The 144,179-nt window shown below is 33.9% G+C and overlaps 1 protein-coding gene, 1 long non-coding RNA gene and 1 other non-coding gene across 6 annotated transcripts in view; 2 read left to right on the top strand and 1 right to left on the bottom strand.

Moving 5' to 3' along the window:
• The first annotated feature begins 53,326 nt into the window (after positions 1-53,326).
• Positions 53,327-70,153, top strand: LOC107892125 (nuclear pore complex protein GP210). 2 transcript variants are annotated; one of them, XR_005901584.1, is made up of 37 exons: positions 53,327-53,928; positions 54,014-54,279; positions 54,696-54,862; positions 54,949-55,165; positions 55,324-55,670; positions 55,924-56,103; positions 56,244-56,382; positions 56,466-56,614; positions 56,849-56,960; positions 57,043-57,635; positions 57,775-57,898; positions 58,005-58,285; positions 59,141-59,254; positions 59,481-59,543; positions 60,668-60,859; positions 61,695-61,754; positions 61,850-61,918; positions 62,303-62,449; positions 62,566-62,685; positions 62,838-62,957; positions 63,583-63,738; positions 63,814-63,876; positions 63,990-64,090; positions 64,877-65,288; positions 65,520-65,622; positions 65,701-65,810; positions 66,293-66,364; positions 66,656-66,731; positions 66,816-66,923; positions 67,050-67,191; positions 67,784-67,864; positions 67,952-68,168; positions 68,384-68,450; positions 68,547-68,708; positions 69,070-69,161; positions 69,458-69,518; positions 69,596-69,632. XR_005901584.1 is itself a non-coding variant. In XM_016817122.2 (36 exons), the coding sequence occupies exons 1-36, from the start codon at positions 53,747-53,749 to the stop codon at positions 69,952-69,954; spliced, it is 5,862 nt and encodes a 1,953-aa protein (XP_016672611.2). In that variant the 5' UTR covers positions 53,327-53,746; the 3' UTR covers positions 69,955-70,153. The 2 variants fall into 2 exon arrangements, 1 of the variants encoding a protein (XP_016672611.2); XM_016817122.2 differs by lacking the exon at positions 68,547-68,708 and having other exon boundaries at positions 69,596-70,153.
• Positions 70,154-79,734: 9,581 nt separating this feature from the next.
• LOC121207364 (small nucleolar RNA R71) lies at positions 79,735-79,841 on the bottom strand. Its single transcript, XR_005902454.1, has one exon. It is a non-coding gene; the product is annotated as a small nucleolar RNA R71 (small nucleolar RNA).
• A 52,851-nt stretch (positions 79,842-132,692) lies between these two features.
• LOC107892126 (uncharacterized) overlaps positions 132,693-144,179 on the top strand; it is a 13,524-nt gene continuing 2,037 nt past the window's right edge. Inside the window, exons 1-3 of one of the 3 annotated variants that reach the window (XR_001682480.2) lie at positions 132,693-133,019; positions 133,210-133,342; positions 140,459-144,179. The exon at positions 140,459-144,179 is cut by the window's right edge and continues 2,037 nt beyond it. This is a non-coding gene — a long non-coding RNA (uncharacterized lncRNA). Of the gene's footprint in view, positions 133,020-133,209; positions 133,824-140,458 lie in introns of those variants that run through there. The other 2 variants (XR_001682483.2, XR_001682479.2) reach the window with 2 other exon arrangements.

The raw sequence follows: 144,179 nt of genomic DNA on the forward strand, positions 1-144,179 counted from the left end.
TGCATGATATACAATTTGACATAAATTAAACATTACCACTTTGGGCATATATCATCATAAATAATCTAAAGGTTCATATATTATTGCTACATACAAAACATAATGAAGTGCATAATGAATACAACAAATATGAAATCGCAGTATACATATATGATAATACAAATCACAATAAATAATTAATTTCATGCAAATATACGAAAACAAATGATATGTAGAAGTTTAACCTACTATATCAGAATAAGAGAAAACTAAAGATAAATAAATAAATTAAAATGTATAAAATATAAATCAAATAAAAGTAAGCTATTTAAAATAATATAAGAATAATAAAAGAGAACCCTTTTCTTTTTTAAAATGATATATACATATATAGATTATAATATAAGATATAATACTTAATATGTAAGAAAAAATCATGTACTAGATATCACAATTAAAATAAAGAATGTATATAATTAATAAATAATAATATATACTTTGTGATAAAATAAAGGTAATATAAGGAAATATGGTAAAATATAATGTATAATATTATTTACAAATAAAATATGTAATGATATAAATCATATAGTACTAAAAATATTTGTAATAAAATATCTATAATATAGCACGCAAGGAATATATATAAAAATCTATTAAGTATTTTCATATAAAAATATAGTAAAATAATTAATACATATTGGAAAATACATAGTAATATAGTAAAATAATTAATACATATTGGAAAATACATAGTATATACTAAATTTATAAATAAAATTTATAATAGTATGAATAATATAATTAATAATATATAAAAATATATATACAAAAAAACATATAATATAAATATTATATATGAAATATATGATGAAAAATTTAAAATGTATAATAATAATATAATAGATAAATATAGTGAAATAAATAATATATATATCAAAATAATAATATATTGGATAATAAAAATAATATGTATTTCTTTATAACTAATATTAAAATATATATAATATTTAAAATAAAATAATATAAAAAAAGATTAAAATTAAATTTAATTAAGGAATTTAGGGTTAATTACGAATAAATAAAGAGAGCTGGGCCAAATTGGAACACGGGCCAAAGCTGAGGGACTCACTGGGTAATTTACCCTAATCCCAAAACGACACCGTTTCTCCAAAAAATATTAAAGCCATTATGAGGATTAAATTGAAACGAAATTAGAACATTGGGGCTAAATTAAGAAATAAATAAGATGAAATTATAAAAGATAAATATGTGAGAGGACCGATTGGGAAATTAACCCACTTTACGAAAACACGCGGATCCTCCCCGGGTAATCGGGTCAACACGCGGATCTTGAGGTCCTAAAACGATGCCGTTTTGTCAAGGCTATATAAGCCAAATTCTAAACTTTAAAATCATTTTTGCACCTGGTTTTTAAAAAAAAGCAAAAAATCCTCTGAAAAAGGACTTGAGGGCTGGTCCCGGAGTATCGTTATGACTCCGTCCGGGGGTTCGTACACGCCCCTGTCTACGCCACCACATGCGATGGTCAGAAACTGGAAAATCTCCCTTTTCTGACATGAATCGAAATGGTACGCTTCCCTTTTCCTTTTCATTATTCGCAATATATACATGCACATATATTTAAAACATTCACCTTTATGTATTTCAGTCGACTGCTGGTTTCTTTAGTATAAGAACGTATTTTGTTTTTTATTGAATCTCTCTGTTCTTCAAAAAAAAACCTCCTCTTTACAAATTAAAAAGAAAGGGTTTTTATAACCCTCGATTACATTTTAAGGAAAGAATTTTGGTTTCTTTCCATGTTTATTTCCTTTGCTGTTGTGGTTTTTTTTCTTTTGCAGGTACCATCGAGGATTTCATGGCGAGGAAACGTTGATCTGTGCACCGGTCACGGCGTGTCATGGGGCCTGGAATCACGGCACCGATGGTGGTGACGATTAGCGTGCCTGTGATACCAGCTCTGGAACCTTCCATTTGCGGCGCCTAGGGTTCCAAAAACCCTAGGTCTTCCCTCTCCTATTTACCAAATTGGGCCATTTGGGCCATACCTGGTTGGGTGTAAATGGGCTAGTGGGGTAGTCTAGGCTATTGGGTTGTAACCGGTCTGTTTGGGTTTGTGTGTAACGGGTCTGAGGTTTTAAGTATTTGGGCCACTAACACTTGGGCTTTTGTAAACTGGACTGAAATAAATAAACTTTTATTTATTTATTTTTATTGGTTTTAAGGCCCGGTCAAATTTGGGCTATTACAATAACGAATCTAATTATTACCTTTCGGCCTCTAACTAAATTAATTAATTGGTAGAAATTATTTATCTTTCGACCTTTCAGTTTAAACCGGGCTAAATCAAGAGATGCTCTGTAAACTATTCTTTTGACCTCATATACCTAAATAACTTCCTAGGATTATCAATCCTAAGGTTTAATCATACGTGATTTAAGCCAACTAGTTTTAAAGCAAATCCTATTTCTTTCGTAATTAATTCCACATCTGTTCATTAATCTTTCTAAGGTTTTAGTTCCTCATTAATCTATATGCAAATGTCCCTAAATTAAATTTTGACATTCAAACGAATATCAAAATAAATGAAAAAGGAAAAGAGGATTTTGATCCTTTGGATGTTGATTGAGCGTGGAAACTGAAAACCCATTTAACAGTCGTCGGATGAAAATCAATTGAAAATTGAAACACTAGAAATACTAAAGATTGCTGAAGAAAATAAAACATTAAAATTGAATCCAATATAAAAGTTGACAACAAATTCCCAATAAAACAAACCTTAAAACTAAAAACAAAAAATTAACTAAAGGAATAAGCTCTCTAATCAAGCATTATTATTTATAGTTCTAGTGTTTTATGAACAAATTAGGTCAAATACAAGTGATTAAACAAATTAAGGCGAGTTGTGTACACCCTCAACTATAAATTGGGCCTCATCGAATTAGTGTCACGGCACCATAGGACTGGTGTCGCGACATTGAAAATCAAATGGGATTCCCTTAGCCTCAAAGTTAGGTGGCGCGACATTGACTCCTTAATGCTCCAGTTTTGCTTCGAAGTTGATGCTCGCAACACCACCAATGGATGTCATGACACTGGAGTTGTTCCTTTGATTCATTGGCCTAAACTGGTGTCTTGCACACTCAATTAACCTATTAATTTTTTCTTAGGCCCGAATGGGCCTAAAGGGTCATCAAAACACTCAAAAGAACTTTTTATTGAAATCGAATATAAATTACTAAAATATAAAACTACTAGAAAGATAATGAAATTACCCGAAAGTAAGCTCATTAAATGCTAGAAATAACCTAATTTGTCATAACGAAATGTAGCAGATCAACGATTCCTTATAAAGAAATATGAAGATGAATAAGAGTGATTCCCTTCAAAAAAAAATAGAGATGAACATGAGTGTTTCCCTGTAAAGAAATTGATCTTGTTTATAAGAATAATTCCAAGAAACAATCCACGAAATACACAATTTTGAAAAGAAATTGATTATTTTGTATGTGTTTTTGGTCTAGTTATGGCTGGAATTGGTCAAAGAACTTGGGCCATAAATTTGGGATTTTTTCTAGTAGGTTATCAAAAGAAGATGGTTCATATTAGTTCCACCATTTTTTAGACCAATTTGGGAATTTGAATTAGGCATCATACTTGAAATATATGAGCCAAGAATGTCTCATATGTCGATTGTTGATAAGGAAGGCATTGTACCAGGATGTTTGATAGTCCAGTATCTAAAATATAGGTAGTGGTTAATTTTGGTGGTAAATTTTGTTTGGAATTTCTTTGGATAATTTGTGTTTTCACCCTAATCTCTTGGTCTAAGAATTTTAATTATTTGGGCTATCGAATGAATAATAAAGTTAGGGTCTTTCGGATCTGTGTAATGTTTGAACAATTGATGGTTGTGAAACTAACTAAAAATTCGACTTAAGGCAAGCGCACCTATCAAACAGTAGTATAGTTATGGTGAGACCGAAAATATCGTATCCATGAGGACTAAAAGTACTAGTAATTACTATCTTTTTATTATCTAGCCTAACAATTAAGAGAGTGCTTTATCTAAGACTAATTAACTAATTAACTAAGATTACGATAGAGATTAAAGTTGGAAAATACTTTTGGAAAACCGATGGAGGAGCCAATACCCAAGGAAGAATCCTCCTAGACTTCACTTATTACTTCTGAATTAGACGATTTATTCACTTGACTTAATCCGTAGAAATCCCTAGTTTATGTTATTATCTCTCTCGAGACTAAAAACAACTGACTCTAGGTTGATTAATCAAAATCTCTTTCTAATTAAAACGCCTATTGTCGTATTAACTCGATCTATGGATTCCCTCATTAGATTTGACTCTAATCCGACAGATTTATGTCGTCCTATCTTTAGGATTGCATGCAACTCCGCTTAATTATGAATGATCTAATCTTAAACGGGGACTTTTGCTCCATTGAATAAGCACATCAAAAACCTAAATTAATATCCTGGAATATTAAAACAAGAATTAAAACTCACAATTAAGAATAAGAACAAGTATTTATCATATAATTCAAATAGTAATAAGATCTGTCTTAGGTTTCATCTCCCTTAGGTATTTAGAGAGTTTAGTTCATAATAATAGAAAACATCTCAAAATTGGGAAAGCAACAAAACATAAAGAAACCAAAGAACTTCTAAGGAAATTGAATGGAGATCTTCAGTCTTGAAGTAGATCCTGCTTCTGAGCTGATTCCAATATCCTTGAATATTTTCTGTCTTCTACTCTGCGTGTCCCCTTTGATCCTCTTCTAGGGTGTTTATATAGACTTTGGAATGATTCAAAACCCTCAAAATTAACCTTTTCTGAATAAAATTAGACTTGGGCTCGACAGGGACACGGCCGTGTGCCACGCCCGTGTGAAGGTCCTCAGGCTGTGTGTAATTCTGAGTTGGTTTATAGTCGACACGGCCATGATACACGGGCATGTGGTCTGCCCGTATGCCTCACACGAGCGTGTGGTTTACCCGTGTGCCTCACACGAGCGTGTGGTTTACCCGTGTGGAAGTGCCTGAGCCGTGTAAAACACTGAATTAGGCTCATTTTGTCTGTTTTTGGCCCGTTTCTTGCTCTTTTTGCCTTCCTATGCTCACCTAAGCATAAAACATAAATTTAAAGGATTAGGAGCATCGAATTCAATGAAACTAAGGAAATATCATCCATAAATATGTTAAACATTGGGTAAAAAATATGTATATATTATGGTTTATCAACAATACCAATCCAATTTGAACCAATAGGTTTCCATAATATTGTTGGGTTTTTTAGTCTAATGACTTTTAAATGTCATCTTTTGAAAAGTTCTTTGATAATAAAATGTGGAGGTTTTTCAAAAAATTCTTTCTTTATAATGAATTTTTTTAAAACATTTGCTTGTAAAATATTGTAACGATTTTTGTGCAGTAGTCTGTAAAGATGCTACTTTTTTTGGAAAAACCTTTTGAAGGGCTGTTTCTTTTGAAATATTTTTGAGAGATTTTGGTTTGTAAAATAATCTTGAGGAATACAAAAGTAGAAAAAAAAAGAATACAAAAATATATAAGTATTATGGTTGAAATACTCAAAAATCCCAATGAAGAATAGGTAAATTTAAGTTTTGGAAATCTTCAAATTTGTTTTCAATATTTTCAAATTCTTGTTTAACTATCTTTAATAATATATTATTAGTATTGTTGTGTACTGATACACAATCCATGTAGCCATAGGTTAGGCATGTTAATGACAGAGTATCCCTGTAGGCAATTTTAGTAATCCATAAATTTTGATGGTAGAACCCCCTATAAGAAATATGTAAACAATAAGATGGTTTCTTTTCTTAGGAGAACCAATTCTTCTGTAATTTTTACCTTCAATCAATCCCAAGAATCTAACCAAACCACCAATAACATTGTCAATGAACAAGAAGAAAATTATGAAAATGTTTTTCAAAGATGTGATAATTGGACTCTTTCGAGAGTTCCAACAAATCAAATTTATAAATTAAAAAAAAACACATTTGAAACTTTCAATGCCTTTTGTAGTTGTTATAAAAACAAAAGAAAAAATATATATGTTTCTAAAAGGAATATGAAAACTATTCAATTATTAGATAGTTATCATCAAGAAGCTTAAAGAACATAATTATAAATACATCCATTTTAGATTGGTCCAAGTTGTTGCCAAACCATTTAAAGTTGAAGCCCCAAAAAATACTTCAATTTTAATTGTCTTAAGGGACCAAAAACAAAATATTTAATGATTCCTTATTAGGAACAATTGAAACAAGCCTGTGTACTAGCTCAATACATTTTAATTGCTATCCAAATTTTATGGTTTCATTAACTGATAAAAACATTTTTAAATTGTTGGCTTTTCAGATTCACACTCATAATTACAAGATGCACTCTAGATCCAAAGTACTAACGTCAGTCTATTGACTCCATTTCAAAGTCATGTATTTCGTAGTCAACACTAAGGTTTTACTTCAAAGCCCAAAAGGAGAAATCCTTTTAATAGAAATAAACACCTCAAGGTCTCATACCACTATTCCAAAAACAATAAAATGACATAAAATCAATCTCCCTGGCAAATGGAAGCTAAAAGGTGTTACAAATCTTGTTACACCAACTCCTATTAGAAACACTTCATTAAGTGAAATTTCTTAACAGAAAGATGGTACAGTTGAATTAATATTCAATAGGCTACATATAATGCCCTTAAGACATTCTTTTGAAATAGAAAGTACTAGTACAACCTTTAGAAGGTTAAACATAGAAAAATGAATCAAATTTCAAAACACAAAGAACATATTTTAGGACTTTTAGAGTCTCTGTCTCTTACATCCCAACAACATTTAGAACCAATTTACAAGGAATAGATAATTCCTCAAATAAAGTCCAACCTATCTATACTAGACAAAAGGGAGCCCCGGAATTCACCTAATATGTCACCAACATACTCATCAATGACTACTAATGCAAGACTAGAAGAAAATTTAGAAATTTTTATACTGGTAAAATATTTTGAGATCAATAAAAAATGGTGTAGAAAACACTTCTATTCCAACAAGAGTAAATAAAAAAGAGAATATCACTTTAAAAATTTTAATAAGAAGAAAGAGAGTTCAATAATATTACAATTTTATGAATGCTCATAAAATTCACATAAAAGTCTTTGGATGGTTTGAAGAACATTACTTGAAATCTATTAATACAATATAAAATAATACTAGATGATAAACAAATAGAGGAGAAGTTGAATCTCAACATCCCCCTTTATTCAAAGTTTAATATTTTATAAAATATTGAAATAAAATCAAGCCTTTTAAGAATGAGAGCTCTTAATGTAAGAGAACAAATCTCATCAAAAGACATTAAAATGATAGTGAAACAAAACAACTATACAAATCTTAGTCTTCATACAATAGGAAAGCAATTACATTATATTGGAAAATTGGTAGAAAACCAACCAATTAGAAAATAATCAATAGAAGAAATAACTGAAAAAAGTTCTAAAGAGCCAATATTTACACCATATGAAATCCCAAAATCTTTCCAACAACCCCCCAAAATTAGTTCTTAATAGAAATTCAAAATAGATTTGATGCTTTGAAAGGTTAATTACAAGTTTGAATTAGTAGCATCAGATACCCCAATGTAAGCTCAAAATTCAATAAACACATTACACAAATCTTCCCAATTTGATTCTAACCAATCAGATGAATAACAAATTAATAAAATGGCTTAGAAAGAACAAAAAAGATTTTATTACCCAAATATCACTACACGTTGCCTTAATATTGAAGAAAAATTTATGTTTCAAAATAAATACAATGCTAACACTATTTATGAATGGACTATAGATGGAATGTCTAAACATACTATTCTCAATCTATTTCAATAAATGACAACGGTTTTAAATGTTTATAAAATTCAAAATCAAAATGGATTGATTAGCGACCATGCTAAAACCTATCTTTTAGTTACTAAGCTTTTTGGCCAATTTATTACAAAAAATGACAATAGTTTCAAATGTTTATAAAATTCAAAATCAAGATGAGTTGATTAGAGATCATGCTATAACCAATCTTTTAGTTATTGGACTTATTGGCCAATTAAAATGATGGTGAGACCATGCACTAACTAAAATCCAACAAGAAGGAATTCTAAAAGAAATAAAAATAATAATGATCAAGGAAAAATTATTTTAGATGAACAAGGAAAAGAAATCCAAGATACGTTGCAACTTTGATTTTCTTAATCTCTAAACAATTTATTAGAGATCCTTTTCATCTTAAAGATAGAAATTCAGAATTATTTTCAAATTTAAAATGTAAAAAATTAAGAAATTTTAAATAGTATAAAGATACCTTTATGACCAGAGTTATGCAAATATCTGATAACCAGCAACCATTTTGGAAAGATAAATTTCTAGCAGGACTTCCTACTTTATTAGGAAAAAAAGTTAGAAATAAAATTAGGGAGAATTATAAAGGTATTATTCCCTATGAAAAAGTTACATATGGTGAACTAATTAATTTCACCCAAAAGGAAGGATTAAAAATTTGTCAAGATTTAAAATTATAAAAACAACTTGAAAAAGAAAGATCTAAGTGTAAAAAGGAATTTGAATCATTTTGCTACTAATTTGACATTAGAAGTGCACTTTCTTCCTAAAAAATATGTCCGGTAAAATCAAAAAATAAAACAAATTTAGAATATTACAAAAAAAACCAAAATATAGGAAATATAGAAAAGAAAAGAAACAAAAAATAATATAAAACAAAATAGATAAAATAATAAAATGTTATAGACGTGGAAATCTCTACTATGTATTTGTCGCACCATTGTGTTCTAAAATTTTGAACTATCAATGGGATTTCCATGAATTGATCTTGTTCATAAGTATAATTATAGAAAACAATATAAGAATTACACAATTTTGAAAAGAAATTGATTGTTTTGTATATGTTTTTTGTCCCGTTCTGGCTTGTAACGCCCAGAATTTTGGGCCTAGAAGTTTTAGGATTTGAGCATAGGAACATTGAGGATGCGGCACATATGTGATTAGTTGTGCACTTTAGTAACAAGAATGGGTCTGCTGGTCTGGTGGTTAGGTAGAGTGTTGGAGTGTTGGAGGTTCTAAGTTCAAGTCTCTGTGTGGGCTTTTTGGAAAATTTTTTATTTATTTATGTTTTGATTTAAAATAATTATTTTGTTAATTTGTCTATTATTATTATTTATTTTTATTTTTATTCAGTTCTTCTCCTTTTTTATCACGTTTTATTCTCCTATTCTTCTCCCTTTCTTTGTTCTATTTATTTTTGCTATTTTCTGTCTTTGAAAATGGTTGATTTGTGGATTATGTAACTTTGTTCCTTAGTCATCTTCTTCGCCATCAAAACAGGTGTAGGATTCGAACTATAACTACGTTACTGTAACTATGTTGGTTATGGGGTTTTAGTTGTTGAAAGTGAAGGGAAAACTCCCTTTTCTGATGTACTTTGATAGGGTGAAGAATTGGGACTATTACGGTGGCAAAATGGTGTTTTGGGGACGAATTAGGGTGGTTTTGTAGCCTCTCTGACGGCCACACAGGCGTGTGGATTTGTGAATTAGGGTTTTCGGTTAATTTTGGGTGCCACACAGCCTGGCCACACGGGCGTGTGGCCGATTTGGGGATTTTTGTCAGAAACCACATGGCTGTGTCTATTGGACACACGGCCGTGTGATTGATTTGGGAAATTAAGGTTCGCACACAGGCGTATGCTTCGAGACACACAGCCGTGTAACTGATTTGGGCCTAGGGATTTCACAAGGGCATGTGTTATGGGACATACGGCCATGACTAATGGCCACACGGGCATGTGACACCTTCGTACAGCCGTGTCTATCTTCCATCTAATATAAGAGAAATTGAACAGTAAGTTACACAGCCTGTTTACACGGCTGTGCCCCTGCACCATACAGGCGTGTGTCTCTGTCACACAGCCGTGTGCTACCCCCCTCACACGGTCATTTGGATCCCCACACGGCCTGATTGCTCCACACGGCCGAAGCACACGGGCGTGTGGCCCTAACTCGCCAAATTCTAAATATAAGTTAATTTGTTTGAAATCACAAATCAGTGTGTTCTTACTTTCAACTAAACTTGACTGAGGGTAATTATGACTCTAAATTAGGTTGGATTTGTGAGATACTCGTTATTGATTGCGTGAATAATCTATTACTGATATGGAATACATGAGTATACATCTTACTGACTGGCTGAATATGAGTGACCGTTTCCAAATGACTGCTTCTGAATGACTGTTTAAGATTGTATTCTTAGTTGGTGCATTTGCATTCATACATTTGCATACATCCATTTGCAAAAACCATTTTGGGTTGGTATGTTGAAGAGAAGGAAGACTGATTTGATCTGGCAGTCCAACTACATTGATGATCATCATTGCCAGGCAACCCAGGATGACATCTTATAATAGTATAGTGGTTTACCGTATTGCACCGTACCACGCGTGCGTTAGCTACGCTACGTACTATTATCTGATCTGGAAGTTCATACTGCATGTCTGTACTGCAGTATTCCGCATTGCACCGTACAGCTTACACGCTATCATTACTGCGTAATATACGAGACTGGCAGTTTATCTGCACACTAATGGTCCTAATTCCCTGAGGGTCGAGGACAATGCTGATGATTATCATTGTCGGGCAACCCGAGATGACATCCTATGGAGTATGAGGTTGGATGGGCTTTTCAAGGTCCTACTCAGAGTGCAAGGATGGGTGGGTTGATTAAATCCCCACAAGAAGTGTAGGGTTGGATAGAAATGGTGTGTTGGCTGGATGGGTGGGTTATTTTATAACTCATTTGCACTCATATGCATCTGATTGTATGTATGTGACTGAATGTGACTGTACTGATCAATAGAGATGTCTGAATGATATGTTTGACTGAATGTGATACTGCATTTGGATGTGATTTCTTAATCGGTTGAAAGGCACTCGTGCCTAAGAGAACCTCATAGACTTAACTGGGACTGTCTGACTAGATAGTTAATGTGATAGGCTAAGGCCCTACTAATATTGATTCTGGAAAGGGCTTAGGCCCAACCTGTAACTATTGGAGATTTCTACTACTGTGACTAATTGAGCCATATGACTGTAAAGTTACGTATGGGGTAAGTTGATTACAAGCATACATACTTTACCATCATGTGACGGTAAGGTTTGCTTTGCATATATCGACAGGTTCCGTGTAGGTCGGTAGGTTGGTTCTGCTTCGCCACTGAACCTGAACTGTTCTAAAGCCTTTATGCCTCTATTCTGTTTTTTTTCCATAGCTTTACTGGTTTTGATCTCATACTGAGCTCGAGTAGCTCACCCCCTATTCTGCTCCCCTTTTCAGGTACAGTTTTGGATTCTGAAAGTTGGACTCAGTACGCGAAGGTCTCGGACAGGCTTAGAGGAAGTGAACTATAAGTTTCACTTTAGTTTTTATTTGTTATTCGATTTAACTTGAACTCTAAGGATTTATAATGATGTGGTACCATTTCCAATTTGTGCCTTTACTCGTATATTTTTAACAGGTTTTACTTCGAGTATTATTTTAAATTTGAACTGGATAGTTTGTAAACAATTTTAAATGCTTTTGGTTTACTGGGATAAATTAATTTGTAAAATTTCCTCACGATCACTTCGGTGATCTATGTAGTAGTTCGAATTTAGTCTAGACTTCTAAGCCGGGTTTGGAGTGTTGCATGGCTGGAATTTGTTAGAGAATTTGAGTCATAAATTTTGGATTTCTATTGGTAGGATATCAAAATAAGATAGTCTATACCAGTTCCACCATTCTTGAAACCAATTTGAGAATTTGAATTGGGTGTCATACTTAAAATATATAAGCCAAGAATGTCTCATATGTTGGTTGTTGATAAGGAAGGCATTGTATCAGTCTGTTTAATAGTCTAGTATGTAAAATATGGGTGGTGGTCAGTTTTGGTGGGGAATTTCTTTGGAGAGTTTGGGTTTTCACCCCAGTTTATTAGTCTGAGAATTTTAATTTGTTGGCCTGATGAATGGGTAATAAAGCTAGGGTCATTTGGATCCGTGTAGTTTGAATAATACTAATCTAGTTTGAACTAGTATGTTTTCATAATATTGCTCGGGTTTTTATGAATCTAATGGCTTAAAATGTTATCCTTTGAAAAGTTCTTTAATAACAATATGTGGAGGTTCAAATATTATATCTTGTATGTTTTCTTATTTATCAAATATTAGATCTTGTATATTGTAAATTTGCGATTTTTTAGGAATAATCTCTTTTCTGATTTGTCTTTTCATGAGAATTTTAATTTTAAAGGATATTCTCTTTTAAGTTCTAAGTTTTAGATTTTATTAATAACTTCAATCATGAATTCTTGATTTTTGGTTAACATATTTATTGAAGGTTCATTTTCATCAGAGTATTGAGATGTTGTATGTAATTTATCTATTGGTAATTCATCTGATACGATAAATGTATCATTTTCAGAGGTAGCAGATTCTAGAAGAATTTCATTGATCTTTTGTTGGTTTTTAGTGAGTGCATGGTCTCACCATCCTTTCAATTGGCTAGTAAATCCAATAACCTTTCAAAACATCAAGCCTATTTTGGATTTATGTTAAGAAATAATTTTGGGGGGTTTTTTGAAAAGATTTTGGCATTTTATATGGTGTAAATATTGGTTCTTTAGAATTTTTTTTCAGTTATTTCTTTTACTGATTTTTTTTAATTGCCTGGCTTTCTACAAATTTTTAATATAATCCAATTGTTTTCCTATTGTATAAAGACTGAAATTTGTATAGTTGTTTTCTTTCACTATCATTTTGTTATCTTTTGATGAGATTTGTTCTCCTACATTAGGAGCTCTCATTCTTAAAGGACCTGCTTTATTATAGTATTTTTATGAAGCTATTAAACTTTCATTAAAGGGGGTTAAACCCCTTAATATATATTGCCAAGGGGTTAAACCCCTTAAAATATATTACAGAATGGTTATCCCCTTCAAGTTATACATATAATTTTTAAATTTTTTTATTTTTTTATTTTTTTATATTGTCAATTATACATACTTATACTTTTTCACATATAAAATACACATATGTGATGGGACATACACAATTTTAGTAAATGGGCAAGGGGTTATGTAATGAGTTTGGCGACATAGTTAACTATCAAATTATAAACATATGTATTATTTCCATTCTATGGACAAGAGGTTGGTGTAAATCCTTTTTTTTCAGTATAGAAAACATATGTATATAAATGTTGAGGGGGTCGCACCCAAAAACCTTGAGGGGTTTATACAGTCCTCTATTTTCTCTTGTCTTATACATACAACCATATAATTGGAAGCCACAACCAAAGGATTGAGGAATCTTTTCCATATATAGCTTACCAATGAAGATTTAATAATTAGGTTTCATAAAAATGTAGACAATCATGCTTTAACTTAATTAGATACCTATATCAAATAAAAGGGAAGCAAAACTAACCTATCCTGGATCTAAAATTATCGTTAATTGGTACAAGTGATGCCGACATCCTTTGGGGAATGCTTTTGTTGGAGGACCTATCTCAATAGATTTTGGAGATTGAAAGTTGGTCTGTGCTTATCGCACCAATTATTGATGCTAAGTTTAATTGGTAGCGAAGTTGGTTGGTTCACCTTGTTTAGGATAGGATGAAAAGCTGACAATTTTGGTTGTCGAATCATGGAGAAAATAAGTTCTCTCATAAAGAGAATGAGAGAAAGATGAAGAGGAGAAGAAGATGCCCCTCTTTCTTGTTTCCTTGTCTTTTTTATATAGGCAACTGGTAATGATAGCCTAACATATTTAGGTAGCCATAGGGTATCTAGTGGTCCTCCTGATAAGACTTAGTGATATTTTATATGTATAACATATTTAAACTGATTTATTTATAATGACATGGTAGTATTGAATGTTAAAGTTGTGTGACTCAAATTGTAAGAGATTGCTTGCGAGTCAAGTTAAACAAAATATATTTTCTTTCTAGAAGATTTAGTATTTATTAGTATAATATATTTAACATTTATTAGCATAGTTTATTTGACCTACTAATTTAGCCTATAAACAGGTTCTTTTACAACCTTAGAAAATACACCCATTAGAGATTAGAACTCATAACACATTTAGAGAATTTTGTGTTCACGTTTTGAGGGTTCTTTGTTTTCGGGGTTTAGTTTTTATCTCCATCTTTTGTACTCTCCGTTCATTTGCCATTATAGTAAAATTATCTTTTCCCATGGTTATTTATCCTCTTTGGAGCGGTTTTTCCACGTTAAATTTATGTGTTCAATTTCTCAATTTATTCCGCTATTTTTTTTACTTGTTGCTTAATCGGGTCGATCCTAACAAGTGGTATCAGAGTTAGCTCAATTTTCTTAGATCAGCCCATTCAGAAATGGCTGCAACAAGGTTTGAAATTGATAAGTTCGATAGTGAGACAAATTTCAATCTATGGCAAGTTTGGATTATGGTAATTCCAGTTCAAACTTGATTGAAAAAGGTTATTACCGAGAAAAAGCCTGAGAATCTAAATCAAACAAAATGGGAAGAGCTTGATGAAAAGGCCTTGTCTACAATCCAGTTGTGCCTCGCAAATACGGTATTGCAGGAGGTATTGATGGAGAAGACCTCATCTACCTTATGGAGAAGGCTAGAAACTCTTTATGCGTCTAAGTCATTGGCTAATCGTTTAGTGTTGAAACAATGTCTATTTACGTTTTACATGAATAAAGGTGAGCTTATTAGAGATCACATCATTTAATTCATTAGTCTTTTCAATGATTTAAAGAACGTTGAGGTTCATATTGACAATGAAGATTAGGCTATGCTATTATTGTGCTTTTTACCCCCTTCATACAAGTCTTTCAAGGAGACCTTGATTTATGGCAGAGACAAACTCTTGTTCGAATATGTGAAGGGTCATTTGTTGAGTAGAGACAAACTTCGACAATTAGTTTGGTTTGGATAGCAAGGCAGATAGGAAATCTTCCGTTTTGGTAGCATCAAAGAAACAAGACAAAAGGTGTCGCTATTGTAAAAAGTTAGGTTACATCAAAGCAGATTGTTATAAACTGCGAAATAAAAGAGCTGTTGAGACTAATGAGGAAGATGTAGCTAGTGCTAAATTGGCCGATGAAAGCGGTGATGATTTCTTGTTAGTGTCAACGAGCGATAACTCCAAGCTCACATCCATGTGGATCCTAGATTCGACATGTTCTTTCCATATGTGTCTTAATAGAGAATGGTTCTCCGCATACAGTTTGATTAAAGATGGATTTGTGCGCATAGGAAACGATTCATCTAGTAAGGTAATTGGTATTGGTATTGTTAAAATTAGGATAAACGATTGGACGATTAGGACACTCTCAGATATTAGGTATGTACCTGATTTACGAAAGAATCTCATCTCCTTGAGTATTTTAGACTTGAAAGGATGCAGAATCAACATCGAGTCGAGCGACACTAAAGTATCTCGTGGAGCTCTTGTTTTGTTAAAAGGTAAAAGAATCGGCAGTTTTTATAATCTAGAAGGTTTTATAGTGACCGGTGAAATCAGACGTCCCTCGTCTGTTACGGAGTCGAAGTCAACTTGTTTGGAGCGAAGGCAACTTGGTCATAGGAGGGAAAAAGGTATGACTGTTTCGTTGAAGAGAGGTTCTCTTTTGGATATAGGTTTTGAAAAGTTAGGACACTATGTTCGTGAAAATCAGACTTGGGTTAGTTTTGATTTGGCAGTGCACATGTTGAAGACTAGAAGTCTTCTAGCTTCTAAGACAAATTCGACTCAATTAATTCCCTGCATAGTTCAAGATAGGCCCGTGGCGGGCTTTGACAAAGATGGAGTTTTAAAAATTCGTGTCAAGGTGGAGATTGTTAAAGTTGTGTGACCCAAATTCTAAGAGATTACTTGCAAGTCAAGTTAAACAAAATATATTTTCTTTCTAGAAGATTTAGTATTTATTAGTATAATATATTTAGCATTTATTAGCATAGTTTATTTCACCTACTAATCTAGCCTATAAATAGGTTCTTTTACAACCTTAGAAAATACACCCATTAGAGATTAGAACTCATAACACATTTAGAGAATTTTGTGTTTACGTTTTAAGGGTTCTTTGTTTTCGAGTTTTCGAGGTTTAGTTTTTATCTCCATTTTTTGTACTCTTCGTTCTTTTTCCATTATAATAAAATTATCTTTGCCCGTAGTTTTTTATCCTCATTGGAGGGGTTTTTCCACGTTAAATTTGTGTGTTTATATTCCGCTATTTTTTCTTGTTGCTTAACCGGGTCGATCCTAACATTGAATATGATGGTTGATGAGTTCATTAATACAATCACTATGATAAATATGGCTAACATGTTTTAAATTAATGAATTCACATTGAAAAAGAGAAGAAAGAAATAATCAATACAACGAAGAGGAATTATTATGTTTTCACTAACCTTAACTTGAATTTGTCTAGTGGACTGATCTGTCGTAATTTGATATGTCAAATTAGGATCTCCAAAGCTCTCAAGCTATTTAAATGTTTTTCTATGCTTTTTCGATTTTTATATTTTATCATTAATAAATTATTTTGGTTAGTTTTATCCCTTTTAAGACCCAAATTTGTAAAATGGTGTCATAAGAGACCTAAAAAGGTGTTTCAGTTGGTATAGGGAGACAACACTAGCAGACCTTGAGGAAAACATCATTCAATATAGGTGTTGCGACACTGATGCTATGGAAGTCACAACACCGAGTCCCTTCCCCTTGAGGATATTGGAAGATCAAATTTGGAAAGTGCATCGGAAAATAGGTTTAAGGGAAAACCAAAGTTTTAAATTTTTTTCTAAAAATAAGAACTTGGTTGTATTATCTAAAGTAATAAACACTTAATCAAAATTGTACCTTTATGATTCGTCTAGGATGAATGCTTCGATCGAGTAGTCTTCTTGCTATCCTCAAGCTCACATCTATTAAGTGTGGGCTTGCTTCAAATAAGAAAATTTTTCATAAAATTACTAGTGGAGCAATTTCATAATTTCTCTAAACTTTTGGGGTCAAGTTGTAAATAAAAAAATATCTCTAAAAATTTTCTGAAATAATTTCTTTAGAGAATTTTCTTTCTACAACTTTTCTTGAATTCAAGTGTAAGTAAATAGTGACTCATGCTCTCTTTATATAGACAGAGTTCAACTAAGATTAGAATTAATCACATTAATATTAAACTAATAAAATATTGTCTAGATAATATTAAATTTAATTGAATATATCATATTAATATTAAATTAATAAAATACTATCTAGATAGATATTTAATTTAATTTAATATCTCACATTAATATTTAGATTAAATTTAATATTAAATTCATTAAAACAATATTTTCTTTGAAAAAGTTAATTCGAAATCAAGTTGCCCGGTAGAGTCCCACTAGGAGTCTGATTTTTCCATTGCTCTACCATTGAAGAACCATCATCGCTGACCATCTGTCGGTCGTTGTATCGTCTTCATCGCAATCAATAGTGCTCGGTGGTGCCACCACCGATGTAACTCTCTTGGCTTCCCGAACCGTCATTTTTCCCAAATGGGCTTGGCAGACTTGGTGCCTCCTTGTGAGGCCACCAATGTCGTGGCTGGGGTGGGGCTGGCTATTCGAACGGTTGAGCGTAGTACCCCTTTTCCCAGATCGACAGGTGCTTGCCCCGGCTAATTGTTTACACGACCATCCATACAAAGTACACCATCCCTCAGCTAAGCGTTCGCAAACCAGCCTTGGTGCTACTGATGGGGTTGGCTAAAACTCACAGCAAGCTGTTCAAATAGCTTGCTACCATGGTTAAGGCACCATCGGCCAGGCATGTAAAGCTACCAAGTTGGCTGGTGCAATAGGTTAGATCCATAACCCAAAGACTAATCAACAACATTGAAGTCAACCAATCGTTTGTATGTCTTAAATTGTTAATGTGTAATTTTATTTGTTTTACAATTTGGTCCTTCATGTTAGATAGTTAATTAGTGTAATTACCCTTGATTATCAAATGTCGTAATATAGTACTTAGTGAGTAGTTAGCTAGACTTTCTATTTGCATGCTTATTACACATTAATCACTTTGTCCCCAAACTCTCTTGGGCTCGATCCTTGGAATACTCGGGTGTTCCATTGTAACACTACAAATATTACAACTCAATCTGTCACACATGCATCATACAGCTAGATATTTAAACTTAAATCGCTCTAGACAATCTCGCAACCTATGTAGACCACAACATAAAACACGTGATCGAACTAAACTTCAATGGTGTTTTTTTGGCTTATCATCCCCTATGATGGCAAAAAGCATAGATCATTTCAGATAATCCCTCACAATATACAAACCTTCACAAATGAAGCATTTCACTAGCCCCTTTGGTTTGTTGTTGAACTTCCATTTCCCATTATGTGTTTCTCTTTACCATTATTTCTATTGACATTTTTATCTTGTCCTTCTTCATCTCCCCTACCATTACGCTTCTTGTTGGGCTCGAAAAACTTGAACTTGTTTTTCCTCGGAACAAGATCAATTAAGACTTTTCTACAGTCATTACTTTGGAAAGTTCCTTGGATCCTTAGTGTTGCAAATTTTGCTTAGCCTAATGCTTCAACCCATCCATGAAGGAGAAAAATGCCTCATCACCCAAATAAAAAATTTGGAGCATGAGCTCGCTGAACTGTCACACATACTATAGTTACGTAAGTCGGCGCAACATAACTTGAGCGTTATCCTCAGCATACTTTAGGTAAATTGCCCCTTGAATTCACTCTGGAACTCTTCCCATGTCCCAATAGAGGTAGCACCTTATCTCTCATCTATGGACCTACAACTCTACCATAACCAAAGTGACATCGGTAAAATATATAATAGTAGTATTTACCATAGTAACATCATCCATGATGCATTTATGATGGAAGTATTTCTCTATTCCCCATAATAAGTTGTCCAAATCCTTTGCGGACCTCGTCCAATTGAACTCTTTCGGCTTCAGAACATCCATCTTAAGCTTGGGTGTCACAGCCAACACCCTATTACCTCAAGCAGTTTTGTAAATAACAAGCTCCCCTTTTAGCTCCTCCACCTATTCCGTCAAGGCCGACATTATAGATTTAAGAGCATCATTCTTCTTAGTCAGCTTACCCACAATGATATTGAAGACCCCGTGCATCAAATCTGTAGTAGCATTAAGGGCCTCTACCACTTGTTCCTTGAGCTAATCTTGCCTCAATTCCAACTCTATGGTATGCCCATCAACTTCCTCTAGGGTCTCTTTCACATCACCCATGGTGCCTTCAAGTTTGGTAATCTTGCTATCTAAGGTTGACAACATATCCCTTGAGCTGCTAGCTTGCTTGCCCTTTTCATAAATCTCTATAGGCTCAATCTACTATTTTACTCCTTTCGACATCTTAATTGACACCTTCGAAGCTTCACTCAGATATCAACTATCACGAGGCTAGAACTTTAGTTTGGCAAACTGCGTAACCTTAGGTGATTTCTTTGCTTCAATTCCGCCTAAGTTAGCCTAACTCTCAAAAAGTGAGAATTCTCTAGGAAATTCTCTAAAATTCTCTAAGGCACCAAAAATAAAGCAGAAGCAACTCAAAAGCGAAGGAGCAACGAAACAACTAAAAGGCCATAAGAAAACAATGCACACAAGGTGTTTGAGTAAATGCTCTTAATATATTATTTAACTCAAGAATGAGTGAAGTATAATGAGGTCATTACAAATAAGGGGGAAGACCTCTGTTTATGGTTGAGTTACTCTAGATCCAACGGTACAGATCGAATTACATCAATGATTGAGATTAGTGTCTATCTACAATATTAAAGTCCTAAGGGATTTAAACTCTATGCAATCTTATCCATTAGGATTTACAATATTTACCCTGGTAACTCTAGTTTTACTAGAGTGATCCACTAGGCCACCAAGGCTTCAAGTAGAAGGGTTTCTCCATGTATTTCACGAATCGGGCCAATTCAAGTGGGTCGAATGAGCCCTATTTAATCCCTTCATCTCCATGGAACGGTCTGTGCGCATTCATCACGAGCTTTAATCCATGACCCGTGACATATAAATATAGCAAGTTGATACTTAATTTAGATTCTTCAATGCACCCATCTTTTCTTCTATCTTTGTGATTAAGGAAAAATAATTTTTTAATACAAAAAGTTGCACACTACCCTATCTTAATTTGATATTTGTTATTCTATAAACATATCTAACTTTTATATTTAATTAAGTCAAATTATAACTCTCAATTTAAATGGTCTTTAAACTTTAAAACACTCTATGACATCCTCAAACTATCGCTTTTATTTTAGTAATGTCTTTTTGTTACTAAAATTATTAATTTAAGTGTTAAATGAGGCATCAAATCTTATGTGACATAATTTAAGATAAAAATTAAAGAAAAATGAAGATTGTAAAAATGGATGTTGTAAAAATATTGAGTTTGAGGTTTTCGAAGTTTTAATAGAAACGATCATTCACTCTCTTTTTTTAGTTTTACTTTATTTTTAGTTTTAAATGTTAAAAGTTATGTGCAATATTTCACTATTCTCTAAAATGTTTGTTCTAAATTATGTTATATAGGATTTTACATGCCACTTAATGGTTAAATTAACGATTTCGGTAATAAAAGGACTTAATTGATATAGCATCGATAAATTAAGAAATAATTACAACATTTTAAAGTTTGGAGTACAATTTAAAATAAAAGTCATAATTTAGGAATATCTAATGAAATTAACTCTTTAATTGATGCGAATGATTTGTAAGATTTCAAGAACGTTAATAAGGCTATTTTTTCATTTTTTTAAGTCATGTGCAAACTTTTTTATAAAAAGAATGAATTCTATAAAATTTGAAGAATATTTATAGATAAAAAAGTTATAATAAAAGTTTATATTAAATAAAAAAAGTCAAAAATTATAAATGCAACAAATCATTTAGTAATTTTAATATAAGTGATTGTGAGAATCAAATACTTAGTATTTATATTGGTTTATAAAGAAATTGAAAATTTTAAACATAATTGCATTTAGTTAAATGTTAAATATATTTATCGATAAAATTTAGGCAAAATAATAAATTTAGTCATTAATATTTATTTTTTTTTTGCCATTTTATCTGTATTTTTTATATCATTTTAGCCTTTAATCTTTAAATTTTAGTTAAAACACATTTTCTAGATAGAAAAATTTACTAAACTACTAAAATTTTAACAAGATTAACATGTTGTCCTCATTTAGTATTCTGTGTGTACTTCATAAAAATAAAAAATATAAAAATTATTAGAAAAATCAAACAATTATTAAAAAAGTTTATCAAAGTTTTAAAAATTATCTATATTAACAATGAAATACATATAAATTGTCAGTGGATTATTTTGTTAATGCCATTAAAATTTTAACAATTCGATTAAATTTTTGACAATAATTTAATTAAAATTTAAAAGTTAATAATTAGAATGATCCAAATAAAAAAAACAGAATTGAAGTTATAAAAGAAGTAAATATTGAGAGTACATTATTTTGATAGAAAAAACGGGTTAAAATTAAAAGATTTGAAAGAACATTTGACCCTTATCAATTTCAAATTACTTCGAATGAGTTGGTAAATGCACTTATTGATATTAAAAAAAACTTGAAAGACCATTTTATACTTATTAATTTCTTTTAATTTTTTTAAGCCCACCTATTTATTTCTAATTACTCGAGAAGAATTGGCTGTATATATCTGCAGATTACTAATTTATTATGTCACGTGCTTTGCACATGTATTTGTCATTGGTTATGGATTAAAACCTGTGACTAATACACACAAAACATTTCATAGAGGTCAACTCATTAAATAAGGTTTATTGGACCTACTTGAACTAGTCTAATTCATAGAACATTTAGAGAAACTTATCTATTTGAAGCTTTAGTAGCCCAATGAAACACTTAAGTAAAACTAGAATTACTAGGGCAAATATGCAAAGTAATCTTAGAAGATTTTGTAATATTAGAGGATCTTGGAAAATCTTTTAAGAATGTCAATTCGTAGATTGACTTTGATTTCAATTGTCGATGTAATTTAAATTGCACCATTGGATCTAGAGGAGCTCAACTATAAATAGAGGTCTTCTCACTCATTTGTAATTATTCCATTATTGAGTAATCAAGTACTTTTCAGAGTACTTACTCAAATATCTTGTGTGCATAGCTTTCTTACGGCTTTTCTATTCGTTTTTTGCTTATTCATTTTAGAGTTTGCTTCCACTTTATTTTTGTGCCTTAGAGAATTTCCGTTGAGAATTTTCATCTTTCAAGAGGTAGATTAACTTAGGCATATTTGAAGCAAAGGAATTGCCTAAAGTAATGGTTCGCCAAACTTAAGTTCTAGCCCTGTGACATATTCACATATTTATTTATTTTAAATCAATTAATTGTTTTGTTTTATTTTATTTATTTAATATAAATTATTATTGTTTAAAATATTTGATAATAAGATATTTCTTATCAAGTCTTAATTTAATTAATAAGTGATAATTAATGTAATCAAAATTCTTTATAGTTATTACATTAGTTAATATGATTTTTAGTTTTTATTAATACAAAATTAATATTACAATAATGCTTTGAATCCAATACTCTGATATATAATAAATAAAAACTTTGTTATATTTTTTCATATTAGTTTATATGGCTTTTGTTGATTTTATTTCAAAAAGAAAAGGTTAACGAATTAATGTTCTTGGATCTCTCTTGTAACATGTGTTTTATTTTATTTTTTCTCTTTGGTTATCAAAGTTTTTTCTCATGGCCGGAATGGAAGTAATGTAACGCCCTCAACCTGATCCAATTTACCGAATTCAGATCTTGGGTGTTACCACATGAATACAAATATAAATTTAAACTATTATTACAAACTATGATTAATTACATATTTAATTGATCACATAAACAACAATGGCATATTGAAATAAATCTAAAGTAATTTAATTACAAAAGTTATCATATAATATCATAACTTATTACAATTATCCTAAGTATAGACTCCTATACAATATTATTTATTCTTATACGCCACAAAATGTGCTCTATATGCATAATGACCGGATGCGCCACCTCATTGACGTGGTCCTGGCGTCGTCCCCCCTAGCACAATCTCTTAGCATACTAACTTGAAACATACATACACATAGATAAGTTCATAAAAACTTAATGAGAAAACACCATTTACCTTATTTGATACATGCACAATGTAGCTGATGATTCATAATGACGATCTTGTTGTTCTCAACAATTAACTTTTCTTCTGGTGAATACTTCCTCGAATTCTGATCTTTTAAACACACTAGTTACCATACCTTACTCTGAATTCATTTGTTTCCCATCAATCACTTTGATTCTTTACTTGTATCCTTCAATCCAAACATTCATATATCCTAACCAATTTCCTCTTTAGAGATCCATACAACTTAAAATATCATTACATCTGCATACTCAACCCAGAACCAATGCACAATCACTCATCATGAATGAACACATACATAGTCGGCAGATACAATCTTCAAACATATAAATACAAACCTTTAATTAGAATAATATTTTCAATATTATTTCTTTTCTTCTCTATATCCTTTCAATTCACTAACTTCAGTCAATTCTTAGCCTTATATAATACTTACCATGTAACTGATAGATCTCTTATAACATAATGCTTTTACCTAGTAATTTAAAGAATCATATAGAACACGACATAAAGCTTCCAAATCAGGGTATGCCATGAAGGCAGACCATTCAGAGTTCACCACAAAAACTATTTTTTCAGAGTTTTCCAAAAAGGCTATCCTTTCAGAGTTCGCCACAAGGCTATCCTTTCAAAGTTCGCCACAAAGGCTATCCTTTCAGAGTTCACCATAAAGGCTATTCTCTTAAAGTTGGCCACAAAGTCTATTGTTTCAGAGTTCGCCACAAAGGCCATCAAAATGCCACTTAGACATTTCAAGACTATTGTGTTTGCACTATGAATTTGTCTAAACTCACATCACGTGAGGTTTGCCCATCACTACTTTGGGACACGCAGAGAACCCCTGGCGACATATGCTATCCTTAGTTCATTTTTCAAATATTGTCATGTCTATGGACTTATCCTTTGGAGTTTCATATCAGAGTTTGTGTTTTCTATCTCGACGGATTTCGTCATATACCACCGCGATGACTAGACACAAACTCACTTTACAGATTCTTCAAGCATTAGCACAATCTAAACCCAATATTTAATTCTCTAACATACACCCTAAAGAACACACATCTCCCAACCTACATTCCAGACGACATATACAACCATACTTCAACATCATAGTACTCATACACCACTTATCACATACTTAAACTTATTAGATTCCATACAGTCATATATTTTCTTTAGTAGTCATTCATATAGTCGCATACATATCATACTCATATTATACTTTTCATGGTACCGAAATTCATAATTCGGTCAATCTCCTATAGGCATACTTCGATGTGAACAGTATACATGCAAAAGTAAGTCTAGAACTCACCTGGCACTCACCAACAACAGCTTCAGCCTCAAGCTCAAACATTCATTATAAAACTGCAGCAACCACTGCTTATGGATCATAGGAACATCGTTAAAGTCTCATTCAACAATAATTCCTTATGTTTCAAACACTAATAACCACCATGCAAAGCCTTATACTTTCATTCTACTACTCATATATTCTTTATAAACTACTTTTTTTGAGTTTAACATGCAAAGTCATATTACTTACCTAGACATGTAATAAATACTAAGAAGATCCATAATTACAGCCTCCAACTTAAAGGAGAAATAAATGCTTTTGGTTCCAAAAAGAATTGATGGCAACATTTTAGAAGAAGGAAGAAGAACAACCCCATCATTTTCTCAATCCCAAATACAAATATATATAAGACTTAAGTCCCTCAAAGTGGCACTTGACATGTCTCACATTCTTTCAAGATTATCTTTAATAGTGGCCTACAACATCTGAGAAAAACATAAATGAAAGTTCAATATTTTAAATATCCGATTATTCAGTCTAATAAAATCCTAACTAGATTACCTTATATCATAACTTGAACAGTGCTTAAGACATACAGGTGTACTATACCTCTAGGGTGAACTTATACTATAACTACCTTTTAACTTTGCTATTATCATAATCCAATTAGCATAGTAATTTAGGAAAGAACCATCATTAACTTAAAATTTTATTGGAATACACTCATCTTGCACCCAACTAAAATACTTGGGCAGATTCTAACTCGTTTCACAGATTATTTTGAAACTACGCGGCATCACCTTGAATCTGCTAGAATTGGGATGTTACAAGAAAACTTGGTGAGGCTGGCTATAGATAACGGACAGGATGAAGTTTTACAGTTGAAAGCGACTGGTGTCGATCCCAACGTCTCCTTTGCCAATTGTTTTGTTAGTTCTTTTTCTTACTTCTAGCGTGGTTAATTTCCAAGCTATTAGAGCAACGCTAGCAAATGTATGGCACCCAATTAAAGGAATCTCGATAACATATCTAAGATAGGTCCAGATTATGTTTAGATTGTATCACACAGTAGATGTTGATAGAATCAATAAAAGGAGTCCATGGAATTTTAACTCTCATCTCTTGATTCTCTACCGATTGTAGGAGGGGGATAACCCCATATCTGTCCCTTTATTTCATTCAAATTTTTGGGTGTTAGTACACGATTTTTCACATATACTCATGTCAATGTCAGTGGCTAAACAATTGGGAACCTTTATTGGTAGCTTTATTGACTATGATGTTAATGTTGTCCCACTAGCTTATAAAAGGATAATGTGGATCAGGGTTCACTTAGATATTCAATTATCGTTAAAGCAAAAGAAAAAACTTCTATTGGCTAATGGTAAACATCATTATGTTCATTTTGAATATGAGAATCTAACACTCTTCTACTTTTTGTGTAGAAAATTGAGGCATAGGGAAATTTTTTATCTGCTTCGACTTACAAAAGAAATGCAAGAATTATCTTTGGAATGGGATATTTCCTCAGGGTTTCATCCCAGCGTGCGGCACCATCGATGAGCATTTGATTGAGGAAGGAGGTTTCAATCGGTATTCCAAATCTTAGGAACTCTTTTGGCAAAATTAGGGGGATAAAGAATAATTCTCTTAATTTTTATCCTCAAAATATGGCTAATACTAATCTCGATGATAGGAGAACATGATATTTATAAGTTAACAAGTTAATGGGTTGACTACTGATTTAAATTTGAGTCAGGCTCAATCTAGGCTAAATGATGGTTCTGATGTCATAATGGGTTTTGAGGGGGAGAATATTCCAATAGAACAGGTATAAGGTAATAAACGACTATGAGTCCATTCTTTTATATTAGGAGTTTCGCCCAGTACAGACTCTACAGGTATTACTATGGAGTCAATACAGGTTCACACTTCTTCATTATCAACAGGCTTGATCGCAATGAAACTCTAAAGTTGGAACATTCGAGACCTAGAGAAGCCTTAGATAGTTTGTCATCTCCAGCATGTGCTATGGGAAATTAACCCCTATATAGTTTTTTTATTGAAACGAAGCTACATAACTCGAGGATGGCTACTATTCAAAAAGTGTGGGGGTTACCAAACGGTTTAGGCATTGTTGTAGTTGGGCATAATGGTGGACTTTCGGTTGGTTAAAAGAATACTTGCACTATTTCTCTTCCATCATTTTCGAAAAGGCAACTTGATGTTTTGGTAAATGATTATTTAAATGGTAAGAAATAGAGGTATACAGGTTTCTACGGGGCTTTTGAGAAACATAATAGAGAGGCTTCTTGGAACTTTCTAAAATAGCTTAATGGTTGTCCGAATATCCCTTGGCTGGTCATTGGGGATTTTAATAAGATTATGTTTTCATCCGAGAAACAATGAGGGCTATTGCGAAGTGATCGGCAGATGGAAAATTTTGAAATGCATTATTGGATTATATTTTAGAGGATCTAAGTTATAGTAGCACATGGTTTACCTAAGAGAAGGATCGTACTGAGGTGACTAAGATTCGGGAGTGGCTTGATCATGAAGTTGCAAACAACCTTTGGTGGGACTTGTTTTCGTGTTTTAAAAATAAACATCTAGTGCACTTGTTATCTGACTGCTACCCTATTTTGGTTGATACAGGCACAAATTCCTTGCATTCTAACCGGGTGTGGCATTTTAAGTTTGAGGCAACATGATTAATCGAGGACACTTGTGAGTTTAAGGTAAAGTATTTATGAGACAATTCAAGGGGTTCAATACTAGAAAAACTAAAATTAGTTTGCCAAGGTCTTGAGGTTTGGTTCAAGAAAATTAAACAAGAGAAAAAAAATTACGGAACATGATCTAAAATTGTACCTAAACTTATTAAATTCATTGGCTCTGAAAGATATGGTACTGAGAATGATTGTGGATGCTAAGTTAGCTTTAAATATGGAGGTTAATAAAGAAGAGTTATTCTAGGAATAAAGAGTGAGGGTGAACTAGCTTAAGAATGGAGACAGAAATACTATTTTTTTCATAACTTTTCCTTGCAATGATGTCGAACAAACCGTCTTGATGGATTGATGGATGATAAAGGTAATTTCTTTGATGAAGATGGGGTGTTCAATCGGATTGTACATGATTATCTTGTTTCTCTTTTCTCGTCACATGGAGTGGCCAACCTAGTTGAAATTTTGGAAGGTATTAACAGTTATATAACATGGGACATGAATTCTAAATTGATTAGAGACTTTTCTTATGAAGAAATTATGCCACTTTGAAGTCTATGAGCCCTTTAAAAGTGTCTAAGTAAAATGGGCATGACGTAGTCTTCTATCAGTGGTTTTGGCATATTTTCAGCTCAAATGTCTCAAATCTTTGTATTGTTTCACTAAAAAGAGAGGTTTCATTGTCCAAAATCAATTATAATCGTATTATTTTAATTCCAAAGGTCACTAATCTTATAAGTATATCTCCATTTCGGCCCTTTAGCCTATGCAATATGTTGTATAAATTTGCATAAAAATGGTAGTAAATATATTGCAATCTATTATTCACTTATGTATTGATAAGGCGAAAAGCACATTTGTCCTTAGAAGATTCATTACTGATAACATACTGGTTGTGTATGAAGCGTTTCATTCATTTAAAAATAGGTGAGTTGGTCACCATGATTCCTTTTCTCTTAAACTTGATATGAGTAAAGCTTACAACAAGATAGAATGACAATTTATTTAGACTTTATTGCAAAAAATAGGTTTTTCTGATAGATGGATTTAGTGCATTATGGGGTGTGTTACGTTGATGTCCTACTCGGTAGTTTTAGATGGAGTGGTAGGTAATAGTATCCTGTCTTCTTATGGATTATGATAGGGTGACCCATTAAGCTCATATTTTTTTATTTGTAGTGATGGGCTTTCATCTCTTTTCAAATTAGCACCTTTAGTGGAAGGTTAATGGGTACTAGAATCGCTAAAGGCGCAGCGCTAATCACGTATCTACTCTTTGTCGACAACAATTTTATCTTTGGTGAGGGTAATGTTTTGGGTGGGACCAAGTTATAGAGTTTGTTAGGCAAATACATAGAGCTCTGGGCCGTTAATTAATTTCGACAAGTCTGGACTATTCTTCAGTTCGAATGTGATTAAAGAAAATAAGATGAATGTGTGTCAGATTCTAAGGATGGTTAGTAACAATAATCTAAAGAAATGTTTGGGTTTGCAAGCTATAGTAGGGCGCGATAAAAAATGAGATTTCTCAGATATTTGGGACAGATATAATAAATGAATCCATAATTGGAGCTCGAAATTATTGTCCTTGGGTGGTGAGGAGGTCTTTATTATATCGATTTTACAAGCACTGTTGATGTACGCGATGCCATATTTTCTCCTACCTAGTACCTTTCATAAAGAACTTGATGCTTTAACTGCATGGTATTGGTGGCAAAAATCTGCCAGGAAGAAGGGCATTCGCTAGTGCTCTTAGTTAGATCTTTTTTGTTTAACAGAAGATAGAGGATTGAGTTTTTGAGACTTAGCAAAATTTAACATTATGTTATTAGCTAAACAAGAATGGTGTCTACTTGTTAATCCTAAATCATTAATTGCTCAAGTGCTATGAGCCAAATATTAGCCAAAATCTAATTTTCTAAAGGCATCAATTAGCTTTAATTCGTCTCTGACATGGCATATCATTTGGTGCTCTAAAGGGTTATTGGAATTTGATTTAGAATGGAGAATCGAGTCGAGTTCGTCGATTTCTATATGGAATGATGTTGGTTGCCTAAGGTTCCTTCACGCAAGGTAGAATCACCAAGAAGTGGTGGACTTGATTTGTTTTAGATTATTCCATGTACGAATCAATGGAACTTGGAGCTTATATTTTCAATGTTTACTGAAGATGAAGCTAATTGCATCATGAATATTCCTTTTTCATAGCACCCATAAGATGATTGACTGGTTTGGAGTGGTGAACATTCTGGCTTAAACATCATTCGAAGTGGATATAGCCTGCTAACCCGATAATTAGATCCAAATATGATGTGTTACAACTTTAATTTCAAGCTAATTTCTAGCAGAACATTCGGTGGAAGCTTTATAAATTTTTACAAAGTTATAAGTATAAAATATATAATAGTTGTCACATTGCAAAGGTTTAAATGTCATCATTGGTAATTCAAAATATTGTTCAAACCATCAAGCGTATAAGTTTTAATAAGTAAATTTCATTAAACAAAATATAATAGTTCGAATCCAAACATTTAGATTTAAATAAGATTATTATAAAAATAGTGTCTTTTCAAATAATAATTCTTTATATAGGTCATTTTCAAAAGTACATTTATAGGCCACCCCCACAAGTCATGCATGATACAGAACAAAAATAGACAACTCACAATTGTAGCAGTTCTCTGGCATAGTTCTTTTAACAAACAATCTTCCTTCAGTTAGCAAGCCTAAGAAGGAAAAGATAACAGAGTAAGTTCATACAAACATAGTGAGTTCCAACATAAGGAGAATTCATACACAAGATTTCTTACGATACAATCGAACCTTTCAGAAGGACTTACACACAATGATCATAGTAAGTCTAATTGCATGTATAATGTTGGGAAATGTACCCATATTATAGTAAACGTGTAACTATTTTCTATTTACTTGAATGATTAATATATAAATAAAGTTGATTTCATATTTCACTATTATGTCTTTTGTATTTATGTCTTTTATATTTTGCATGCATAGGGAAATTGTGACAAACAAATATTAGCTCATTGATTGTCTAAGTTCAAACTAAAGATAAGTGGCATTGTAAGAATGTTTACATTGCCAGAAAAATAACTTACTTCAGTAGATAATCTAAATGAGTTTGTAATCCGGTAAAAGAATCAAAGTGAGCATTTGATTCAAATACTGAGAAGGATTATTATGTCGTCGACAATTCCAATAGGGAGATGGCTAGTCTTGGTTATCGGAACAATTGACTCCACGAACAGAGACATAGATGTATTCATAGGTAGAATAATACATTGGACTAGACCCAAGATGAATTAATTTTGAATCTGTTTGTGAATTAATTCACTTGTGATGTTCATGGTGTGATTTACCTAAATCCTGAGCTAGTCATTGGCCATGCGTATACAACTCATGTGCTTTGATATAAGTGGAGGCTTATGGTTTAAAGATGATCGAGCTCATAGCCGATATGTTGGGTACATGACTTGTGTATGGCATGAATTTACTATAAATAGTGGAATTCATAGCTCAATTAAAGAGTTAATGATATCTTCTCATTGACATTGTGTAGATTGATAAATATGGAACGTGGTCACGGGTTGCTATTATCAAACAAGCAATTCATCACAGTCATTTGTTGACAATAATCATATTAATCATTAAGAACCCACACTGGTGACAATGAGATAAAATAGGATTGTATTGAGTGAACATATTTAACTCAAAGAAATCAAGGATATCATATAAAGGTAACACACATGACGAGGTCATTAGACAAAGCATTTGGATGAATATCTTTCGTAAAGAGTATACAATAACGAGTTTTCACTCATGGTACTTCTTGTGGATTGAATCCATGATTAAGTAATTGCGAATTATCAGAATGATGCTTCTGGACATAATTACAATCACTAGAGCCTAATTATATATGAGTGATTGGTCCCTCTACTAGCTCAACAAAAGATTCTACGACTTTGGGAATAATTTAATTAAGTCAATTTATTCGATGTGGAATTAAATTAGATGGTCATGAGAATTGTTCAACTAGAGAATTTGATTAAAGAATTTTCTTGAAAACTTAATTTGGAAAATCTAAGTGATTTTTGGAAAATTTAATTTTGATCAAGTAAAATTAAATTAATCAAATTAATTAAAATTAATATGATATTTTTGGAAGTTAATTTTTAAGTCACACAATTGGCCCAATGGGTAATTGAACTTGAAAATTGGACCTGATATCGTAAATTAGGCTCGGGAGCCCAAAATAGAGACCAAACCCCAAAAACTAGTCGAATCGGGCCCAGTATGTGAAACCAAACCGACAGTCCAACTGGTGGCTAGACCGGATCAGTTGGGTCATCACTGACCCCAGCCGAACCGGCTCGGGGTGCCGTAAAGGTGTCGCACCTACATCACCAGACATGGCAATGCCTGTGGCTGCGACGATGGGGTCTCGGTGGCTGGTAATAGTTGGTCATCACTAGTTGAGTAGTGGAAGGGTTACACTCCTACTAGGACTCTACTAGAAAACTTGATTTCAGATTAACTATTCCAAAAATAGAAAATTTAATATTAAATTTAATATAATATTTATCAATTTAATATTAAAGTGATAAGTTTAATCATAGTTGAACTCTCTAAACTCTTCCTATATAAAGAGAGCCTTGGGTCATTATTTACACACACTTGAATTCAAATGAAAGTTGTAGAGAGAAAATTCTCTGAAGAGATTATTCCAGAAAATTTCTAGAGATATTTTTCTGATTTACAACTTGACCCAAAAATTTAGAGAAATTACAAAATTACCCCACTGGTAATTTTTGTGGAAATTTTTTTGATTCGAAGCGAACCCACACTCAATAGACGTGAGCTTGAAGATAACGGAGAAGACAACTCGGTCGAAGCCCTTATCCTAGATGAATCGAAAAGGTACAATTTTGATTAAGTGTTTATTACTTTAGATATCACAACCAATATATTGTTTTGGAAAATTTCTTAAAACTCTAGTTTTTCCCTTAAATTATTTTCTGCTGCATTTTCCAAATCCGTTTTCCAAACATATAGAACATAGACTAACTTAATACGCCAATTACTTAATACATAGGTGAATATTATATGCCAACTTAACACAACTTAGAAAATTTATCCTCATGTCAGCCGTATACCTAGAATTCAAAGTCAGAAGCATATCATAAAGTCTCATTCACATACATACTCCCCCTTAACACCTTGTGTCGTTTTCATTCAAAATAGCATGTTTTATCATGATATGCCAATCTGGTTTGCAATATAACTACCCTACTGGAGGCTACACAAACATATCTCTCATTCTCCATTATCATAAATCCTATCTCACATATCACAAATAGTGGTACCAATTTGGCATGAAGGATGGCCTTACTTCATATCACAGACAGAGTGAACTCAGATTAATGACACTGGACGATCGTCACCCACACATACACCATTCATACTTTATTAAAGAAGATTACTTACCTTACACAATCTATATAACAAAGGAATTTACAACACATGGAAGTAAGAAAGAACTCACCAAAAACTCTAATACAAAACTACACAATAGGTCATTTGCCTTTATCGCTTGGACCGTAGTTAGCTTCTTGAGCTTAAAGAAATATAATTATACATATCAGATCATCAATCTATCAAATCTTAACATGCATGCAAGAATCGGTAACACTTAATTTAGAATCAAGAAGTTTCCTTCCTTACACAACATTCTAACATCTATGCATACAATACGAAAAAACACATAGATTACTTCGACAATAACCCAAGGGTTTATCGGTAATTACCAGTAAGCTGGTACTAGCATAGGTGATAGCTAAACATTACAAACCTTCTCCTCGAATAAATTATTCCAAACTTAGGTTTTTAGAGATTTACAGAGAAAATAAGAAAGAAGAAGAAAACGTAAAGGTGTTTCAGAAAGACCATTGCTATCCTTATATACCTAAGCAACAGAGATAATGATTAGTGGAAATATCAGATAATTCTACTAACACTCTTGATTCTCATGATTAAGTGTACTTAAAAAGTTTTGGGGTCTTATCATCTACAGTAGTCTAGTTCAGTTTTAACTCAATCTCAACTAAATCTTAACATGACTAACCAAATCATCATGCATTAAAATAATAATAAAAATCTAAAAAACTGTGAAGTTAACGAGTTCGCCTAAAGCATCTGAGGTGGTTGGATACTTAACAGAAGAGTCCGCCAAACCCTAGAGCTCGCCAAAACTTGGAGTTCGCCAATTGGTGAATCATGCAGAATACTTTATTTAGCTAGGAAAATTACTTTACTTACTCAAATCTATCGTTAATTTACCATCTATTCGCTAGATAGTAAATGAATATTGAGACTCCATCGAACGGGTTGTTACACTTAGACTTGACTGCATGCAATGTTTACAAATAGCTTTGGCAATTACAATGCATGTCTAACCATTGCCAAATGCTCGCACATTTGACTAGAAATACTACAACAAAAGATATGGAAATAAAATAGCGATATCCGCAAGTATACGAGTCAAATTGTAATATAGTATTATACAATAGGGTACAGAAAGTACTTTGAAGATTTTACTTAATGGAGGGTAGATTAAATCTAAAATTACTTTTATAGTAATAGGACTAAATAGTACTCACCCAAAACCATATTACAACAAATAATAATAAGAATAAAAAGTAATATAATGCAATAAACTAAAATTACTAAAAATAAATAAATCAATGAAGAAAATCTCAGTTAACATGCAGAAGATTAACTCGCTTCAGTGGTTATAATTAACTTCAGAACTCGAGTTTTTAGTGAATCAGTTGTTAACTAACCAGTATTACCTTTTGACCTCTACTGATTAACTAATCGACCAGTACTCACTTATCTTTCGACCTCACTTTCTTGATCGGGATAAATTATGATTTACTTGACAAACTTATCTTTCGGCCTCATTTAACCTAGATTACTTCCTAGGGTTGTCAATCCTAGGGTTTAAGCATGCATGATTTATACCAACTAGTTCTATGTGAAACCCTCGTTCTTCTGCTAACTACTCCCATATGCACTCGTTAATCTCCCTAAACAACTTAACGACTTATGAATACAATTTTCATATTCCCTAGAATTAATTTAATCATGCCCAAACACAAAAAAAATTAAAACAAGAGAGGGATAGAATTTGCTCCATTTGATAAGTTGAATACGTTTAGATCCACAAACTCCTTTAACATCTAACAAAATATCGTCGTTGACTAACAAGAATTGAAAAAAATTGCAAAAATATTCAATAGAAAAGTTTTAGACTCAAGTCGAATCCAAGTCAATGAACAAAATAATAAACTATTTGGAAATTGAAATAAAAACTAAATTAAAGCCTAATTAATACTAAATCTACTCCTAAAACCTGGTTTGGCCTCTGAGGCTTACCTCCCCTTAAGCATAGTATTAGCCTATTTATAGGCAAATTTAGCTGCTCAATTAGGTCAAATACAGGCCTTAATCATGCTAAATATTGATTGTGCGGATGAAAACACCCTTGATTAATATTTTCCCTCTGTCACCCTATGTCGCAACACACAACTTCAAATGTGAGATCTGGAGTTTGTCTTACTGTGTTGCGAGCCTGGAAGCTTGTGTTGTGACTGGACTATCATTCCTAATGCTTTTGGACCTAAAAATAGGTGTCTTGGACACTCAATTAAATCATTCAAACTATCTTAAGGCTCGTATTGACCCAAATGGTCAACTTACTTTTAATTATGTGTAAAAATGCTTGTTTTTCAATAAAATGAATCTAAGCTATAAAAATAAAAAAATGCACTAATTAAACATAATATTGCTTAAAAACAAGCTCGTTAAATGCTAAAAAGTACCTAAACAGCCACTACAATTTGTGGCAGGTCACCATCCAAGGTAAAAATCTTAGTTTGGAAGTTTATACGTAATATGTCCTTACAAAGAATAATTTTTTCATAAAAAGAGATGCTTCAAATGCCTTTTGTCTTCGTTATTTTTCTGATATCAAAACTGTTAATCATGTAAGTAGAGATTGTGTGTTCGCATGTGCAGTTTGGGATAAAATGGGTATTAAATGGCCATTGGGTATATCGCAGCTAGGCTTTACTGACTGGCTAGCATGGCTTTATGTAAAATTTATAGGTGCAAAGAGAATTGAGATCGCAATAACAGTATGGACAATTTGGAAGGTAAGAAATAAATTTTACATGGAAGGTTCCAATCAAAGGGTTGAGGAACTTATTACCTTTGTCCAAGGGTATTATGCTGAGTTGTGTGTTATAATGTCGCAAATGAAGCATCCAAATCCACAGGCTAAGGTCCTCTAGTCTCCACCGATATCATCGTATGTCAAAGTTAATGTAGATGCAAGCTTTGCCCTTGGTAACAAACATTCATGCTCAAAAGTGATTTATCTGAAATAATAAGGGCCAAATTTTAGGCTTTTGCTAGAGAAACAACTATTATATTTGTTCCACCTTTGCGGCAGAAGCGTTAGCGGTGGTGCATGGGATATAATTTGCTATTGTTTTAGGCTTCCGACATGTGATAATAGAAAGTGACTCATTATTAGATATTTCAAAGCTAAACTCACAAGAAACTAACTTATCAAAGATAAAATCGTTTACCTAATATCCGAAAAGACTTTTGGAAAGCTTCATTTCTTGTCGATTTGCATTCATTGCCAGAAATGGTAACCAAACTGCACATGCAATAGCATCCAAGGGGATGCTCAGGCAAGAGGAGGCTTTTTGGGTAGAAAATACACTGTCATCAGCCTAGAATCGTGCTGTGACTGGTCGTCGATGTATGGACCCACATTGATAATCATCTGTTCATGTGAAGGTTGTAGGGAGTCATCTTTAATCTATTTTCCCTATTTCTTCTCTGGATTTCTTCAACATTTTATAATGCTGGCCAAGGAGATTGGTTCCGATCGAACTCATGTTTTGTTGAAGAGAGGGGATGGTCGATTTATTTCTCAATAATTTTTCTTCTGTTCTTGAATTCTATTTTACTTTTTCAGTCTTTTAAGGTTTTGTTTCTAAGGACTTTAATAAATTCAATCAACTACTATTATTCAAAAAATATTTTTATATTTATCACATCAATTAATAAGATTTTAGTTAATAATAATTAATATTAAAATAGTTCATTAAATGCAATATTATATTATGTAAAAAAAGTAAAATGAAAAATATTTTTAATGTCAACTTAGTTTTATAATATATAAAAAGGTGTTTTCATAAGTTCAATAGTTTTTCTAAACTTGTGCTTTTATCTATAATTTATAATATATATATAAGCACGAGTTTGAAAAAACTTTTGAATTGATGAGAATACCCTCTATTGTTAATTATATTATTAAAATGACATTAAAATAATAATTTATTAGTATTATGTGATAGTAATGAAAGTAATAATACCTAAATATTAATTAATAAGATAGTAGATTAATTTGAAATTAATTAATTTAGTCATCTTAAAAATAATATAATATATTATTAATTAATAAAATTATACATCTACAAAATCATTAAATATAATAGGATAAATTCAAAATAATAAAAATCTATTTTTAATTAAATAAGTATAAATTTTATATATATGTGTACTTTTATATATAAATATTCTTTTATTTTAAATATGATAATAATTAATAACGTTAAAATTGTTATTAATATCTTATTAAGTGGATATCTATCAGTTTTGATGTACTTTAAATTCTAATGATGATTAGAAGTAGATCTTTACTTCATTTATATTTCTTATGCCTATAAATAAAGCCTCATCCATAATACCAAAATTCAGCCTCCAACCACTAAAATTAATCTTTTTTTTTGTTGGCTCTTTTGCTTCTTCAAATGGCTATTTATTACTTCTGACTACTATTCAAATTGAGTGCTTTCTTCCCTGATTCTCCATTACTTGTTGCCTTTCACCTGCTGTTTTTTGCAACTCTTTGCAGGAAGTTTTTATCTATTTAGTGTTTTATATTTAGATTAATTTTCAATTAAGTCAAACTAATTTGAGATTATTTTAATTAACTTGTTTTACTTCTTATTAAAGTTGGTAAAAGAGTATGACTCTGAATGGAAAATTTGAGTATACACTAAGAGGCTCAACATCAAGATGGACACTACAGTTCGTTGCTTTGTATGGTGAAAAAAAATTTTGATCTCAGCATGGATTTTGGATTTATAGAGCACAATTTAAATTGGTAAGGAGCTTCAAAATTTTTTTGAGGTATGATTATTATTTGTTCATTTTAAGTCTGATCAAATTATTAAGTTATATTATTGAATACCGATGGGTTCATAAGGTTTACTAATAAAACTTTATAATATGTTGTTTTTAAATGATTGTTTAAATATATATTAATTGTCGACGTAAAATATAAGTTTTTATGATATTGGTCCCCTTTAAAGAGGATTTTTTTTTTTGTTATTGATAAATTATTAGATTATACCTTTTTAGATTGAATTATAAAGTACAAATAATTTATTAGAGCATTATAAAATTCTATAAGTTATATGTAGTATGTGCTTATGAAAGCATAGTTATTTTAGTCCTTGTAATAGTGCTCGTGATAATAGCCAAGGTGATGAAAATGGTGTTAAAGATCTTCAGGTATATTTTCTTATGATTTATTTATTATATCATGTTTCTTATAATTGGAGACTAATTACAATAAACATGAATATATAGATTCTGATTTGAAATCCACCGTATGTTTGCGATAGTAATTATGAAATAAAGAATCAATAGAGGTATTTAGAAGTCTGTCCTACTAGATTTGTTACATTGCCTGAAGTGATTACAAACATAAAGAAAATAAAATATATAATCATGAACCACTAAAAGTGGGAACATAGTAATAAATAAGAGAACAATGAAAAAATCTTAAGATAACTCTTCAAAGGATAAAGATAACTTATGTTATCAATGTGATATAAAGATTATTGGCCACATATGTGGCGTGTGCCCAAATATTTTGTTTCTATTAATATTCTTTGAGGAAGGATATGAGAATGTAGTAATGAATTCTATCATTATAGATAGAAAATATTTATCTTATTTGGTACTGAAATAAACAAATATTATTTTAATATTTGATAGTACAAAATTAGTTCAAAGCTCTAGAAGAGCTAATATATTAATATCTTGTGATGGTTAATCTATTGGTTTTAAAAGATATTTATAATGGATCTCATATTGAGATTATGAATGAAGAAAAGATTATATTTCATATGAATTAAAAAATATTGAGTTATTGATTTATATTTATTACTCTTGTTATAAATTGAATGGATCATGACTATATTTGTGATTTATATTTCAACATGAGATTATGTTGATTTACATGTTGTATGCATAAAGTCAATGAGTTATAAATACTTCCAATTACAATTGATTTTTGGTCAAGAGTTAAATATTTTTCATCTTTGAATTTTTGTATGTGTGTATATGTTCCAATTGCTCCACCACAACAAAGATGAGTTAATACTCAAAGAAAGTTGGGAATATATATTAATTACGAGTCTCATTGTATTATTATATGTTTTAAATGTATTGAAGATTCAATTATGACATGATTTGTGATTACTATTTTGATTTGAGAATTTTCCTAACATTAGGGGGAGAGAAATAAGAACTTGTAATGAGTTAGGGGGGAGAGTAATTTGAACTAGAAGTTCAACAAGGATAACTCATTACTAGTTCCAAATCTGAAAATTCTTATAAAAGAAAATAATAAATGTAGATGGTCATATAACGAAGACGGGTACTTCAAAAGAGACCCAAGACATAACTAATAAGTAAAACTCAGAAAGAGATTCAGGTACTTGAAATTGAAGATTAAAATATTGAAATTAAGAGATCTCGATAACTTATGCCAATTTGAGAAAATGTCGAACCGATAATAAAAAATGGTCGGCAATGGTTTTGCATGCAATATTATTGTTGAAATAATGAAATAAAAGGAGGATATTGAATAAATCTATTGAGAAATATAGATATGAAATAAATTGGTCAAAATAGAAAGACGCAATCAAGTACAATTAAATTTGTGGACTTTTTGGACCAATAGTCCAAATATCTAAAGGTATAAAGCCAGTGAGGGTACAAATAAGGTAGTTTTGCAAAACAGAATAAAATATGAAGTTTTTGCTAAGTCTTGGTATTGATTATGAAAAGATATAATATTCTTTTGTGGTAGATGCAATAATCTTTAGATATATTATTAAATTAACAGTTTATAAAAGATTTAATTTACGTCTAATGGTTGTTGTTACAACCTTTTATGAATCACTATATAGTAAAGTTTATATTAAAATCCTTGAAGGATTTAGAATGCCAAAAGCATATTGAAATTATCGGGAAATTGTTAATTTATATGAATTGAAATAATTAAATATATGTGGTAAATTTGACTTAGTCAATAGTAGTTGAAAAAGGATTATGAAATGATCCAACATACCTATTTGTATTTTTATAGAGGGATCATGATTAAAATTTATTATGATTATTGTTGAAATTCTTAAAGAGATCAAAATATATTTCCCCCAAAACTTTCCCTCACTCATGACTTTCAAAAGAATGTTGATATAAATGCTTAGCAAATACGTACAAATGGTAATTTGAAAAGTTAGTATTCAAGATTGGATACAAAGAATATGAGATATTATGTGATGTTTTCAAGAGGGGAGTAAATACGCGCTGTACACTTTTCTCTTTAACCGAGGTTTTATTCTATTGTGGTAAGATTTTTAATAAGTAGCATATTATGTGTATTATAGATATGTGTACTATTTTTCCTTCACTAGGATTTTTTTCCACAAGGTTTTTATTTTAGTAGAAAGTGCTATGAATATCTTATTAAGTGGATTTCCATCAAGATCAAGATAAGTTTTGATGTACTTCAAATTCTAATAGTGATAAGAAGTAGATCTCTACTTCATTTATACTTCTTATGCCTATAAATAGAGACATTGAAAAGTTTTGTAAATATCCCGATTGATAAATAAAAATACTGTAACACCCTGACTAATTTAATTTTGTTTTTGTGAATTCTAGCATAAATGGGTATCTGTTTCAGTGGTTAAATGATCTGAGGGTGTGTTTGAAGTCTTGGGTTCAAGTCCCACATTTGGAAATTTTTGCTATTTTGATTCTAGCCTATCCCTTGGCAGTTCGGCTTATATTATATTGTTAGTCAGATCATATCAAAATGAGCCTACTGGTTTAGTGGTAAGGTGTTAGCTTACTGTAGAACCCTGTGTTTGAATCCCTGATTGAGCAGTTAGCAATATTTTTGTTTCAATGTGTGTCAGTTGTGAAGTAGAGGTTTGATGGAATTGAAATTCTGTGGGAGTTGGAAGAGGACTTTAAGGGATTAGGTGGTTAGTAAGGTTAGTGGATGTTGTGAGCATTATCCAGAAGAATAAATTATTTTTTCTAAAATTTTCCCAAAAAAATTACCTGCTATTCTTCACGTTTCACGTTTTTCTCTTTCTCCTTCTTTCTGGTTTTTTTAGCCTTTTGTTCTACTTCAAACAAAATTCAAGCTGTATTTGGGAATCTCGATCATCGAATTCGGTTGCTTTCTTTTGATAAGTGTATGGTTTGGCTTAAGTTTCGTTATGGAATTGATGACTGATTGGGGGTTTTTGATGGTGTTGAAGGGTTACTCTTTTTAACTATTGCCTTTGGTTTGTGTTTACTGAATATCTAAGAGAGAATTGTGTGTCAATTGGTGCTCTTCTGGTAGAGTGATTGCGTGGATCGTTGTTTCGAGGGTAAGTGGTTCTATTGATTTAGCGTAGTTATGGTTATTGGGTTTTCGACATGTTAAGAATATTAAAGTCGTTTGTTTCCTGAATTGGAGAGTTCGTGGAGAATTAATTTGTTGAATTCTGTTGTTATAGGTGCTATGAATTTCATTGTTTACGTTGCTTCGAAAAATGAACCAAGTGTGTAATGAAAACACGAGAAAATAAAGTTCAGCAAAAGCCAAAAAGTGACCTGTCGATGCCACACGGGCGTGTGTTCGACCGTGTGATGGGAGTATGTATGGCCCACATGAGCATGTGAGCCCAAAATTCTAGAATTTTTCTAGGGTCACACACGTCGTTTCGATCGACTGTGGGCCTTCCGTATGGTCGTTAAGGGCAAAACAAACCCTAATGTATGATATATGCTATTCTGATAGACTGATTTGAGCATTTAGAAATTGATATGTATGATTTGACTGGTTCGTAATAACATGTATGTTATCTATATATGAGCATGCGGGACATGTTAAATATGTTATCTGTTATTTGCGTCTGTGTATGGGGTGAGATTTGTATATGTAGAGGAAGTGTTCTGTGAGGCGACATTTCGCCAATATACTGGCAGCTTGACTGCAAACTATTCTGATAAGTGTCGTAAAGACATTATGTGGTGTGTAGGGATGGGTGAATGTTTTATACCCCACATGGTGTGTTGAGATGGTCGGAGATGGTATGTAGAGGATGGGGTAGGACTTTACATATCTGTATGTTGTGATAATTCGATTATGATATTATCTGATTCCGTTAAGGACCCATGTCCGTATTTGATCTACTACATGATAAATCTGAGTTTATATGCATGCATGTATCTGTTAAGTTACACATTGAGTTTTTGAAAACTCACTTCTTTTTTCTGTTTTGTTCAAGTAATCCTTAGGTATAAGCAGGTCGGTGCGACGGAGGCTCAGCAGTGACCACTAGTCTGGAAACTATTTTTAACTGGTAAATTATTTAATTTTTGGGATTTTTTAAAGAGTTTTGTAATTTTAGGACTCTCTGGACTGTTTGTTTATAATTTTGGTTTTGGATGTGTTTTGACTTTTAAACTGCAATGTTTGGCAAACAACAGTTTTAAACAAACAAATGTTTTTAAACATAAGCTCAATTTTCAACTATAACGACATACAAACTCCTGCTACAAATTTACATTTTACTTAAAAGGGCAATAATGACGATTTCAGTAAAGAGTATAACAATAAGTTTTCTGAAAATGTGGACTCTTTTAGTAACAATTAATACGATAAATTTTAACATAATAAGATTGATTTCAAAACCCTTATTCGTAAAATTCTCAGATTCGGCCATAATGTCTAGGCTATGTTTAGGGTGTTACAAATACACTCTCTCTTTGCTCTCCCATCCTATTTGTTCTTTATCCTTTGTCTTTTATTTTATAACAAAAATCAATTTCTTATAATTAATAAAAATTAAATGTGTAAGATTAACATTATATATATAATAACATTAATATATTAGTAATCTAATAAATAATAGATAATATCAATATATTGGTAATCTAATCATTAATGTATAAATTATTAATAACAAATTATAATTATAATTTTATTATATAATTATTTTAAAATTATTATTTTATTAATAATATATTTTTTTGGGTGAAAAAAGAGAAATACATCAACTACATAAACCACCCATTGTCTTTTTCTTCTTGTAGCAAAACACTTAATTCCTCTCGAGCCTCATTGAGGATTTGAGGGCTTGTTTTCCAGCTCAAACTGAGTTTGGCTAGTCGATCTGCAACCAAGTTTTGTGTTTTTGAAATGTGTTTAATCTTCCAAGTTCCTTCCGCTTTCATGATGCATTGAGTTCTTCGGAGAACCGCAATCCCAGAATCTTCTAAACTCAAATCCCCCAATGTTTGGGCAACTTCAAGATTGTCGGTTTGGATAAGAGCTCGTCTGTAACCTTTATTAAGTAGAATAAGGATACCATCAAGAATACTCCAAAATTCAGCCTCAAATGGAGAACAGACACCTAAGAAACGGGTATATCCCACTATCCAATTTCCTTTTTGATCTTTGACCACTCATTCGGTAGCAACGTACCCCGAATTTCTGTCCACGGCTCTATCAGTGGATAAAAGGATCCATGTATCATCCGAGTTGTTAACTGAAGTCGAAATAGGATCAATCCTTTTACTGCCATGAACATTTGATTCATATTGGCGAGCCCAGCAGCTAGAGACCTTGATCACTTCAGTAGCTGTCCAGGAGATATTCTGAAAAATAAAAAGATTTTTATTCTTCCATATGCGCCAAGCAATTAGTCCAAATAAAGAAAACCAAATGAGACCACTATCCTGTAATCTTTCATGAAAACAAAGGTTAAATGAAAGCCAATTTCAGAAAGAGGTAGAGAAGAACCTTTGTTTAAGATGTTGTGGGAGTGCAAGTAACCAAACATCCTTTGCAGAAGGACAATCACGGAGAACATGAGTCAAGTCTTCAAATTCGTGTCCACACAAGGAACAAGAACTATTATGTCCCATTCCCCTTCTTACTCGCTTAGCATTGGTAAGGAGTTTATTCTTGAAAGCCAACCAGAGAAAAACCCTTACTCTCTGTGGTCTTGAATGCTTCCAAATAAGCTTCCAATGTTCATCTCTAGGATTTCAAGTGTCTTCTTTTAAGGTCCAATAAGCACTACGAACAGAAAAAGTTCCTGAGGAAAACCGAGTCCATATTACCCTATCCTGACCAAAATCAGGGTGTGGGGGAGGTATACTAGTAATCCTACTAATCACGTCTTCAGTTAGCCATACACGGAATAAATCCAAATTCCAGCTTTCATTTAAATTGACAAACTTCCTAACACAACAATCCAAGTTAAGATTATAACAGGATGGAATTTTAGAGATTAGAGAACCCATACCTGGAATCCATGGATCTTTCCAACAGCGAGCAGAAGCACCATCTCCAATAGACCAAATAAGATTCTCCCAGAGTGTAGGCCATATTTTAGAGAGAGACCTCCATAAGTGAGAGCATTGAGTCCTGCATATAGAATCTGGGAGATGGTCTTGCCATCCATACTTAGAGCGAAGAACACGAACCCAGAGCGCATTACTTTTAGAGACAAGATTAAACCCAATCTTCATAAGAAAAGAAGTGTTCTAGTCACTCAAATGACGAAAGCCTAGGCCACCCCGGCCCCGTGGCTGACAAATAGAATTCCATACAACTAAGGACATTTTAGTGTGGCTCTCTGTGCTCCCCCAAATAAAATGTCTCACCAACTTCTCAATATCAGAGCAGACACTTTTCGGGATCATCAAGGACTGCATAAAATAATTAGGGATGGATAAGAGAACTGACTGAGCCAGGGTAATCCTCCCTGTGATAGAAAGTTTCCTTGCATCCCAATTCTACAATTTACGTCTTACTTTCTCCACAATAAAGCTCATCGTACTCATAGTAATTCTTTCATGAAGGAGAGGGACACCTAAATAAGTGCCAAGATTTTGAACTTCCTGAAAACCAAATATTTGAGAAATTTGATTACGGACACCACCTTCAGTAGCCTTGGAAAAATAGATATTGCTCTTCCCAACACTTATTCTATGCCCAATTTTGCACAAAATTGCTTAAGGATAGAATCCAACAGACAAGCTTGCTCCAATTGCGCTTTGCAGAAGATCACCAAGTCGTCAGCAAAAAAATAAATGTTAATCTCAAGGCCCGACCAAGATAGACAAATTGAATTCCATTTTCCAACATCTTTATTAGCCCGAATGCTGTGGCCCAAACCCTCCATGCAAAGGAAAAAGAGATAAGAAGATAAGGGACATCCTTGATGAATTCCTCTAGCCGGTTTAAACATCCAAATAGACACTCCATTCTAAAGAATTTGCATAGAAGTTGAAGTTATAGCGGACACAATAACTCTTCTTAAAAAGATAGGTATACCCACTGCAGTCAAAGCATCATGAATATAATCCCAACTTACCCTGTCATAAGCTTTCTCCAAATCCAGCTTAATAGCCATCCACTTTCTCCCCATTCGTTTGCAACGCATAGAATGAATGACTTCTTGCGCAAGAATAATATTGTTTGAAATGTTGCGACCTGCTATAAAGCCAGCTTGTTCTTGAGAAATTAGATTTGGAAAAATGACCTTAAAGCGGTTAGCGATAACTTTCATCACTAACTTATAAAGAACAGAGCACAGACTGATGGGCCGAAACTGGCTGATATCTTCTGGGCTTCCTTTTTTGGGAATTAGAACAATCAAAGTGTTATTTAACTCCTGTTCGATCGGACGCCCAGCAAAGACACCCTTGACCCACTAACATACATCCTCCTCAAGGATATTCCATTGTCTTTGAAAGAAATGTGCGTGAAAACCATCACTACCAGGCGCTTTCAGAGGTGCCATATCGAATAAAGCTTTTTTGATTTCCTCATTTATGACTGCCTCCTCCAAAAAATTCAGCTCCATAGAAGTAAGGCTAGGAAAATCAAAATTAGAATTGTTTCTCAATACAGGAGGGGCCTCACCATAAAGCCATTCAAAAAATTCTACCGTCTTCGATTGTAAAGTATCTTGATCACAACACCACTCCCCATTGTCGAGACGTAAGGCAATAATACGATTGAATTTCCTTCTTCTGATTGTACGACTATGATAAAACTTTGTGTTATGATCTCCCAATTGAAGCCAATTGCAGCGAGCTTTTTGCCTCCAAAGCAAATCCTCATGTTCCAGTACATTTTCTAACTCATCTCGAACATCCATCTCTTTTTTTGCCATATAACTAGAGGGGAAATGATCAAAGGCCTTCTAAATGTTGTACAAATCCATCTTGAGATGCCACTTACGGGTCCCCAAAAATCTGTACACATTCCTATTCCAAACTTTAATAGAAGAGGTAAAATTACACAAAGAATCAGCCATATTACCTGAGAAATTCCACTTCTCTTTAACAAAGGTGGGAAAGTGCTATGCAGCGTCCACCCTAGAAGGAATCTGAAGGGTCTTCCAATAGCCGAATCCGTATCAGGTTTAGTAGACAATAAGAGGGGTCAATGGTCAGACTTAATGCGGGTGAGATGATAGACTAAGCATTGAGGAAACGATGCCATCCATTCATCATTAGCTAAGGCCCAATCTAATCTAACAAAAGTATCCCCTCGTTGCCAGGTGAAAGAGGGACCACAAAACCATAAATCCTGCAATTCACAAGAGTCAATAAAATTTCCAAAATAATCACATCTCTTACCTCTAGTATATGGACTTCTTTTATCTTCAGATGACGAGATAGCGTTGAAATCACCCATAATTAGCCAAGGAAAAGATTGATCAGGGGAATTAGCTTTAAGCCCTTCCCAAAGAGATTTTCGTTTCAATCTGTTCGGACTACCATACACAAAGGATATGAAGAAAGATTTATTAGGAATAAAATTATCAACACTTATAGAAATAAATTCCAGATGATTTCTAACAACTTGAATCTTAATCGAATCCTTCCAGACAATCCAGATACCACCTGAAAAATCAATAGATTCCACCCGATGAGAAAAATTAAAACCCAACTGTTCAATAATAAGATTAGCTTTTTTACCACTCACTCTAGGTTCAACCAAACATACTATATCTGGGTTATGCTCGGCTTGATATTCCCGAAAAGCTCGAATGAAATTCCTGCTCACACACTCTTGACAATTCCATGAGAAAATTTTAAGATTTAAATCCATAAAAATTAAAAATATATGAAAATTTAAAAACAAAAGATAAATCCAAAAAAAAAACACACAAAAAACAACTTAAATAAAACCCAAGAAACCCTTTACTGTTCGAGATTGCTTAAACCCCCCAAATTATTATCAGTTCTGGTTAAACCTCCAGAGTCTAAATTTTTATGCGAAAGTGCAGCAATGTTAACCGCGAGCTGCTCCATGGACTTTTTCAACGACACCCTTTGAGAACCGGAGTTCTTGAAACGAATGTTGCTACCGTGAGAAAACTTATTATGTTTGGTGAAGATTTTAGTTCCCTTCGTTTTGCCTTTTTTACCCAAGCCGATAAACCCCTCTTGAGCCAAGACTAAGGAATTATTTGTGGGAGGAGCACTGCTCCGGTTGATTTCACTTTCATTCCCTAAAAAAGTCACTGCCGAATATCTTCCTCAATCAAGGTGAGCCACTGGTACTGCCACTGCTTTAGGTTCACCTCCATTCAAAATGGCAGTAGGAAGATGAAGAGAGGAGGATTCACCTGCATCTTTAGAAGGATTCTCGACGGAGAAGGCGCTGGTTGTTGCTCCCGCTGTAAAAATTTGCCTGCAGTTTCCAGTAGCAGCGAGGCTTGACTTGACCACTCCTGCCGGGCCGTTCTGTTCCAGGTGATCACGGGCCGCTACATCAACAATGTCCAAGCCCGTATCTATTCCTTTAGAAAGCAGCAAGTGATCCTTAGATTTGTCTTGGACCAGACTAGGTCTTATTTCAGGCCCATTATTATTTTTATTGAGCAACCCAGATCCAATAATAGAACCCACCTCTACGTATTTGTCTGTATTAACCTTAGTTCCCGTTAGTTTGGGCTGACCATTAAAATTTGCCCCAATTTTATGATTATGTTGATTTCGAACAGCAATAGAAATCCCATTAATGATTTCTTTCCCTTTTGAACTCCGAATAACAGTAGAATCTCCATCTATGATTTCTTTGTCGAATTTCCTATTACTTAACCCATTAGAACGGGAAACTTCCTTACCCTTCCCATGGAATCCAGCATCCTTCTGACCGTTATTCCTAACTTTCCTCCTTGATTTCCTTTCCACAATCATCCATGGCTCGTAATTCTCGTCTTTCTTCTCCGGTTCTTCCCTAACCAAATTTGAATTCTCCAATATCATTTCTGGTGACATATTGTCCTCTTCAGCCACTGATTCAGCAATTTTAAAGGAACAATTGTTTTCCACATGACCATATCTCCCACAATGAAACCAAATAGTAGATAAGGACTCATACTCCACCTTCTGCAATCGTCCATTGATTAGAATATGAGAAATCAATGGATTGTCAAGGTTGACATAAACCGCCAATCTGGCAAAACGACCCGTGCCCTATTGTCAGTATTCATATCAAGTTTAACCACCTTCCCGACCAACTTCTCAATTTCTGTAATGACCATGCGATTGTATAAATAGCTAGGAAGAGCAGGGAATCTGATCCACTCCATGACAACGCTTGGGTAGGCCTGGGCAGGGTCGAAAGCCAACGTCCAAGGCTAAACGGTCAAGTACTGACCAAAAATAATCCACGGCCCTTCAGAAAGAACTTTTTCATAGTCTAGTTTATTCTGAAATTTAACTAGGAAATATCCGTTTTCTATGTCCATTGTCGAAACTATTTTTTAAATGGATGTTTGAAAAATAGGAATCGACTTTTGAAAAATAAAAACGGGAGTCGCCGCCAACCTTTTTAGGTGTGATTGGATCACTTTATAAAACATTTTGGTCTATTAAATTATGAGAAAATAGGTTCGGGAGTCGGTTATGCACGAGGAATGATTAGCACCCTCGTAACGCCCAAAATTGGTACCAAATTAAATAATTTTGTCTTAATGCCAGAAATTTGAAAGAATTTAGAAATAAGATTTCCTTAAAACTGTAAAAAAATCGAGATTCATTCTTTTTAAAAGAGTACAAACATCACTTTCAGCATGATTAGACACGATATTTTTAAGCTTTCGTAACTAAAATTATCTCATAATTTGTAAAACTCGTTTAAAAGGATGTTTGAGATATTTAGACAAACAGGAAATCGCAACCTAGCATGTTAGGGCACTATTTCTTGAATTCTTAAATATAAAAGACATTGTCTTGTTTTTTAAGATTCCTTTAAGTTAAATGGAATTTAAAAAAAAAAACAATGATGCATTTAACCTATTACAAAAGGTCAATATTGGATTAATTAAGCTACATATTTTAATATTTCATACAAATGTAATGTAATAAATGATAATTACGACATACGTCACATAATACTTTGATATTTCATGCATATATAATCACAAATAATATTAATAAATACATTATTATTTCATGCAAGCCAAAAATGGCAAAGATAATAATATCTTATGTAAGAATACGACATGATGAACAATGAGGATAAAATATATAATCATACTTCATGACAATATACCTTACATAAATAAATAATTTTCATGTAAACTTATAAAATCAATGATAACAAGTGACTCGTGCAATGAATTTATATCAAAACAGTTAACACAAATATATTAGTATCATACGAACATATATAAAGAAAATAAAACTTAAAAAGAATCACATATTTAGTACAATAAACAAATACGGGGAATTTTTAAAGTGTTTAATAAATACTAAAACGTAGTATAATAATAATAAAACTTTATGATAATATACATACTACATGCTTAGTACATATAAATATAATACTTAATAATAATTTATAAACTTCATAATAGTATAATATATATTAATAAAATAACATATAAAACATAAAAATAATAAAATAATGTAATGATAAATGAATTTAAAATATTTAATAATATATATAAAAAATAATGTTTAATAGTAGTTTATAAAATTTTAAAACCATACATGATGATATGTATTAAGATATAAATAAAATATAAAATAAAATAATATATATATAATGTATATAAAATTATAGGAAGCATATAATAATATAATAACATAAATAAAAATAATTTATCATTTTTATATAATTATTATTTTTTTTAAAAATATAATACATATATTAAAAAATACTTAATTAATAAAATATAAATAATCCATATATCATATAAAATAATATAATAATATATAATATAATAAAATAAATGGATTTCCAGTATTTTTTAATAATAATATAAAATATAAAATAATAATATACATCAAATAAATAATAAAATTTAAAATAAATACATTTATAAGTGTAATGGGGCTCAAATTAAAAGCAATTAAAAATTTCGGGCTAATTTTTAAAAAAATAAAAATCATTCAAACTTATTTGGAAAACGCATTAAAACCGAGGGACTCATTAGGCAATTTTCCCTAATCCCAAAATGACACCGTTTCTCGAATACGGTATTAAAGCCACTGTGTGGACCAAATTGAATCACAATTAAAATACTAGGGCTAAATTAAAAATAAGTAAAATGAAATTATAAAGATTAAAGAATGTGGGAGGACCAATTGAGTAATTAACCCAATCTTAAAAAACGCGGATCCTCCTCGGGTAATCGGGTCAACATGCGGATCCTGGTCTAAAAATGATGCTGTTTTGAAGGTTATCGTTCAGGCCAAAACGACACCGTTTACATATGGCTATATAAGCCAATTTTTAAGCCTTTGAATCATTTTGCACCGCTCCTTTAAAAAAAAAAGAAAGAAAATCCTCTGAAGAGGACTTAAGGTCGACCTTAGAGCCTGTCGAGCTACCGTCCTCAAGCATCCACGCGCCACCGCGAACGCCACCACGCACGGTGGTCGGAGGGTTAAAAACCCTCGTCCTTCCACAGATAATTCCTTTTCTTTTAAATGTTACTAGTTTTTTTTTTAAAAACGATTCGTATATTCGCTCAAGCAGAGAAAAGAAAACAAAAAATAAGATTTAAATCACCTTCTAAAATGAACCCTACTTCTTATTTCTTCTGTGAGTAATATATATGTATATTTTTTTGTATATCTGTAAAAATCGGGTCCTTTACATCGTATTTGATTCAGGCTTTTATAGCCACTGTTTACAATATATTTTGGGAAGAAATCTTTTATTTCTTTCCATATTTGTTTTGTTTGTTTGCTGTTGTTTCTTTCTCTCTTTTTTTTGCAGGTGTTCGCGAGAACGGTAGACCATCGGCGTTGATTTGGCCGTAGACCACGGCCTGATTCAAAGCCTGCAATCTCGGCTCTGATGGTGGGTGGCTGGAACGACGGGACACGAATAGACGCGTTTGATTGTGGGGTCATTCGGGGCCAGAATCCCAGGGTGAGACGAAGAGGCGTTTCTGCTTGCGGCGCAAACCCTGGCTAGGGTTTCCTAAAGCTGAAAATAAGTTGGGCCAATTGGGCCAATTAAGTCTTGGGTTATTGGGCTAGCTTAGTATGTAACGGGTCTGCTGGGTTTAGGCTAAAACCGAGTGTAGGACTTTTAGTATTTGGGTCAATTGGGCTTGTGAATGTAAATGGACTGTAATAAATAAACTTTTGTTTATTTATTTCTGTTTTTGTTTTTATTTCATGGGCCTGGGCAGAAATGGGTTATTACATCCATCATATGTAAAGGTGCAGAAGGCTTCCACAAACTGTAAATTTTATTTTGCAACACCGAAAAACCAATGTTACAACCAAGTAATTTTAAAATCATAGTATTTCCCATACCTTGAAAGAGAATTTGATGGATCCTATATGAAAAAGTAATAGAAGGTACGCCATTGACAACGGTCTTTTGAATGTCGCCGTCCATAAAAACAATGGCTTCCTTCTCTTTCGGTCCTTTAAAAGTATCATCCACTACGGGGCCGACGAGCATATCTTTCCAAGAGGTGGGATGAGCAGATGGCGAATCAACTTTCATGCCATCGTTTGAATCTTCATCTTTGTCTCTGAACCTAACATTCCTAGGGATCAACTCTTCCACAATGGATTTGTCAGAACCAAAATTTTCAGAGATAGAAACCTCCATAATATTAATAATATTTTTATTATCGATAAAATAGTTGTTATCACTTAATTAGACTTTGGACTCATATTAAATTACACTTATTATTTTAGATTAATTATTACTTAATTAGTGTTATGATTATATACCAATTAAAATCAATAGTTAACACTATAAATATGTATATTAGTAAGACATTTTCATTCAAAGTAACATCTAAAGAATTACTAAAAAAATGATATTTTAGTACTATTTTATAGATTTTATTTTCGTTACAAAAAATGTATGATTTTATTTATTATTTGGGATGTTTAGTTATTATTATTTGGTATTTGATAGTTTTATTAATATATGATTTTAATAATATTTACATAATTGTGGATGACAATGAAATATTATAATAATGGATATGTGTAAAATGACATTGTTTATTGATGATGCTATTTACTATTATGTTGTGAATTTAATAATATTATGTTGTAGGCCATTGGTTATTTTATCTAGTTATTTAATATTTTACTATCAATTGTTTCATTTTTTTTATTTTCATTACTTTAAAATGTTATTTTATTATTTTAAATATTTTTTTAAAATTAATAAAAATTTATTATAAATTAGATAAATTCTCATTTAATTATTAAATATATATTTATAAAAGTTTATAAAAACTATATTATTTAATAAAATTTAAATATAAACATGTAAAATCACCACCAATTTACGCGACAAGAAACTAGTATATATTATAGGAACGAGTATTTTGATAAATAAAAAATAAAAAATTGAAAAGCGTTATCATGATTAAAATAATATTTTTAATTTAAAGGGGGTTAAAAGTTGGATTCTTGAACTTAAAAAGAAAAGGAAAATGAAAAGCAAGATTCTTGTATAAAGTTTGTATAAACTTGGTTCATGTTACATGCAGATTTATTAGTACTATTAAATTCTATGAAATGTGAATAAAAATGTAAACTACAATTGTTAGTTTAAAACAGTATATAATAAATAATAAAATTATTTTAGCGTAAATGATTAAAATAATCAAATTATGTAATGTGAGTATTTAAATTGTAAACTTTTAGTTTTGAATATTTAAAATGAAAATTTTTGATAATTGAATGATCATTTGTGCAGTTTACCTTAATAGTAACATATAAAATATGTACAAAATTAAACTGTAAATATTATACTAAAATAAAATATGTATAATGCAATTAAAATTTAAATATTATATTAAAATAAAATTTTAATTTAATAATAAAATTAATATTTTATTAATTTAAATAACACTATCCATACAAATTTTTTATTGGATTTTTTAGCAAGTCAGTCATAAGGAGCAAACAAAGATTTTAGTAACTTTTATATATTTGATTATCGGAAAACTGGGAACGGAGTGAACTAAAAATCACCCAGCACCCCTCAAATTGATCATCTAAAACATTGGTAAGGTCGCAATATTTTTCAACAGTCAAACCCTAAAGAAGCATGGACGGCGACTCCTTAGCAAAACGACGAGTAGATAAAAGGTACTTTTACAATTTAAACGACGAACAAACTGATACCAAGTCGTAAACCACGTGACAAGCACCATCCCTATTGGTACCAAAATATAAAACTACCTCCTTTTCTCATTACCACCAATCATCTCCCGCCACGTACTCCCACCGCTCCCCCTTCCTCTAAACCCCCTCTTAAACTTCTCTGCTGTTTCTGCTTAGGGCTTCCTCCTCTTCCTCCTCCTTCAAAGAGCTCAACTGTCACTAAATCTTTTACTATGCGCAAGCTTCCCTAGCTTTGGCTTTAGCAAAAACGTCGATGTCAAAGATGATTCGCTTCATATTTTGGCTTTTTTCCACTGTTTCGTTAATGGCGGTGATTGGAACGGCGTCGCATTCGAGCTCTGGTCCTCACATAGCTGACGTCAACATACTTTTACCTCCGAAAATGACGAACCCCGTCGAATATCGGCTTCAAGGAAGCGACGGTTGTTTCAAATGGTGCTTTCTCCGTACATTTCAAAACAATACGTATATTTCTTCGAATTCGAAAACGTCTGACTTTTTTTTATCACGGTTTTTTCAGGTCGTGGGATCATCATGAGATTTTATCAGTTCTGCCGGAGTATAACGTGACCAATCATTGCTCGACAAGTGCACGGCTGAGATCGATTGCGCCTTACTCCGGTAGAAAAGAAACTGCGGTTTACGCTAGGGACGTGCACACTGGAATCGTGATTCGGTGCAAGGTTTTCATTGATAATTTTGATAGAATTCAAATATTTCATAATTCTATTAAGCTTGATCTTGATGGACTCGCTACTCTCCGAGTTCGTGCCTTTGATACTGAAGGTAATTTCGAAAATTAGGAACACACACACACACACACACACACACTCGAATAGACTAACATTCACTTCGTTTGATTATTGCTTTTCTTACTTAAAGAAAAGAATGATACCGAAGAATTAGTAATTTAAAAAAAAAATTATTCGAATAACTATGTGCATGATTTTAGTTTTATATGGAAAGAGATCGTAATTTTTTTTATTTTGGTCATTTGTTAGTTAATTATGATTTTTTTTATTGCAACATTTTATTAAGTAAATTGTAACGAAGCATTTCAGCCAGTAGTGAAGAATACTAAGTTAGCATTATGTTACTTTTAGCTTATATCGAAGAACATTCACTCTTATTATTTATTTTTTGGTTTTTGTGTGTGTATAAATATTATGGTTTATTATCTTCACTTTTTACTTGTATTCCAGACAATGTGTTTTCGTCATTGGTGGGTTTACAATTCATGTGGAAGCTGATGCCAAAAACTAGTGGGTTGAGTCATCACCTTGCCCATGTTCCTTTGAAGGATTCTCCCTTAAGTGACTGTGGTGGACTGTGTGGTGACTTAGATGTCCAGATAAAACTTGAAGAAAAGGTAATTGTCTGGTACAGTTTCTGTAGCAATGAGTTGACTTTTAATGTTGCATTAAATCGAAACTTATTCTGTAATATATGCTGCAGGGTGTATTTTCAGATTTATTTGTTGTAAAAGGCATTCATATTGGCCATGAGAATGTTTCAGTACAATTGCTTGAGCCACCGTTAAAGGGCATGGGTGATAAGATTGTTCTAACTGTTGCAGAAGCTATGTCACTATATCCACCGTCACCTGTTTTCGTCCTCATTAAGGCTACTCTCCATTATAGTCTTAAGGTTATCCGTGAGAATGTTCCTCAAGGTTTTCTTTTCTGAATCCCTTCATTAACATGTTCTAGTAATTGAATTGATGGGTGTTTCTTTATGCTGTCAAGTCCATTTGGAGTAAACTGGCTATTTTTGTTGCATTGATTGATATTCTTAGGAAAAGACTAAGTATCTTTCAACTGGTATTTGCAGAGGTATCTCTTCCATCGCCACATCATCGATGGTCTGTCTCAAACAGTTCAGTTGCTGAAATGGACTCTACGATGGGTGTCATTCATGCGCTAACATTGGGTGAAACAACTGTCATTGTTGAAGATACTAGAGTTGATGGCCATAGTCAGATGTCATCTCTTAAGGTGGTCTTGCCAGATACCTTGTCTATGTACATATCACTATTATCTGCTTCTGGTGATCCAATAGAAGGAATGGAACCCATTCCCCCTATGGCACGTTGGTATGTTGTTTCTGGAAAACAATACGTCATTCAACTTAAGGTTTTTTCTCGGGGACCATATGCACAGGAAATCTACATTACTGAGGTACCTTATGGGTTATTTCTGTTATCCATTGATATAGTTGAGCTATGTTAACATCAAGAACTTTTTGGTTTGATTCGCTTGATGATTGGGTTCTTGTTCTTTTTTTGACAATACTTAAAGGGTCAATAAATTTTTAGGTTAAAGATTTTGTTGTCACTCAGTTGTTAGCTCACTTGTCTAATTTGATACGCTAGTATGTTTCTCATTATTTTCTTGGTCATTTTCAAATCAGACTTCCTTTTTTCCATTGCAGAATGATGATATTGAGTTTTATGACAACCAATCTGGCTATTGGAAAATTGTCCCTGTGTTAGAGCCTATTGCATCTAGATACGGCTGGAGGAGTGCTAGAATTTTGGAAGCTACTTCAGAGGGACTGGGGAAACTAACAACCTCTTTAGTTTACTATAATGGACATCATGATAGTAAGGAGGTGAAATGTCATTTACTTACCTTTTTTCTTTTCTTCCTATGCTTTTAAGAGACAAGATTATAGAAGCATCATTATTTTTTTCCTTCTAATTTTATTGTTTGCAATTGATTACTTTTATCTCTCTTGGACTTGTCATTTAGGTTCTCAAGGTTATGCAAGAGGTTATTGTATGTGATCAAGTAAAGTTTAGCTTGGGAAAAGTAACTGGTGAATCTCAAACTATTCTCCTTCCTTGGGCACCTGCAGTACATCAGGAGATGGAGTTAAAGGCTGCTGGAGGTTGGTAGCATTTTACTCATTCAATTCATAAAATAAAATTTACAAGTTCTAACACCTATTTATGGGTTTCAATGCTATTTTAGGTTGTGCAAAAGCCTCAAGTGACTATAAATGGTTTTCTTCAGACATTACTGTTATTTCGGTCACTGCATATGGAGCTGTCCAGGCGAAAAAGCCTGGTAAAGCTACAGTGAAGGTGGTGTCAAGTTTTGATTCATTCAATTACGACGAGGTAATAAATTTGTTTCTTCTACTGCGTTTTTCATTCTTTTGGTTGCAAAGGATCCTAGTGTAGCATAAAATTTATAAAAATTCTATGATAGCTCTCTGTTGCTTCCTTTTTCATTGATGTTTAAAATTCTAAAATATAGACTTGCTTGTTTTTGTACCCTATTAAAGCTTCCAGTTTCACTTGTTCATTGTTTATATTTTCTTTTGAAGTTACTTTCTGTAATGTTTTTGACAGGTTATGATTGAAGTTTCAATTCCATCCTCTATGGTTATGTTACAAAACTTCCCTGTTGAGACTGTTGTGGGATCACATCTCCCAGCTGCTGTTTCAATGAAAGCATCAAACGGTTACACCACATTCCAGAATCATTTGGAAACTTCTTTTCTTCCTTGCAAACTTTCTTGTTGAAGTTGACTTGCCATTTGCAGATGCCTACTTTTCTAGATGTGATGCATTTCATTCCTTTATAAAGTGGAAAGCTGGAAGCGAGTCTTTCATTGTTACCAATGCTACAGGAGAGGCACCAGTCCTTCAAAAGGAAGATAATTTGGAACTCCATGTACCAGTAGATGGTCCTCCATGTTCATGGACTTACATATATGCTTCTGCATCTGGTCAAGCTATGCTGCATGCAACATTTTCAAAGGAATATCATCATATTGATCCCTCTTTAAGTGGGCCTATTGTTTTAGGGGCAACTTCCAGAATTGCATCATACATGCCTCTTACTCTGCACCAGGCAGGTGACGGGAACCAGTTTGGTGGTTACTGGGTTAATACAGCTCGAATAGAAACTACTAATAAACTAGAAGATCGAGATAAGGTATATCTTGTCCCTGGAACACAAGTAGATGTCATTCTTCATGGAGGGCCAGAAAGGTGGGACAAAGGTGTTGAGTTTGTGCAGAGAGTGGAGATTTTTGATGAAGAACATACACATGACAATGGGGTTGATGTTCATCTGATTTCTAGCAGCGATGGTAGTTTGTACAGACTTTTATGCCAAACACTGGGGACCTATGTAAGCTTCTGTGCTGTTTCCTGGTTGGCCTTTTACGAGTTTCAATTGAAGTCCATATTGTTGCTATTTGTTTCTTACAAATATGGTTTATCAATCAAGAGTCATGATATGTTGCTTTCTATGGTTCCTAACTGTTCAGAGACTTGTTTTTAAACGTGGAAATTTGGTTGGAGATGATCATTCTCTTCCCGCATTAGTGGAAGCTTCCTTGTCTCTTGCTTGCAGCCTTCCTTCCTCAATTGTGGTAATAGTGGATGAACCTGGTAAATGTTGTTTATATTGGGTGGATGTGAAATATGACATTTGATTTTTCTACTCTTCTCTTTTTCTGCTGTTTAACCAGTTGTGTGGTTTTGGTTGATGTTATAGTTAATAATCGAGATGTTATTCGGACTGCAATTCAAGCTGACCGTAGCCCGGGGCAAAGTCAAGTCACCCCAGTTACTGTGGCTAATGGGCGAACTATTAGAGTGGCTGCTGTAAGTATTAGTACCACTGGGGAGCCTTTTGCAAACTCTTCTTCCCTGTGCTTAAAGTGGGAGTTAGGCAGTTGTGACAGTCTGGCTTATTGGAACCATGCTTATGATTCAGAGAACTATAATCCATCTAGTTGGGAGAGGTTCCTGGTCTTGCGAAATGAATCGGGATCGGTACTGCTGTTGATTCATTACTTTCTAGTTCTGGTTTTTAGTTATATTTAGCAATATCTTTGCCATGAGGTAAGTAGATAAACCATCATACAATTGAATGCTAAGGGAAGGAGTGAGAGGTCTTTCTAAAAATTGGAAGGGGAGGTTGAGTGAAGACCAAGTGCACTCAAATACAGTGAGGATAACTGTGATGATAATCTTTAAATTAAATGAAGATATCACAGCAAAAAAACTATTAGTAGTATCTCCTTGAAATAATATCTTAAGAGTTGTAAGCATGAAAAAGTGCATATGGGTTTAAATTGGCTTCAAATGTAAGTTGGCGATATAGATAAATAATTTTTTGCCGCATTTAAGTATCTAATATTGGTTTCAATTGATTAAAAAGCAGGTTAGAGGCATCATTCTTGCGTGTTAGGTTATAAGTAACTAGAGAAGTATAAGAAAACCTAACTGGGGAGCTTGCATCTGCTTCATTCAGTTTTTCCCCATCCTATGTGTTTTATCCTCACTTTTGTAGTAATTATGTACTCTTGGGGCATAATGAGTGTGAGGTCAACATTCCTAAAGAACAATATCACCTCTTCTGTTTAGAGGTTGTACAAGTTTGACTATTTGGATTATTCGCACCCTAGCATCTAGTCTTCTCATTTTTGTATTTGTAATATATCAGTAGACACTTGTTGCCTCTGAATACTGTTATTTAATATTCTTGATACTTTAGAGCTATAATATCTAGATGGTTGGCCTTCCATTTGTTTTTATTCCTTAAGTATTGAATAATTAATGCAACTTTTTTCTTCTCAGATGTGTTAAGTTGGGATAAAAATGAGATTTAAATTGCTTTTGTCTCAGTGTATTGTTCGTGCCACCATTACTGGATTCTTTGGTAGTTCCGCAGCTGACCGTTATTCTGCTAAATTGCTAGAAGGTTCAGATAATTTTCTTACAGATGCTGTAAGGTTACAGGTAGGCTGTTTTGGCATGTTTATATTTCTGTTTTTACTGCATAAAATTGAAGTGTCTTCTCTGCTATTTTTCTTGCTGTGAATAATCTACTCAAACAAGCTTTGTTTGCCCTCTATGGTTCTTTCTTTAGAAAAAAGAATATTGTTATTAATGTGTTTTTCTTTCTTTGGGGCACTAACATAGTATAAAAGTTTATTCTAATATTTTGATATGTTAATCTTTGCAGCTTGTTTCTACTCTAAAAGTGAGTCCGGAGTTCAATCTGTTATATTTCAACCCTAATGCTAAGGTAGAAATCCAGTACCATCGCTGCTTTAATCATTCATTTGGTAATTTCAGTTGAATATGTTTTATAATTTTGAACCATGTTAGATGAAGTTGATGTGATACATTGCTTTTGAAGCTGATTTGATCATTTTCTTTGTAATATTCATTGCCAGAGAAACATTTAATACATCTTTTGCTGGTGGCTTATATATATGTTATGAAGTTTGATGAACTTGCCAATGAATTTATGTTTTTGCCTTCAATAAACTTGTTTGCTTTATACTTTTATTCTCTAACAAACTGGTGACAGTGGCTATTTGGTTTCCCATTTTCTGAGCCATTGCATTTTCACAGATCTAATTATTAGATTAAATAATCTGTTGCTATGGTTCCCTTGCTAGTAGCTACATGAGGATTATGGGTTTGCATATCTAATGAAAAATAACAGTTTGGATTGGAGTGTTACCGTGGTTCCCTTGCTAATTGCTACATTTGGAATTTAAGGAATTCTCTTGGGCAGTGCTTGCTGTTAAGTTCTTCAATAAAGGAGTAAACGAATGGATAACTGAAGCTTCAAACTGCCAATAATTTTTGTTCAAAATAACTTTCATCTATGCATGTCTTTATGATAATGGAAAAGGTGAATGGTAAAATCTGGGGGAGCTATTGTAATAGCATTACTGTATATACAAGCAATTTTAACAATTTCATCCTGCCTGAGTCCCAGTATATCATCATCTTTTTTGATTTATCATTCTAATCAGTCAAAAAGATAGTGTGCTACTAACAACATATATGTAGTTGTCATGATTCCACATTCTACAGCTCTTAACCGGATGGATATCTTTTTCATGCTTCTTTTTATTTGTTAATTATGCTGTTGCTCCTTAGTTGAATATTGAGCAAATTAGATTTTAGATTAAAGGACTATAACTATGTTTAGTTAGTGTGATGTTTGATGGTACCTCAATGTGTAGAGGCTTTTGAGCCGGACATCTTCAATCCTTTTGAGCATAATTTTTTTTCAAACCAACCCTATTGGTTTGATTTTGTTTTCAGGCATAAAATACTCCTAATTGTCTTTTTTCTGGAATTTTGGCCGTTTATGATTTTCGTACAATATACTCAATCATTGTATCCATTTAGGCAAATTTGTCAATTACTGGAGGGAGCTGTTTCTTGGAAGCTGTTGTGAATGATTCTCGAGTCGTTGAAGTTACTCAGTCACCACCTGGTTTACAATGCTTACAACTGATTTTATCACCGAAAGGCCTTGGAACTGCAGTTGTGACAGTTTATGATATTGGGCTTACTCCTAATCTTGTGGCTTCTGTCGTGGTAATCTCTCCATTTTGAAAATGAATATACTTGTTATTTGCTTAAAGTGCGTTTCTGTTTGACAAAGTTGAAGGGAAGTTTGTAGGAAACCCCTTTAAGTGGATGTTGATTCTATATGCATTTTATTCATGCAATATGATTAGGTAATTTATGAGAATCTTGCATGAAATCCTTTTGATTTTCCAAACATATCATGCTTCAATGTGTATATATTTTCAAGAGAGCTTCATTTTAAGTACTTAAAAGAAGTACTGCTTGTGAAAGTTGGTGCTTTACCTTAAGTCCCTAACTAATTTGAAATACATGAAATATTTGGACTTATATTGTTTAAGGTTCAACCATGCTACAGTAAATAATGCTTTTTATTTACTTGAAGTAAATCCTGGGCTCTCTTGGCAAATTTGAAGGAAATGAAAGTCTGGAAGTAATCCCTTTCTGGGGATGTTGATGCTGTTCACATTTGAAAAATTATCTAAAAGCAACTTGCTCAAACACATTTCTTTATTGTCTAGAAAAGAGATGTCTTTTATGTTTGTTCAGGCCAACAAATTCAGTTATAAATGAATCCCTGTTTTAATTAGAGGAAGGTGTGGTACTATGTTTTTTTGAATCTTTATCATGTCATGCACGTATAAAGTGATAGCTGAGATCAACATGAAGTTTTCTTTCATTGCTTCAAAATGAAATGTTGGGTTAAGTTGAAATTACAACATGCTATGTATTCAGAAGCTCTTATTTACTATTCATACCAGCGTTATGCGTTCTCCCACTGATGATACCTTCATGTTTTATATCTCTTTGCTCATAATTTATTATTCTGATGACATTTTTACAGGTCCAAGTTGCAGATATAGACTGGATTGAGATTATGTCTGGAGAAGAGATAAGCCTTATGGTGGGTTCTTCACTGGACCTTATACTTAATTGATACTTTCTTTTCCACTTCCAATCCGGATTAGCACTTATTGACTGGTAATTTTTTATCTGAAGGAAGGAAGTTCAAAGTCAATTGGTTTGATGGCTGGGGTTGATGATGGAAGCACTTTTGACATTCCTCAGGTTTGAAATGATTGCCATTTATCATTCTCCTGAAGCTATATGTACCAGATAATCTTTTGTGGAGATATGTTTTAGACTAAATGCTGTGGGAAGTGTGTTAGGTATTTAGCCAAGTTGAGTCCAGAATCTTGGCACACAGTTCCTTATGCATATCTGTCCTCTCATGCCAGAGATCCTTTTATAGTAACCTAATGGCTATCTTAGAAGTAAAAGATATATACACAAACTATTTTGACAATATATCTCATAATATACGGTCTTGCATTGAAAATATATCTTTGTACATGTCAGTTTATCCTGATTTTGAAAGGTTTCTGATGTGTCTACGCCAATGCTTCCATGTACGAACCATGTTTTCACATTCTTTGTGTTCCTATTGTGCAGTATGCGTACATGAATATCCGTGTGCATATTGAAGATGATATAGTGGAACTTGCGGACAAGGATGATTTCTCAAGCCCTAGCGGTCGATATATAGGTGCACAGACTTTCAAAATCAGGGCAAAACATCTTGGTGTCACAACTCTTTACGTAAGTCGTTTAGCACTCCTGAAAATTTCTTTGATGTTATCATTTCCTTGGGGCTTGTTGAGGTTTCTCAATCAAGAGTTTGTTTGCATAAATTTCAAGATAGATCTTGATAACAGGTCAGTGCTAGACGACATTCTGGACATGAACTATTGAGTCAAGCTATAAAGGTTGAGGTTTATGCTCCACCAACAATTCACCCACCAAATATTTTCCTAGTACCAGGCGCTTCTTACTTGGTGTGGCTCTGCATTCCATTACTTTCTGTTAACAGTTCTTGTATCATATGGAACGTCATATCCTTTTCCCCTCAAATCCTTGTGCTCCCTTTTCCCTTTTCCTCCATGTTTCTAACTATATCAAATATCACATGTATTTTTCATGCTTTTAGCTCACTATTAAAGGAGGTCCAACCCTTGGTGCCTTTGTGGAATATACAACTACAGATGATGCCATTGCAACAGTGGACAAAACTTTAGGGCGATTGACTGCAACTTCACCTGGAAACACTGTAAGATTTGAGATATGATAAATAACAATTGTGTTGTTTATCTATATATAAAAAACAATTGCTTATGACTTCTCAATTTTACGTTCATGGAGATTAGTGTCAATGAAGCTGTAGTTTGTTGAGCACTTTGTATTTTCAAGTTGTAAATAAACTAGACAGGCCACTTGAACAGATTTGGTTTGTGATGAATGGAGACATTTTCTTGTGGGTGGACACTGTTGAGTGTTTATTCTTTGCCGTCATTTCTTGTCACTCTCTATTTCACCAGCCATACATAGAAGTGGGAAAATCTCATTTGTACTCAGCAGCCTTACTAAATGAACTGAACGCTTCTACGCTGCTCTTATAAGAGCATACATGTGGATATCTAATATGTCTTTGTCAGCTGTTCATGGTCATATTAATACGTTTAGCCCAAATGTACTTGCTGGCTATGCAAAGTGATTTAACATTAGTTCTTCTGGTAAATTTCATCATTTAAAATTCTATCAAGGTTAAATCTTTATCCCCAGCTTGCTTCATCACCAAAACAGTGAAATGCCAGTGCTTGATTTTCCCTTAACAAACAAGTTTTAACTATATGTTAAGTTTTTAATTTGGATTTACTTTTTGGTTTTTCCACCAGACACTGCTTGCCACAGTTTATGGGAATGGCGGTGATGTGATTTGTCAAGCAGATAGCAGTGTTAAAGTGGGAGTACCGTCTTCAGCGATATTGAATGTACAAAGTGAACAACTTGCTGTTGGCCGTGAGACACCAATTTATCCTTTATTTTCTGAGGCAAGTATGGCTAGCCTAAAGAAATATCTCACTATCTATTTCAATCTGAATTTGACTGAGATTTTGTATTTTCAGGGAGACTTATTTTCTTTCTATGGGCTATGCAAAGACTACAAGTGGAACATAGAAGATGAAGAGGTTGAATCAAATGTTGTTTCCAGTAGTATTTGTCTTTGATTTATTAATTTGTCATATGCTTCAATTTTGTTGATTTTTTTGGTAGAAAAGATTCATTTCCTTTTCCTTTATAGGTGTTAACATTTGGGGTTCCACTGGTTGGTTCGGAAACAGTTCAACACGTTAGTTATGTGGATAACAAAGAACTTAGTTTTATCAATGTTCTGTATGGAAGGTATACTTGTGTTAATGAAAATTATATTGTTTTTCTTTTGAAATACAAATTATTATTGTTATTCATCTGCTGCTTCATGTAGTAAATAAATATTGGCTGTGCACTTGAAATTTCATTTATTTATTTTAAAATTTCTGGAAGTGATGGGGTGGAAACCACGTTAATGATTGTGGTTGTTGTTTTCCCTTCTCACAAAATTGTTCATTTTCAGGCATCCTTCATTAAAACTTGCTGGAGTTTGAATGCTTGGGATTGAATAACTTATACTGCATCTTATTCGTATGATAAATGATTTATAAATGTCTTATTCCACAAAATTTGTTTGGTTTTAGAAGTTATTAGAAAAATTTTAAGTTGATGTCTTTCAGTGAAGGACTTTGATTTAAGTTGAAGGTTTATCTGCAAGGTTAAAGTGGCAAACACTTAACAAATTTTCTTTCTGCCTCTTTGTAGTAATGAAACTTGGTCTTAGGTATTGGACATCAGTCTGTAGAATGATGATATCTAGATAATTTTTCTGACTGAATTTGCTCAGTTGAACCACAATGCTCATGACATAGATGATCTAGTCTTATAGCTAAATTCAGGAAAAATAAGCTTAGGGCTTATTTGGATTTTGACATGATTTAACTTATATATCCACTGAACTTCAGTGACCCATTCTTTCATATTCTTAATCTTGAAGTGATTATATATCAATCCTGGCAAGCTGAATCTCCTTTCTGATCTGACCAAACTATCCAATTATACTAGCTTTTCAAATGAATAATTATCTCTCTTCTTCAGGGCCCCAGGGAGGACAAATATTGCAGTTTCATTCTCATGTGACTTTATTTCTTCTGGTTCACACATGGAGGCAAGGACTTACAATGCTTCTCTCTCACTATTGGTAGTGTCTGATCTTCCCCTGGCACTTGGAGCTCCTGTCACATGGCTTCTTCCTCCCCATTATACCACATCTAGCATCTTACCTTCATCAGTAGAGTCACATGGGCAAAAAGATGGTCAGAATCGCAAAGGAAGCATAATCTATTCTTTGTTAAGAAATTGTAAGGAAGCAACAGAAGCTTCACAGCGTGCTGTTTCTATTGATGGGGACAAAATAAAAACAGAAGAGAGCAATAATCTTGCTTGCATTCAAGCCAAAGATCGCATCACTGGGAGAACTGAGATTGCTTCTTGTGTCCGGGTTGCTGAGGTATTGTACAACCTTTTGTATTTCCCGCTCAATGACTTAACATATGTAGCAAGTAGCTAATACTCCTTTTCCATTCTCGCTGACTATCAAACTTTGTTACTGTCTAGATATTTGTTACCTAGTCAAGTTGCATATTATTTGGTGTCCTATCATTCCAATGGCAGAATGTTAAAAAATGTGTTTTGAAATTTTCGTAATATCTTTTGGAAAGATGATTTATATTCCTTTTAGGTGGAGCAAATAAGAATAACAAACAAGGAGCTTCCAGTCCATTCAATTGATCTCGCTGTTGGTGCAGAAATTGAACTTTCAATAAGTTACCATGATGCTATAGGTAAACTTATGTTAATTATTTTCACTCTGTTATTTTGTATCCTAATTGATTACCTCTTATGATTTTGTACTTTCTCAGGAAATCCCTTTTACGAGGCTTCTAATGTTATTCTTCACCATGCTGAAACTAATTATCCCGATGTGGTCTCTGTTAACAATACCCGTGGCACCAATATGATTCATCTAAAGGTCTGTTGATCTTTGAAATTAATTGAAAATTTAGGGTGACCAATCAAGCAGTTTTCTTTCTCTTTTTACTTCTATTGCTTTACGATTTATCATATAGACTGCACTGCATAAAAGATCTCATTCAAGCGCACAACAAATTTACCTCAAGCTATATCATTTAATCAAATGTTCTGCTTGAAGGCAATGCGACATGGTAGAGCTCTTCTCCGTGTTTATGCAGTGCAGTCTATATGCTGAAACTAATTACCCTGATGTGGTCTCTGTTAACAATACCCGTGACACCAATATGATTCATCTAAAGGTCTGTTGATCTCTTGAAATTAATTGAAAACTTAGGGTGACCAATCAAGCAGTTTTCTTTCTCTTTTTACTTCTATTGCTTTACAATTTATCATATAGACTGCGCTGCATACAAGATCTCATTCAAGCGCACAACAAATTTACCTCAAGCTATATCATTTAATCAAATGTTCTGCTTGAAGGCAATGCGACACGGTAGAGCTCTTCTCCGAGTATCAATTGACAATCGTCCACAGAAGTCTGACTATATGCTGGTACGTATTTCCTCGTCTCTAAATCACTAACTATATCTTAGATTTATCACTGCACAACATGTATCTGCATACGTGCACGAACAAGATTCAGCTCATAAATGCTAAACTTTCTTAAGCTCAAATTGCTTGTGCTTTTTTCTAAGGATGTAAGGCCTTGTTCTGACATGCATTTGATTCCAATTCATTACTTCTATTGCAATAAGAAAAGTTTTATGCTTTGACCAAAATCTGTTAATTTGTGTTGATTGATAGTTTCTCTCCAGCTTATAAGCCTTATCCTTCATTGTTCAGATTTCAGTTGGTGCCTATGTGCATCCCCAAAATCCAGTTCTCCACCAGGGGAGTTCTATTAACTTCAGCGTAGTAGGTGGGTTTATGGTGGAATATTATTTCTAAGAAGGAATTTATCATTTTTCCTCTAATACTCTGTTTTTTGTCCATTCTGTGTTAGGCTCTGATGATCAAGCTTCAGGTCACTGGCATAGTGTCAATGAAAGTGTTATAGTTTTACACACTCAATCTGGACAGGCGGAAGCAGTTGGAGAGGGATCAACCCAAGGTACTAAATAATCATTAATAATATCCTTTACTGTGTTAAATCTGCTGGATTTTAGGAAATTGATGTGAAATATGTCATTGTATTGAGATGCCATTCAGTGATTTAATTTTTGTTATTTCTAAATAGTTTCTTTTGAAAGTTCAAATGTCAAGCTGCGAACAACAGTCACAGTTCTACCTGGAAGTACCCTTGTTGTGGATGCCCCCAAGGAGATGCTGACAAATGTTCCGTTTCCCTCCCAAGGATTTAGCTTTTCCGTGAAGTTCAGGTTTGTACATTAATTAGTGCTTTTAATTGTGTTATGCCAACTTACAACTTGACTCTGGTCAATTTATTGGGAGGTCAACAGTTATTCTAAAATTTTAAGTGGGTTAGAAGACTTATGGCAAATCAACCTTATAAACATTATTTGAAGCATACTAATCATCTGCTTTTGGAGAATGTTAGCATTACTTCATTGTTCAAATGAATGTAAAATAATTTTGGTCTGGAATAAGCTTTCCACAAGATGTGTTAAAATATTCTAATTTTCTTTGGTCTGAACACTGATGTACTATGTAGTCTCGATATGGTCCTTACAGTTTATTTATAATTTAGTACTATACACTAATTCAGTGGGTTTCTTAAACATATATGTATGACTGATGCTTAGGTTTCCTTTTCTGAATTTTGAAATTTATTAATTTTAAGAAATTGTATATGACAATATTTTGGTGGCAGATCATCTTTGGTATTAAGTGTACTGTCTATAAATTGTGACTTGTTCTTTTATGTGAAAGACTAATGGTTATTTATCCAGTTGTGTTTTGCGCAAAATAACCAATGAATAAGCAAAATTTTTAACTGTTGCCATATACTAGTGATACAAATGACAAGATCAACACTGTTGGAAGCAGTAAAGGAGCCCCATATGACTGTAGGGTAGACCCTCCTTTTGTCGGGTATCTCTCTCTCATTCAAGTTAGAATGTTGATCTAGCATATAAATTGTACTATTTGTAATGAATTTTTTTTTTTTAATCTCTGCAGCTATGCGAAGCCATGGATAGACCTTGATACTGGCAACTCGTTTTGCCTTTTCTTCCCTTACTCCCCAGAGCATTTGGTCCGCACCATACCCAAGTTGAAGGACATGAAACCATATATTTATGTTTCCATTAATGCTTCAATGAAAGAGCACAGCCATGTTTCTGGATCTGCATCTGCACTTTTTGTCGGGGGATTTTCCGTAATGCAAATGGGAAAGGTAATTGATTGATGATTTATATTAAATTTTCATTTAATATAGAAGACTTACTTTGATTTACTGTTCTCTGTGTCACATAAGGTTATTGAACTATTATTATTGGGTTTATATTTTAACTGTTTCAGTTCTTATCTTGGTGCCCCTTTGTACAGTTCTTGACTTAAACATGAATAGGGGGATCATGGATGATTTTCTAAATGTTTTGCTTGTTTCAGGATATAGCACAGTTAAATCTGACACCAGACTTTAACAAGACTATCATAACCATCTTGGGAAACACAGGTAAAATGACTCAGGCACACACTTTCTTTTCATCTCCTCGCCTCCTATGCCACCACCTTCCTAATTTATTTTTAAGTTTTTTTTTATATGGACTAGAGTGCACATGATGCAAGATTCCTTATACACCCCCTGAGACTAAGTAGCCAGTGGCTGTAGAACAAAAATGATTGTATTAGGGCTATTAAGGTATCTGAATGAAGAAAAAAGGGTAACGGTGGTTGGGAAGAGGATGCAAGTTACCAGAGTTCTAAGCTTTAGGTAATGATTATGTATGTGTGTGGTTGGCCTTTTGTATTCTATGTAAGCATAAAAGGATTCATGGAACATTTCTAGTTAGGCAATATATGCTGTGACTCACTTTTGCCAAGTGAAACCCCATAGCTCATTGATGGACGATTGCAAGTGTGAAGCATTCATGTCTGACATTTTTCCATTTTGATAATTAACCTTTTAGAAGTTCTGCTTTATAGCTTTTAGAAAAGCTCCTATAGTTTCTGTTTGACCTTATAAACACTTCCCTACTCCCAGACTTATGTCTACTGCTTCCGTGCCTCTGATGCATTCCATAGTTCCATTTATCAGTCAAATCTTATTCTTATCTTTCATTTGGTCTTTGTAGATGTTGAAATCCACTGGCATGGCCAAGATTTGTTAGCAATCAATCCCATCCAGAAAGAAGGATTTGGTCTCAGTCGCCGCATAGATTATGAGGTGCGATTGCGAATATTTTCTTAATCTAAGAACAAATTTGTTCAGTCGCATGGGTTAGCCAAGTGGTAAGGGTCGGTTGGGGTTGTACAAAAGAAAATGCTCTGCTAGCTTAAATACTCAAAAGCACAGTGCATCTTTTGAATTGATCGAATTATAGAATGAAAAGCTCCTGCGATGGAAAATATTCAAAACCGTAACAAGCTTCAAAATTATGATATTTGCAATAAAATATTTGGAGGCAATGTTCAAAATTTCAATCTTTTCATTTCTTGATATTATTCTATTTGTGATTTCAGGTAAAAGCACTTAGTGCCAAGCGATTTGCAGATAAAATCATTGTCAAACTCCCATCCACTGGTCAGCCTAGTCTTGAATCTGGATTTTTTTTTATTATGATGACAACAATGAAGCTTCTCATCTTTCTTTTTTTTCAGGTCAAAGAGTGGAAGTGGATGTCAACTATGAACCAGATGAAAAATCTGAAGCTACTATTAACTTTTCCTTTTGGGCGAAGGTTATGGGAAGTATTGCCCTAACAGTAATCACACTGATCATTGGCTTCATATGTTTCCTCGACCGACCTCTTGGATCATCCCAGCCACCATCCACTCCTCTGTGCAGTTCAAGCATATCAGCACCTGTCACGCCAGACCGGAGAAGTCCCCTTCGTTTGGACGAACAATCTCCACGAACACCGCAGCCATTTGTAGATTATGTGAGAAGAACAATAGACGAAACTCCATACTATCGGCGAGAAGGTAGGAGGAGGTTTAATCCTCAGAACACATACTAAAAATCTCTATAATCTGGCTGCCCTTTAACTTCATTTTTGTTGTATTGCTTAGAAGTTAGAATCTGGCAAAATGTATGCCAAATTTTGTTGTATCTTGTATGTGTATATACAGGCGAAACATACAACCGCGAACTTCATTGACAGACTTGATGATTGGATCATATCAGTGATTTAGTTTTGTTGGTATGATTTCTTATTATAATCTGTGTTTAAGGTGTTTCATAAATTTTGTTATGGTAATAATTTGTTTTATATGAATTGTCTCGTTCATATATTTGTGTTGTGTTATGCTGGATCTCAGTCAAGGTTTGTTAGTACTGGACCGGTATTGGTACCTACTGTAAATCAGTACCAAGTAGTTAAGTTTAGGCTAATTCGGTTTATATTGGTGCATTTTGTCGAGGGGTGAGTGGTCAATTAAATCAATTAAATTTAGTAGAATTGACTTTAAAAGAAAATTATTTTCGTAACTTAATTTGAAATTTTTAGTTTGAATTGAGTGAACTATAATTCAAAGTAGAGTTAAATGAATTTGTTTAGAGTCAAATTAGAAAAAGTAAATATGTGAAGATGAAATTTTGTTGTCAATAATCTAAATTTTAAGTTGAACATAAAATTGAGGTTGTATATATTTCAAAGTAAATAAAAATGATAAATTTGATTTGATAATTTATTTATTTATTCAAGATTTTGAATTAACTATCTAAAAAAAATTAAAAACTCTTGCAATTTAACATTTAAAAAACTAAATTTTTTAATTTTTTATAATTTGTATAAAATTTAGGATTTTTGAAGATTATTTTAAAATTTATTTTTTAGGGATTAATTTATTTATTTTCAAAATTGAAGGGACACAAGTAGATACATTAATTTGTTATTTGAGAATATTTAATTCTAACTAAAACTCAAAAAATAAAATTCCTTATTTTAAAAAATAAAATTCCTTATTTGAATTGATTTGAAAAAAAACATGAATACTTAATTTGATTAACTTAAAATCTAAAGTTTTGTTCTATTTCTTTTTAAATCAAATTTTTTTTGATATAAATCAATTTTTAAATTGTTTTATAATTACATTTAAAAATATATATTCATTAAAATAAGTTACAAACCCAGTTAATAATTTTATACGCTAAAAAAACTTAATTAATAATTTTATGTTGTTACCTTGAAAGAAAGGATAATAGCAAAAAATCTTTGTACTTAAGTACTGACATGTGTCACTTTTGTCAGTGTTTTTATTTGTTGAAAATGTACTAAGGACCTAATATTAATTAACCCTTAATGTTTTTAATGAAAAAAATGAACTAAAGAAAAAAGTGATTCATGTAGTTGAATTCCATAATCCATACGTAGTTCTCACTTATGAATCCAAATGCACACTGATATTTAGCTTTAAAACAACATTAAATCTTGAATCTTTAACCTTCATACCTTTCTTTTCATTGGAAAACAAATCGAAAGTTTACAAATTAGATGATTAATTCTTCAATGGAAGACGAAGTATTTGACTTAGCAATCTTGAATTAATTCTAAGACAAAAAAAAAAAAACAACTTGAAAATTTGAACATATAAAGAACTCTAAATTGAAAGTTTCAACTTAAAAAAATCCTAAATTTTCTTAAAATATGGACACCAATAGCATACAGTAGGGAACACATAGCTTCAGCCAGTGAACCCAAATTTCAGATTTAGGAAAAGATCATTGAAGAATTAAAAATACAACCTTACTACCAAATTAATTAAATATAAATACTCACACCTTCTTTCCTTAGGAAATCCAAAATAAATAAAAAATCATATTTAACAACTCCAAAACAGATTAGATTTAAGAAAACAGAACTCCAGAACGGGAAACATATCGGATTTAAGAAAACCCATTTGAATCAAAACCAGAGAGAAAAAGAGGGAAAAAATAGAATCAAAAAAGAAAAAGAATCTCTGTAGTTCGAAACAGGAGAGAAATGCAAAAAAGAAAAAGTGAGAGAACTCAAAACTTAATAAACCCAAACTTTCAATCAAGAAAAGGGACATGAAAAAAAAGCTCTTGAATTTCTACGCTTCAAACTGACGATCTCAATAGTGAAGAGGCGTGACTGGCCATGAGGAAGCTACATCCGGAATGGTGCGACGATCATATGACAGAATCGACTATTATGGATCGAAATATAAAGCCAGAAGAAAAGCAGAAAAGAGAAAGGCGGACAGAAGCAGAAGCCGAGAATTCAGAAGAAAACAGAGAAAACAAAGAAGCAGAATAGCAGGGAGAAGTAAAAAGAAAGGGGAAGGGAGACGAAACAGAATCAATTCATCAAATATTCAATATGTATTTCCCCGCATAACAACACTTCTTATGTAGCGAAAAAGAAAACTAGTAACAGCTTGGTTAGTTACTACAGCTGTCAATGCAAGTAAAACACACCATTTTTACCTTACACAGTCACTATCCTATTTAAAATAAAATGTACCCTTTCACTTCTATGTTTTATTTTCCTAATTTTAATTTTGTCCCGCCACATCGACCGATTGAGGTAGTTTTCCATGGATTTTGGGTTTCAATCTGGTGGCATTTGAGAGAGTTCCTCGAAAATCTAGTCCGATAAAAAAACAAAAGGCAAAACCAAGCAACAGAAACAAGGAGACTAGAAAAGTTTTGTGAGTTTAGGGTCATGAATTTATTGATGCTTTTTAAAAAATATTAATGCCCTTTATTAGCTTGCCTTTTAAAAAATGAAATGATATAACTGTTTTGGAGTCCCTTACTTTGACTAGTTGACCTTTTTCTTTACGTAGTGTCACATGACATTGGCCACATGTTAAATGATGTCAGTATTTAATATTTTTAGGGTTAGATACCAAATCGGTAAACGAAATAAAAGTTTATGTATTAAATTGGACAAATTAAAAATTTGTGGGAAGATAGGAGGCTTTGCATCATAGAAATAAGAAAGTCCTTTGAAAGCATCATTCCAAACTTGAACCGAGTTTCTTTCTTTTCCTTCGTAGATGGCGGTATTACAAGCTTTCCAAATTTCTCAACAAATGTGAGCAATGAGATCAAGACCATGAAATGAATTAAAAGAAAGCATTATATGCATTGGGATCACCATTGAGCAAAGGATGGACACCTGACTGAATTTGGGTCACAATGAAAGATTAAAGCATGCTAAGTAGCCCAGGCTGATGGGCAGAAGAAAATAATATGCTCCAATGATTCTCAATGATCGTTATATCTAGGAAATAGGTTGTAAAACTTAGATGTCTTTTAACCAAATTTTCATTGGAATATGAAAATTTTGACTGTAAGGAGTATTTTACAATCCCAAATCAAGGCTCGTTCCTTTTTCTTGAACATAGTGTTGGAGCTAAAGCATCATTAGGAATGTTATCATGGGATTATCTATTGGATAATACACACGTTAGCGAAACAAAATATATAAATATAAATAAATAAATATTTATATAACTAAAATATAAATATAACAATTTATAATTAAATTGTGAAATATGAAAATCAAACAAAATAGTAATAAAAAATTGAAATAAAGAAGAATAGAGATTTTACGAAACATTGAGGCCTGTGAAACACAGTTTCCCTAAGACAGATTAGGCCGCTCTTACGACACTTGGAGAAACATTGGTCAAATGTCTTCCAAGGTACAACAACAACAACAGTGATCAAAATAGTAGCACATCTACAACGATCAACGAACGAATGTTTCCTTTTTCTATCATCGGAATGTTTGAAAAATTCGAAGAGGAAAAGGAATAGTTCTGAAAGCAAATGAGTTTTAGTGTGAAAGAGTATGATTGTGTGTAAATTTCTATATAATACACAACCTTTTATAGGCATTTAGGATGGTTGAAAATTTAGAAATAACCACAAAATCTGTCATTAAAGAGTAAAAAAATCAATTTGATTTAAAAAATTGAATCAAATTGATTGGAATCAGACACTGTCCATAAATAAGTAGATTATGTGTGCTGAGAAAAATAAATTCGTGTTGGGCTAAAATATCTGTAAGCCTATTTGGGCTTGACTAGTCCGGACATCTCGCGTTGCCCACATCATGCGATTGCACCCCAACCCCATCGGGTTTGGACTTGCACCCCTTACGTGCAAGGCAAGTTTTCAAGCTTACTTATTCAATTACCCTTCAAGAGGGTTTACATATATATACACATCTCACATCTGGTATTTAACTAATGTGGGATCTAAGCTTTTACTTTTCCTCAACAAATATTTCCAAGTAGCGTACTTTGAGCATCAATTTCTCATTCATCACTCAACTATTTTGAGCATATGATATACTGTTGTAAATGTCTCATGGATTAGAATAAGAAACCATAATTTTATGATTCAACTCTCCACCTTTACCTATTGAGAATATGCCTCAAAGTTTCATAAAAATCTAATTTTTCCAATAATCCCCCACATGAATGAAAATTGATAGTTTTATAAAAAAATTGACTCGATGTGGTGATAGAATCTACGATCGATAGTTGCATAGGATAGGTAGGTATCCACCCTTGTGAAAGTATATTTACTTTACTAGCTGATCAGTAGACGTGATGTCCTTGAACTGTTCTACCTTTTTGTGTAAACGATGATATACCTCACACAACTACCCCCTAGCAAGGTTTTAGTTCTCATGGGTATGTTCATATAGCCATGAACGTATCCTGGTTCTGCAAGAGTTTGAGAGACCTATGCCCCAGTAGTCTCCTTGAAGCTGCCCAACTTCACTCTTACATAGGTGACTTATGTTGTTTAGCTCATTGAAACATACAATGGTCATTAAAAGCATTGCTTAACCTATCCGATTTTTAGTCACTGTTTACATCATAGGAACGGACTCGGGATAAGTACCCCCACAGTGACCTCACAAGGTCTATGCAATTAGGTTGTCCTTTTGAACCTAGATATTGGGATTTCCAATCAGCTAGGTAGGGTTTTCCTTCACATAACGCCTTTTATTTTCATGGGCTTTAGTCACATTCTATGTTTTATCAACATGATCTCATTTAAGCCTTTAGTTAGCGGATTTGCAATGTTATCTTTTTATTTTTCAAAATCAATAGAGATAACTCCATTTAAGATTAGTTGTTTAACGGTATTATGTCGATGAAACATATGTCTTGACTTGCCATTATACGTTATGCTAGCAAGACCCTCCACACTTTCAAGTGGTTGTAGGATGGTTTTGTCCTTTTTTTGTGGGTACCTTATTTAAAAAGGTAATTAACTCATAGAAACACTCCCCCCACATTTTCTGTGACAACTCAAAGCTTTTTAGCAATGCGTTCATCTTTTCCTTTAGAGTTTGATTTTTCTGTTCGACTATTTTATTTGAGGAAAGTATGGTGGTGTTATTAAGTTGTGTACATTATTCAAATGATTCAACATATCCACTACCACTACCACGATCACTTAATCTTTTTATTAAGTTGGTTTTCAACTTCTTGCTTATAGAGTAAAATTCTCTTCGTCTTTTCTCTTAAGCAAATATACATAGCAATGAAGGTAATAAACATTTTTATTCCTTCCTATTGTTTGAACAAGCTTTACAAGCATTGCTATGTATTTTGTCTCAACACATGTTTCACATTTATAATTATAATTATTGTAAAACGAAGGAATGTTATTTAAGTTAATTAATGTATATAAAATTTAATAATTAACATATCCGAGCCTATTATGCCATAAATTAAATGACTCAAGCATATAAACAGAAAAAGAAGCAACATTCTTATTCATAGTTTTGCTTTTACAGAGATTGCATTTAGATTAATACATATACCCTTCCCAAAAACATTCCCCCTTTAGAAAGAATATTCTTATTCATAGTTCTTGCGTATGTTAGGCACATAAGTCCATATCGGACACTTCCTTGGAAATTTCTTCCACAGCATTGACCTCGTTAGCTTTAACTTTCTTTGAGATCCTACAGTTGGATGATTTGTGCCCTATCTTATTGCAATTCAATCATATTTCTTGAAATTTTTACTTTAAAAAACACCATCTTTTGGTCCCAGTTTAGACCTATTTTGTGGTTGTTTTCCCTTCTTGAAGTCTTTATTGACTTCTATGATGTTTGCCCTAGCAACATTTTCATTTGCTGCTTTGTTGAGCCTTTTTTTTGTACCTTTATTGTCTTCTTCAATCTGAAGTCTAACAATTAGGTCTTCCACTGACATTTCCTTTCTTTTGTGCTTTAGGTAATTCTTGAAGTCATTCCAAGCAGGAGGCAGCTTCTCAATAATGGCTGCGACTTAGAAGGATTCACTTATTATCATCCCTTCAGTAATAATTTTGTGAATGACCAGTTGAAGTTCCTGCACTTGGTTCAAAACTAATTTAGAATCAACCATTACAAAATTCAAGAATTTAACAACTAAAAACTTTTTAATTCCAACATATTCAGCTTTGTATTTATGGTCCAACGATGTCCATAATTCCTTAGTTGTTTTCTTAACATTATACACTTCGTATAGTGCATTCGACAATCCATTCAAGATGTAGTTTTGACATAGGAAATCTGAACGTTTCCAAGCTTCAACAGTAGTGAAAGCAGCAACTTCATCTACCTCGCCCTTTTTAACAGTAGGAGGGTCATATTTGAAAATTTTGGCCAAGTTCAACATGGTCAAATAAAACAACATTTTCTGTTGCGAAGTCTTGAAATTCTGTCCCGAGAATTTTGCAGGTTTCTTGTTGTGGTTTACAGTAGTTGCCACAGGAAATACTGAGTTTTGGATTGAATATTGCGTTTGAACCAAAGCTTTAGATTGAGAATTGATTGACTTGGTGGGAGTCTATTTTTCTGTTAAGAAACAAAATCAAAATTAGAAAACTTATCAACTTTTGTTAGATGACAGGAATTTAATAAAACCTAAAACAAAAGTTTATACGGTCTAATAAAAAATAAAATAAAATAATGCACCAGGTAGGTAACCTTAAAAGAGAGGTGGTGCACTTGGCATGCTTAAATACCAAGTCTTTCAAAGAACCAATCCTAGACATGCATTCTCACATTGTCTTTTTAATTCACCATTGATAATTTTATTTTAATTCAATTTAAAGCCACAATTAAGGCCACCATAAATAGAAAAATTTCCCTTTGATTGTTAAACGACAGAATAAAAATTCTGAAACAAAATAAAAAACTGTAACAGTTCGGTTTAGACCCTAGTCGGAATAGTGGTTTTGGGACCACAAATCTGAATCAAAAAAATATTTTAATATTATTTTCAGTGCTTATGATATGTGAATTAGCATGTGTGAAAGTTTCGTATGAAAATTTAATCGTTTGTGTGCTCAATTTGATAAAAAGACCTAATCGCGTAAAAAGTAAAAGTGGCCTTTTAATTGTTAAAGTGCCTATTTGATATGTCTTTGTAAATGAAATGTCCTTATGTTGATATTTGACCATTAGAAGTATGAGTGGACATTAATAACCTTTTATGTTAGTGATTTAAATGTTTATTAATTAAGGGCATAATGGTAATCTATGTATAAATGATGAATTAAATAAAAGAAATGCTAAAATTTGTTAAAGTCTTCCTCAACTGAAAATAAAAGAAGAAAGAAAGAAAACCATCTAGGGCTCGGCTATGTTAAAGCTGAGGTATGAATTTTGTTTCGTTTTTGATCATTTCTACATTTTGGTGATCGTTGCTTAGAGCTCTATCAAGCCCATGTTTGAATTTCTGAAATTGTTTGATAAACCGTAATATATACATATTTTTACCCCATGATTGGCATATTTATGGATGAATTTTCCTTGATTTTATTAAATTCGATACTCCTAATCCTTTAAATTTATGTGCTATACTCAGGCAAGTTTAGGATAACAAAAAGAGCGAGAAATGAGCCAAAAAGGGACAAATTGGGCCTAAATCAATGTTTCACACGGCCTAGGCAGTTCCACACAGGTAATCCACACGCCCGTGTGTGACACACGGGTAGACCACACCCCTGTGTTTCATGGCTGTGTTGACATTAATCCAAGTCAGAATTGCACACGGCCTGAGCATCTTCACACGGGCGTGGCACACGGCCGTGTCCCTGTTGAGCCCAAGTCTAGTTCTACTTGGAAAAGGCTTATTTCGGGCTAATTTGGGCATTCAAAAGTCTATATAAAGACCCTAGAAGAGGATGAGAAGGACACATAGAGAGTTGGAAGCAGAAAATACTCGTGATTAGCCATCGGAATCACCTTGGAGTCAGGATCTACATCAAGACTGAAGATTTCCATCCAATTTTCTAGAAGTTCTTGGGTTTTCTTTATGTTTTGTTGTTTTCCAAACTTTGAGATGTTTTCCATTATTATTATGAACTAAACTCCCTAAATACCTAAGGGAGATGAAACCTAGGACGAGTCTTATTACTCTTTGATTTATATGATAAATACTTATTCTTATTCTTAATTGTGAGTTCTAAATTCTTATTTTAATATTCCAGAATATTAATTCAGGTTTTGATGTGCTTATTCAGTGGAGCAAAAGTCCCTGTTTAAGAGTAGATCATTCATAATTAAGCGGAGTTGAATGAAATCCTAGAAATAGGACGATATAAATCTGTTGGATTAGAGTCAAATCTAATAAGGGAATCCATAGATCGAGTTAATGTGACAATAATGGTTTTAATTAAAAAGAGATTTCGATTAATCAACCTAGAGTCAGTTGTTTTTAGTCTCGAAAGGGATAATAACATAAATCAGGGATTTCTACAGAATAAGTCAAGTGAATAAATCGTCTAAGTCAAAGGTAAAAAGTGAAATCTAGGTGGATTCTTTCTTGGGTATTGTCTTCTCAATTGGTTTTCCTAAAGTATTTTCCAACTTTCGCCTCTGTAGTGATCTTAGGTAAATTAGAAATTTAGGTTAGTTTAAAAACACCCTTAAAGTTTTAGGTTAGATAATAAAAAGAGAGTAACTACTAGTACTTTTAGTCCTATTGGATACGATATTTTCAGTCTCGCCAGAACTATATTACTATTCGATAGGTGCTCTTGCCTTAGTCAAATTTATAGTTAGTTTCACGACCACCAAGTTTTTGGTGTTGTTGCCGGGGACTAAGATATTAGGAACGCTTAATTTTTATTACTTTATCCATTTATTTTATTGTAATTTAAATTTTATTTTAATTTTGTTTATATTACTAAATTTTCTTTTATTTACTTCTAGCAGGTTTTTATAGTTTATGACTAGAAGAAACCCGTCAGGACCTCTACTTTTTGATAGTGAGATTGAAAGCACAGCTCGCAGAAATCGAAGAGAGATAAAGCGAAGCCAACGATACATAGAGGAAGGGCAAGAGGACGATATTCAAACCACAACCGAAGAAATGACTGATAATCATAATAATCCGCTACCTCTTGTGGCTATTGCGAACCTAGTAAATCAGGATCCTGCTCCTCGTACTATGTATGATTATGCTAAACCTAGTTTAACAGGAGCTGAATCGAGTATAGTTAGACCTGCTATTGCTGCAAATAATTTTGAACTGAAACTAACACGATTCAAATGATACAATAGTTTGTTCAGTTTGATGGTTTGAAGGACGAGGATCCAAACACTCATTTAGCAAACTTTCTGGAATTCTGCGACACCTTTAAAATCAATGGCGTTTCTGATAATGCCATTCGCCTTCGGTTATTTCCCTTTTCATTAAGAAATAAGGCTAAATAGTGGTTGTTACCACGAGGATCAATCACCACTTGGGAACAAATTACCGAAAAGTTTTTGCTTAAATATTTTTCACTGGCTAAAACAGCTAAATTACGGAATGATATTTCTTCTTTTGTACAGATGGATTTAGAAACACTTTACGATGCATGGGAGAGATACAAGGATCTATTGAGAAGGTGCCCTCATCATGGGCTACCACTTTGGCTACAGGTTCAAACTTTTTACAACGGCCTAAATCCTTCGACTAGACAGATGATTGGCGTAGTTGCTGATGGAACTATTAATAATAAGACACCTGAAGAGGACTATGAATTTATAGAAGAGATGTCATTGAAAAATTATCAGTGGCAAATCATGAGGACAAAGCCGACGAAAGCAGCCAACGTTTTTAACATCGATTCGGTTATTATGCTCTCTAATCAGGTAGAACTTTTGAATAGCAAAATTGATGGTTTACTTGGTTCTTCATAGGTTCATCCAGTAATACAGTGCGATGCAAGTGGAGGTGGAACGAGCAATTCAGAATACCCATTCTATGGCCACAACATGGAGAATGAACAAATGAATTATATAGGTAATAACTCTTGAACTCAAAATAATCCTTATAGTAATACTTACAATGCAGGTTGGAGGAACCACCCAAATTTCTCATGGGGAGGTTAAGGGAATCAGAGACCACCACCCCCTCCAGGTTTCCAACAACAACGTTACCAGCAAAAGAAAAAGCCAAACCTTGAGGAGATGATGACAAAATTTATTTTAGTAGTGGAAACCCGTTTTCAGAACACTGAAACTGCATTTAAAAATCAGCAAACATTGATCCAAGGGCTCGAGAATCAAACTGGACAGTTGGCTAAGATGATTTTTGAGAGACCACCAGGAAGTCTACCTAGTAACATCGAACTGAATCCAAAAGAACATGTGAAAGCAGTTACACTAAGGAGTGGGAAAGTGTTAGCTGAATCTGAAAAGAAGCCACCACCAGAAGCTGACAGAGCAAAAGGAGAGGAGGAAAAACCCAAAAACAATGACAATCCGATGCCAAAGGAATACAAACCACCAATCCCATATCCAGCAAAGTTGAAGAAAGACTGCATGGATGCACAATTCGGTAAATTTCTTGAACTTTTTAAAGAACTTCATATTAACTTACCTTTTGTTGAAGCTATATCGCAGATGCCTACATATACAAAATTTTTAAAGGAGCTTCTAACGAATAAAAGGAAGTTTGAAGACTTATCTACAGTGGAACTTAACGAGGAGTGCTCGACCATACTCCAAAATAAACTGCCAACCAAATTGAAAGATCCATGAAGTTTTACTATTCCCTACTTAATTGGTAGTTTGAATGTTGATAAGGCACTAGCTAATTTAGGCGCTAGCATTAATCTGATGCCATATAAAATGTTTAAACAACTTGGTCTTGGGGAACCTAAACCCACTAGGATGAGTATTCAACTAACTGATAGATCTGTTAAATATCCTAGGGGTATTATAGATGACGTACTTGTAAAAGTAGATAAATTTATATTCCCTGTTGATTTCGTTGTGCTTGACATGGATTGTAACACCCCTTACTTGTGTTTGACGCTAGAACAAGGTACGAGGCATTACCGGACTTAATAACTAATCATCATATAAAAACCGATTTATAATTAATAACATAATCAAGACTATCTACATTAAATGACTTCATACAATAGAGACCTTCAAATAACATAGGTCAGTATTTTAAGCCAATTCCTAGCAACTTAATAACAATTAAACGAGTCTCCATACATGCCAAAGACTTAAAATACTTTAAAACTTTTATATATCGATCAATAGTTTGATAGTGTGATTTAACCTCCGGCGACCTCCAACTCGAGCTAACATCTGCGACACATCACAAACACACATATTTCACTATTACAATCATAAACAGGTTCAAAATAAGCTGTCTAGCAGAGTACTAGAAAATAAATTATTTATTTCTGGAGCTACAGAACTCCAAATTACAAAGCGTTAATTTTCCTTGAAACTAGATTCACATATATTCTTAGCATAAAATTTTCAAAATTTTTGGTCTAGCCAATTAGTACAGTTTATTCATTGAATTTACCCCTGTTTCACTGCTCAACTGTTCTGACCACTCTTCACTACGAATCAATTTTCTCCTCGTACAGAATTCAAAGGATGTTATTGTTTATTTAATTTGAAACTAGACTCATTAAGGATTTCAAGCATATAAATTATATCCCATAATTATTTTTGTAAAATTTTTAATGATTTTTCCAAGTCAAAATAGGGGATTACGTAGTCATTCTAAACCAGTCTCTCAAAAACTTAAATATCTCATAATATAGAATTCCTTTACTTGCTCTGTTTCTGTTATATGAAAATAGACTCATTAAGGTCGAATTTGATATCTCATTCAGTCTCTGATTCAATTTCTACTATTTTTCGTAAATTTTTAGATACGTCACTGCAACTATCCAGGACAGTTTTATTGTCAATTTTGATCTTTCACACTTCAATTGTATTCATCACTTTCCCATAACAATCTTTCCAATTTCCAATCACATATCGAGCATATTGCTCATAAGTTAGACACATATATACTTACACTTATCATCAGAAAGTCATACACAATTTCATTTAATCAATTTCCCAGTTGAACACTTCGGGATAATAACAGATACGTGATGGTATCGCACACAGTCCACCTTTAAAATCGAAGCTCTCTTGTACACATAGTGGCCTTCACTTAGCACCACTCATGTGACCTAGCTCGATTGTACACATAATTTTGGCTCTCTTGTACACATGGTGAACACTTAGTACCACCCATGTGACCTAGCCAGTTTATTCGTAGCTCTCTTGTCTACATGGTGTCCTTCACCTGGAACCACGCATGCGACCTAGCTACATATATCCCGTAGCTCTCTTGTCTACATGGTGTACACATAGTATCACCCATGCGACCTAGCTACATCATAATGTCTCGTAGCTCTCTTGTACACATGATGTGCACTCAGCACCATACATGTGACCTAGCTACATACCATCTGTATCATCCAATCTTTCTGAAGGTTCAACCGGGATTTCTCTCTCTTTCTAATACTTGATTCCATACTTCCAATAGTCAATTATGATTCAAAAATCAGCTACAATACATAAAATATGCTGAAATACAAAAACATAATAAAGATAATGTATTATTTACATACAAACTTACATACTTTCTCATTTCAATGTCGAATTAATATTGAACATTTAAATCATCATAATTATACTTACTTTCAACACCTCGGCAATCATAGTAAATATATCAATTTTACATTAAAACATGCATAAATTAATGCTTATTATACATATGAACTTACCTCGATACTAAAACGGCCATTTTACCAACTTTCTCGATTTTTGATTTTTCTCCCATTCTAGATTCAAATCTCGTTTTTCGGGATCTAAAACATCATATTTTACTTATTTAATTAATGTACTATTCAAAACAGTCCTTAACTCAAACTTTGGCAAAAATACAATTTTGCCCCTAAACTTTTGCATATTTACACTTTTGGCCCTAGGCTCGGGAATTAAACTTCATCCCTTATTCTTATGTTTTATGACATGCTGATCATTTTTCCCTTCTATGGAAACATCAAATTCTCACTCTAACACATAGTTATGAACAATAACAACTTTTACCGATTAAGCCGTTTTACTCATTTTTGCTTAAAACCGCTTAGCAAAAGTTGTTTAACATAATTTCAGCCTTCATATTCTACCATAAAACATTAAAATAAACATATTTCACCTATGGGTATTTTTCCAAATATGAACCTTAGCTTAAATTATTGCTAGAATAAGCTTAATCAAGTTACTAGGATTCCAAAATCGTAAAGAACTTGAAAAACGGGGCTAGAACGGACTTACTATTGAGCTTGGAAACCTTGAAAACCCTAGCCATGGCTTCCCCCATGCTAATTTCGGCCTCCATGAAAAAAATGACTCAATTTTGGCTTTATTTTCCCTTTTTATTTCTTTTAATTATCAAATGACTAAAATGCCCTTAAGGATTTCTTTAAAATTTTGTCCTATTCATGCCCATTTTTGTCCAAACGAAATATAATGGTCTAATTACCATTTAAGGACCTCCTCTTCAAACCTCCATTTCAATCAAGTACTTATGAATTAGAGCACATATTTTGCAACTTTTTCAATTTAGTCCTAAAAGTCCAATTAAGCACTTTATCAGTAAAATTACTTAACGATATTTTTACATAATATTTTAATCAATAAATAAACCTTAAAACTTAACCGGAATAAATTTTTCGACTTCGAATTCGTTGTTCTAAAACCATCGTTCCGTTTAGGCCCTAATCGGGCTGTTACAACAACTTCTGCAAATAAACCCTAATAGGCAAATTAAACATGCAATCTATAAAATTTCTTATCAATACTCTAACACATGCATCTAATCACTCGGTAAATCATAAAAATTAATTGAAATAAACTTTTCTATCTCAGATTTGTGGTTTCATAACCACTATTCCATTTAGGCCCTATTTTGAGATGTTACATGGATGAAGATGTTGAAGTACCTCTAATCTTAGGTCGTCTATTTTTAGCCACTGCTAGGGTTGTTATTGATGTGGGTGATGGTAAACTGGTACTTAGAGTAGATGACAAGGAGATTATTTTTAAAATTTATGATGCCATGAGATTTTCTTGGGCACAGGACGACTCATGTTATTTTATTGACTCTATTGATCATGCTACTCAAGATTCTTTTCAGGAAATCGTACATAAGGACACGTTGGAACTGTGTCTTGCCCAAGGAGAGGAGGTGGCTGATGATGATTCTGAGATAGGTAAGATAAAAAAATAAACTAAATTTCAATGAACCCTTCCCAATACAAGCAGAACATGATGGTATTAAGGTAAACGATGAACTTAAGCAAAAACCCTCTATTGAAGAACCTCCTAAATTGGAACTTAAACAATTGCCAAATCACTTGGAATACGCATTCCTTGGAAATAATTCTAAATTACCAGTGATTATTGCTTCTAACTTACAACCCAAGGAGAAAGAGGAGTTACTCCAAGTATTAAGAGAGCATAAAAGGGTCATAGCTTGGAAAATTTCTGACATTAAAGGGATCAGCCCTTTTTTTTGCACCCACAAAATTTTAATGGAAGATGAATATAAGCCATGTGTGCAAGCTCAAAGACGAGTGAACCCCAACATGAAAGAAGTTCTTAAAGCTGAGGTAATTAAACTCCTAGATGCTAGAATTATTTATCCTATTTCTGACAGTTCTTGGGTAAGTCCAATGCAGGTTGTCCCTAAGAAAGGAGGCATGACTGTTGTAGCCAATGAGAAAAAATGAATTAATCCCAACAAGGACAGTCACAAGTTGGAGAGTTTGCATTGACTATAGAAAGCTGAATGATGCCACGAGAAAAGATCACTTTCCCCTGTCATTCATTGACCAAATGTTGGAAAGATTATTAGGGCACATGTACTACTGCTTTTTAGACGAACTCTCTAGTTATTTTCAAATCCCAATAGCTCCTGAAGATCAAGAAAATATGACATTTACATGTCCATACGGTACGTTTGCTTATCGTAGAATGCCTTTTGGATTATGTAATGCTCCTGCTACTTTTCAGCGTTGCATGATGGCCATTTTTGATGAACTCGTAGAAGACATCATGGAGGTATTGATGGATGACTTTTCAGTATTCGGTAACTCTTTCCATCTTTGCCTTAAAAATTTAGAACGAGTTCTAATAAGATGTGAGGAAACGAACCTTGTACTTAACTGGGAAAAATGTCACTTTATGGTTCAAGAAGGTATTGTGTTAGGACATAAAATTTCTAGTAAAGGGATTGAGGTTGATAGATCTAAAATTGAAACCATTGAAAAACTACCTCCCCCTAGTTCGGTCAAGGCTATTAGAAGCTTTTTAAGACGTGTTGGGTTTTATAGAAGATTTATTAAAGAATTTTTTAAAATAGCTAAGCCTTTGACTAAATTACTAGAAAAAGATGTGCCCTTTAATTTCGATCAGGAATGTTTAGAAGCATTTAATACTTTAAAGGATAAATTGATTAATGCTCCAATTATAATCGCACCTGATTGGAATTTACCTTTCGAACTAATGTGCAATGCGAGTGATTCTACAGTAGGTGCAGTTTTGAGACAACGAAGAGACAAGCATTTTAGACCAATCTATTATGCCAGCAAAACTTTGACAGCCGCACAAGAAAACTACAACACCACGGAGAAAGAGCTGCTAGCTGTGGTTTTTGCATTCGATAAATTTAGGCCATATCTAATATTGTCTACAGTTGTCGTTTACACTGACCATTCTGCTCTTCGCTACCTTTTGACTAAGACTGATGCAAAACCTCGACTGATCTGATGGATTCTGTTACTGCAGGAATTTGACTTGGAGATTCAGGATAAGAAAGGAGTTGAAAATCTCGTGGCTGATCATTTTTCCAGGCTTGAAAGTTCAAGTACCAAAGAGCTAGATGAAGTTGAAATAAATAATTCGTTCCCTGAAGAATAATTTTTTGCTATATTTGATTCTGAGGTACCTTGGTTTGCAGACATTGCGAATTTTTTAGCCGCTAACATTACCCCAAAAGGATTGACACATCAGCAAAAGAAGTGATTCTTTACTGATGTGAAAAACTACTTTTGGAAAGACCCTTTCCTTTTTCGTATATGTGTAGATTAAGTCATTAGAAGATGCGTTACAATGTTAGAAGTAATTAAAATATTGGAACATTGCCACTCAGGACCGGCTGGAGGACATTACAGTGGAAATAAGACCGCACATAAAACACTCGAATTAGGTTTTATTGGCCTACACTATTCAAAGACGCCAACATGTATGTTGCTACTTGCGATAAATGCCAACGAACATGTAATATCTCCAAACGTGATGAAATGTCCCAAATGTGCATGCTCTCATGTGAAATATTTGATATATGGGGTATCGACTTTATGGGTCCATTCCCTAGTTCATTTGGGAATAAATACATCTTAGTAGCCGTCGATTATATGTCCAAATGGGTGAAAGCCCAAGCTCTACCTACTAATGATGCTCGAGTGGTAGTACGATTCCTTAAGAAACTCTTCACTCGATTTGGGACACCTAGAGCAATTATCAGTGATAGGGGTACTCATTTTTGTAACGCCCAATTTGATAAGACCTTTAAGAAATACGGAGTTCACCACAGAACAGCTACCCCTTACCATTCTCAAACTAGTGGACAAGTCGAAGTAGCAAACCGAGAGCTTAAACGTATCCTAGAAAAGACAGTAGAATCAAACAGGAAGGATTGGGCAATGAAAGTAGATGATGCTTTATGGGCTTATAAAACTACTTTTAAGAGCCCCATAGGGACATCACCTTACAGACTTGTTTATGGAAAAAGTTGTCATCTACCATTTGAGCTAGAACACAAGGCATTCTGGGCTATAAAGTTTCTAAACCTTAATCTCAAACTTGTAGGTGAAAATAGGTTGATGCAGTTAAATGAGTTAGATGAGTGGCGAATCAATGCATATGAAAATTCACGCCTATACAAGGAAGCAATGAAGCGCCGCCACGTCGCTCGTTTAAGGCAACGTAAGCAATTTGAAGTTGGAGATCTTATCTTGTTATATAACTCGAGGCTCAAATTATTTCCTGGGAAGCTTAAATCACGATGGTCAGGTCCTTTCGTAGTCGAAACTATCTTTCCATATGGCACAGTAGAGGTAAGTCACCCATCACAAGGCACTTTCAAGGTAAATGGACATCGTCTCAAACTTTATAACGGTGAGAATTTTAAAGACGATAGAGAGGAGCTACGACTCCACAAACTTCCCTAAATATACCCACAAGGTAAAGTCGAGCTTAGACTTAAGCGTTTCTTGGGAGGCAACCCAAGCACTAACCTCACTAAATAGGGTTTAATTTTTCTTTAACTGTTCATAGTTTAACTGCGGGAAATTTTGACATTTGACAGGGGCGAACACGGCCTGGCCCACGGGCGTGGCCAAGGCCGTGCTGAAACAGGACTCTCGTTTTTTCCCAAACAGAGGCACACGGGCTGCGACAAAGGAGCTACGATCATGCGATATGGCTGTGTGAATCCCACGATTAAGGGACACAGACGTGTCCTAGACTGTGGTAAAACTGCACCTTAATTTTCACAAAAATTCAATAGAGACACGGCCTCCGATAAAACACCACAGCTGTGCGAGGCGACTGTAGGAGACACACGGCCTGAGACATGGGCATGCATGAGGCCGTGTGAGGACTTGCCCAAAAATTGAATCAATAAACAAAGTCAGGATAGAACACGGGTGAACGCCACGGTCGTGCTTAAGGGCAGTGCACAATCCTGACTAATGGACACGAGCGTGTTGGATGAGACATGGGCGTAGGAGAAACGAAGGGAGCACCACATGGCCATGTGATGTGGCCGTGTGCGACACTGACTTAGACATCAACCCATAAGCTTAAACCTGAGACACGGGCGTGGAGGATCTAACACAGGAGTGGGAGAAGCAAACGAACGCGCGATTCAACTGTGCGTACCACACGACCTGGGCACACGGGCGTATCCAGTGGTCCTTGTGCGAACCTGACTACAAGAACACGAAAAGCACGGGCTGAGAGACTATCACACGGGCGTGGGCCACGGCCATGTGGCCCAATATGGGGCTCACACAACCATGGCCCCCTTTTAAATTACCCCTAACCCTAATTTCTTCCCTATTCCCTTTACTGTTCATCATCTTCTTCCTCCAGCTATCCTTCTTCCTCTTTTCTTTTTCTTCCCCTTCTCATTATTCAAACCCTTTCCCTTCATCCACAACTCCCCTTTTCCTTTCTTTTCCCCTCATCACTCACTTCCCCCTCCGAAATCCTCTTCCTCAAACAAACCCAACCACTCACCCCACACCTCATCGTTGCACAACCACCACACGTCGCCGGCCACTTCTTCATCCACTCCTCGGATGACCAACCTCCTCCCTTAACCAAGCACTATTGCATTTGTCTATTCTTTCCTCTCTATTATCTTCATTTCTCTTACTAATTTTATGTTATCTCATGTTTTATTTGACTGTTTTTGATTAATCTTCACACTTCTAATGATATTCTTGTTTATGCTCTTTGTTCTTATTTAGTATTTTACCATTTTAGTCAAACTTACCCTATGCATTATAATACATTCAGTCATTCTTGTGTTTCCATGGATTTCATGCCTTCATGCTTTACCCACACCATATTCCATATTATCATCCACATATGCATTGTTTCCTCACCAATTTACTGGTTTGATGTCCAATATAAGTTGTCTATATTATTCACTAGGTATTTCGTTTGGCACTATTCTCCTATTCCTATTGCTAAAAATGATTTGATATGTCTCCCAATTGGGATGTGGTTATGAAGTATTTCTATTTAGTTTCAACCTATTTTCATACTTATCCATGCTATTCTTGGGGATTATTTCTATTAATAACTTCATTTTTTATTCGTAGGCACACTATGACAAACACTAGAGGCAAGAAGACATTTGTCCCTGCCTCGAAGAAGCGAAAAGGAGCAGCATCCTCCTGGGGTCCTACTAACGAGATATGGCACCCATTCCTCCAATTTCCACCGGGACCCCAGAAGGAACTATTCCAGATACTACGGGCCTGAACCCTAGGTGTGGGCCGTTGCATTGATTGAACCACACTAGAGTAGGTCCATCTAGCCGATTCGGTTCGAGCCCTCCTAGCCACTACTCCGTGGAACCGATTCTTTGACATCATCGAGCTGACATATCTAGAATTTACCTTGAAATAGGCTCGACTTTCCAGTTACAGACGGTGATGGCGGAACATGACGACCCAGGGACAGTTCAATTCTGCCTTGGCGGTCTAGTATGTCAGTTGAGTGTCCCCGAATTTGGAGCTGCCTTGGGACTCTATATGGACGAGTTCCTGGACACCGACATCTTTCCCAGCCTCCACCGTCACATTCATCATCCACCTTCGGTGTGCTGGAGCGACCTCCAACCTGCTACAGGTGTTTATGATCCTAGTCGTTCAAAGGCATCAGTATTACCTCCACCTCTGCGCTATCTCTATGCCCTTTTAGCACACACATTAATGGGGAGGTGAGAGAGCACTGGAGTTGTCAACACTCACGACGCCTACTTCTTGTGGAGTATGAGGAGAGGGCATATCTTTGATCTTGTGTACTTCATCGCCCTTGCTATTCGCCATCAGATAGAATGACACCGAAAAGGAGCCATCAGTATCAGCCCATATGTGACTCGTCTAACGTACTATTTTAGGCTTCTGAATGCGATAGCACAGTCTTCATCTCTCAATCTCATTGGCCAGATGTCCCCACAGGGTATCCAAAGTATGCTTCATATGCGAATGATTGAGCGTTGGCATGGGTTCAACCCTCCTCAGTATCGACTTGCACGAGCCACCGATAAAGATGACGACGAGGATATTCTTGATGATATCCCTTCAGTTCAAGACGAGCCACCTTTTCAGCCACCACCGAGACACCAGCCAGTTCATGCGGCTGCTTCACTATTTGAAGTTTCAGACCACCTTCATCGCTTTGAGCAATATTGCACTCAGCGATTGAACAGCATTGAGGCTACTTTACAACAATTTTGCCAACATTTTCACATATCACCTCCAAAACCACCACCACAGGATCCAGCTGTCGGCGAGGACTTTTAAGTCCATTTAATTTTTAAATTGTTTATCGTTTTAGTTTATTTTTATTTTTGCATTTCTTTTGGACTTTATTTATCATTTTCTTCCAAGACTTTTATTAGTTTAATTTGAATTTTATTTTATCTAGTTAATTCATTATTACTAACCCTAACAACCCTATAAATATAAATCCCTTAAACATTACTGATGGCATCGCAGTTTCAAAAGGTTCAGTCGATGGGAGCTACTCAAGAATAAACAAACACCCCTTCACGACTGCCATGTCCTGCTTGACCATGACCATAGCCACCATAACACCGACCACCATGATAACCTCTTCGTTGGACACTGTGGTTGTGGAACCCAACCTCTACCACCACCTTCACCTCTGTCTATATACATATCACTTTCAATGCCTTTAAACCTGTTTCCGCTCTTTCAAGGAGTACATTCAAATTCAGGACAATTTCACTTCTCTCCCTCTTTTCTGATAAACTGCTTATATTGCTATTACCTATTTTTGTACATTGAGGACAATGTACATCTTAAGTGTGGGGAGGATAATTATGTGATTATCATAAAATCCCTGAATTTTTATCTGTTCTTAAATGATTTTCTCATATCATTATTAGAGTAAATTCTAATTGATCTAGGGTTTTTATTGATATGTTTTAATTAAATCATAGGTAAGTGTGCATTAATTGTTTAAACTTTAAGACATTAGGGAATCAAGCATGATGAGTTGGCTTTTGAGAAATAAAATTGCTAGGTTGTTTCCCTGAATTGAGGTATTATCTTGAAGTTTTGAATTTATAGGATTGACATCAAATACACATAATTTTCGTGAGATTTTGAGCCTTTTAGAACATTTATCTTTCTTGCTCATTGATTTTATTGGTTATGAGTGTGTCAACATTGATTTGTTATTCTAGAACTTGCATTGATTATACATGTCGAGACCACACCTCTGATTTGATATACGAAAATGATAAAGGCACCTAGGTTCTAACCCATTTCCCCCCACAAAAAGCCTACCCACATAATTGACCCCTAGTGAACCCCTTTGAGCCTTAACTATTATTTCTTGAATTTTTCCCTTAATATTAACCCATAACTTAACCCTTTTTGATTCGTTAAGAATTTCTACCTTTTATTGACTCCCTTTTTAGTCGAGATTTAATTTGATTAGTTATCTATTTATGATCGTTCATTCTAGTTGTTGAATTTATCCTTATGATGTATTCTCCATTATGTGTTCTTATTCTTAAAAAAAACATATATTTATATTCATACAGTTACATATTGAGCCTGGATGAGTTAACGTTGTTATGTTATGAAAAAGAAGCTCACATTATTTGTTTTAGATTGTCCAATTTCTTGCACTTTCTTGTAATTCAGCACTTAGCCTCACTCTTCTAGGTTTGGTAATTTAGTTAAATTAATCTCGATTCTAACCCCCTTTTTCAGCCTTCAACCACACCTTTAACCCAAGCCCCATTACAACCCTGTTAAAGGCCTTTTGATTTGTGTATCATTTCATTACAGTGGTGGAGATTTGATTTTCATGCAAGCTTATGGTAATAACTTTTCATGTTTGACTATTGAGTGCTTGATTGTTAAACCTTAAACACTTTGAGTGATTTGAGTGAACCTTTAATGAGGACGTCAACCCTTTTCAATTTGGAATTAAAGATAACTACTTAGATAAAGGGAGATACCTATGATTTTAGGATTAAAATGCTCAATTTGGATTGTTTGAAACTTTGATGTTCTTATGATTAAACTTTTAATGTATGATTACTTATGGATTATTTTGAACATTAATGATGAGAATTATAAGTTGAGAAGGATTTAATTTAATTGTGAGTTGAGAATTTTGCTTGAGGACAAGCAAATGCTTAAGTGTGGGGATATTTGATAAACCATAATATATACATATTTTTACCCCATGCTTGGTATATTTATGGATGAATTTTTCCTTGATTTTATTGAATTTGATACTCCTAATCCTTTAAATTTATGTGTTATACTCAGGCAAGCTTAGGATAACAAAAAGAGCGAGAAACGGGCCAAAAAGGGACAAATTGGGCCTAAATCAATGTTTCACACGGCCTAAGCAGTTCTACACGGGTAATCCACACGCCCGTGTGTGACACACGGGTAGACCACACACCCGTGTGTCATGGCCATGTCGACATAAATCCAAGTCAGAATTACACACGGCCTGAACATCTTTACACGGGCGTGGCGCACGGCCGTGTCCCTATCGAGCCCAAGTCTAGTTCTACTCGGGAAAGGCTTATTTTGGGCTAATTTGGGCATTCAAAAGTCTATATAAAGACCCTAGAAGAGGATGAGAGGGACACACAAAGAGTTGGAAGAAGAAAATACTCGCGATTAGCCATCGGAATCACCTCGGAGCCAAGATCTACATCAAGACTGAAGATTTCCATCCAATTTCCTAGAAGTTCTTCGGTTTTCTTTATGTTTTATTGTTTTTCAAACTTTGAGATGTTTTCCATTATTATTATGAACTAAACTCCCTAAATACCTAAGGGAGATCAAACCTAGGATGAATTTTATTACTCTTTGCTTTATATGATAAATACTTGTTCTTATTCTTAATTGTGAGTTCTAAATTCTTGTTTTAATATTCCAGGATATTAATTCAGGTTTTGATGTGCTTATTCAGTGGAGCAAAAGTCCCTATTTAAGAGTAGATCATTCATAATTAAGCGGAGTTGAATGAAATCCTAGAAATAGGACGACACAAATCTGTCGGATTAGAGTCAAATCTAATAAGGGAATCAATAGATCGAGTTAATGTGACAATAGGGGTTTTAATTAGAAAGAGATTTTGATTAATCAACCTAGAGTCAGTTGTTTTTAGTCTCGAAAGGGATAATAACATAAATCAGGGATTTCTACAGAATAAGTCAAGTGAATAAATCGTCTAAGTCAAAGGTAAAAAGTGAAGTCTAGGTGGATTCTTTCTTGGGTATTGTCTTCTCAATTGGTTTTCCTAAAGTATTTTCCAAATTTTGCCTCTGTCGTAATCTTAGGGAAATTAGAAAATTAGGTCAGTTTAAAAACACCCTTAAATTTTTAGGTTAGATAATAAAAAGAGAGTAACTACTAGTACTTTTAGTCCTCGTGGATACGATATTTTCGGTCTCACCAGAACTATACTACTATTCGATAGCTGCGCTTGCCTTAGTCGAATTTATAGTTAGTTTCATGACCATCATTGTTGATGATTTTGAGGTGAGCCATTGATGAAATTATGAGTTTTATGAAGTTTGATGTTAGTAAATGAAAGATATGTATTGGGTTAGTATATTTTGTCTTTGAATTTTTGTTGAATTTCAGTAAAATGGGCTAAATTGTGAAATCTATAAATAGAGGGACTAAAATATGAAATAAATGTAATATATGGACTTGTATGAACTCTATATAAATTCAGCTAAGCATGTGTATAAAGAAATTGTGTGTATTTTATGATTTTGTGAAATAGGGGCTAAAGTGTCAAAATGTGAAAATGTGAGGGCTAGTTTGTAAAGTGCCAAAAATATGTGTTTTTTGGATTGATTTGAATGAATGTGAAAGTGAATAAGTTAAATTTGAATTGATATAAATCAAGAATCAAAGAAAACAGAATTAGATCGGGGAAAGTCGAAAGTTGTCGAGTAGCCGATTCTGTTTATTAGAATTCGTACGAGGTAAGTCGATATACAAATAAATGTATTTTGAATTGAATTATTATTGACTATATGCTTTTGAACAATGTTGAATGATTATGTGTGTTGAGAATTAAATATCTGAGAAAGTATCGACAAAATTTCGACGTCTGAAAAGCCCCGAACCTTAGGAATAGTTAGGATACATATGTCATGACATAGGATCCGATATGTGTTATCGTGTAAGACCACGTCTAGGATGTTGGAATCGAATTATGATTATGTGTAAGACCACATATGGGACGTTGGCATCGTATTTGATTTAGTGTAAGACCTTGTTTGGAACAATGGCATCGATATTTGATTACATGTAAGACCACGTCTGGGATGTTGGCATTGTACAAGCTTTCCGAGATATCCGCGTATTCTTATGATTCTGAATGGTTCAATGGGCATTCTGAGAAAAGAATGAATATATGAGATGTGTATCTGATTTAGGTACATTCGAAATGTATACTATGTTTGAGAATTAAAAGGTAAGTATATGTATTAATGATGATATGTGATATAAGTGTGAGAAAGTTTGCCATATGTGCAAATGAATTGAGTATATGAGAAATGTATATGAATTATGTGGTTTGTGATAGTATTTGACTATGGATTATATGTAATTATATGATGTTTCTATGCTTTAATTGATAAGTTTATTTGTATATAGCTTACTAAGCTTTTGAAAGCTTACTTTGTGTGTGTTTGCATTGTTTTATAGATATCGTAGCTATCGAGAACTCGGGGATCATCGAGGATTGTCAGTACACTATCGAACTATATTTTGGTACCTTTTGAAAATGTATATATTGAAGTATGACATGTATAGGCTAGAGGTAGTTGAATATGTTTTGTGAAGTGTATATTTAGCAATGTGATATGGCTTAATTATGGTTGAACTTATGGTTTGATTTTGGTATATGATATGTGATGCAATATTGGTATGTTTGATGTGTTCATGAATGGCCAAAGAAATTAGCCAATTTGGTAAGTTTTTGAATTGTGCTTATTTGGAGAAAAGGTAAGATTATGGCATGAGATTGAATGATAGATATTATAGTTATAAATCATATGTTTTGGTATGTATTTGGCTTATGGAATGATATGATTTGGTATATGTTTCAAGCATGAAATTGGTTGATAATGTTATGGCATGAATGATATATGTTTTGGTTGAGAATTTGGCATAAAATGTTGTGGTTTTGATAATTGTAGGGAGGACCCCTAATGGGTGGCAAATTAGCCTTGTAAATGACCTATATTTTGCCTACACGGGCAGAGATGCAGGCGTGTGTCTTAGGCGTGTTGCTCGAGGGCCATTTCGAAATAAGCCTGGGTAGACCACATGGTCGCACACACGGGCGTGTGTGCTAGGCTGTGTGGCCAAGTCAGTTTCGACCAAAGGCTAGACACACGGGCGTGTGACCCAAGTCAGTAGCCTCCTTAATTTTCACACGGCCTGGCACACGAGCGTGTCATATGGCCGTGTGGACAAGTCAGTATGTATGCCCTGTTTTGACATGGCCTAGACACACGGGCGTGTCTAAAGCCGTGTGAGGCACACGACCTGTTCACATGGACGTGTAACCTGTGAAACTTTGAAAAATTGTTTAAGTTTCGAAAAATTTTGTATGAGCTCGGTTTAGTCTCGACCCCTTTTAATGCATGTTTTAGGTCTTGTTGACCTATATAAGGGACTCTATAATAATGTTTGACTATGTTGTGGATGATGTTATTGAATTGTTTGTAAAATGTTTCGATTTGTCCGGTAATGCCTTTACAAAATAAATTTTGTTAAACGACAGGATTAAATCCTGAAACAAAATTATATTAAAATAAAATCTGTTAAACGGTGGGAATAAATCCCCAAAAAAATTATTTGAATACGTAATTTGTTTAGAAACAAAAGAATATCGAATAAAATCTTATTAGATGCTGGGAAAAAATCCCAAAACAAATTTTATTTACTTTTAATTCTAATTTGGAAACAAAATAAAATCAGATAAAATTTTGGTAAACGGCAGGAATAAATCCTGAAACAAATTTTATTTAATTTAATTTTGATTTGGAAATAAAATAAAATAAAATAAAATCTTGTTAAACGGCAGGAATAAATCCCGAAACAGATTTTATTTAATTTTAATTTCTTATTTTCGGAAACAAAATTAAAATGTAATAAATTCGTTGAATAGTGGGAACAAATCCCGAAACGAATTTTATTTTACTCGTTTTTGGAAATAAAACAAAATTTGGAATAAAATCGTTGCACGACGGGAATCAATCCCGAAATAGATTTTATTTTACTCGTTTTTGTAAATAAAACAAAATTTGGAATAAAATTTGTAACACCCCAAACTTGGCCCAGACGTTATGGCCGAATCTAGCGATGTCACATGACATGGAGTTTGAAATCGGATTTGAAGAGTTAAAACCATTCCAATTACTTAATCTTTGTTTTACCACGGAGTAGAAATACATGGTCTTTGTTGTGATTAAAACGTATCTCCTATACGCGGAAGCTTTAGAAACATTCTATTTTAGGAAAAATCATTTTTATTTACGAAAACCTTAGTTTTTAGGAAAACTGAGTTTTGATGAGTTGCAGTTTAAATGATCATAAAACCGTATAAAGTCCCGAATTAAAACCAAACAGTATAAGTCCAAAATTACATCAAAAACCCCAAATAAGTAATAAAAACTGGAAGTAAATGGAAAGTCAGTCTAAAATTTTACGTGTGGCCACCATCGAGTCCTCCGCTACACCGATCCGTCAATACTAGGGATTACCTGTACAGATTAAACAAAAAAGGGTGAGTTTTCGCAAACTCAGTGTGTAATCCCCACAGAAAACATATAGAGTAATCATCTGAAGTCAAAAATAAACAGTCTGGGCTGGAGCCCGTTACAGAATCAATTCAGGCCTTAGCCCATTCAAATGAAGAATCAGATATAAATTAGGGCTTAAACCCAATCAGATACAGATGCAGAACGGAATATCAGAGTCCTGCCTACCAGCCTCTACAAACCATCTCCATCCAACCCTACACACCATGTGGGGATAAAATCGATCCACCCATCCCTACACACCATGTTGTATCGAAGCGCAGCATATAAACAGATATTTGCAGCTGAGCAGCCAGATAATAGGCTTAAGAGCCCTTTGGACACTTGCTCCAATAAATCTTCAACCTACCCCGATGCAATGCAACATACAATGAATGACATGCTAATATGTAATAATCATTCACACAATCAGTTCAGTATTATCAGACACAGTACAGATACCATACAATAGGTCATATGTTTAGGGGTCCAGATAATGCTTATTGACCCTACAGTAGGTCACAGTCGACTTGGGCAACCCGTGCAACTTTACGGAACTGTTTCAAAAAAATGGGCTCATACGCCCGTGTGGCCCACACGGCCCAAAATAGCCTTGGCCGTGTGGATCACACGGCCTATCCCAGAATCCCACACGCCCATGTGGTTTACCCGTGTGGGCCCACATGCCTGTGTGGCCCACAGGGCCCAATAGGTGGAGCTCGTGTGTCGCACACGGCCTAACTGGCAATCACACGACCGTGTCATGTGCCCGTGTCTTGCCCGCACAGCCTGGCTCATCGATCACACGCCCGTGTACTATCACAGGGCCTACCACACGGGTGACCACACGCTCATGTGGCATCGACATGCTCGTTTTTCAACTTTCACTGTTTCTGGTTTTTTGTGTTTTCGGGTACACACCTGGTATATTTTGATGCCAAAACTACACCCGAGACGATTAGTACCTAAAATTTACCAATCCAACACCAACTTTGTCTTCATACTAGAATTAATGCGAAAAAACCACTCCCACAACAACTCAAATCATCCACTTAGTGCTTACCTCGAAGCCCCGAACGATCTAACTACCAAACGGCACTCATGCAGCCCTTTTTACACCGGATTCTCTGCTGTCAAAACATCATACACAAACCTCCGATCAGAACTTAAAAATCGAACTCCAAAGCATAAATATTACTTACCAATTAGGGCTGAAAGTCGAAGATAGCTTCTTAAGGAACAAAAACGAACGAACAACAAAGGGAAAGGGATCGATAGATATCAAAAGCAACAAGAAGAGAGGAAAAATGAGAGTTGCCGTCAGTTTTAGGGGAAAGAGGTAGAGGGAGCCAAAAATTTGAAAAAAATAATCAGAATAGACAATAGTCTGATAACTTCCCCCACAATCTCCTCAAACCTCTCACCACTATCCCACTAACAGCCCACTACTCAGAATCCCTTTTCAACACAACTCTAGCCTGAATTAGGAGAAAAAAAATACTATCCCTTGCCTACTTAGAGATTCGAACGCAGCACCTCCAGCACATCAACACTCCACTTAACCACCAGACCAGTAGGCCCTATTTGATATGTTTTCACAAATAATTAAATAAAAGTCTACTGATCAGATATAGGGCTTTATTCATAAAAATACCAAAATTCACCCAAGTTGTGGCTTGAACTTGGGACCTCTTACACACACCTTGAACACTTAACCACTGAAGCAGATACACACTTGTGTAATACTTTATCAGAACATAAATTTAAAACTTGGGGTGTTACAATTCTACCCCAAAAAATAAAATTTCGGCCTCGAAATTTTACCTGATTAGAAAAGGTGAGCATACTGCTGCTGCATTGAATCTTCTAGCTCCCACATGGCCTCCTCAGTGCTATGATTTCGCCACAACACTTTTACTAAAGGAATAGATTTCCTCCTCAGAACCTTAACGTCGTGATCCAGAATTTGAACCGACTCCTCCTCGAAGGTCAGATCTGGTCGAACCTCATTCTCTTCAACTGGAACAATATGCGTGGGATGAGAGCGATAGCGCCTCAGCATTGAGACATAAAATACATTATGAATGTGGTCCAACTCTGAAGGTAGCTCCAGCTGATAAGCAACCGGTCCTACTCGCTTCAAAATCTGGCACAGCACAATAAACCTATGGCTCAACTTGCCCTTGCGACAAAACCTCAAAACCTTCTTCCATGGCGAGACCTCCAAAAATAAGAAATCCCCCACAAAGTACTCGATCTCACGTCTTTTCAAGTAAGCATAAGACTTTTTCCTGTCAGGAGCTGCCTTCAGTCGATCCCTAATTAGTCGAACTTTATCTTCAATCTCAGAAATCAACTCAGAGCCCAGAACACGTCGCTCGCCCAACTCAGTCCAACATATAGGAGTACAAAACTTACGACCATACAGAGCCTCGTAAGGCGACATCTGGATGCTAGACTGAAAGCTATTATTATAGGCGAACTCTGCCAACGGCAAGTACTCCTCCCAATTGCCTCAGAAGACAATCACACAGCTTCTTAACATATCCTCCAATATCTGAATCACCCTCTCAGATTGGCCGTCTGTTTGAAGATGGAAAGCAGTACTGAAATCCAACCTTGAACCCAAAACCTCATGAAACTTTTTCCAAAACCGAGAAAGCGAGGATCTCTATCAGAAATGATTGAGACGGGTACCCCATGCAATCTCGCTATTTCCAATATGTAGAGCTTAACCAATTTCTGAAGAGAAAAGTTTGTCCTAATCGGGATAAAGTGAGCAGACTTGGTCAATCGATCCACGATGACCTAGACAAAATCCTTCTTAGTGGGTGTTAGAGGCAACCCACTAACAAAGTCCATCGTTACTCGCTCTCATTTTCACAACAGAATCTTAACCGGCTACAGCAAACCCGAAGGTAATTGGTGCTTAGCCTTAACCTACTAGCAAGTCAAATAGCGGGCAACGAAGTCAGTAACCTCACGCTTCAACCTTGAGCACCAGTATCGCTCTCAGAGATCTCAGTACATCTTATTCCCACCAGGATGCATAGCATAAGGGCTACTATACGCTTCCCTCAGAATCAACTGTCTCAAGTCCTCATCATTCGGTACACAAATTCGACTGCAGAAACACAATACCCCATCCTTATTAATCCCAAAATCCGTAGTAATACCACTTTTAACCTGACAGAAACACAACTCAAGAGACTTATCCCTCATCTGTCTACCTCTGATCTAAACCATCCATGTCGGTTTTACCTGAAGTTCTGCCAACAGACTCCTATCGTCGAATAAACTAAGTCGAGCGAACATCGCTCTCAGATCAGGCTTAACGCGTCAGTCACCATATTGGCCTTGCCTAGATGGTACTCAATGGTACACTCGTAATCTTTAAGCAGCTCCACCCATCTATGTTGCCTAAGATTCAACTCCTTTTGGGTGAGGAGATACTTGAGGCTCTTATGATCAGTATAGATAGTACACTTCTCACCGTATAGGTAGCGCTTCTAGATTTTCAAAGCGAGGACTACCGTAGCCAATTCTAAATCATGCATAGGATAGTTTGCTTCGTGAGTTTTGAGCTGACGAGATGCATACGCTACCACCTTACCATCATGCATCAATACACACCCTAAACTGACATGCAAGCAATACTGTAAGCCACGAAGTCTTTACCGGGGTCAGGCTGTATCAGAACAGGAACTTGAGTTAAAACGGTTTTGAGCTTATCAAAGCTCTCTTGTTGTGCATCATTCTAAGCGAAAGGAACTCTCTTATGCAGAAGCTTAGTCAACGGAGCTAGGATCAAGGAGAACCCCAATACGAAACATCGATAATATCCTGCCAGCCCCGGAAAGCTGCGAATTTTAGATACATTCTTAAGCTACCTCCAACTCAACACAGCCTCAATCTTACGAGGATCAACACGAATCCCTTCAACCAAAGCCACATGACGCAAAAAGGCTACTTCTCAGAGCTAGAACTCGCATTTACTGAACTTCGCATACGACTATTTCTCCCTAAGAGTCTGTAGAACCAATCTGAGATGCTCATCATGCTTGTCCTTAGACTTAGAATATACCAAGATGTCGTCAATGAATACCACCACGAATTGGTCCAAATAGGGCTGGAACACTCGATTCATCAAGTCCATAAATGTCGTTGGTGCATTAGTCAACTTGAATGGCATAACTAGGAACTCGTAATGTCCATAACGAGTCCTAAATGCCATCTTATGCACATCGACTTCTTTAACTCTCAATTGATGGTAACCCGATCGTAGATCGATCTTAGAAAATACAGAAGCTCCTTTGAACTGGTTGAATAAATCATTTATTCTCGGAAGTCGGTACATATTCTTGATTGTTAACTTGTTCAATTGATGGTAGTCGATACATATCCTCATTGTCCCATCATTTTTTTCACAAATAGAACAGGTGCTCCCCAAAGAGACACACTAGACGAATAAATCCATGGCCTAATAGTGCTTGAAACTGAGTCTTAAGCTCTGTAAGCTCCTTCGGTGCCATTCGATAAAGGGCGATAGACACTGGAGCTATACCCGAAATCAACTCAATCCCAAACTCCACCTTCCGACTTAGAGACAACCCCGGTGGTTCCTCAAGAAATATATTTGAAAAGTCCCTCACAGTTCTGATATCCTTAACCGAAGAGTTCCTAGAATTAGAAATACTGACGTAGGCCAAGAATACCTCGCGCATAACGACTCAACCTCAGGAACTTGGACTTATACTTGGCCACTAAACGATCTCCCTAAGTGAGATTAGGGAACTTTCACCTCCTAATGTCGATATAACTAGCCTCCATGTACTTGCTCTGGAAGGCCGTCTTAAAAAGATCCCATGTCAGTCGTTTGGGCTGAGTGCCCTCCTTAATCGTCAACCACTACAGGTACGCCTCATCACGAAGCAGAGATACAGCTTCCTTAAGCTTCTGTTCAGTAGTAAAATCCAGGTCGTCTATAATTCTTTCCGTGGTCTCCATTCAATATTCGACCACGTTAGGGGCGACTCCAACGACACCTCTGAATAACTCAGCCCTATTAAACCGGAATCATTCCGTAACTGACCCTCGGCCTCCAGTTCGGTGTTGGGCCTAACAACCCTCACCAAAATCCGTAGCATGGCTTGGGACAGTGCGCCGTCCCCAGCCATATGATTTCGAGATTCAATCTCTGTCATAGGTGATACCGATGTCTCACTAGTATCCAAGTTAGACAAATTCCCAGATGACGAGTACCTCACTTGAGCCTCTCTACGGCCTCTGCCACGGCCTCTAGTACCCCGTCTACGAGTACCACGTGTGCTCATATTAAATTTCAGAATTTATCTGTATTAGCAGTTTTATGCATTAGTTAACCATTCTGATATTTTATTAATAGATATTTTATGTACTACAGTATTCATTTATTTCATGTTATAATACATTCAACTAATGCTCTAAACAAAATTATCATTTTACCCCTAAACTTTTAATTAATGACGATTCATCCTTAGGTTAAAATAAAATAAAATTATTGCAATTTAATCCTTATTTCCAGCCGTTATTCTCACACAAATTGATAACAACCTATGAATTCTATAAAATGTTAGAATTTTCCATAATTTCAACATTTTTCAATTTAATCCTTAAAACATGTTTTTCCCTAATCTTGAGCTAAATTAATAATTTCATTCAATTTTGTAATTTAAATAATAAAATAGTTCATTTCATGCAAATTGGTCATTTCTAACATTTTTTTTACAAAATTGCCCATAAAATTTTACTTTTATTCAATTTAGTCCATGAGCCTAAAACATACAAATTAGCCATGCTAGCTGAATATTCATACATATTTTCCTCCTCCTCCTCTCCATTCCACATCCTTAGTTTATATAACATGCAACAAGTAACATTATCAATAATTTCACTATTTACTTATGTATATTCAAAACTGTCCATTTGCGTCATAGTCACTAAATTATTTATATCTTAAGCTACAGAACTCAAAATTAAGATCTGCTAATTTTACCTAAAACTAGACTTACTTATCTTATTACCATACAATTTTCAGAATTTTTGGTTTAGCCAATAAGTACAGTTTATTCTTTAAAGTTGCCCCTGTTTTGCTGTCTAATAGTTCTGACCCTTCTTCACTAAGAATTAATTATCTCATCTTACGAGATTTGGATGATGTTCTCGCTTATTTATATTGAAAATAGACTCTTTAAGGATTTTAAACATATAAATTTAATCCCTTAATTATTTTTCTCCAATTTTTGATGATTTTCCAAAGTCAGAACAAGGGAACCCGAAATCATTCTGACATTGTCTCACAAAACTTATTATATGTCATGATTTACAATTTTATTGCTTACACCGTTTCTTCTATAAGAAACTAGACTCAATAAGCTTTAATTTCATATTTTATTCATCCTCTAATTAAATTTATACAATTTTTGGAGATTTTTAAAAATTAGACTATTGTTGCTGTCCAAAACTGTTTTAGTGCAAAATGTTGATTTTCATTTTGCCCCAAATTTCACAGTTCATACAATTCAGTCCTTACTTAATTAACCCCTCAATTAAACTAATTTTCTCAATGAATACTTTTCCTATATATTGAAAGTTATTTCATAACTATTGAAATTCTGAATTTCCACATAAAACTCTAACTTCAAACTCTTTTACAATTTAGGTCCCAAACATCCACTTTCTATTCAATTCTTTCAATAAAATCAGCATATAAACAATTTAAAGCTCTAATTCTATATCAAATCATCATATACTTCCAGCACATATTCATAGAAACTTTCAATTTGTTTCATAGAATCAAGAACTAATGAATTCAACAAATGGACCTAGTTGTAAAAGTCACAAAAACACAAAAATTTCAAGAAATAATCAAGAATTGAACTTACTTGCAGTAAAAATATGAAAAAACCAGCTTAAGGAAACTCTTCCATGGTGTTTTTGCTAATGAGAATGCAGAAAAATAAAGAGAAATCTAGATAATTCCACTTTAGTCCTAGCTTTATTAAGTAAATTTTGCAATTTTCTAATTTTACCCTTATTTTCTTGGTGATTTCATGCTCTTGCCGTCCAGCCCAAATAGACCTTGGGTCTTTTCCTTTTAAACCCTCTTTTTTTTATCATTTAAGCTATTTAATCATTTCTCACAATTTTGCATTTGATACAATTTAGTCCTTTTTGTTCAATCCCGTGCTATTCTGATCACTTAATATTCATATTTACCCCTATTAACAAGACTCGGACTTTGGCGGATACACGGATTCCATCCAAACACACCAAAATGTCCAACCAAAACACACCAGTATAGTCCTCCAAAACACACTAGTATAATCCTCCAAAACACACCAGTATCATATAATCCTCCCAAACACACCAGAATAATATAACCCATCCAAAACACACCAGAATAGCACAAAGTGCCTCTTCGGGTAAATCCGAAAGATATAAACATCAGAATATCCAAATCTCATCTCCAAATCCCTTCTCAAAATCCTATGGCATGCCAACTATATCCGACTCAGTCCGGTACAGTTAATAGGGTATTCAATTCACTTTCCAGTTTCCAATCAATACACATTTCAATTAATCACATATTCATATCAATTTTATCACATTCCCAATCAATAAAACTTTCAAATATAACATATATCCAAAATTCTATTTCCACATCAATCACATATATCCATACACATTTAATTCAATATTGATACTTACCTTAAAATTTTACTTACTATACACATAAATTTAAATATAACATTTATTCATACCTTTATGAGTTCCGACTCATCATAATCTACTTTTGCTCACATATTTGAGTATCGCTTTCAACATTATCGTAATTAGCTCGGTTGAGAAAGTATCTCTATCTTTAAGTAAAATAAATCTCATCAGAGCTGGAAGATATTAAATTATCTTATCACAAGTTATATAATGGCATGTATTTCTAGACTTCACATATGCTACGTTCGGTCCGAGAACCGACTAAACCTTAGCTCTGATACCAATAAATGTAACGCCCCTAACCCGAATCCGTCACCGGAATAGAGTTACGGAGCATTACCGGAGTTACCGATTCATTTATCAGATATTTCATTAATCCGATATATTTTCTTTTCCACGTTCAAGTCTCGTATTCAAGTCATCCGGATCTTTATAAAGAAATTTGATCGTCGTTTTCATTTATTTCATGTTATAATACATTCAATTAATGCTCTAAACAAAATTATCATTTTATCCCGAAACTTTTAATTAATGACGATTTCATCCTTAGGTTAAAATAAAATAAAATTATTGCAATTTTATCCTTATTTCTAGCCGTTATTCTCACACAAATTGATAACAACCTATGAATTCTATAAAATGTCAGAATTTTCCATAATTTCAACACTTTTCAATTTAATCCTTAAAACATGTTTTTCCCTGATCTTGAGCTAAATTAATAATTTCATTCAATTTTGTAATTTAAATAATAAAATAATTCATTTCATGCAAATTGGTCATTTCTAACATTTTTTACAAAATTGCCCATAAAATTTTACTTTTATTCAATTTAGTCCATGAGCCTAAAACATACAAATTAGCCATGCTAGCTGAATATTCATACATATTTTCCTCCTCTTCCTCTCCATTCCACATCCTTAATTTATACAACATGCAACAAGTAACATTATCAATAATTTCACTATTTACTTATGTATATTCAAAACTGTCCATTTGCGTCATAGTCACTAAATTATTTATATCTTAAGCTACAGAACTCTAAATTAAGATCCGATAATTTTCCCTAAAACTAGACTTACTTATCTTATTATCATAAATTTTCAGAATTTTTAGTTTAGCCAATAAGTATAGTTTATTCTTTAAATTTTCCCCTGTTCTGCTGTCTGACAGTTCCGACCCTTCTTCACTAAGAATTAATTATCTCATCTTACGAGATTTGGATGATGTTCTTGCTTATTTCTATTGAAAATAGACTCTTTAAGGATTTTAAACATATAAATTTAATTCATTAATTATTTTTATCCAATTTGTGATGATTTTCCAAATTCAGAACAGGGGAACCCAAAATCATTCTGATATTGCCTCACAAAACTTATTATATTTCATGATTTACAATTCCATTGCTTACATCGTTTCTTCTATAAGAAACTAGACTCAATAAGATCTAATTTCATATTTTATTCATCCTCTAATTAAATTTATACAATTTTTGGAGATTTTTCGAAGTTAGACTATTGCTGCTGTCCAAAACTGTTTTAGTGCAAAATGTTGATTTTCATTTTGCCCCAAATTTCACAGTTCATACAATTCAGTCCTTACTTAATTAACCCCTCAATTAAACTAATTTTCTCAATTAATACTTTTCCTAGATATTGAAAGTTATTTCATAACTATTGAAATTCTGAATTTCCACATAAAACTCTAACTTCAAACTCTTTTACAATTTAGGTCCCAAACATCCACTTTCTATTCAATTCTTTCAATAAAATCAGCATATAAACAATTTAAAGCTCTAATTCTATATCAAATCATCATATACTTCCAGCACATATTCATAGAAACTTTCAATTTGTTTCATAGAATCAAGAACTAATGAATTCAACAAATGGACCTAGTTGTAAAAGTCACAAAAACACAAAAATTTCAAGAAATAATCAAGAATTGAACTTACTTGCAGTAAAAATATGAAAAAACCAGCTTAAGGGAACTCTTCCATGGTATTTTTTCTGATGAGAATGCAGAAAAATAAAGAGAAATCTAGATAATTCCACTTTAGTCCTAGCTTTATTAAGTAAATTTTGGAATTTCCAATTTTACCCTTATTTTCTTGGTGATTTCATGCTCTTGCCGTCCAGCCCAAATAGACCTTGGTCTATTTTCCTTTTAAACCCTCTTTCTTTTATCATTTAAGCTATTTAATCATTTCCCACAATTTTGCATTTGATACAATTTAGTCCTTTTTGTTCAATTAGCTATCAGTACTTTAAAATTTCTTGAGGAAACTTTAATACTAACTTATTAACACTCCATAAATATTTATAAAAATATGTATGGCTCGATTTAAAATTCCCGAGGTCTCGATATCTCGTTTTCAATTCTAATTATTTTAATATATATTTTTTGTACATTTCACTATTTCAAAATTTTTCCTAACTTCACATTTAACTTATACTCACTAAATTAATAATATTTCCTACTCATTTGTCGGATTTAGTGATCTCGAATCACTGTTCCGACACCACTGAAAATTAGGCTGTTACACATGAGCTGCATGGAGGGCCACATTCTAACACTCCTCATTGGTCTCCATGCTGCTAAATCCAAGTTCTTTCCTTAACTTAATGAACCTTGAAGTACTTAGGCCCTTTGTAAAAATATCAGCAATTTGGTTCTCTGAATTGCAATGAACCAGCTCTATCTCACGAGCTTGTTCCATCTCCCTTACCACGTGCAACTTAATGCTGAAATGTTTGGTTCTACCATGGAAGACAGGATTCTTTGCAATTGCAACAAAAGACATGTTATCACAATAGATCTCTGTTGTTTCCTTTTGATGTAGGTTTAGATCAGCAAGGATTTTCCTAAGCCAAATGGTTTGATTCACTGTTACAGCAGCAGCCACATACTCAGCTTCTGCTGTTGACTGAGCAACTATTGATTGCTTCTTGGAAGACCAGCAAAACATAGCTGAACCAAGGGTAAAAGCATACCCTGAGGTACTCTTCAAGTCATCTTTTGATCCAGGCCAGTCACTATCAGTATAACCAATCAGTCTTAGCTCTTTTGCCTTGCTATACTGCATGCCATAGCTCAGGGTACCTTTGATGTACCTGAGCACTCTTTTTGCTGCTAAAAAATGGACCTCATTGCAACAGTGCATAAATCTTGATAGTAGACTCACTGCAAACATTATATCAGGTCTTGTGGTTGTTAAATACAGCAAGCATCAAACCAGACTTCTGTAGGTTGTCTCACAGACTTTTTCTGAGTTGCTTTAACTTGTTAATTTTTCTCCAACAGAAACTGGAGTGCTTGTTGCTTTGCAAATTTCTATTGAGAACTTATTCAGTATCCTCATAGCAAAAGTTCTTTGACTTAGAAAGAATCTAGCCTGTGATTGTATCACTTCCATGCCTAGAAAGTAAGTCATTCTTCCAAGATCAGACATCTCAAACATTTGATGCATTTTGGTTTTGAAATCAGCAAGCATAGCTTGATCTCCTCTTGTAACCAATAAGTCATCAACATATACAGACACAATAAGCTATTTTTCACCATTTTCCTTCTTAACATACAAGGTAGGCTCACTGAGGCTTCTTTCAAATCCCAAACCAATCAAATAACTATCAATCCTGCTATACCAGGACCTAGGTGCTTATTTTAAGCCATACAAGGCTTTCTTCACCCTGTAGACGATGTCTTCCTTTTGTGGTACTTTGAAACCTTCAGGTTGTTCCACATATATCTTCTCTTCTATGTAGCCATTGAGAAAAGCTGATTTTACATCGAGCTGATGGATTTTCCATCCTATCTAAGCTGCTAAGGCAACCAGCAGCCTGATGGTGTCTAGCCTGGCCACTGGTGCAAATGTTTCCAAGTAGTCCAAGCCATATTTTTGGCTGAATCCTTTTACTACAAGCCTGGCCTTCAGTTTGTTCAAGCTCTCATCAGCATTTTGCTTGGCTCAATAGACCCATTTTACTCCAATAACCTTCCTCTTGGCTGGTCTAGGAACCAGTTCCCATGTTTGGTTCTTCTCAATCATGGCTATTTCATCAGACATTTCCTGTTTCCAGCCTTCATGTGCTTCAGCATCTTTAAAGCAGCTTGGTTCTTCTTGTGCAACATGAGCCCTTTCATAAACATCAGCCAATGTTCTTGTACCCCTGACTGGTTCTTCATCAACATCCATGTCAGGATCATTTTGGTCACTTTCAAACTGATCTGTCATGAGTTTTTCAGAAATGGCTTCAGGTTCATTTCTTTCCCAATTCCAGTAAGCCTTCTCATCAAACACTACATCCCTGCTCACTTGAACTTTGTTGGTTGAGGGATCCAAGATCCTATAACCCTTTTTGACAGAGCTGTAGCCTACTAGAATACCAGGTTTAGCTCTTTTTGACAGCTTGTCTCTCTTCACTGCTGGTACATGGCTGTAGCATAGGCAACCAAAGACTTTCAGGTGAGCCAATGAGGGTTTCAGTCCGAACCAGGCTTCAAATGGAGTCTTGTGCTCAATTGCTTTAGCTGGTAGCCTATTCTGGATGTAAATAGTAGTGTTGACTACTTCAGCCCATATTGTCTTGGGTAAATTCTTCTGAAATAGAAGACACCTAGCCATATCCATGAGGCTTCTATTTTTTCTTCACTTACCCCATTCTGTTGAGGTGTATAAACATTGGTCAGTTGATGTTTGATGCCAGCATCATTGCACAAAGCTTGGAACTGAGCTAAGGTGTACTCAGTTCCATTATCTGACCTAATGGTCTTTATCTTGTAGCCTGTTTCTGTTTCCACTGCAGCTTTGTACTTCATAAACACTTGCACAACCTTAGACTTATGCTTCAAAAAATAAACCTAGCAATGTTTGGTATGATCATCAATGAAGAGAATAAAGTACCTATTGCCACTAAGTGATTCAGTCCTCATGGGGCCACAAACATCAGTGTGCACCAATTCCAACTTGCTTGAGGCTCTCCAGGTTGTGTTTGCAGGAAATGGAAGCCTGGCTTGCTTTCCCATTTGAAAAACCTCACAAACATCTTCATTCTGAATTGTCTTGGTGAAGTTTTCAACCATTTTCTTGCTGACCATCCGAGCCATGGATTTGAAGTTGGCATGACCAAGTCTTTGATGCCAAAGCTTGGTATCTTCTGTTGAAGTAGTATGGGCTGAGTGTGAGTCACCTGACCAGTCAACTTCAAAGCATTTGTCACTCATTGTGACTGTCATGAGGTTTGATCCAATGGGATCAGTAATTTGGAACTCCTGTCCCTTGAACACAACTGAGTATCCTTTCTCTAGTAATTGAGAGATGCTAAGAAGGTTCCTGTCAATCTCAGGTACCAACAGCACATTTTTGATGATTTTGTCACCTGTGGCAGTGCATATTAGCACATTTCCCTTGCCTTCAGCCTTGATGAATTGACCATTCCCAATTTTACCCTAGTTTTACAGCTTCTATCTAAGTTTTTGAAGATTGTTGCATCTGGTGACATGTGATTGGTGCAGCCACTGTCCAGCAACCACCCTTTTGAGCCTTTGCCTTGACCAGCCAGACATGACACAGCAAAGACCTGTTCTTCATGGTTACTGTTGTCTTCAACCACTCGAGCTTCTTCACCCTTGTGTTGTGGTTGGTTTTGGCCAGGTCTGCCTTTTTCTTTGCAGACCCTTTCAACATGGCCCTTCTTCTTGCAGTGTTGACACACAACATCTGGTCTCTAGATGACCAGGTCTTTTACAAAATCTGCAGAGTCGATCTCCTCCTCTTGCAGCATCAGGCTTAGGCCTGTTTTTCCAGTTCTTCTTGCCTTTATAGGCTGAAGTGTTTGAGGCTACTTTAGCCTTAGCTTAGAAAGCACCATCTTGGTGGTCTTCCATCTTGCTAGCTCTCTTTTGCTCCTGAACATAAAGAGCATTGATAAGCTCAGTTAGGGAGATGGTTGCCAGGTTTCTCGAATCCTCTAAGGATGAGATCTTTGCCTCATATCTTTCAGGAAATGTTGAGAGCACCTTCTCCACAATTCTTGCCTCACTGAACTGTTCTCCTAGCAATCTTATGCTGTTGACCACAGCCATTTTCCTGTCTGAGTATTGTTTCACTGTCTTTTCTTCCTTCATATTGAGATTTTCAAAGTCTTTCCTCAAATTCAACAACTGCTGCTGCCTTGTTCTTTCAGTGCCTTGGAACTCCTCCTTGAGCTTATCCCAGGCTTGCTTGGGAGTCTCACAAGCCATAATTCTAGTGAAGATAACATCAGAAACACAGTTCTGAATACATGACATGGCCTTGTGCCTTTTGATCCTCTCATTTGCATGCTGCCTGATTTGAGCCACTGTTGGATTGGCTTGATGTGGAGCTGGCTCGACATCAGTGTTGACAACTTCCTACAGATCAAAGGCCTGCAGGTAAGTCCTCATCTTGACAACCCATATGTGGAACCCCTCACCATTAAAGACCGGTGGTGCTGTAGGAGAAAAGCCTGATGAAGCCACTCAGTTTACTACAACAGGTCCTCTAAGATGAAAGCTCTTGATACCAATTGTTGGATCTTGAAACAAAGCAGCAAGCAAAACAAGAACCTTGTGTAGCTAGCTTCGTGGCTTGTGGAAGAAACAAAGACAGAATTTCAAAGGAAAACAAGAACAGAAAATCGAAAGCAAAGAAAATGGAGCATAAGTTGAATGAAATTCAATAATTTTTCATTAACTTGAACAATGGCATAATGCCAATACATAAAACCAAGTTTTTTCTTGTCAAAATCAGCATAAAGTCAACTAATCTATACCAACTACCACTAATACATTGGAACTTAAAAAACTAAACTTGTACACTTAAGTATGGTTGGTCATCAGCTCCTACATCATCAAATTACATCAAATGTAATCTAAACTAAGTTTAAAAATGAACTAGAACACATTACATAAACTATGGTTACAAAAGAAACAAAATAAACAGCTTCAGCACAGTGGCTCGGCAGCTTCTGGTCTTGGCCTGCTCTGCTTGGTCTAATGACTGATGCATGAGCTGCATGGAGGGCCACATTCTAACAAGAACTATCTCGGATTTTAAAGAGGTCTCGAAATGATTGAGGATGTAGTCATGAAGAGAACTTTTGTTTTCAATCTATACCCCATTTGTATATTTTAGGCATCAATAACATTCTTTCTCCTATGGTAATGGTGGTTGCATGGAAAAAAACCAGTGTTTTGATCACCTTGGGTAAGCCATTGTACTCTTTATCTTTGAAGCAAATGACGTTCTTCCATTTCCCATATAAAGCCAAGTTGCTTCTTAATATTATTCTCTTTAACTCTGGATTCCTGAGTGGAAGGTTGATTTTGGATGAGTGCTAGTTTTCAAATAAGAAAATCATTTTTTTGCTTTGAATTTCTATAGTTCAATTTTCTCCAAGCTTGGAGACTAAATTGTGTATACATGAGTTTATCTTGTAGAGATGATCGAGTGGAGGACGAAGAGGATGAATCCCAAATTCCTCTTCTGATATCTTCACTTTCTTTATCAAGACTCCATTTTAGCTCAAATTTGAAAAGCTTTTTATTGAGACTTTCCTCTTCTTTGAGATGAATAATGATCGGAGAGTGATTTCGAGTGGATTATCGGACCAGTAGCCCCGATGCCGAGGGGAAGAGACCAGACCCTGCTTTATTGAAGAGCATTCGATCGAGTCTTTCTTGTATAGCTTCGGTTCTAATTCGGTTGTTGTTCCAAGTGAAAGCTCCCCTGCTAATAAACATGTTCATGAGATCGCAATCATCAATCCATTTAGGAAAAAAAAAATTCTGACGAATGGATTGGACTCCTCTTTTTTTCCATTAAGATTCTTAATAGCATTGGAATCTCCCTAGCAACTCCAATAGCTTTGAGTATACCAATTATCTGTTCTCTTTGAGGGCTACCATAAACAAAAGTACAATTCCATGGATTTTTAGCCCAAATTATTACAAAATCACTAATTCAGTTTTTAGCCGCGGTAAACAAGGGTGGATAAGTCATATATGCAAAACAATTTGTCCATCACACCAGATAACTCTTCCAGTGCTAAATCTACACCACACCGACATACACATAGTGCCAAGTGAATCATAAACACAAAGCCCCTCCACCATACCAAGTTATAAAATGGCATAAGACCATACACACCAGGGCCCTCCACCATACAAGAATGCAGTAAAGATGCATAAAAGAATCTTCGTATACAATCAAATATATACATAATCGACTATGTATACAAACATAGATGCAGTGTCGCTACGATTTCTATTTGCATGACAATTATATCGAATTCCAATCCTACCTAATTTACTAGGGCCTTATAACACTTTTCATATAAAAGTATTTACAAAGGAGGAATACACACCCCATCTCCTTGCATTTAGACAATCAAATTATATATAACCATATTTATTCTAATGGCTTCGAGCACCAACTACTCATGCCACATAACATCGCTTTACCTTTCAAAAAACTAAAATCATAGCCTTTTAATATAATTATCTAACTTTAATCACATACTCACTTTTATTATTTTTTTATAACTACCATGTCATTAACTTTTACAAATTGATCCATTTATAACAATTTTCCGCTTGTCACCAAAATCATTACCAACAATCAATATTAATCAATTATACATATTCATTCACTTTACTCCTTTGCTTATAATTATCTCATTATTAACTATGCAATTTAGTCCAATTTAAAGCTTGTATGGTGAATAGAAATTTAGGGAGCATGGATCACCTATCTCTAAGGGCTTCTTTATTATTTTTTAACTTCCCAAGGCTTGAACCTACTATTAAACACAGCAAAGCCCAATTAACAAATGTACCTAATGGGAAAGTCATGCTAAAGAAACTTTGTAGTAAAATCTTGTTCAATGACCAAACAAAGTTCAAGAAACGGGGAGGGAGGCTTACGCGTATTGCTTTATCCTCATTGGAATTAAAAAATAGGAGGGATTGAAATTGTATAAATTGAAATCAAAATTGTAAAGAGAAAAAAGTTGAGAAAATAGATTCTTTGATTGAGAGATTCCAGCCTTCGATTATCTCGATCCTCATTGGGTTCACTCCTAGGCTTTTAGGTGATCCTTCTCGAACAGAATAAGCCAGTTATAGTGGAAGAGGACGCCTACGACCACCAACTCCACTTAGATTTTAGACTTACTATTTAGAGGAACCTGACTCTATCCAACCATCACTTTTGTGGGACCGTCTTACACTGGATCGTCACTTCTCAATGGTGAATGCCACGGCATTTTGTCTCTTGGATCAACAACCACTGACGCGGTAAGTTAACGAACCAACTGTGCAACCTTCCAAAAACATATAAAGTGGCTGCCTTTGCACAAAATGAAAAGATCACTTTTGGAAGGACATGGATGGAAGCATCAGTCCTGTAATGTGGAGAAACGATGAATACTCATTGAAAAGGCTAAGTCCAGATTGTAAGCCTCATGAACCTTTTTGGGGAATCTCGACAATCTTTGGCTAGATGAATTTAGTGGATCATGTTTTGTGGGAAAGAGAAATAAGTTTGATAAAGTGGAATTTTATTAAATAAAATAAAAGGAACAAAAACTAGAGCTTTTGGGAGAATGAGCTTTTACAGAAAAGATGAGTGCAATTTGTGTCACTCCATCCCCTATTTATAGTACTCAGAAAACCTAGTTTATTCCTACTTAAATTCTAAAAGATAAATAAAGATAAAACCTGAAATTAAATCTAAATAATAATCTTAACAACAATCCTAATAAGATTCAAATTTAAATAGAATCTTGTGTTTATAAAATCTCTTCTTTGAACTTTTGTCCCCAAGCCTTCCACACTTTACATTTTCGGTACCACTTCTTTCCTATTTCGCATGCTGGCCCATTTTATATTTAAATTCTCGCTTTTTTCTCCTAAATTTTCTTTTGCCTTCAATTTAGTCCCTACAAGATAAAAAAACCCATAAATAGCTCAAATTAATAGGATTATGCTCAAAATAAGCATGTAATTAATACATAAAAATATGTCATTTCAGAGTATTATCAGAAATTTACAAGACATACCTTGACCTTAAACTAAACTAAATTAGAAAACCAATTTGGTAATTAATATGACATCCTTATCTTCCTTGTACTTCCGTATACATTTACACAAAAACAATCAATAGGTTAGTTGTTTCATACATTAAGAACTACTAATGCAAATCACATATACTTGGTTTACGATTTAATATAGCAAAACATGTACTATCCAATTCATTATCAATTTATAAACACATATGATTAAGTTCTCTTTCATATCACATTCAATCATGCTTGTTTTGCAACATTTCAATTTAATTCATTCACTTTTTCTTTCACAAACAATTCACACATGTAACAACCGTTTTGGCATTTAATCTTTCTATTCATTTTGGAATCATTTACTTACTGTTTTTGCTGGGAGAACTGTAGTAAGTTAGCTTCTGATACTTGGGATAACTTTGCTCACACAAACTATAAATTGGGACGTTAACCATTACTTGATGTTGTTTACACAAGCTGTCGAGAATCCACAATAAATGCTAGATTCTAGCCATCAATATAGTATCCACCATCAGTACATAGTACCTGATAAATATAACACCGACACATAGTGCCTGATAAATATAACACTGAATCAAAGTACCTGATAATATGTTCATCAATACATAGTACCTGATCAATATAATCACCAACACATAGTGCCTGATAAACCCTAATGACATGTCATTTGTATCCAAGCTATTCACCAAGTTCACACAGGTCTCCATATTTATATTCATTTCATTTCAATCCTTTGAACATTTACATACATGTAATTAAACCATATACATTATCATATTCATTCACATTTATCAATTTTATTTCATTCCACAATTTAATCCTTTCAATACTAAAGTTGTTATCTGTAACAATTTAAACATAATTAATATGCATACAACCCAACATAAATACAAATTAATTGAAATAAACATCATAAATATATCATGAAATTGTATAAGAATTTCACAATCATTCAATACCAAACATCTATCCATTTTATCATATATTTCATTATTTTTCTGATTTAACTCGTTTGATGCCAAAACTTTATATATATAATTTCTAACTAAAAATAAAAAAATAACACAATCATATCAAAATTTAATAAAGTAAGTCCATACGAACTTACCTTACCAAAACAGGCTCAAACACGACTCTGAGGACTATTTCACAATTTTTTTCCTTTAGCTGGTTCAAATCCCGATCTATAATATAATTTAGTTCAATTTATCAATTTCAAATATTTCAAAACAGCCTATGATAATCATATAATAATTGAATTGAATTTTTCAAATGTACCTTCAACTTTTCATTTTATTCAATTTAGTCCTTAAAATTGAAATAGCTATATCTATCAAATTTGCGCTCCGACTTTTAAACCAATTTCGATTAACTTCTTCTAAATCCCTCTAATACCTATAATTATAGAGATTTAGCATTATTTTCAATTTTTTTATATTTTAGTCCCTGAACTCAAAATTAACAAATTTCACTCTACAATTTAGTCTCTATTTCATCTCCAAGTTTAACCACCAACATAATAACATGAAAAACTCCAAAATTTATTAATAGTAACATTTAAGATCTTTAAAAGTTTTAAAATTGAAGGTACAGAGTAGCTCAATCGAGTTACAATGATATAAAAACATAAAAATTATGAAAATCAGGTTTAAAATAACTTACATGAATGGAAACCGAAAAGCTTGAAGGAAAAACCATGGCTTGCTTGTATTCTAAATGGTGGACGGTCAAGAGAAGGAATAAAATGAAAAGTAATGGCTTTTGTTTTTATCATGTTACATATAATTATAATAATATAATATAATTTTACATATTTTTACATTTAACAAAGCACTAACCGTCCATAAATTTAACACTAAGTTCTAATTGCCTTATACATCCTTGATTAATTAATAATTAAGTATTTGAGTTAATAAAAATCAATACTGATTAACTTTTATAATTTTTACAATTTATTCTTTGTACCTTAATTAACCATCAAATCATCAAAATTTTCAGTCTAAACTTCAATCCACTTATATAATAGCTCCGTAAATATTTAAAAATAATATTTATGAGCTTGGTTTGTGAAAACAAGGTCTCAATATCTCATTTTCCAAAACCACCGACTTTCAGTATGCACCACTTGTACCTTGACTAACTGGCCAATTAACAAGAATATCAAAAAAATTCAATAAAACACTATAATAAACTCGTAAATTTATTAAATAATATTTAATAACTCGATCATCGGAATACAGAGTTCTGAAATTGCCATTTTTGATGCCATTAGAAAATGGGTTGTTACAGTTAGAATTTGAATTTTGGATATGCACATAACAATAGTTCCTTCATGTTGATTTTGCAATATCATCTATTCTTCTTTAGTTGACACACACATCCAAATGACCTTGAATTGTTCCATATCAACTCGATTGAATATTACATTTAAGGTTTTAGGGTTATAGTTGTTAGATTTGGTACCCTAAGTGTAGTATATTCATTTTGTATAATTGTGATAATGAGGCATGCGAAACAAGAAATTCAAATTAAAGATTTGAAACAATTAAACAAGAAAAGAACAACAAAAAAATGAAACAAGATAGATGGAAAGATGGAAAGTGGCGTGTAGAAGTCCTAAGAAGCCTTGGAAACCAGATGAATCCACAACCCCTTCAAATAGCTCTAATTTCCCCTCCAAGAAAGAAAACTTGGCAAGAAAAAAAAACTTGAATTTGATCCCCCACAATCTAAAAAGATTGTTTGAACTCTTCTAAAAGAAAACTTAAGAGAAATTCTTAAAGAGAAAAACTCAGAGGATTTTATCAACTCAAAAGAGAAAAGTTGTTGAATTAATTATGAATTGTGTACAATGAAAGGGCCTTTATATAGACTAGCTAAGTACATCCAAATAAAACTCTCAAGTATACTGAAACTCTAATTAACCTAAACACGAAGTAGTTTTAAACTAAACTTTCTTTTTGACATAAAACTTCTGAATAACTTAAAATACTAAAAAAAATTCAAAAATTGGAATAAATAAATAATAAAATAATAATACCTAATAAATAAAGTATTAGGCTTATATATAATAAAAATTAAACCTAAAAATTGGACCCAATATGATTTAAACTCGAATTAAAAGCCCAAAACTCTTGATTTTCATAATAATCCTATCTAGAAATTTAGCTCGCGCATTCTTCACTAAAATGGTCATAACTTGAGTTCCTGAACCCAAAATAGAGTGATTCAAAGTGTGTTTTGAAACTAAAAGATAGAAATTTAAACGCTATGAAGTCATCTCAACCCAGAATGCTTGGATCCCATCCAAAAAGTCATCACAAATTCCCTAATTTTCCAAACATGAAAATTGGCAGCTTCGGTGAATGGAACTTAATAAATTTAACCCCATCTATGCATGTATCTATTGAAAAATTGAGTTAAAAAAACACAGAGGGAAATAAGTTTAATAGGAAAACCAAATTTTTATTTTTTCCTAATAATAAGAACTTGGTTATGTTATCTAAAGTAATAAACACTTAATCAAAATCATACCTTTATGATTCACCTAGATTGAACGCTTCAACCGAGTAGTCTTCTTCGCTATCTTCAAGCTCACGTCTGTCAAGTGTGGGTTCACTTTGAATAAAAAAAAATCACAAAATTAGCAATGGGGCAATTTTGTAATTTTTCTAAACTTCTGGGGTCAAGTTTTAAATAACAAAAATATCTTTAGAAATTTTCTAAATTAATTTCTATAGAGAATATGTAACAGCCTAATTCTCAATGGTGTTGGAAACAATGGTTCAAGACTACTAAAATCTGACAAGTGAGCTCGTAAATTTTATTAGTTAGTGTTTATGAGCTAATTGAGAATTTATGAAAGCTAAGAATTAGTGATTTGTGTTTTAGAAGGAATTATTAGGTTAAGTGATTTTGAAAATGAGGTATCGAGATCTCAATTTCATAAACCGAGTCGTAAATATTTTTATAAATATTTATGGAGTATTATTGAGATAGTATTAAAATTTCATTAGAAAATTTTAACGTTTTGATAGTTAATTAAATAAAGAAGACTAAATTGTAAAAGATGCAAAATATGCTAAAGTGATTAGACAGCTCAAATAATAAATAAAAAGGATTTAAAGAGCAATTTGGCCCAAATTACAAAGGCTGGACGGCAAGGATATAGAAATTAGTAAGGATATAATGTGAACTAAAGGCAAAATTGGAAATTTTGCAAATTAACTAAATAAAATAATGACCAAATTGAAATTCTAGACAAATATCCATATTTCTCTAGCCAAAAACAACCATTGAAGAATTCTTCTAAGTTGGTTTTTCATATTTCTAGTCCAAGTGAGTTCAATTATTGTTTATTTCTTGAAATTTTTATGTTTTTAAGACTTATACAACTAGATCCAACTATATGTTTCATTTGTTTTTAATTTCATGGGTAATTTTGAAAGTTACCATTGATGAGTGTTGTATGTTTATGATGAATTAACATGGATTTGAAACTTTAATTTTTTTTATATGATGATTTTATTAAGTAATTTTGATAGATACTGATTTTAGGACTAAATTGTGAAAAAGTTGAGAATTAGGGTTAGGTGTTGAAATTCTAAATTAAAAAGGCTATATGGTAGCCTAAAATAATTAGATAAAGTGTTAATTTGATGGGTTTATTTATGAGGGACTAAATTGTAAAAACTGTAAAAAATTGAGGTAAATATATAATTTTGAAAATTAAAGGGTATATATTGTAAAGTGAAATGAGGCTAAAATATGCGCTAATGGATGAATAATTTTATATTTTAGATCAAGAGCCCAAAGAAAATCGTGAAAAAGAGAAATTATCTGAATAATTCCTAAGCTATAACAAATTTTACAAATTAGCTCAGGTAAGTTCGTATGATTAAAATTTAATATTATATGTTAATTGATAAATGATATTTTGTATTTATTTACAGTAATTGTTGGAAATAAAATTATTATTAAATTCAAAAAATTGAATTGAATGGTTGGATTTAAATAAAACACGGGATATGAATACATTCAGTAATCGATGAATTGACGATAAAATTATCCAAGTAAACTGAGGTTCAGCATTTGTTGCGAACTTTTGTGTTTGCTTTCTGTTTAGCTCTCATGAGCTTCAATTAACTCATATGAGTTTCCATTCAACTCCTATGAGTTTCTGTTCAACCCTTACGGGTTTCTGTTAGCACTTATGTGCTTCTATTCAGCCCTCGGGCTTCAGTTTATGATGTACTCATATCCGTAAGACGTTCATTAGTCTGAAAAAGGTTGATAATTCGGTAAGTGACATTTGATACTAATGGTTGAAGACTCAATGATATTGTTGATTCTGATATGAAAAAAGTGAATTTATCAATTGAAGTTGTGATTGGCAGGAAATGTATATTGAATGCTTATTTAAATGAATTATTATAGTATGTTCGGTAAGATTTATGTTTAGAGCCTACGAATTTACTAAGCTCCATTAAGCTTACTCATGTTGTTTAATGTTCTTTGTAGATTAGCGTGAGATCGGAGGATCGGATCAACACATCAAGCTACGTTATCCAGATTACTCTGGTAGATTTTATTGTACATTTTATGGTTTATATGGCATGTATAAGGATGGGTTAAAAAGGGTTAAACTTGTATGTATAATTATGATTGTTAGTTAAGCATATATGAGTGTTTGTATGTATGTAAATAGAAGTAGGCTTTAGTAAATAATGAATGAAGTTAGTTTGTCAAATTTAAACATTTGAGTTATGGGTCAATTTATTATGTTAAATACATGTTTTTGTTTGATTGGTTGCTTGGTTGAGATATATTTGTGTATTTCTATGTTGAGTGCAGGTGGATAATAAAAGGGTGAGAAAAATGACCTTAAAATGACCTATTTTCGTCCACACAGGCATGTGTCTTAGCTATGTGTGACACACAGCCTGGCGCATGGGCATGTAGTCTGGGCATGTGTCCCCTGCACCTTAAAATTACAAAACAGAATACCCAGGTTTTTGCACATGGCCTAGCACACGGGCATGTGACTTGGCCGTGTGACTCCTACACTTCACACACAGCCTATCATATAGGCGTGTGGTTGGTTGTATAACCCAAGTCAGTAGCTACCCTAATTTGGACACAGCTTAAGACACGGGCTTGTCTCTTGGATGTGTGAGCCACACGGTTGGCCACACGGACGTGTGTCCCTTACTCTTAAGAAAAATTTTAAGATTTTAGGAAAAATTCCCCAAGTGTTCAATTTAGTCTCGATACACTTCTGTTGTGTATTTTGGGCCTCGAGGACCCATTTAAGGGAAAATATGAGTGTATTATGATTGATTCATAAAATGAGTAATAAAGTTGTGAAATGTCTGTATTTAGTTCGTAAAATCCGGTAATACTCCGTAACCCTGTTCCAGTGACAGATAAGGGTTAGGGGTGTTACCAAAATATCTAGTAGTCTCATTTTTCCACTGCTCTACCACCAAATAATCACCACTGTCGACCATCCCCGGCCACTGGATCGTTGTTATTGCAACTGTCGTGCTTGACGGTGCCATTGCTCCTCGACACCCCGAACCGTCATCATTTTTCCTAAATGGGCCTAGCCAGTTTGACTGCTACTAGTTCGATCCTGGTCATTGATGACCCGAACGGTTTGATCCAACCACTGGTTGGACCTTTGGCCCAGTTTCATACACAGGGCCGATTCATCTAGTTTTGTATTTCGGTTCTCAAGTTAAATTTTTTTATTTTTGGGTCTAATTTTCAGGTTCAATTACCCATTGAGTCAATTTTCTGACTTGAAAATTAATTTCCAAAATTATCTCTTTTTTATTTTAATTAATTTAATTTTACTTTATCAAAATTAATTTTCTCAAAAATCACTGAGATTCTCCAAATTAAATTTTCAAGAAAATTCTTTAATCAAATTCTCTAATTTGAACAATTCACATGAGCATCTAATTCTACCTAATTTAATTCCACATCGAATAAATCAACTCAATTAAATTATTTCCAAAGTCGTAGAATTTTCTTCTTATTCAAATGCAGTCTGATCGAGCTTTTGTTGAGCTAGTGAAGGGACCAATCAGACATATTACAATTATGTCTAGAAGCATCATTTTGATAATTCGCAATTTACTTAATCATGGATTTAGTGCACAAAAAGTATCAGGATTGAAAACTCCTTATTGTATACTCTTTACAAAACCAATTCATCCAACTACTTTGTCCAATGACCTCACCATATGTGTGTTACCCTCATATGATATCATTGATTCATTTGAGTTAAGCTCATTCACTTAATACAATCCTATTTTATCTTATTGTCACCATTATGTCTTTTTAATGATTAATATGATCATTATCAAATAATTACTATAATAAATTGCTCATTCGAGAAGAAGTAATCCGTGGTCACATTCCATATTTATCAATCCACACAATGTCAATGAGAGGATATCGTTAACTCTTGAATTGAGCTATGAATTCCATTGTTGCTAGTAAAACCATGCCATACACAAGTCATGTACCTAACATACCGACTATCGGCTCAATCATCTTTAGAGCACAAGCCTCCATTTATGTCAAAGCACATGACCTGCACACGCATGGTTAGTGGCTAACTCAGGATTTAGGTAAATCACACCATGAACGTCACAAGTGAATTAATTCAAAGTAGATTCATAATTAATTCATCTTAGGTCTAGTCCAATGTATCATTCTGCTAATGAATACATCTATGTCTCTACTCGTGGAGTCAACTACTTCGATAGCCAAGACTAGCCATCTCCCCAATTGGAATTGTAGACGACATAATAATCATTCTAAGTATTTGAATCAAATGTTCAATTTGATTCTTTTACAGGATTACGGGCTCGTTTAGATTATCTACTGAAGTAAGTTGTCTTTCTCGCAATGTAATTGTTCTCACAGTGCCATTTATCATCAGTTTGAACTTAGAAAATCAAAGAGCTAACATTTTCTTGTCACAATTTTGCTTTGTGTGCAAAACATAAAAGATAGAAACCGAAAAGATATAATGGTGAAATGTGAAATTAACTTTAATTATTCATCATTCAAATACATAGAAAACAGTTATATGTTTACTACAATATTGGTATATTTCCCAACAGTAACAACTTGTATTTTTCAAACAATTTGGTTTAATAAAAATATTCATAAATTACATTAATTACATTGTATATTGTCATTAATGGTTTTTGCATGTAAAGCAAAGCAAATATTGGCTAACTTGTTATATAGCATTCAACTAATAATAAGCGGTATTACGTGGTCAGATCGTAATACTGATAGAAAGCTTATATTATTAGATAAACCTAAACATGTGTTTAGTCTAATAAAAAATGAACAAATGAATTGAAAGACTAATATGTCATCTATCAAGTCTTATTGGGGAATTTTTTTGCTTTAACATTGGAATGAATAACTCATAGAAGATAGAGACATAAATGTGATTTACTGGATTAACAATACATCAGACAAGACTTAAGTAGAATAGATCCTACTTATGTTTACGGTTTTATTCTGAGTGGATGATGGATTTGTTGCCCTGAGTATAGTGTATTCTTTTTGCAAACTTGTAATTTTTTCGAATAGACTAGTTAATAAAATAATTCATGGATTGCATTAATATACTTTGTATAATGTCTTCATGTGGTTTTTGCATGCAAAATAAATAATGTTTGGTTTTGTGTTTGGTTTGAATTCATTTGAGCCAACACTTGAAGTAGTTCTTGGTGCGAGAATAGTGTAGAAGGGTATTTGGTTAAAAGCCAAGAACAATAAGGATTTGTCTAGCCAAAAACACAGGTGTGATTTCGGGTAAAGTTTATTGCTATAAATATCACAAACCAACTCGGTTTTCAAGTTTTTAATTTTCCTCTTTGCAAGAAAGTTGTTTTCAAACCAATTTTTTTTCCAACAGAAATAACCTAAGGCCGCAAGAATTACAAGGTTCGAAGGCATCGATTAAGATGACGAAGGGAGTAGAAGATCAGATTTAGCTAATGGAAACATGTAGGAGGGCTAAGAAAGCTAGCCGATCAAGGGAACTGTTGTTGGGTTTAGAAGAATGAATGGTCAATCTCAATGAATCCATGGGGGATATGAGAGAGACACTCGAGGTAGCTGAAGGACGCATTATAGATTTGGACTCGATGGAAGAGTAACTTAGGGAAAGCGTGTTAAAGTCTTTTAGTTCCAATGTGAAAAAGATGAGAAGGGTGCTCAATTCTACTATAGATAAATTGATAGGAATGGACGATACTCTCGAGGCCATTATGATGGCTTTGAAAGAGGAAACTAAGGCCACGACAAGAGCTTTGAGTACAAGAATTGAAGAGCTTAAGGGAAAGCTTGTTGTATGTTGAGTTGTTATGGGTAAAGGAGTGTTGAATGCAATATTAGACCATGAGATAGATGTCCCCAAACTGAAGAAGTTTAAAGGGGCAATGTCTATAAGGGAAGAGGAAAAATTCTTGTAGAAGATGGAGCAATGTTTCGTACCATGGGCATCAAGGATGATGATGCTAAGGTAAATATTGTTGCTAGATATTTTTACTGATTTTGCTTTTCTTTGGTGAAGGCGTAGGTCCATAGATGAAAGGCTTGGTCAGGCTATGATTGAGACTTTGGAATATTTCCATAAAGAGTTCAAGAGCAATCTTACTCTCAATATGCCAAGGAGGAGGCTTGATCTAAATTACATCGATTCTCGCAACAAGGCACAATTTGAGTGTATGTGAAGGAGTTTAGTGCTCCAAATTATGGATTTAAGTGAGAATGAGACATTCTTCTGTTTCATGGATGGGTTGAAACCATGGGTCAAACATGAATTAAAACGTTGAGGGGTCCAAGAATATCAGAAGCCATGATCGTGGAAGTGTCCTTAGTCGAGCTTATTTCGAGGAAAGGCAAGTTCGAGTTTTCCCAATCAAAGGAGAAGGGAAATGGCAGGGAAGATAAAGAAGGACAAGTTAAGTGCAATGGTAATGATGGCAATGGGAAACCACAAAATGGGAAGAGGAACCCAACAAACTGAAGGGAAAAAAAGAGCAAAGTATAATGCTTCTTATGTGGTAGTCCACATATAGTAAGGGACTATTCGAAACGATATATATTTTCTGCCATCAAAGGGGATGATGAGCTAGAAAAAGCTTCTATAAAGCTTGGTTCGATCGTGAGTAGTGTCAAAGTCAAGATGATCAAATATAATGAGAAGAAGCTAGTGAAGTGCTTCTTACGTTATGGTCCACATAGGATATGAGACTGTTTGGAGTTATATAAGCTTTTGCATTTACTAAAAAAAAAGAAAGCAGAGCCCGATGAGAGTGAGGTTTTCAAGCTTGGATTAATGATACTCAATTCTGCTAAAGCAAGTAAGGATCACAAGTAGAAATGTTTGATGTTTGTGGACATCAACATCGCAGGCCGAAAAAGGAATGCTCTTGTTGATATAAGGGCATTTGATCTGTTCATATCAGAGAAAGTCGTGGGAAAACTTGGCCTCTCAGTTGGCAAATGGACTAAGAGGATCAAGACGGTAAATTCCAAAGAGGTCTTAATTATGGGAGTAGCATAAGAAGTTGAGCTACAAATCAACAAGTGGAAAGGAAATGGAGATTTCGAGATAATTCATTTATATGATTACGATTTCATGCTTGACTTGAATTTTCTTAACTAGATTAATACTCTTTTGGTTCCTTTTGTCGACTACATTTGTATCTTGGATACTCGACAATAATAATGCATTGTGCCAGTGAGTTGAGACATTAGGGGTGGAACTAAGGTATTGTCAACAATCTAACTAGCCAAGGATGCTTCGAGTGGTGAGAATATTGACTTGGTAGATTAGAGTGCTATGATGACTCTTTTGGAAATACTAGAGGTGCAACAAACCGATATGAAGTCTGTTGAGTCATCAGTGAAGCTACCACCTATAGAAGAGGTGGGTTATGCATCAGACTTTAGAGAAAAGTAGTGATGCAAACTAGACAGTTGGAGTGGGTAAATGCAACAAGAGGGGTACATCTCAAACACTTATCTAGTGTTTTTCATGTGACTTACTGTTGGCTTGACAAAGAAACATGTTCCATTTTAGAGTTCTAAATCGAGTAAGTTGAGTGGATTACAAACCAGAGTTGACGAGAATATGCAAGGTTAACCTAGTGTTTAATATGGGCACGTCGAAGCTTGTTTGTGAGGATCAAAAGGATCCCGGTCGAGGCAAGTCACAATGTGGGAAAGTAAAAGCGACGGGGTCTTCCGATCGAGATGTACCAAAGAAAGGAGAAACAATTAAAGTTAGGAGATGACGTAAGTCAAGTCAAGTAGTCTGAGGGGCGAGACTATCTGATAGAGAGGCTGGTCAAGAATCGATCGATGCATCGAGAAAGTTATGAGGTGAGTCAAATCGATGTCATTTCGAGGATTCAATGAAGGCATTGTGAGAATGAGTGGGGGACGATGTCATGAGTTGTGGATCAAAGCTTGTGAAGAATGCTTAATTAGCGCCCCATAAAGGTCAATTGATGAAATGAGACTCATTTGACCCACTTACTTAAAGCCTTGGTGGCTCAGTGAAGCACTTATGGAAAATTAGGGCTACCTTAGTAAATATGGAAAGTAATCTTAGAAGATTTGTAATCTAATAAGCTTTGATTTTGTAATCTTAAAGGATTGAGTCAATCTCTTAAAAATCTTAATTGTAGATAAGCTTTAATCTCAATCGTCGATGTAACTCAATCTATATAGTTGGTTTTGGGGGAGCTTAACTATAAATAAAAGGTCTTTCCCCTCATTTGTAATCATTCAGGACACACGTTTGTAATCCTTCATAGTAATTAAATACTATTAAGATCATTTACTCAAACACTTAGCATATTTTTGCTTTCTTGTAGCATTTTTTATTCTTTCGTTACTCTTTCGTTTTGAGTTGCTTCCGCTTTACTTTTCAGTGCCTGAAGAGAATTTTTTATCGAGAATTCTCACTTTATGAGAGTTAGTCTAACTTAGGCAAATTTGAACCCAAAAAATAACCTAAAGTGGAATAAATTGTGAAGCCAAAATTCTAGCCCAGACACAAGTATGCTATTTATTTGGTGTAGAGAAATAAAAGTTGATTATTGGCTATTCATTTTCGTAAAGAATTTTCAAGCTATTTTGTCTTAAATACTACATATTATTATTTTTTGACCGGTTTATAATTTTTTATTTGTTCAACTATTTATTAATTAGTATTATATGTCTTTTAGTCAATCGAAATTTGAGAAAAAAAATACTAAATCAATTAAAAACCTTAAAAAATAAATGTAGCCATTGATTTTAAATAAATAAATAAACATACTTGAATTTGATTGTATATGTTAATTAAAATATATTATTTTATTAGAAAATGGTAACGTGTCAAAAATAAAAATATTATGATTGAAAAAATAAAAATAAAATAAAATAATTTTAACTTTTAGAATTTTGATGTCTTGACTTGTACGCTAAAGTTCTTTGTTAAACATCCATTTGATACGAATTCAAATTGTGTGACCCAATTTCCTACCTCAATAATATATAAAAAAAAATCTTGATTGTTTATATTATAATAAATATAAATTAAGAACCAAAAATTAATATTTAAAATAAATTTAAATTTAATTATTAATTATTCATCCAAGTGATAAAAAAATTAAAAAAAAATTGATATTAAATTTCCATATCTTCAATCTTTACCCTGAAAAATTATTTCAAAATCTTGTTATATGTTGGATTTTATAAAATAATGTTAATAATTTATTATCGTGTGGAATTGAATTACTTTTATTTTAATTAGAATGTCATAAAATTTTTAAATATATTAATATTTTTATACACATTTTAAATAATTTAATACGATGTTATCGTGTGCAATAACTTATCAATAGTATCATATGTAATAACTTGAAAATATGTATTTTATAAGGTATCAGGATTTTTTAACAATTATTCAATATTAAAATTTTATATTAAAATTTTTATTTTTCAAATTTATTTTAAAATTTTCTTTTAATTTTAGTTTAAAAATATTAATAAAATTCAATATATGACATAATAAAATTTTGTTTTTAAATAATATAATATTTTTATTATTTTGTTATATGTTTATTTAAACAAAGTAATTAAAAATCAGTTAAATTACTTTTAAAATAATTATATGTTTATATAAATACTTTTGAATTTTAACTATACTACATAAAATTATTGCCTTACTTGTTATAATTAAAAAATTCAATTAAAAAATTCACTTTTTTGTGAAAATAAAATGAATACAAACTCAAATAAATTAGGTCCTCAAAGGAGGATCCTCAAACAATATTAAACTCGCTCTTCAGTCACGGACCATCTTGACAAGACTATCTACAAATGTATTACCTTCTCGGGGAATATGTTGGATCTTCTACTACTTTATCGTCAACAGGGCTTGACGTATTCTTCTAACTAGAGTAGAATTAGAGATTCCAACTGAACCATCTTGAATGGTCGTAGCTACTTCAAGACTATCCGTTTGAATTAAGATCCTTTTGACTCTCCTATTTGAAATAAGCTTCAACTGATCTAAAATACCTCAAAGCTCTGCTTCTGTCACTGTACAATTTCCTAAGTATCTGTAAAACCCAATGATCCATTTACCATTCTAGTCACGCACTAATCCCCAGCTGTAGCAAAACCTTCATCCTGCCTAACTAAACCATCCGTATTAAGACACACCCAACTTTTATCAGTGCATGGGCTAGCAAAAGAACTTTGAACCTTGTGAAGCGGTACTTTTGAAGCTAAAATGTATTACCTTGCCCAACTATGAGAGACTTTAAGAACCTCATCAATACTCCATGGAATACCTTGAAAGGTAAACAAGTTACTATTCTTCCAAATGTGGCAAGAGATGATCTCGAAGAGACACAACCACGCAACCCCTTCTAGAAGAACGGGCTGATGATTCTGCAAATTTTTCGTCATCCATTCATGAAGAGATCTGGTGTAGAAATTGGGAGCACTCTATCTAGGATAAGCTTATCCCAAATACTTCTAGCTGTAGGGAAAATCTCTAAAGACATGTAACACACCCTCAGATTCATGCCCACAAAAACCACATGCGCTGATTGTACCAACTCCTCACCTTACCCTTTTAGCACCTGTGAGTAAACGTTGCTTAAGAGCAAGCCAAATGAAGAAATAAATCCGATGTGGACCTTTGAACTTCCAAGGTAGCTTCCAAGTCAGTTCTTTCAGATTTAGAGCACCCTCTCGGACTTTACCATAGGCGTTTTTGAGAGAGAAGGAACTAGTTGAAGAAGCCCCCATATAACTCTGTTAGGGCTGAAAGAGGGGTGAGGCAGTGGAACACAAATGATCCTGCTAATGACCTTCTAAAACTTAAATTCTAAAAAGGTCTAAATTCCATGAACCATACTCAGTAATCATATTCTTAAGAGTGCAACCCATGCTAAGATTAAAAGTAACCAAAATATGATTGCACAAAGGTCTAAAGTTCGAAATCCAAGTGTCCCACCAACAGTTAATAGAGTTTCCATCCCTAATAGACCATAATAAATTTTCTAGATATAAGGGGCCATACTTTAAAAAGAGATCTCCATAAGAAAGAACAACACCCTCTTGAAAGGTTTTCAGGCATACCACTTGTAACCCCATACTTTGACCAGAGAACCCAAACCCAAAGTGCATTGGAGTTTGAAACGATGTTGTATAAAACCTTCATCATGAAATACGTGTTGTGATCTTTCAAATGCCTCAACCCAAGACCACCATGCAATTTAGGCTGACATACCGAGTTCCATCTAACCAAAGCCATCTTGGAACCACCATTTTAGGATCTTTATACAACCTTTCTAGCCATGTATTCAATCTCATCACATAAGCCTTTGGGAACCATCATTGTCTACATAAAATAGCTTGGTATCTAAAATAGGACCACTTGAGCCAAAGTCACTTTGTTAGCTAAGGAAAGCTATTTGACATCCCAACTAGATAATTTACTTTGCACCTTGTCAGTCACAAACTGCAATGTGTTACTAGTGACCTTCTCATGAAAGACCGACACCCTAAGATAAGATCCCAGATTATTTACTTCCTGAAAACCAAAATTTCTGGTTATGAGTCTCCTTAAGCTATCCTCTATGAAGAAAAGACATGTGTTTTCTACATATTAATCTTGTGACCCGAAAATTCACAAAACTTATTAAGAATGCCTTTAATGAGCTGAGCTTGATGTTCTTTTGCATGGCCAAATAAGATTAAATCATCTACAAAAAGGAGATGAGATAACACTAGGTCGGTACGAGACAAGCGAATAGGGGGCCAGCTTCCGGAATCAATGGCAGGACGGATACTATGGCCCAACCATTCCGTACAAAGGATAAACAAGTAGGGAGATAATGGACATCCCTGTCAAAAACCCCTAGCAGGCCAAAATTTTTTTATTTGGGACCCCGTTCCACAAAAGCTGCATAGAGGAACTTGAAATTGCAGACATAATAACATTATGTAAAAAACCAAGGATACCTGCAGCCTGTAAAGAGGTATCAATAAAGCCTCATTGCATACGATCATACGCTTTCTCTAAATCAATTTTGATGGTCGTCCACCTCCTGTTCTTCTGCGTACTCTTCATGGATTGAATAACCTCTTATACAATGACAATATTATCAATGATATTCTGACCTGCTAGAAACCCAATCTGTTCAGGACCTATGATCTTCGGAAAGACCATTTTAAACCGGCTTACAATTATCTTCATAATTAGTTTATAAAGTACAAAACAGAGACTAATTGGCCGAAATTGAGAGAAGTCTTCCAAATTATGCACCTTGGGAATGAGCACAATAAGTGAATTATTCAAGTCCGAATCAATACTTTCGCCTTCAAAAGCACTCTTAGCGCAATTACAGACAAAGGCACCCACATTTTCCCACTAACTCCGATAAAATAAAGGATGATAACCATCACTCTCGGGAGCATTCAAAGGAGCCATATCAAAAAGGGCAGATTTAATTTCCTCGTCTGAGATCAGTTTATTCAAGAGAATAATGTCTCCATGATCGAGACAAGGAAAGACACTAGGGGTCAGCCCTCTCAGTGGCCTAAGGTTTTCACCATACAGCAGACTCCCTTATGGTGTAACATAGTTTCTAATTCATCTCGCACCTCCATCTCAACCTAGTTTAAATAAGCAGAGTTCACTTTATCAAGTACTATCCCAATATTTTTTAACTTCCTAGTCAGATGCTTCTTACAGGTACTAAAGTGGCCATACACCTCTTTATTCCATCTTCTAACCTGATCTGTAAAATCTGAATGAATTGCCAACATGGTGGTAAAACCTTTCCAATTACATTTAACAAAATTTAAGAAAGTTGGGTGCTCGACCCTACTGGCTAGGAACCTGAAAGGGCGCCCTATGGAAATATGATACTCAGGCCTTAGTAACAAACACAAAGGTCTATGATCTGATTTAAGCCACGGTAGATATGTCACCATGGAATTTGGAAAAGCAGTATTCCAAGTATCATTACAAATAACCCTATCCAAATGCTCAACAATTCCTCCTTTCTGCCATGTGAACTGTAAGCCTCTGAAGCCCAAATCATGCAACTGAGCCAAATCCATAAAATCACCAAATAAGGGACACCTTTTTCCTAAGGCCCAACCACCTTTTTCTTCACTAGAGGAAAGAATAGCGTTAAGATCCCCAATCGCCATCCATAGAGATTCACCCTTTGAAACATTTTTGTGTAAGGCCTCTAGATATGCCTCTGTTTAAGGCTATCAAGGCTTCCATAAACAAAGGTGACAAAAAATGACAGTCTGAAATTACTACCAAAGATTTTAAGAAGAACAAATTGGGGATGGCTTTTGAGAATCTCAACACAAAATGATTCTTTCCATCCAAACCATATACCAACCGAAAACCCAATTGCCTCCACTCTATGTAAGTATTGAAAACCAAGCTTTGCGATAATCAAATCTACTTTCCCACCAATGAATCTTGTTTATAAAAGGCCAATCAAATCTAGCCTATGTTTACGATTGTACTCACGAAAGACACGAAGAAACTTCGAATTGCACAACCTTGACAATTTCAAGATATAATAGTAAAATTCATATATAAATAAAAAGAGGAGAGGGACTAACTACTAGGAAGTAGCAGATGCTTTGATAACGACAATTTGGGCATCGGTCTTATTTGAAGCGGTTTCCACTTGAGCATTATTGAGCTTAGCCATAGAAGTCATTACTTATGGAAGTGACCCTCACGTCCACGGATTGTTTTGTTCAACGCCCTTCCAAGGCGACCATTCAAACCTTTATTCCCAAAACCATGTCCTTAGAAGAATTAGGAATAATGTCGCAAGTTGTTGCTCCTTCATTCCTGGTTTTTGAATTAGAATCTGGGTCCCAATTTTCCTTGCATATAACGGCAGTATGACATTTAGGGTCCAAAACTTCTGCATTTAAGTCGACCGCAGTTTCAAAAGGCCCTTCGAACGTGGGGTTGAAATGAAGTGGTGGTGTTGCAACTTGGAAATCCACATCTGGTCTAAGAGAAATGGGCTACTTCAAGACCACCGTTTCTCCCAAGGTCTCGTAAAAAGAAATATTCAGTGCATCAATGGGCTACTGTTTGTTCCCATCTTGGACTGCCCTATGGCTCTAAACCAAATCTGACTCAGACCTCACCACGCCCTGTTTAACGAAATCTGATCCATGCCCAATCTTACCGTTTGCCACCGTTAGCTTTTTTGGTCTATTCTCAATGCTTTGGCCCAGCAACCTTGGACCCAAGATATCCTTACCCAACAACCCAGCCTTTGACCCCACATTATTTTCTTTTAGCTATTTTAGAAACTATACTGGCTGAAACCTAAATTCCATGCTAACAGACTGTTCTCTCTCTAATCTCGCTGAATCTTTTTCCAGCGCAGCAAATCTGGGAACTTTTGAAATTTCCTCTGTGATTTTTTCTTTTTGGTTGTGATTGTCGGCCTGATTCCGCCTAGCTTTGCGCTCTACAAACATCCATGGGCCGAACGCTTCCTCTGATGTTGCCGGAGCAGACCCTTTAGCCACCGTCTCTGAAACTCCCCCTAGACCGCCATCGGTGTTCCGACCTGTCAAAGAAAAAGGGCAAAGATTTTTTAGATGTCCGTATCTGCCACATGTAAAACAAACCGCAGGTAGAGCCTCAAACTCTACTCTTTGCATTCTGCCATTGACCAAAGCTTGAGAGGTTAACGGTTTTTCCAGGTCAACAAACACCGCCATTCTGGCCAATTTTCCTCTTGCCCCACAGTCTATTTTAATATTCAACTTGGCCACTTTTCCGACCAAGCTTCCGATCTCCTATAAAATCTGTTTTTTGTACAGGAATCCCAACAATCCTGGAAAATGGATCCAGGTCAGAACCATGCTTGGGAAGGGCCTCGACGGATTAAAGTCCACCATCCACGGCTAGACTGTAAGGTAGTGACGAACACTAACCATGGTCCTTCGGTCAAAGGTATTTCTTAATCATTCTTGTTTTGAAAACGGACCAAATGGTAACCATTTTCCATATCCATTAAGCGAAAGGGTTGAGAGGGTTGCCAATGGCTGGTAATCTGGTTGAACACAACACCATACCATATATTGCGCCCCAACAATTTCACGATAGCCGTGGTCTCCATATCTTCAACCAAGACTTTCTTAATCGGCTTAGAGAAGTCAATAGTTGGAATACCATTGATGATAGATCTTAGGATGTCTCCTTCCTCAAACTTTAAATCCACATCAGTCGAGCCATCCGATATCATGGAGCAGTCTAAGGACCCCGTGCCTTTACTTCCCCACAATTTGTCCTTTCAAGAAATTTTGCTCATCGGAGCCGTATCAACCACCATGTTTTCTGCTGCATTTTCTCCTACATCTTTGAATATTCTAACTTTCTTTGTGTTACGATCCTCGTTAGAACCATCGCTGGAATAAAATCGTAGGGTTGTTCATCGCTGGAAGTTTTTAAGCTTGAAGAAATTTTCACTTTTTCAAAAACCAATCATTAGCAAATAATTATCATATACATGGAAATTCAATGTTTAAGATTTGCTAATTTTTCTCTAAAAAAATTTGCTAATTTTTAGCAATTAATTACCAATGACTAATTAAAAAATTCATTAAATATTATATTTTTAAAATTGAAATATATACATATGTTTACTTATTAAAGTGCGAAATGGCAGTGTGTAAAGTATGATATATTGGATTCTTTCCTAAATTGTAACTTCAGTATATACTAGTTTTTCTCTATCCATGCATCGCACGAGATGATTATGTTTATTTAAAAAAGTGCTAATGTTTAGTTATAATTTAAGATTGTAAAAATCATTATATTAGATTAGTAATATTTTTATATATAGTAAATATAGTTCAATAATAATAATTACATTTTTGTCCAATAAAATTAGACCAAACCAATGGATTCATTCCCCTTGCTAAAATTGATAGCATCCATTTACTTTAATTTTTCAGGATACAGTATAGAAAAAAGTTGTTGTAAAAAGATGATATTTATCCATTATAACCTAAATAACAAACAATAATTTTTTTTGTAGTTGTTAATACAACTAGCATTGAAGACTAACAATAAATATATTGTAAAAATTATTGTTAATGTGTAAATTGTGTGAGGAGAAACAATTAGTGCTTAATAAGGTGATGCATATAAAACACAGAAATTAATAAATAAATAAACTTGCTTAATTGGAAGAAGCTATAAAAAAATAGTCTAAGATTGTGGGAATATTATGATCTGTTTGAAGTAAGAGATATGTAAAATGAATAAATTGTATAATGTAGTTTTTTATTGAATGTCATCGTAATAAGAAATATATAAGTATTTTATGACAAATGAAATTCACAATACCAACTGAAATAATAAATAAATTGAGAAATCAAATTTAAAGTATGCTTTCTTTGCACGCTATTGTCTGCTTTCTCTCTAAAGTACGATTAGGTTTTAATTAATTTTGTTCTTTTGTTTACGATGACAGTTGTTTTCTAAGATTTCTTGTCAATTTTCTTGGTTTGAATATAGATCTATTTTAGTTCTAACAAGCTAGTGGGACAAAATGGATCTGAACGGTTTTTCTTAGTGATGAAGAACACGTTGGTGGCATTGTCCCTTGATGATCAAGAAGATGAGATTGAATAAGCACAAAGGAGCGATTCGATTGACGGAGAAGAACTTGACTTCTGTTTGGTTGGGTGTTTTTTAATAGCAAGTGTTATTCAGTTTCCTGCAATGTGGAATACGTTAACTAATCTTTGGCATCCCGTCAAAGGTATTCGAATATTGGATTTAGGGGAAAAGCGTTTCTTGTTTCGTTTCTTTTCATCTGATTGATTGAGCGAGTGATTAATGAATCTCTTTGGACATTTAATAACCACCTATTTCGTCGATTGGGTATTGGAGAGGATCCCTTAAAATTTTCTTTGATTTATGTTTGTTTTTGGGTCCAAGTGCATGATATCCCTTTAGGGTTTTTCTCCGAAGTCTTAGCTAGATAGCTTGGTAACTTTATTGGACATTTTGTTGAATATGATGGTGAGTGTATTGCTAGGGGCCTAAGGAGTTATATGAGAATTAAGATTTGTATGGATGTACATCTCCCTTGAAGAAGAAGAAAAGATTATTGTTTTCACCAAGAAATATAGGCTATGTGCACTTTAAATATGAATGTTTGACTTTGTTCTGCTTCTTTTGTGGCAAGCTAGGCCATAACGATTCTTTCTGTGAGGAGAGGATGTCTTTAGTTTTTGAGGTTCTTGAGATGGGTTGGGATCTGCCTATTAGGGCACACTCAAAACGTGCATTGGCGATGAGTAGTATATGGTTAAGAGACGATGGGAAGCGATAAAATCGGGGAAGTAGCTCGCAAAATTGGCGGATAGGGCGCACAACGTGGGAATCTACAAATCAATATGAAAAATACAAGAGTTTCGATTCCATGCTAGGTTCGAATTTAATAGGGGACCCAACTCTTGTATCTGAGGAGACATCAATGGAGCATGATTCTGAGGAGGAGGTGCTAGAAACGGGGGAAGGGAAAAAACATCCTCGAAAAACCTTGGGTGAGTATCACACAATGTTAGCCACAGGTAGGGTGGAAAAGACTACTGAGTAGGGTTCGAGAAAAATGCAATTTATATCGGTGACCGCTAAAAGACAAGTCGATCGGTTACAATGAAAATTATAAGTTGGAACATCCGGGGTGTGGGAAACCCTAGGGCTGTTCGAATGCTTCAGCATGTGTTAAAACTACATAATCCCCAAATTGTCTTCTTTATAGAGACAAAAATTAATAAAGTTGGAATGGTTAACAGTTAGAATGGTTAACAGCTCCTTTCATGGTTGACGAAGTAAAAGGCATTAAATGAGATCGGGCCTACGAAGGCTCCAAGAGATGTTGGGTTTCTAGCAATTTGTTTCCAAAGATTTTGGCACATTGTTGGACGATATGTTGATGAGTTTTGCTTAAAAATCCTTAATGAAGGTATGGACCTTATTTTAGTAAATTTTGACTAATATTTTCCTTTTACCAAAAGTTCCTCATCCCACAAATTTGGTAAATTTTAGACGCATTAGTTTATGCAGTGTTATTTACAAAATAGTTGCAAAAGTTTTGGTCAATCACATGGAAGGTGTAATGGATAGTTGTATTGATAAATCTCAAAGTGCGTTTGTGCCTGGTAGATTAATATATGATAATGTATTACTTGCCCACGAAATTCTACAAACTTTTTGTCAAAAGCGAGTGGGAAAGAAAGGATTTATGGCATTAAAGCTAAACATGAGTAAAGCTTATGAAAAGGTTGAATGGCGTTTCATAAAAGGCATGATAATTCATTTGGAATTTGATAATCGTTGGGTGAAGTTTATAATGAGATGTATTTTAACCGTATCATATTCAATTGTTTTAAATGGTCAAGTAGGGGAACATTTTTGCCCTAGTAGAGGTCTCTGACAAGGTGACCCTTTGAGTCCGTTTCTTTTTTTTACTATGTAGTAAAGGATTATCTTTACTAATGAGAATTGATGTTCGGGATGGCTGGTTAAAAGGTGGATGAGTCAGAAAGAATGGACCCTAGATTTTGCATTTATTTTTTACCGATGGTTCTATTTTGTTTGGTGAGGCATCAGTTTAAGGGGCAAACATACTAAAAACTATTTTACGAGAGTATGAGCAATGCTTAGGTCAGTGCATAAATTTAAACAAGTTTACTGTGCTTTTTTAGCACCAACACTTTTACTTATGACAGACAATTGGTTTCTAAGCTTTTAAGTGTACGACATTCTAACAATACAGAGAGGTATCTTAGTCTCCCTAACATGGTGGGGCGACACAAGATAGAATCATTTCAGATTTTAATTGACAAATTCAGAAAACATATTGAAAAATGGAGTATTCACTATTTATCCCAAGGGGGACACGAAGTGTTCATTAAATCAGTATTGCAAGTGATTCCTACTTATTCTATGGCATGTTGCTTACTCCCAAAAGCCATATGAAATGAGATGGAAGGAATCATGGCTAAATTCTGGTGGCAAAAAGGACTAGGGAAACATTGGATTCATTGGTGTTTTTGGCAGCATCTTAGTTTGCCGAAGGAATTGGGAGGGTTAGGTTTTCGCAGCCCAGTTAAATTTAATGTCGCTTTACTTGTAAAAAAAAGGTTGGTGTTTGATTAATCATCCCAATTCATTATTAGCTCGTGTTTTAAAAGTAAAATATTATCCAAATTCTAGTTTTCTCAATGTGAATTTGGGCAATTTACCTTCGTTTACTTGGAAAAGTGTATGGTCTGCGAGGGGTTTGCTGGTGAGTAGGTTTTGTTGGAGAATTGGCTCCGGCGGTAATATTTCCATAATGGAGGGTGCATGATTGCCAGGTTCACCACCCTATCATATCCATGAAAATATTAATTTAAGGGGTTTGAATGTGGTGGCAAATTATATACATGATATGGAAAGTAGACCTGATCAGAAGTACCTTCCTTGATGAGGTTATGAACTGAATCTTACAAATTCCTTTGCCGAAAGAGAGAAAGGAGGATGTCTTGGTTTGAAGAGGGGACCTATCTAGCGAGTTCACAGTCAAAACCACCTATAAATTATTACATGAAGGTACCTTTTAGCCTAATTATACAAATTATGCTCCTAAAGACCTCTATACGAAACTATGGAAATTACAGATTCCCAAAAAAGTAAAATTTCGTATATGGAAGGCAACATGGAACTTCATTCCCACTATGATTAATTTGCAGCATAGGCAAGTGGAGGGGACGGTTTCTATCCCCGATGTGGTAGTAGTCCCGAAACCCTACATAATGTGTTTAGAGATTGTCAAGTTTCAGCAGTTGTATGGAATAACTTAAACTTATAGTGGGTACTATCGTTACTTGAAATGTCAGATATAGAATGGTTCAACTGGGTTTTTTCCCAGTACACTGAAGAATAGTGTAAGATATTCATCTGTGTAGTATAGGGGATCTGGACAAATAGGAACAAAATAAAGCATGAAGAAAACTGTCATACGAGTAAACAGATTGCAGATTGGATCCAAATATATATTTTAGAAATAAATGGTCTAGAACAGAGGGATGCTACTAGATTTATGAGCAAAGAGGCCTAGGTACCTCCAAATGCCCAGTCAATCAAAGTAAACTTTGACGCTGCCTTTCATTAAGACTTGAACAAATTTACTTCGGGACTAGTCGTTCGTGACTACTAATAGGTGGTTATGGTCACAAAATAGAAACTGCATGATCGTGTAGCTTCTCCGTTCGAGGCGGAAGGCCTTGCCTGTCTATTAGCAGTACGGTTAAGCATCCAATTATGTCTCCAGCACGTGGTCATAAAAAGATATGTGAAATCCATCATAAACAAAAGAAAAAGGAGCGTTAGAGACAAATCGGAGGTTTGGGCTATCATCGATGATATACATCAGCAAAGACATCATTTCAACAACTAAATTCTGCTTATGTGCTTAGATCCGCAAATATTTTCGCTCATAACCTTGCAACAAAATGTCTAAGAATAGGGAAAGAAAGTGACCTAGACTTAGGAACAGTGAACGACATCAAAACGGGATCTTTGCTCCTCAGACCAAGAGAACCAGATTGATAGCAGAAAGGGGAACGTTTGGGTAGAAGGAAAGGCAAAAAAATGCAAAAGATCAGTTTTTTGGGAACATTTGCCTTTTAGGAATCTAGCACCAATACAAGATTCTAGGGTTTACTTTTGGAGAGTGAGTGCTAGTTAAGTCTAGGTTGGCTTTTAATTTGTTTTCTTTTTCAATTTCGTTTTGTTTATTATTTTGGTTCTTGTTTTTAATTTTGTTTGTTTCTTTCATCTCTAGGTTCGTCTTTAATGGGTTAGCTTGTGCTTTGATTTGTTTTATTATAAAGTCCAACCCAGTTCATTTCAAAAAAAAAATTGAGAAAGTCATGTTTATATTAAATTGCAAATAAACATAAGGACGAAATTCTTGCTCGCAAAATAATAATTTTAAATACATTTAAAAATATTAAAATAAAGAGATTAAATTTTTAGAAAAAAATAGAAAGATTTAATTTCAAAAACAAAAAGATTATGCATTAAGTAAAATGTTTTTTTATTACGTATAAGAAAGCTGAAAGTGTTTTATTTTATATCATCTTAAAAATAAAAAATGATTACAGAAAAAAATAAATTTAAATTTAAATGATTAGTTTAATTTTTTAAACATCGATTTAGATTTGCTAAAGATATGTGAACCAAGTAATGTTTGCATGTAAAAAGGCCATTTTTAAAAGAAATGTAAATGAACAGGGATGAAATGGGTAAATGCAATTATGCATTAATTTCAATTTAATAAAAATAGAAAAGGAAGGGGACTAATGATGATATTTGTAAAAGGTGGCACCCTCTCATTAAAAACAATAGAACATGGAGGGCTTTACTTGTTATTTACCCATGCAATATTTTTTTTTGAACTGCACTCTTGGAAGAAGAAAAAAAAAGATTCCTTAATTTTAATTGGAACTATACGTCAAGATGGAAATTTTTTTTTACTATTTTTTCATTCCATAATCGCAATTATTAATTATTGTGGGGTGTGTCTCGCATTTATTAGACATCTAAAAAGACAATCGACAAGTAATTGAATAAGGGCCAAAACAGGTCCAACGTCATGGTGTCATGACATGGCGACATAATCCCACATAAATCGGGTCTTTTCTCCTAGTTAGACTCTGTTATCTTTTCCTAGTTGAATCCTGATTAATCTATGAATATTTTAGTCATATAATAACTATAATATTAGCCTATTTAAAGGGTCTTTGTAACCCTATCTTAGAGAGTTAATAGAATACCTCTTTTGTGAGATTTGATGAAGAGTTTTGGGGAGAGTTTTTTAGAGAGCTTTGTATTCAGGTTTTGGGTTTTGCTCTTTTACAGTTATTTTCTCCATCTTGTACTTTTCATTAGTTTGCCGATTAGTGAAGTTTTCTTTGCTCATGGTTTTTATCCTCTTCAGAGGAGTTTTCCACGTAAAATTTATGTTTGAGCTTATCTACCATTTCTATTTCGTTGTGTATATAGGTCAATCCCCAACAAACTAGTAGCAGAGCTTGGTTCATTTTATGCATATTGACTCATTCAGGATGGAAACAATGAGATTTGACATCGAGAGGTTTGATGGAATCAAAAATTTCAATTTATGGCAAGTTCGGATGATGACAATTTTGGTTCAGAACAATCTAAAGAAGGTCGTTACAGGACAAAAGCCTGAGAATCTTGACCAGTCAGAATGGGAAAAGTTTGATGAGAAGGCTCTGTCAACAATTCAATTGTGCCTCACGAAAAATGTGTCATAAGAGGTGCTTACAGAGAAAACGACAGTAGTTTAAGGTTTAAATTAGAAACTCTTTATATGACAAAGTCTCAGTGAATTGATTGGTGTTGAAACAACGCCTATACACATAGCGTATGGACAAAGGTGAGAACCTTAGGGGTTACATCAGTCAATTTGTTAATCTCTTGAACGATCTGAAGAATGTTGATGTCAATATATATTATGAAGATTAGGCTATGCTATTATTTTGCTATTTGCCCCCTTCGTATAAAACTTTTAAGGAAACCCTGATTTATGATAGAGATGAACTCTCATTTGAGGATGTGAAGGGTAACTTGTTGAGTAAGGAAAAGCTCGATAGCGAGTTAGATTTGAGTAGCAAGTCTAGTAGTCAAGCCTCGTTTTTGGTTGCTAGAGGCAGGCAACAGTCTAAAGATTCATGTCAGAACAAATCTAGGTCAAGATCGAAGTCCAGGAATCGTGATAAGACATGCAACTACTACAAGAAGTTGGGTGGAGAAGCAGAAGGTGGAGGTAGCCGATGTTAGTGTGGTCAAGTTGGTGCCTACGACCGAAAAGTCTAAACTTACGTCTGAGTGGATTCTGGATTTAGGGTGCTCTTTCCATATATGCCCAAATAAGGATTTGTTCTCCACATATAGTCTATTTGAAGGTGGACTTGTACTTATAGGGAACAATTCACCCTGTAAGGTAACTGGTGTTAGTACTGTTCAGATTAGGATGCAAAATGGAATCATTAGGACACTATTAGATGTCAGGCATATGCCTGATGTAAATAAGAATCTCATCTCATTGGGAAATTTAGACTTCAAGGGTGGTACGATCGTCATCAAGTCAATCAACATTAAGGTATCTCGTGGAGCTCTTGTTCTGATGAGAGGTGGAAAGCTCAGCAGTGTAATAGCTCTCTTTTTAGTCGTGTCAAAAATAATGGTTTTGGGACCCTAAATTCTGACGAGTGAGTCTGTAAATATTATTATTTAATATTTACAAGTCAATTATAGTGTTATATTGAATTTTAATATGATAAATTTGCTAATTGAACAGTTAGCTAAAGTACAAGTGGTTCAACCCTAAAGTCAGTGGTTTTAGAAAATAAGGTATCGGGACCTCGTTTCTACAAAATTGAGCCCGTAAATATTTTTATTAAATATTTACGAATTTTCTATATAGGTGAATTGAATTTTGGACTAAAAATTTTAATGATTGAATGGTTAATTAGGGTACAAAGACTAAATTATAAAAATCATAAAAATTAATCGCTATTAATTTTTATTAATTAAAATACTTAATTAGTAATTGTTTAAAGTTTTAAGTGGAAATTTACCACTTTTTAATATTAGTGGACGGTTGTGGCTATGCTAAATATTGAATATGTTAAAAGAATTATTATTAAATTATGTTTTAAGTTAAAGTAAAATACGTTAGCATCTATTTTCATTTAGCATCCATTTTCATTTTCTTCTTTATTCCCCAATTGAAAACACTAAGTAAAAAATAAAGAAGCCATGATTTTTCCCTCAAGCTTTTCGCCTCCCTTGCACGTAAGTTAATTTAAGATTGATTTTCGTAATTTTTTATGTTTTTGAGATCGTTATAGCTTAATCTATTTAATTCGAGTATTAAATCATAAAACTATTAAAGTTTATAAAATTTGTCATTTGAAGCTTTTGATGTTAAATGGTTGGTTTTGAAGCTTAGAAATGAAATAGGACTAATTTGTAAAGTTAATTTTGTTAGTTTTGAGTATAGGGACTAAAATGAAAATATTTTGAAATTAACTTGAAACTTTTATAATTATTGATTTTGGAGGACTATAGAAGGATGGATTTGAAACAGGATTGTAAAACAGAACTTAAATATGAAAATTATAATAGTTTCGGTTTTAAAGACTAAATTGAATAAAATGTGAAACTTTAGGGAATTATAAAAAATGAAATTAAGTTGACATATAAATTGAATAAGATATTTTAAGGTAATTGGCACTGATAATTGGAAATAAATTACTATATAGATCAAGAATTGGACCAACTGGTAGATAATTAAGGAAAAAAACTACAAATTAGCCCCTAGCACTTTGTATTTTTTCTTTTCCATGTAAGTTCATTTGGAACTTACTGTATTTTCTTATTATTCTTAAATTGTGTGAATGTATTTATTAAGTATATGTATAAATATAATTTCAATGACTGATGGCATCAAAAGGACTATAACGAAAAATGTGATATTTGTGATAAATACAGATAGATATGCAGTATTGAATGAATGTAAAATTTATTACACAAAATTATGATATATTCATGGTGATTTCATATGGTTAAAAGGTATATATATATTGTTTTGATATCAAGTGAACTAATTTGATGATATACGATTATATTGTGAATTGTGGTTGGAAGTACAAAATGTGAGGAATAGAATAAATTGTAACAAATGATATTGATGTGTAAATTGTGTCTGGATGAAAGATAGGATAAGATACAATTGACATGCCAATAGGGTTATTTGCGCGCTGTGTGGGATCTATATGAGATGTGATATAGCTATACGAGAAATTCACTAATTGTACCAGAACTAGCATTTGTTGCGGATTACTGAGTTTATCTCCACGGAGATTTAGGTGTGTTTTTTTAAGAACATGTAGCCTATAGGCTTGGCACTTAGTGCCTAGGTTTGTATATGGGCAATATAGCTCGTTTAAGCAATCAGGTTTGTTTTGGGTGGTTACCCGCATATCGTATCTATTTATTGTAGTTAATCAGGCTAAATAGTTAAACTTTAAAGAAACCAATTGTTTGATATTGTATATTGTGATTAGAATTATTCATTTGAAATTGGAATGATGTAAATGTTGTTTCTGCCCAAAGGTTTTGATGGAATAGTATTGAGTTGAATGGCACTGTATAAATTGAATTGCTTTGGGACTTGATTTTGTAGTATCACCTTATTGTTGTTAAATATGGAAACAGGAAAGTCTTATAGTAGCTAATTCATTATATTAATAGTAATTGAGGTGAGTTTACTGTTTTAGTTCCTATGAACTGACTAAACATATGAAATGCTTACTCTATTTCGTTTTTTTTTGTAGTTGACATTTTGCGGAACTTGGCAATCGAATCACCTCTAGAGCTCACACTAGCTCACACTATCCAACTTCAACCTTGATAGATTTTTAATAGTTCTTGAATCGGTTATGTGGCATGTATATAGGTTGACGTGTATTAGTGCTTTAAATGAATTATATTAGTCATAGTTTTCATATAATGCTAGTTTTTGAAGGCTTGCATATTATATTTAAATGTTTTGCATCTTATTATATGTGTATGAGTGATGAAAGTCAATATTTTATTTTTTCTTGAGAATGGCTTGATGCATAAATGATTAGTATAGAAATGAATATATAAGGAAATTGTGCATGATTTCAATGGTATAGAAGGTAAAAATGAA

Source organism: Gossypium hirsutum, chromosome A09, assembly GCF_007990345.1.
Source record: "Gossypium hirsutum isolate 1008001.06 chromosome A09, Gossypium_hirsutum_v2.1, whole genome shotgun sequence".
NCBI lineage: Eukaryota > Viridiplantae > Streptophyta > Magnoliopsida > Malvales > Malvaceae > Gossypium > Gossypium hirsutum.

Excerpts from the sequence above, each read along its gene's own strand:
- LOC107892125 (XM_016817122.2), top strand. The coding sequence starts at position 53,747 with ATGTCAAAGATGATTCGCTTCATATTTTGGCTTTTTTCCACTGTTTCG. Across the intron at positions 60,860-61,694 it reads ATCTTGTGGCTTCTGTCGTG|GTCCAAGTTGCAGATATAGA; the intron begins GTAATCTCTCCA and ends ACATTTTTACAG. Across the intron at positions 68,451-69,069 it reads AACCATCTTGGGAAACACAG|ATGTTGAAATCCACTGGCAT; the intron begins GTAAAATGACTC and ends TGGTCTTTGTAG.